The sequence below is a fragment of the Balaenoptera borealis genome (assembly GCF_965194805.1).
Source record: "Balaenoptera borealis genome assembly, contig: HAP1_SCAFFOLD_395, whole genome shotgun sequence".
Taxonomy (NCBI): Eukaryota; Metazoa; Chordata; class Mammalia; order Artiodactyla; family Balaenopteridae; genus Balaenoptera; species Balaenoptera borealis.
This window is the reverse complement of record NW_028123798.1, coordinates 522,255-666,433: the sequence shown is the minus strand read 5'-3', so window position 1 is coordinate 666,433 and position 144,179 is coordinate 522,255. Positions and strand designations below refer to the sequence as shown.

Genomic DNA, 144,179 nt, shown 5'->3' with positions numbered 1-144,179 from the left:
AACCCTAACCCTAACCCTAACCCTAACCCTAACCCTAACCCTAACCCCTAACCCTAACCCTAACCCCTAACCCTAACCCTAAGCCTAACCCTAAGCCTAAGCCTAACCCTAACGCCTAACCCTAACGCCTAACCCTAACGCCTAACCCTAACGCCTAACCCTAAGCCTAAGCCTAAGCCTAAGCCTAAGCCTAAGCCTAAGCCTAAGCCTAAGCCTAACCCCTAGCCCTAACCCTGACCCTGACCCTGACCCTGACCCTGACCCTGACCCTGACCCTGACCTTAACCCCTAACCCCTAACCCCTAACCAATTTCACAAGTAAACTTCTCGCCCACCTGGAGAGAGTGATTTAATTTTAAAGAGTAAAGACACAATCAGCTCAGTAATTGGCCACGGGGGCTGGAGGGGCCAAGGCTAACCTGAGCTGGAGGAACGTGGGTGCCTGCCTGGATGCTCAGAGGCCAAGGGCTGTCCTGACACCTGCTTGGACACCCGTGCAGATGGAACAAAGGATCCGCCCAGTCCCAAGAGGGCCCCACCAGCCCTCACGAACGCAACACCAGACTTCCCTGGTGGCGCAGTGACTAAGAATCCACCTGCCCATGCACGGGACACGGGTTTCAGCCCTGGTCCGGGAAGATCCCACATGCTGTGGAGCAACTAAGCCCGTGCACCACAACTACTAAGCCTGCGCTCTAGAACCCGCGAGCCACAATTGCTGAAGCCCACGTGCTTAGAGCCTGTGCTCTGCAACAAGAGAAGCCACTGCAATGAGAAGCCCTCAAATTATGAAAAATGTTGTTAAGAGGATGGATGGGAAAGGTGGTATCTTTGGAGCAACAGAATCATATTTTTTTCCGGTATATTCTGAAAAATAATTCTATTGATATCCACAGTTTTTAGTACCCAAAAATGGATTTAGCCCTATATATTACATAAGTACATGTCTATGCAATGTAATAAAACGCCTACAAACGTACTGAAAAACTTCAAATGGAATTTGGCGACTTGAGACTTTTCAGAAATTTCCTTGCGGCCCAGTCACGTCAAGAGCCAGGAGTTCGAATTACCTCGCCACTTCCGGCTTCACACCCTCCCACCACACGCACAGTTAAGCTCTGGAATCGTGGAGCTGACGAGAAACGCCTGCCTCTCTCACAAACTCCAAACGTACACTCACCGGCCAGGGTCCCTCACAGTCTCCAGGCTGGTCCCAACCCTGGTGGAATCACTTCCAGCCTTTCTTTCCCCGGTGGCACACTCCTCCCATGATGCCCTGGGGAGCACCCCTCCCATGATGCCCCGGGGCACACCCCTCCCATGATGCCCCGGGGCCCACCGGAAGCAACTTCTCACCTCTCTGGGAAATTGAAACCGCCTTTCTTCTCGGTAGTTACCGGCTGTTTCCTTGGAAGTCCATGGCTGCTGATTTTTTCACGTGTTTTCAATACTGTGATCCACCCACCCTCCCCGAACTAGATGGTAAGCTGTTGGAGAGAACCAACTTCTAATCCCCAATGCCTGGAACGGTGTCTTTATAAGCCATTTGCTAAATGAAGAGCAGCTAAACGTTTTGTTTGACAGAGTGAAGCAAAGCTGAGTAGAAAAACAGCAGATAACAGAGCCAACGCTCAGCAGAGAGTATGGAAGAATAGCGTTACCTTTATAATAACAGCTGGCATTTAAAACCCTAAATCCTTACCTTACTTTGCAAGGCTCTAAGCATCTGGCCCCTAGCCGCTTCTGCCACTTCATTCCTTGCTACTGTATCCCTGGCTCCTTTCATCCCTGCCCTACTGGCCTTTATTCTGTTCCTGTGCAGGCAAGTTCCCCTCCCAGAGCCTTTGCATTTGTTTCCTCTGCCTGGAATACTGTGCCCCGTTGATATTCGCCTGGCTTGCTCTTCCTCTAAGTGCTCAAATATCATCTCTTTAGAGAAACTTATCCTGATTGATCCATTTCAAACCCACACAGCCACTGTTTCCTTATCCTAATTTTCCTTTCCTTCAGAGAATTTATCACTAATTGACATTTGATATCTGTTTGTTTGTTGTCTGTCCCCACATACACACACACTAGAATAGAGTTTCCATGAGGGCAGAGACTTTGCCTGTTCTGTTCCCTAGTGCTTAAAATCTTCCCAGCATGTAGTAAGCCCTCAATGAATGTTTGATGAATAAACAATTGAATACGTGCATGCTCCCTGTTACCGGCTCTGTGCATTACAGCTTCAAAATGAACAATTCCACATGTGAATTTCATCACCATCCTGGTTTTGTGAGAGATCTCAAGCTGGTTCCATCTAGCCCCATCTTGGTCAAGTTTGAGGATTTTGCCATCATACCCCCAACCACCTTTTGGGTAGGGTGATAAATTTATCTGGGTTTGCCCAGGATTGTCCTGATTTTAAAACTGAAGTCTCAGGAATCTCTTCAATTCCAAGCAAATTAGGAAGGTTGGTCACCCTGCTTTGAGGTATCTAGGCTCCATCTTCCTCGTCTTGTTTTATTGTTGTGAGTGTGTGGAATGAGGGGGTGGGGGGTGGGGGGTGGCGGTGACTTAAGAGTGTTCTGGGCCATCTGGAGAGGAAATTGGCTATATGTAGTGGGTAGAATGGGAGGGCTGGATGGCCAGTAGTGAGGCTGTGGTCAGCTGATGGGCCTTACCAAACAGCAACAAAAAAGAGATGAAAGAACAACATAGAAGATGCTGTCCTGGCTTCCAGAGCCCTCTGGCACAGGCAATGGTTGGTACATTCTCTAGAGAAAGTTCCTGGCTTCTAAGTCTCAGGCTCTGCTGTTGACATGGCCTCACCCACTCCATGTCACTTTCAAAAAGTAGCCTATCATGCATTTATTAACTCAGTTGTCACAAGAACCCCATGAGTTAAGTATTGTTATTATCCCCATTTTACAGATGAAGAAACTGAGGCTCAGAAAAGTAGAATAAGTTGCGCAAATTCAAATAGTTTAAATAGTGAAGTCAGGATTTGAACCTCAGTATTCTGACTCTCAAAGTCCACTCTTAGTCACTACATTATCATGCAGCTCTTAACAACGTAAATATGCATTTGGGCTATGCCTAGCCAAGGGCATAAAATCTTTTTTTTTTTTTTTAGGCTATGTTGTTTCATACCCCAACAGTTGAAATTAAAAGTAACTGATCACGCATTTCTTAGTTCTAATGAGGCTTTAAGCACTGAAGAAACCAACAAAAAAAATACAACTACTAGACAAAAAAGGGCAAATGACATGGACCCTAAGTCTCACAGGCATCAGTCAAGATTATGAGGCCAGATAAGAAAGTCTCCAGTTTACTGGACAGACCTAACTGGTAGAATTTCTTCTCTGAACACAATGTTCCCAGGCCATGCACACACTCTCTCCATGATATTTTCAGAGAAGGATGCCTCGTTTGCGTGTAATTCTGAGAAGCATGTATAATTCTGAGAGCGTTAGTGTCTTAACAGGATCTTGCAAAGCCAGAAACAGCTGTCTTGTAGTGAAAGCACAAACTGGACTTGGATTCAAACCAGACTTATTCTAGCTCCCATTCTGCCACTTACTAGCTGTATGACTAGTCACTTAATCTTGCCAAGCCTCAGTTTTCCAACCTGTAAAATTGATAAATCTATGTCCTCACTGATTGAAGGAAAATCAGTTTAAATATTTCTCTGGATAATCCCCCATCAACTTTTTGCTTTGCAAAATTGTAGTGTAGAAATGCCAGCAGTGGGCTTCCCTGGTGGCGCAGTGGTTGAGAGTCTGCCTGCCAATGCAGGGGACACGGGTTCGAGCCCTGGTCTGGGAAGATCCCACATGCCGCAGAGCAACTGGGCCCGTGAGCTACAACTACTGAGCCTGCGCGTCTGGAGCCTGTGCTCCGCAACAAGAGAGGCCTGCGCACCGCGATGAAGAGTGGCCCCCGCTCGCCGTGACTAGAGAAAGCCCTCGCACAGAAACGAAGACCCAACACAGACAAAAATAAATAAAGTAATTAGTTTAATAAATAAATAAATACATTTATTAAAAAAAAAAAAAAGAAATGCCAGCAGTATAGAAGTTTATGTATTGCACTTGAAAGAGTTCTGAACTAGCGCTCTTGGATCTGAGAGTAGAATGGGAAGGGGGTCTGTCTAATTAATTAGCATTAATTAGGTAACCTGTCCAGAACCTCAGTTTCTGATTCTGTAACATCAGGGTTAGATTAGGTAATATTCAAGGTTGCCCTCTAGTTCTGGATCTAATATTCTCACTCAATATTTTTAATTAGGCGATTCAATATAAATTTGTATCATTCACTAATATACCTGTCCTGTGACTTTTGCCCAGAAATTTCTGTTTCTGGCTGGGGAACTTCTTGCTGCTTTTGGAAATTTCATCTGTTACATAGCTCTTAGATAGTTGTAACGGGTAAGGGATGATCCTCCTATCAGCACAATTAACTGCCCTTTCTTCTCAAGTAGCCCTCTGCGGAATGAACTTGATTACACTTGTTTCCTGGGCCTCTCTATTTGGCCCTGCTGCTGCTTTCTCCATCCAAATCTGCATTTCCTCTGAATGTGCCTTATATAGTGATTGGTGGAGAGATTTGCTCCCAGGGAGATCAGGAAAACGTTTTCCTCCTCCTTAACACCTGCTCACTCCTTAATCCTTGGCTTCAAAGCTTCCACCCCCACCATCCTGCTGACATTAATGTCAGGATCACCTCTCTGACTGACCCAATGCCCTTTTCATGGTCCTCCTTTTCTCCATCTTCTCTGTAGAGCTTTTTACTATATCCTCTCTCTTGAAAATACCACCCTCTCGAAAATACCACCTCCCTTGACTTCTTCTGACACTAATAATGAAGTTCCCATCACTTTAGAGTTGACAAAATGATTTTGTAACAAGACTGGAGAAAACCCTCATAGACAGAACTCCTCTCAGGGTTGGGAGAGATGGAATGATGGTGTGGGGTGTGAGCTGGGGACTACAGGGTATAGTGGTGGGATAAAGATGAAGCTCCCAAAGGGAATATGTGAGTAAAAATAGGTGATCACCAAACTTGCTAAGGATAAAAGTGGTGTTCTTTACTTGAGGACTTTTATTTTGTTGAGTAACCAGATGAGTAGGCATGCAGGTCAATGGCAGAGCTAAAGGGCCCCATGTAACAGAGGAACAACTGAGTACCCGCAGGGGTCGGGCAGACACCTCAGGGGAAGAAAGGAAATCAACCACCTGCATCAGTGTGACGGAAAATGGACTTCGTGGAAGTCATTGCTGATGGAAACTGAATACTTTAGGGGATGTAATATAATCCTCTTCTAGTCTGCTCTACAAAATCTTCAGTAAAGCCTGCATTGCTCACTTATGTTTTTTGTGCTAGTGGATTATTTGCCAAGGTCTGTGTCAAGGTTGATACAGATTGAAGCATACTGTTTGGCACTGGCTGGAAAGAGACTGCCTGCGGAGACAGCCACGTCTTCACAGTATCTCATTTGACCCCCACACTATCCTCATGACTTGGGCAGAAACAGAATTATGTTTCTGATTTTGCAGCGGAAGGAGAAAACATCACAGCTGCGAAGACAGGTGATGGGACTTGCCATTTATGGCAGTAAATGACAGAAGTAAAATATGGATCCACGTGGCTCTTTTGACTCCAGCAAGATCTCACTCAGGTATTTGTTTACCTGAAGAATAACCTTTTATTTTTCCACTCTTTTTGTCTTCATTTCCGCCTCTCACCTCCTCAACATGCAGGCTTTCTCTGAGAACCCATCTTCCTTAATAAGTTCAACTATCAACTGCATACAGGTGACACCCTCATACTCACAGACCTACATCTTCAGTCTTAATGTCTCCTGTATGTAAACTTTGAATCCTTATCTCTACCTACTTAGCTGGATATCACCATCATCTCAATCTCAATCTGTCCAAAATCGAAATTCCTATTTCCCCCCTTCACTATTTCTCCTGGGCAGGTATCATGCTCCTAGATTTCTAGGCTGCAATGAGGGCTGGATGAAAGGTAGGATCCTCTGATTCCTTTTTCCTCCTCAAACTCGGCATCATCAAAGTCTTGTGGATCCTGCCTTCAGGGTAACCCTTGGGTTTTCTCTTTCCTTTTACATCTCATTTCTGTACTGCTTAATCAAGGCCCTCTTCATTTTACACCATGATTATTTTTATATTCAATGCAAATAGATATTACTTGCATGTTTAATATTATGTTGAGAGGATTGTAATATATTAATGTGGGATAGGGCCTCGAAAAATAAGTCTAGAGGACTTCCCAGTGGTCCAGTGGGTAAGACTCCGCGCTCCCAATGCAGGGGGCCCAGGTTCGATCCCTGGTCGGGGAACTAGATCCCACGTGCATGCCACAACTAAAGATCCCGCATGCCACAAAGAGGATCTCACATGCTGCAACTAAGACCTGGAGCAGCCTAAATAAATAAATAAATGTTAAAAATAATAATAATAAGTCTAGAGCTCAGAGAGGTCTTAAATGAGAGAAACATATTCCTTTCACCTCCTGGGGTTCTCTTTTTGCCAGGCCTAAACGGGACAGTGAGGCAGACAACTTCAAGCCCACACAATACTCTTCTTGAACCTACGGGATGGACCCGGAGATACCAGGGGACAATCACTGGGAAAGCCAGCCCTCTGGTGCTATGGAGAATTTTAACACACATCTGAATTTATAGGGTCATCCAGGGGTTAATTCTAACTGCCCACCTACTCCCATAAATCATATCAGAGCCTGTATAATCATCTTGGCAAGTTGTACACCAAGATTTTCTAAATAGTTGCTAAGTGGTTCTAGGACCTCAGGTTCTCCCTCTCCATTATATCCTACCATCAGTTCTAATCTTCAGATATATGTGTGTGTCTACACACACACACACACACGTTCACTCTTCTGCTTAAAACCTTGAAAGCTTCCCCAATGATCTCAGAATAATGTCCTGACTCCTTCCATGGGCATTGGGAGCCCATCACGGACAAGCCCAGCCCATTTCTCCAGCCTCACCTCCGTGTTACCCCCAACCCTTCCATCCAGGCTTGCCCATTCCACCTTCCTGAAACACACCCTGGGAAGTCTTGTTTCTAACCACAATCCCTACGTTCCCTAAGCCTGGAACCTCCTCCCTGTACTCTTAAAATCTGCCTCCTTTAAGAGAGAGTAGAGGATAGAGGAAAAGGCGAGGCTTTGGAATCAGCAACCTGGGGTTCCAATTCTGGCTCCATTGCCTACTAGCTGTGGGGCCTTTTGGTCAATCACTTAACTCCCTTAGGCCTCAGTTCCCCATATGGACAATGGGAATAATAAGAATGTAAACAGTATAACCCCCTAAGGCTTGCAGAGAAAAATAAACATAATAAAATATACAAAAGTGCTATGTAAACAGGAAAGAACTATAAAAAGCATTATTATTATTATTTTTTATTATTATTATTATCTCCACCGTCACATCCCCTTCAGATCTCTTCTCTCCTCCAAAGCAGTATCATTATCATTAATAACAATTCTGAGAATATTTTACATAAACAACATACCTTACGGGTTTTAAATACCTTGTCCATACATCTAGTCCACTGTGCATCTCACTCATCTTGGCACTTAACCTTGGAAAAGTAATTTATCTTTTCGTGTCTATGTACTCTCTTCCCATGTCCATTATCTCCTCCTTTGGAGCAATGTCCCTATTTCATATCTCCTTTCCCCATTGCCAGCACTCAAAAGTGATGGGCTTGCAAAAGTGAAAGGTTATAGGCATTGGCTCTAGAGCCAGAGAGGATTTGAATCCCATTTCTGCGACTTACTAGTTGTGTGGCCTTAGGCAGTTTATTTAAACTCTCACTGGCCCAAATTTCTTCAGCCATAAAATGGGAATGAAGTTAGCACCTACCCCACAAAACTATTATGATGCTTAAGTGAGTCAATATGGATAAAGCCTGGCACGTAGTGAGTTCTTAATAAATATAAACTATTACTATTAAGTGAGACTGAGTCTGATTCCATTCTTTTCTGCCTTATCACTTCAGCCCTCTTTCAACACAGATTCCCCATGAATCATCCTTATTCATTTATACACAGGAACAAAATCTACTGAGCATCTGTTACATACAAAAGACTGTCCCTTGGATAAAAGCAGCTGTGTTTATGCCTGATCACTTTCTGTTGCTTTCTCCTGGGCCAAATGGTACTAAGAATGAGACAAGTTCTCTATGGATTGCAGCCTTCAGCCTTCTCCTCTTGTTTTCTCAAGCAGGGAGTAAGATGGTGTTCCAACATCAGATCACCAGGTACAAAAAAGTTCTTCATATTTTTTTACTGAAAGGCTTCTCAGGCCCCTTAACATGCTAGTATTTATGGTGAATCTCCAACAACAGGGAATAGAGTTGGCCACATTTCCTGAACTCATTTAGCCACGGGACCTTTTATTTCACAGTTTCTCTCAGAATCAGCATTCTGTCAAATCTACTTTGGAAAATGCTACGTGGAAGTCCTATTCCTATCTGTTTCTCCTTTGTCCACAATTTCATTTTGACTAATGCAAACTGTCCTTGGAAATGCCTCACCTATATGAGACTACCCACTGGAAGACTAGAGAATCTTTTTTTCTTTTTAATTGAAGTATAGTTGATTTACAATATTGTGTTAGTTTCAGGTGTACGGAAAAGTGACTCAGTTATATTGTTTTCAGATTATATTCCATTATAGGTTACTACAAAATATTGAGTATAATTCAGTACACATTGATCATATACAACATAAACAAGTCAGGCTGTATTGCTGTAAATGGCTCTAACTTCTAAAATGTATGGTAATTCCTACATAGTCAAACATTACTTATGTTTCAGCCAAAAAACAACCCCGAGCAACCATAAGAGTTGTCACAAAGACCATGTATTTCCATTAGAACTTCTAGAACTTCCCATGGAACTTATGACTCCTTTTTTTTGTTTGTTTTTTCCTTTAGCTTGTTCATCTGTTTCCCATTCTATAGCAGATTAGAAAAAGGAAGATTGGGCTCACAGAGGCAAACACACTAACCACAGACAGAATACAGCTGAGTACCTTGCCGTGAAGGTGTAGATATAAAAACTAGAAAGGTGACACAAAAATTCATTGCAACCTAGGAACAATTAGTGCAGGGTAAAATCCGCGAAGAAACTATACTATCCCTGACGACTTTATTACATCACCTCCCAGGCCCCTGAGTGATCAAGGAAAAGTTGAAGTCTATTCAAGATACTAGATTAAATAAATCAAGATAATATATAATACATTTTAGAAAGTTTTCCATCTACAATGGATTTTTTAACAAAATAAATTAATGGCTAAGAATAGATGGGTTAGATGGACCTAGAGATTATCACACTAAGTGAAGTAAGCCAGACAAAGACAAATACACGATATCGCTTATATGTGGAATCTAAAAAAAAACATGATAGAAATGAACTTATTTACAAAACAGAAGTAGACCTACAGATATAGAAAACAAATTTATGGTTACCTAAGGGGAAAGGGAGGTGGGGGATAAATTAGGAGTTTGGGATTAACACATACACACTACTATATATAAAATAGAAAAACAACAAGGACCTACTGTATAGCACAGGGAACTATATACTCAGTATTTTGTAATAACCTATAAGGGAAATGAATCTGAAAAAGAATATATACATATATGTGTGTGTGTGTGTGTGTGTGTGTGTGTGTGTGTGTGTGTGTGTATATATATATATATATATATATATATATATACACACACATACATGAATCTCTTTGCTGTACACCTGAAACTAACACAACATTGTAAATCAAATATACTTCAATTAAAAAATAACGTTTTAAAAAAAAGAATGGATGTGTTAAATGGCCAATCTTATGTTTTCCGGAGATTTCTGAGAAGAGGCGCACACCACCTCATGTTTACGATGCTGGGTAAAGGAGACGTACTTAGTATCCATGCTATTGATCATCCATCGCTTGACAATTCACCCTGTGGCTCTGCCCTTCACTGACCTTCTTAGCACACTCTGCCCCAGTTCTGCTCAGCCTCTAGAACTCTCTAAGTCTCAAAGATCTGTGTCCAACGTCAAAATCACTACGCAGCTGACTTGGCATTATACAGCCTCCGCTGGTCATTTATCCAAGTAACTTAACAAGAGTGAAAGATCAGGGCTACGATGCATTTACATCTAAGGAGTAAATGGTGATCCCCCAATACAGCCACGTTAGAGTGCTGGGCTTGCGCATTTGGGAGTATAAAGGGAGCTGGGGGGCCACACTTTCGAAACTGCTTCGACCACAGCACCGCAAGGTAAGTGCTCACAAGTGCCCGCTTTTTTGCTCCATGTAGCTGTGATTATACCTGATCAGGTTACCTGGAGAGGAGAGAAGGCAACACAGCAGCCTTTGCTGAGGGCCTACTAAGCGTAAGGAACTGTGTTAAGGGCAATATGGGAGACAAGATGGCGAGGCCTTTCAAGAAGCTTCTACAAAGAGTAAAAAGACAAGAATATAAGCAATTATGACACCAAAAAAAAAAAAAAAAAACTAACCTGCAGGATATAAAGCTGAATATAATACGTGCTTACCCCTATAATTGTTTAGGTCAGTATTATAATTGCAGTTAGCAAATAAACATGCTAATTTGTGATATCTCTTCTGTGATTGCCTTGAAGTATTATTTGAAATTTTTGTGGTTGGTTATGTACATTTTTTTCTTATGTCAGGATTTCTGGGAGATGATTGCGGGAAGAAATTCTCCCATGCATTTGATCCATCTCAGAATGCATCCTCGTTTGCTTATTAATGACCAGTGTCCAGACTGCTCATTCATGGCATGCCTTGTGGACTTCGGGCTGGGTCGTGTCTGACACTGCAGGAGCATCCCTCAGAGGGGTTCTGTAGCTCTAGGAGCTTGCGATGCTTCGATTTCTGGCCACCATCTTCACCAGAATACCTTCTGTCAGACATTCACAGGGTTAAGAGAAACCTTGGGGATTTTCTGGTCCATCTGTCTCATTTACAGAAGGAAACCAAAGCTAAAGGAAATTACAACAGCTACTTTACAGAGCTGGCATTAGAAAACCGAGGTTCTGCCTCCAAGTGTGATTTCGTTTGAACCAAGGATTCAGAATATGATACTTAATCATTTAATCTTTTCCTGAGAAAGTTGTGAGAAATTTAGGATATAGCTGGAGATTATTAGGGACTCATAAAAGGAAGAGACCAAGAGTACACGACCAAAGTAGGAAAGCAAGTGTTGAAATGTCTCTTCCTGCCTAAATGGTATTTCACGACATGTTCCCCAGGTTCCATAAAAGTACTGTGTGGTAAATGGGAAGTTTAAGTTAAATTTGATATTGAAAATTATTCAGACTCTTACGGTATCCTGAGATCTTCATGTAGGTTATCAACTTCTGGACTGAGATTTCCTTAGTCCCAAATAAGTTATCAGCTACCCTACCTTCATATTCTCCAAGAGAATATAGGATATTTAAGAGAGTGCCCTTCCTGGACCTCTTAAAGAAGTCTTGCCCATAATTCACAACTTTTCTCTCATTGCCAAAGAATTCAACTTCTGGTCTAAAAGCATCCAAGTTACAATCCGGATCATTCCCCTCCCTCCTTCCTTTCTTTTTTGACCCCTCACGGCCCCCTACCCTCAGCCAGAAGCATCATCTCTCTAAGTCCCCATAACACTTCATTTAGACGCTTACAGAATTTGTATTATTCTTCCTTGTTCAAAGATTTATTTGAGCATTTCCTTTAACTGTTCCTAAATTTTGCATTCCTTTAGGGTAGAGAGTGTCTTTATCCTTTTTTATATCCCCTTAAGGAGCTGACATGGTACTTTGCACACACAGAAGATACTCAAAAAAAATGTTAATCAGTGCTGTAATTACCCAATTATTTAAAGAATGATGACTTAACCGAAGGGAAAAATGGAAAATGTATTTCCATCCCACACCATCCACTGTGTACTATTTAAATGTAGCTAAACTTAGAAAAGTACAAATTCTAGATTTATTTAAACTCTTCATAGTTCATTTGTTCTTTGTTTTGTTTAGTTTTGATTTCTGGAATCACTCTCTCAGAAGCCACTTCATTCCTGAAGGACACTAACCATTGCTTTGGAAACCAAGAAGGTAAGAGTCACTTTCATCTTGATTGGGAATACAATAATTGAAATTAGCAAACAGTGTTTTACACATTCTCATTCTTGCCACACTCATAGGAATCTGAAACTGATGAAATTAAAATCCATTACTTAAGTATTTCTAAAGGCAGATTACAAAATATGCAGCTAAGGAAGCAGGGCTTCCCAAATTTGCTCATCACACTAACAGGAATAAAACACACTGCAGAACTTTGACACACAAGCTCCAGGTCAATATACTTAGGTTGGCCCCAAACATGATGTTCGTAGGCTCAAGATTCAGTCTTCACACAAGTCTAACTTTGCTGTTTTTTGAGCAGAGGCCGCACCCATGAATCCCCTCAGCTGTGTCTTTACTCACAAATGATGCTGAGAGAATAAGGAGAAATGGATTCAAACCTATGTCCACTGTAGTAATAAAAAAAAAATTACTCCCCCACCTCAAGATTTGTGTTTATTGGAAGTAATTCTAGATGAATTAGGACCAAGGAAACCAAAGTATAATTAAGTCATGACCACACCATTGCTGACAAGGTGCAGTAGCTGAGAAATTCCCAGGAGAGGGCTGAAAGTTGAGAGCAGTGTCATAGCGCACTGACAGCAGTAAGAGGGGTTGGGGAACACTCAGAAGGTGGTGCTGGAGGTCAGGGAGACTGGGATGGCCATCCCCATTGGAAGACCCCTAAAGACAGGAACAGAGGGGATGGTTGGAGGGACACAGCTGTGTAGGGCTGGAAGCAGGTCAAGCTCTCAAAACCAAGAAGCAGATAATTAGGGGACTTTCTGGGGGTAGAGTTTCCAGGGACACCATGAGTCATGCCAAGAGAGTTGGATGAGACCTAACAAGGGAAAGTTTTATCAGCCAAGAATACATGGTTTTAGCCCTGGGTCCCAGAGTACAGTTGTATAAATATGGGGACAAGATCTGACTTAGCAACCGGACGCACACAGCGTGCGTTGAGGGGCTTCGCTTGACAGTGAGTGGTGAGCCATCGGTGTGAGGAGGCTGCCAGAGGGCAGTCACCACCTCGGGCATGACACCTAGGTCAGGAGAGGTGAGGGCACATGCTGATGGAGGACAACATGTGGTCTGGATGTCACACTTAAGAGATTAACAGGAGTGAGCTCACTGTGATGGTAAAGGAGATGCAGAAGCACATCACGGAAGAAACAGATGAAGACAGCACTGGGGCTACTTAGCCTGGAAAAGAAAAAGCTAAGGAGGGACTTCCCTGGAGGTCCAGTGGTTAAGACTTTGCCTTCCAGGCTCAATCCCTGGTCGGGGAGCTAAGATCCTACATGCCTTGCAGCCAAAAAACCAAAACATACAACAGAAGCAATACTGTAACAAATTCAATAAAGACTTGAAAAATGGTCCACATTAAAAAGAAAAAAGCTAAGGAGAACGCAGAGCAGCCATCAAATGGGTGAAGAGTTGTCTTGTGGGGAGAAGGTTTGAACTCTTTCTGTTGTTACCAAGAGCCGAAAGGAGGATCAAACATCCTGAAGTCACAGAGAGCCAGATTTCAGTTTAAAGCAAGAAGTATCTTTGGCCTGCAGAAACTACCCCAAATGATTTTCCAAAATTTTCAAAAGGGAAAAAAGTCATCTTGAAGGCATTTGAGTAGGCTGGACAACACATTTGCAAGAATATCGCTGAGACAACTCATGCATCATCTAGGCAGTAAAAGTAGGAGATACTGGATTCTGAGTCATGGTTAGAGCTGTGGGTGGAAGAAGAAAAACCTTCCCCTCAACACACGCAGTGACTTGAATCCCAGACGGAAAGTCTTGTTTTTCTAAGAGACCTAAAGGTATAGTTTGACCATGAGTCATTGTAGTCTTTCCCCAACTTCAGACTTCATTCTTATACTACTATCACAAATTTTGCAATACCCATTTAAGACCAGTACTGCTAATTCACTTAATATTTTGATTTACCTTGATTCCTTTTTCTTCTTAGATGTGTTTTTCAAAGTTACCCTATATGCTTGCTATGAAAGTCTGGACCGTCTATCTCAGCATCAGCTGAGACATTTAGATATTCAAAATCTCAAACTCTACTCCAGCTCTGCTGAATCGGAATATCTATTTCAACAAGATTCCCAGTTGGATTCCTATGCCCACCAAAGTTTGAGAAACACTGCTTTATATCACTACTATAAACAGATATTTCACTGTCTCTAAGTCGTTAGCACATATTATTCTATTTTATTCTAACTTTCTTCACATTTTCACAAAATATTATCTCTAAACTTGGGATGCATCTTATAATCAATGAAAGGAGTACTGTAATTAGCAGGGTGTTTTCCTTTATTAGTGGGACACAAAATAGGTTATCTTACAATCGATGGCATCTTACATTTTGCTAAAATAAGATAATAGACTTTAATATAACTATTAAAATTAAGAAATAGTTGCCTAAAATCATTTTGTATTGGACCATTGGGACTATACCATGGTTTTGGAAAGAGTGGCTTTATAAAAGCAAAATAATGCTCCCAAACATCACTGTGTTTGAGGCCCTTGAGAACAATTCAGTTTCCTCAGTCCCAACCACAGAGATTCTGTTGCAGATGATTTTGATGTGGATCAACTTTCGACACTTTGGGTAGCAGGCTGAACACTGAGTCAAGCTAAATGACATCAGATCATACACTTGCAGCCTGATGGGATTCCCTCACACTATAGTGCAACCATTCTCAAACTGTGTCCCATGGATCCTTGGAGATTCCTAAGAACTTTTCAAGAGGTACATGAGGTCAAAACAATTTTCATAATACCCAGATGCCATGTGCTTTCTTCACTGTGTTGACTTAATGATGCAAAAGCAAGGATGGATAGACGATCTGACACTTTATTACAAATCAAGATATGGCACCAAGCTGTACTAATAGTCATAGTATTCTTCACAGCCATACACTGACAGTGAAAAAGAATTTTTTTTTAATTTAAAAAGCCAGCTTCAGGACTTCCCTGGTGGCACAGTGGCTAAGAATCCGCCTGCCAATGCAGGGGACACGGGTTCGAGCCCTGGTCTGGGAAGATCCCACATGCTGCGGAGCAACTAAGCCCGTGAGCCACAACCACTGAGCCCGTGTGCCACAACTACCGAAGCCCACACACCTAGAGCCCATGCTCCGCAACAAGAGAAGCCACCGCAATTAGAAGCCCGCGCACCGCAACGAAGAGTAGCGCTCGCCGCAACTAGAGAAAGCCTGCACGCAGCAACAAAGACCCAACGCAGCCAAAAATAAATATAAATAAATAAATAATTTTTTTAAAAAGCCAGCTTCATTGAAAAATAACCTAAAATTTGCAGCAGTGGAGAGTATTAATTTGATTACATCTCAATTTTATCCACATCTTTATAATATTCTACATGATCAAACAGGAAGTCCATGAAAAGCACTCCTTTTGCACACTGGACTTTGACATTTGTCTCAAGGAAAAACACATGTGCAGTTGTCTGAGTTGCAAGATGAACCAGCCACTTGATTCATGAAGCACCATTTTTACTTGAAAGAATGACTAGAGGACAAACTATTGTTTCTCAGACTTGTATATCTGGCACACAGTTTCTCAAAAAGCAGTGAAGTGTGTTTATCCTTTCAAGGAAAACTACTGACAGTAATTTTTACTAATGATATAGTTGAGTTTTCAAGCAAAAATTAAAACTTTGGAAGACTTGTATCTACTATCATTAGCTTGACAACGTCCTAATATTTGAATTTTCTAAGGAGATCAGTACTGACATTAATGATTGTGATTTTTTATACTGTATAATGAAACGTGCCAATATTTGGAAGTTCTGTATAATTCAGTGAACAATATTTTCCAAATGATCAATGTATGATGTTTACACATGGTTAAAAGTTTCATTCAAAGTTCAACACAGACCAACAGATCATAATGTTTGTTGATATGGTTTCAGATTCCACATTGCAACTAGCCTTTAAGGAACTACCACAGAAACTACCACGTGTCAAGTTTTGGTATAGTATCTAAAAAGAATATCCGCAATTATTTGAAAGGGTAATTAAAATACTCTTTCCTTTTCCAAATTATATATCTGTGAAAGATTTTCTATATCTACTTTAACCAATAAACAAACAAAAAAAACCAAAAAATCATACAGCAACAGACAGAATACAGAAGCAGGCATGAAAATCCATCCATCTTCTACTCAGCAGACATTAAAGTGAGTTGCAAAAATGAAAAACAATGGTACTCTTGCCACGAATTTTTTTGTTTTGGAAAATATAGTCATTTTCATAAAAATATGTCATTAATGTTAACATGCAATGAATTTGATAGGAACTTTAAATGAATTAGATTTTCTCAATTTTGACTTCTAATACCATAAATATTGGTAGATATGACCTGCATAAACCAAACTCACTGGGTTCTCAATGGTTTTTAAGAGTGTGAAGGGGTTCTGAGAAAACAAAGCTTGAGAACTGCTGCTGTCGTAAAACTCACTTAAGCCACAAAAGTAGGGACTATCTTCACAGATGAGGAAACAATATGGATGAATTCTTCCTCTCCACCAGGCAGTAACTGAGAAAATTTAAACTGCATGAAGCCTGCAAGCCAGAGGTCCTCTTTGTGGTGCTATATTGAGTTCCAATCTCTTAACTATGAAAACTTAACCACGAGCACACAGATGGTTCAGCAGAGCCGCTGGCCAAAGTAAAATCGAAATGCAACTTATCCTGAATAAGATCCAGAGGGAAGCAGTTGCTCCTCTTTCTGTAGGACTAGATCCCCCCAGAATCTCAAGGAGGGATATTGAAACAACAGTCAGTTACCAATGAAGAGTAATTTCATAAAGTGTAAGATTGAGGGCGGGGGAAGTTCCAAGGGACAACCATAAAATGTTCAATTTTCCCACTTCTAATAGGAAACATAAAAGGCTTTATTCAAAACATATGACCTATTTCTTAAAAGAGATATGGGGATATATGTGTGTAATTGAACTCCATTTTATGGTCACTTACAGAAGAATGTATGGAAAAGAAAAAGCAGAGAAAGAAAGGGAGAAGGGGAAGAGTTGTGGGGAAAAGAAGTAGAGGGTCAGGAAGGATACGGGAAGAGGTCCAGAGGGAACAGGAAAAGCAAATGCAGATGAGGAAAAGGAACCAGAAAAGTCACACAACCTGCAGGGGCCTTAGAAATGAGCTAGGCTTGCTTCTTCATTTTAAGTGAGATTAGTGGCCCAAAGAAGTTAAGTGGTTTGACCAAGTTCAGTGCCGGGACTTTAAGCCAAATTTTCTAGCTTCTAAGCAAGGAAAACACATAAAGAGAAGGTCTGTGAAAGGGGATGGTTTGGAAAGAAGTGACAGGGGGGGATGAGCGGGAGGGTGGACAGAGAGAGAGAGGCAGAAAGATACATAAACACACCATACACGCACATGCACACACACACACACGCTAAGCAGTGAGTTCTAAAGCATTTATTAAATTAAACACTGTTTGTCACACCCCGACACTGCTACACATAACTAAAGTTTGGAGACCCCTGCCTTAACCCCAGTACTTCTCAACTCTACTATGCCTAGAAATCACCTGGAGATCTTGTTAAAGTGCAGATTCTGGTTTTGTAATGCGGGGTGGTTCTGAGATTCTGAATGTCTAACAACTCCTCGGTGATGCTGATGCAACGTGTTCAAGGACCACTCTTGGAGTCAGAAGGCCCTACACCAGCAGTTCTCAGAGTGTGGTCCCTGGACCACAATGATGAATTCACCATCAGCTGATGAATGCACCACGAGCATTGCCTAAGAACTTGCTAGAAATGCATATTCTCAGGCCCCATCCCATACCTACTGAATCAGAAGCTCTGGGGGTGAGGCCCAGAAATCTGTGTTTTAACAAGCTCTCCAGGTAATTCTGGTGCATGTTAAAGTTTGGAACCATTGCACTAGGCCATAATGTCTCCTATCACCTTGTTGCCTGTAATTGGCTAAACAAGTGTGGCAGTACTTTATGTTCAAGTCATTACTTTTCACTGGGCTATCTGAACTTTCTACTAGGAATTATCAACACTCACCAAGAGGAACATCTCAATCTTGCCAACTATTCAGTTGGATTTCATGTCTGATGTCTAAAGGAAAAGATTCTCCTTGGATACAGAGAGTCTAAATTATACTCCCAGTTAAATGCCACCCATATCCCACCCCACTCCGTTCCCACAGTGATAAAAATCAGTGTTCCCAAATCTGAGTAGTTTAGAGGAATTTTAAGAATCATGATACGGAAATGAACAAACCAAAAACCCTCAGCTCTCCTATGTCAAAAGAAAACCAAACTTTCACTTCAGGGTTTGGAGGAAGCGGTTTAGAAAGGCCACCACTGACAAAACGGTGCACTGTTAGTGGAGATGTAAATTTGTGCAGCCACTACAGAAAACAGTATAGAGATTCCTTTAAAAATTAAAAATAGAACTACCATATGATCCAGCAATTCCACTTCTGGGTATATACCCAAAGGAAATGAAATTACTATCCCAAAGAGATACTCCCACGTTCATTGTGGCATTATTTAGAATAGCCAAGACATGGAAACGATCTAAGTGTCCACTGATGGATAACTGGATAAAGAAAAGGTCATATATAATGGAATATTATTCAGCCATAGAAAAGAATGAAATCTTGCCATTGGCAACAGTGGATCTTGAGGGCATTATGCTATGTGAAATAAGTCAGACACAGAAAGACAGATCCTGTATAATCTCACGTATATGTGGAATCTTAAAAAACCAAACTCATAGCAACAGAGATCAGATCTGTGGTTGCCAGAGGTGGCGGGTGAGAGGTGGAAGAACTGGGTGAAAGGGGTTAAAAGGTACAAACTTCCAATTATGACATAAATAAGTTCCGTGGTTGTTAAGTACAGCATGGTAACTGTAGTTAATTACACTGTGTTGTATATTTGAAAGTTGCTAAGAGAGTAGAGCTTAAAAGCTCTCATCACAATGGCTTCCCTGGTGGTGCAGTGGTTGAGAGTCTGCCTGCCAATGCAGGGGACACGGGTTCGAGCCTTGGTCTGGGAGGATCCCACAAGCCGCGGAGCAACTGGGCCCGTGAGCCACAACTCCTGAGCCTGCGCGTCTGGAGCCTGTGCTCGGCAACAAGAGAGGCCGCGATAATGAGAGGCCTGCGTGCCGCGATGAAGAGTGGCCCCCACTTGCCGCAACTAGAGAAAGCCCTCGCACAGAAACGAAGACCCAACACAGCCTTAAAAAAAAAAAAAATTTTATCACAAGAAAAAGAAACTGTAAGTGAAGGGATAGAGGTTAAGTAGACCTAATGCTGTGATCATTTTGCAATATATACATATATCAAATCATTATGTTGTACACCTTAAACATATACAGTGTTATATGTCAGTTACATCTCAATAAAACTGGTGGGGCAGGTGGGTAGGAAAGGCCACCACTGTGTCCTCAGGACTCACTGGACACATCCTCTTGTGTCTGTCTCCAGGCGACGCCGGGGTGAGCAAGAAGGGCGGGAAGAAGAAGGGCTCCTCTTTCCAGACCGTGTCCGCTGTGTTCAGGGTTTGTTTTTTGGCAGCTTCCACATTCGGTTGTATTTCTGCCCAGTGCAACGGCGTTTGCTAAGGTTAATGTGCTTCTTCTGGTTTGTGTCTCAGGAAAATTTAAACAAATTGATGGCCAATTCAAGGAGCACTCATCCTCACTTTGTGCGATGTCTGATTCCCAATGAGACCAAGACTCCTGGTGAGTAAGAATCCATCAGAACAGGACTCCCTGAAACGTATGCAAAATTCTGTGGGTGTGGGTGTGGGTGCACACGTGAGTATGTACATGTGTCTGTGTGCACGTGCATGTGTGTTTCCCTGAGGACAGGCTCATGAGAGCCTTTATCACTTCTCAGTCTATGAAATAGGGCTGCCAGATTTGGCAAATTAAAACCACGAGACGCCCCATTAAATTCGAATTTCAGATGAGACAATGAAAAATTTCTTAGTATAAATATGACCCATGCAATATTTGGGATATACTTATACTAAAAAAAAAAAAAGCATTTACTGTTTCTCTGAAATTCAAATTCAACTGGGCATCCTGGGCATATTTTATCTGGCATCCCTACTATGAAATTATATCCAAAATATTATGTACATATATAGGTACATTAAATCCATACCTTTCATAAAATTCTTAAAAACCTTTCCCCCCAAAGTGAAGAGCCACTATATTTGGCAAATAATCAGCTTAGGTGTTCCATAATAAAAACAGCATCACTAACAACTGTTTTCTGAGCCTAATGCAGTCCCATTATTATGTTATCTCTACTGTTTACAACACTTCACTGCAAGATAAGCATAATCATCAACATTTTATAAATGAGAAAACTGAGAGTCAGAGACCAGGTATATAGACATAGAACACCATGTGGTACAGTAGACGTTTAACCATCACCAATCCTGGATTCACAAATATGGCTGAGTTTCAGGGCCATTTGTCACAAAGGAAAGAACAAACCATCACACAGACGGTGGCTATGAGGCAGCTCTCTCACCAGCCAAGCTGTTGAATCCCAAAGGCTGGGCTTCTGGCATCAAGGTCCTGCTTCAGCAATGTTACAGGAGAGCAGAGGAATTAGATGATCAAGGAAAAGATCCCAGCTCCACCTATTACTGCCCAAGGGACCGCAGCTGAGTCCTTTAGCTTTCTGGTCTATAAAAGGAGGATTAAAATGGCATTTTCTTTATGCATTCACTTAGTTATTAACTCATTTATTTATTGAGTGAGCGCTTATAAAGTGTTGACTCATTTTGTAAATATTAACTCATTTAACCCGCCTTAGAGGGCTGTTGTGAGAATTAAATAAGCCAGTACACGTAAAGCATTTGAAACAGGTCCCATCACAAGAACAAAAAAATTGTAACTATGTATGTTGACGGAGGTTAACCAGACTTATTGTGGTGATCATCTCAAAATATATACAAATATCGAATCAATATGTTGTACACCTGAAACTAGTAAAATGTTATATGCCAATTACACCTCAGTTTTTTTTTCACACACACACACTGTATTTTATTTTTACAAGAGATAAATAGACTGACACCAAGCATCGTACATGAATGACCACAACAAAAGCAACAATGATTGCAATTACCAAACATGAAACACACTCATACTATGCCATAATATTGACATTCAGTCCAGTAATCCTCCACTGTAACAGCTCCTTTACTTTGCAGTGAAAATTGATTTGTATATTCTTTGCCTCTGAGTCCTTGTGGGATTTTTTTTTAATTCAGACAGAAAGTCACAAAAATTATACTCATCCTCATCTGTTCACTCAGTCCCATGTAATTAATTTTTTTGTTCATCTTGATCTTTTGTTAGCACTTTTATGAGTTCATCAGTTTTTCATTAGAGTTCTGAAAATGCTTATTCATTCAGTTCAGCTGTACAGTCAGTTACCAGAAACCTGTACTTGTCAGAGTCTTTTCCATGAATTTCTTGAAGATGAAACCCTTTTATAGGAACATATTTGCAAAAGCATCAGAGTACACCCAGAACTGTCTGTAAATGACAAAAGACTTAAAAATGACCACAGTTAAAGATCTGATGAAAGTTCATAATAATGCAGTTGACAAGAAAATTAGTTATTTCTGAGATATACATTTTAAAGTAATAACTAGGATTATGACTTATAACATTATACCAGAACATATAAGATTTTTAGAAATTTCATGTGATGTCTGAAACATTTATATTAACATATGCCATACAAATAACCCAATGAAAGTTTAGTATTAGTTGTTTTGTTTGTTTGTTTGTTTATACTGCAGGTTCTTATTAGGCATCAATTTTATACACATCAGTGTATACATGTCAATCCCAATCGCCCAATTCAGCACACCACCATCCCCACCCCACCGCAGTTTTCCCTCCTTGGTGTCCATATGTCCATTCTCTACATCTGTGTCTCAACTTCTGCCCTGCAAACCGGCTCATCTGTACCATTTTTCTAGATTCCACATACATGCGTTAATATACGATATTTGTTTTTCTCTTTCTGACTTACTTCACTCTGTACGACAGTCTCTAGATCCATCCACGTCTCAACCAATGACTCAATTTCGGTCCTTTTTATGGCTGAGTAATATTCCATTGTATATATGTACCACACTTCTTTATCCATTCGTCTGTTGATGGGCATTTAGGTTGCTTCCATGACCTGGCTATTGTAAATAGTGCTGCAGTGAACATTCGGATGCATGTGTCTTTTTGAATTACGGTTTTCTCTGGGTATATGCCCAGTAGTGGGATTGCTGGGTCATATGGTAATTCTAATTTTAGTTTTTTAAGGAACCTCCATATTGTTCTCCATAGTGGCTGTATCAATTTACATTCCCACCAACAGTGCAAGAGGATTCCCTTTTCTCCACACCCTCTCCAGCATTTGTTGTTTGTAGATTTTCTGATGATGCCCATTCTAACTGGTGTGAGGTGATACCTCACTGTAGTTTTGATTTGCATTTCTCTAATAATTAGTGATGTTGAGCATCTTTTCATGTGCTTCGTGGCCGTCTGTATGACTTCTTTGGAGAAATGTCTATTTAGGTCTTCTGCCCATTTTTGGATTGGGGTGTTTGTTTCTTTAATATTGAGCTGAATGAGCTGTTTATATATTTTGGAGATTAATCCTTTGTCCGTTGATTCGTTTGCAAATATTTTCTCCCATTCTGGGGGTTGTCTTTTCATCTTGTTTATGGTTTCCTTTGCTGTGCAAAAGCTTTGAAGTTTCATTAGGTCCCATTTGTTTATTTTTGTTTTTATTTCAATTATTCTAGGAGGTGGATCAAAAAAGATCTTGCTGTGATTTATGTCAAAGAGTGTTCTTCCTATGTTTTCCTCTAAGAGTTTTATAGTTTCCATTCTCACATTTAGGTCTCTAATCCATTTTGAGTTTACCTTTGTGTATGGTGTTAGAGAGTATTCTAATTTCATTCTTTTACATGTAGCTTTCCAGTTTTCCCAGCACCACTTATTGAAGAGACTGTCTTTTCTCCATTGTATATCATTGCCTCCTTTTTCATAGATTAGTTGACCATAGGTGTGTGGGTTTATCTCTGGGTTTTCTATCTTGTTCCATTGATCTATGTTTCTGTTTTTGTACAAGTACCATATTGTCTTGCTTACTGTAGCTTTGTAGTATAGTCTGAAGTCAGGGAGTCTGATTCCTCCAGCTCCGTTTTTTCCCCTCAAGACTGCTTTGGCTATTACAGGTATGTGACATTCCCCATCACTCCCCCCATCACAGGTGAGTGACAGCCCCCAGCTCTCTCCCAATCACAGGTATGGGACAGCCCCCAGCTGTCTTCGCATCACAGGTGCCCGACAGCCCCCAACTCTCTCCCCATCACAGGTATGAGACAGCCCCCGGCTGTCTCCGCATCACAGGTATGTGACAGCCAGCAGCTGTCTGCGCAGCACAGGAATGTAACAGCCACCAGTACTTTCCGCATCAAAGGTATGTGACAGACCCAGCTCTCTCCCCATCACAGGTGTTTGACGGTCCCCATTTGGCTCCCCATCAGAGGTGTGTGACAGCCGCCAGCTCTCTCCCCATGACAGGTGAGTGACAGCCCACAGCTCTCTACTCATCACAGGTGTCTGAAGCCTCCAGCTCTCTCCCAATCACAGGTGAGAGACAGTCCCCAACTCTCTCCCCATCACAGGTATGTGAGAGCCCCCAGCTGTCTCCACATCACAGGTATGTGTGACCCCCAGCTCTCTCCCCATCACAGGTGTTTGACAGTCCCCATTTCTCCCTCCATCACAGGTATGTGACAGTACTCATCTCTCCCCCCATAACAGGTGTGTGAGAGCCCCCAGCTCTCTCCCTATCACAGGTGAGTGATAGCCCCCAGCTCTCTCCCCATCTGAGGTATATGACAGCCCCCAGCTGTCTCTGCATCACAGGTGAATGAAAGCCCCCAACACTCTCCCCATCACAGGTATGTGACAGCCTCCAGCTGTCTCCACATCACAGGTATGTGACAGCCCCCAACTGTCTCCGCATCACAAGTGAGTGACAGCCCCCAGCTCTGTCCCCATCTAAGGTATGTGAGAGCCCCCAGCACTCTCCCCATCACAGGTATGTGTCAGCTCGCAGCTATCTCCGCATCATAGGTGCCTGATAGCTCCCAACTCTCTCCCCATCACAGGTATGTGACAGCCCCCAGCTGTCTCCACATCACAGGTATGTGACAGCCACCAGTAGTCTCCGCATCAAAGGTATGTGACAGACCCCCGCTTCTCCCCATCAAAGGTGTGTGACAGCTACCATCTCTCCCCGATCACAGGTGAGTGACAGCCCCCAGCTCTCTAGCAATCACAGGTGAGTGACAGAACCCAGCTCTCTCCCCATCACAGGTGATTGTAGCCCCCTGCTCTCTCCTCATCACAGGTTTGTGACAGCCCACAGGTGTCTCCACATCACAGGTGCCTGAGAGACCCCAACCCTCTCCCCATCACAGGTATGTGACAGCTCCCAGCTGTCTCCGCATCACAGGTGCCTGACAGCCCCCATCTCTCTCCCCATCACAGGTATGTTACAGACCACAGTAATTGGACAACACAGGTATGAGACAGCCACTAGTTGTCTCCGCATCAACAGTATGTGTGAGCCCCAGCTCTCTCTCCATCACAGGTGTTTCACAGTCCCCATCTCTCTCCCCTTCACAGGTGTGTGACAGCCCCCAGCTCTCTCCCGATCACAGGTGAGGGACAGCCCCCAGCTCTCTCCCCATCACAGGAGTGTAACAGCCCCCAGCTCTCTCCCCATTACAGATGTGTGACAGGCCCAAGCTCTCTCTCCGTCACAGGTGTTTGACAGTCCCCATCCCTCTCCACATCATAGGTGTGTGAAAGCCCCCAGCTCCCTCGTCATCAAAGGTGAGTTACAGCTCCCATCTGTCTCCCCATCACAGGTGTGTGACAGCACCCAGCACTCCCCCCTTCACGGGTGAGTGACAGACCCCAGCACTCTCCCCATCACAGGTATGTGACAGCCGCCAGCTCTCTCCGCCTCACAGGTGCCTGACAGCCCCCAGCTCTCTCCCCATCACAGGTATGTGACAGCCCCCACCTGTCTCCACATCACAGGTATGTGACAGGCCACAGCTGTCTCCGCATCACAGGTGTTTGACAATCCCCATCTCTCTCCCCATCACAGATATGTGACAGCCCCAAGCTCTCTCCCCATCACAGATGTTTGACAGTCCCCATCCCTCTCCACATCACAGGTGTGTGAAAGCCTCCAGCTCTCTCGCCATTAAAGGTAAGTTACAGCCCCCATCTGTCTCCCCATCACAAGTGTGTGACAGCCCCCAGCTCTCTCCCCATCACAGGTGGGTAACAGCACCCAGCTCTCTCCCCATCACAGGTGAGTGACAGCCCCCAGCTGTCTCCACATCACAGGTATGTAACAGCCACCCGCTTTATCCGCATCACAGGTGACTGACAGCCTCCAACACCCTTCCCAATCATAGGTGTCTGACAGCCCCCTTCTCTCTCTCCAACACAGGTGTTTCACAGTCCCCATCTATCTTCCCATCACAGGTGCGTGACAGCCCCCAGCACTCTCGCCATCACAGGTATGTGAGAGCACCCAGCCCTAAACAAATCACAGGTATGGGAGAGCCCCCAGCTGTCTCCGGATTACAGGTGCCTGACAGCCCCCAACTCTCTCCCCATCACAGATATGTGACAGCCCCCAACTCTCTCCACATGACAGGTACCTGACAGCCCCCAACTTTCCCCCCTTCACAGGTATGTGACAGCCCCCAGGTCTCTCCCCATCACAGGTGTTTGACTGTCCCCATTTCTTGCCCCATCACAGGTGTGAGACAGCCCCCAGCTCTCTCCCCATCACAGGTGATTGTAGCCCCCAGGTCTCTCCCCATCACAGGTTTCTGACAGCCCCAATTTGTCTACACATGACAGGTGCCTGACAGCCCCCAACTCTCTCCCCATCACAGGTATGTGACAGACCCCAGTATCTGCACATCACAGGTATGAGACAGCCACTAGTTTTCTCCGCATCACCAGTATGTGTGAGCCCCAGCTCTCTCTCCATCACAGGTGTTTGACAGTCCCCATCTCTCTCCCCTTCACAGGTGTGTGACAGACCTCAGCACTCTCCCGATCACAGGTGAGGGACAGCCCCCAGCTCTCTCCGCATCACAGGTGTGTGACAGCCGCCAGCTCTCTCCCCATCACAGGTATATGAGAGCCTCCCGCTGTCTCTGCATCACAGATGCCTGACAGCCCTCAACTCTCTCCCCATCACAGGTATGTGACAGCCCCCAGCTCTCTCCCCATCACACGTGGGTGACAGCCCCCAGCTCTCTCCCCATCACAGGTGTTTGAGAGTCCCCATCTCTCTCCCCATCACACGTGTGTGAAAGCCCCAGCTCTCTCGCCTTGAAAAGTGAGTGACAGCACCCAGCTCTCTCCCCATCACAGGTGTTTGACAGTCCCCATCTCTCTCCCCATCACAGGTGTGTGACAACCCCGAGCTCTCTTCCCATCACCCATGCGTGAGAGCCCCCAGCACTATCCCCATCAGAGATATTTGACAGCCCAAAGCTGTCACCGCATCACAGTTACATGTCAGCCCCCCACACTCTCCCCAACACAGTTGCGTGACAGACCCCAGCACTCTCCCCTTCACAGGTATGTGACAGCCTCCACCTGTCTCCACATCACAGGGATGTGACAGCCACCAGCTCTCTACCCATCACAGGTGAGTGACAGCCCCCAGCACTCTCCCCATCACAGGTATGTGACAGCCCCCAGCTGTCTCCGGATCACAAGTGCCTGACAGCCCCCAACTCTCTCCCCATCACAGGTATGTGACAGCCTCTAGCTGTGTCCGCATCACAGGTGCGTGACAGTCGCGAGCTCTCTCGCCATCACTGGTATGTGACAGCCCCCTGCTGTCTCAACATCACAGGAATGTGACAGCCCCCAGCTCTCTCCACATCACAGGTGAGGGACAGCCCCCATCTCTCTCCCCATCACAGGTGAGTGACAGCCCCCAACTCTCTCCCCATCACAGGTGAGTGACAGCCCCCAGCTTTTTGCCCATCACAGGTATGTAACAGCCCCCAGTTGTCTCCGCATCACAGTTGCCCGACAGCCCCCAACTCTCTCCCTATCACAGGAATGTGACAGCCCCCAGCTTTCTCCGCATCACAGGTGCGTGATAGCCCCCAACTCTCTCCCCATTAAAGGGAAGTAACAGCCACTGGCTGTCTCCGCATCACAGGTATGTGACAATCCCCAGCTCTCACCCCATCACAGGTGTGTTACAGCCCCCGGCTCTCTCCCCATCACAGGTATGTGACAGCCCCGAGCTATCTCCCCATCACACGTGTGTGACCGCCCCAGCTGCCTCCATATCACAGGTGCGTGACAGCACCCAGTTCTCTTCGCTTCACAGTTGGGTGACAGCCACCTGCTCTTTCCCCATCACAGGTGTGTGACAGACCACAGCCCTCCACCCATTACAGGTGAGTGAGAGCCACCAACACTCTCCCCAGCACAGGTATGTGACAGCCACCAGCTGTCTGCGGATCACAGGTGCCTGACAACCCCCAACTCTCTCTACATCACAGGTATGTGACAGCCCACAGCTCTCCCCCTATCACAGGTGAGTGACAGCCCCCAGCACTCTCCCCATCACAGGTGACAGCCCCCAGCTGTCTCCACACCACAGGTATGTGAAAGACCCCAGCTCTCTCCCCATCGCAGGTATGTGACAGCCCACAGCTCTCTCCCCATTACAGGTATATCATAGCCCCCAGCTTTCTCCACATCACAGGTATGTGACAACCCCAATCTCTCTCCCCATCACAGGTGTGTGACCGTCCCCAGCTGTCTCCATATCATAGGTGCGTGAAAGCCCCCAGCTCTCTCCACATCACTTTTGGGTGACCGCCCCCAGCACTCTCGCCATAACAGGTATGTGACAGCACCCAGCTCTATCCCTATAACAGGTATGTGAGAGCCCCCAGCTGTCTCCACATTACAGGTGGCTGACAGCCCCCAACTCTCTCCCCATCACAGGTATTTGACAGCCCCCATCTCTCTTCCCATTACAGGTGAGTAACAGACCCCAGCTCTCTCCCCATCACAGGTATGTGACAGCCCATAGCTTTCTCTGCCTCACAGGTGCGTGACAGCCCCCAACTCTCTCCCCATCACAGGTATATGACAGGCCCCAGCTGTCTCCATATCAAAGGTATGTGACAGCCCCCAGCTGTCTCCCCATTATAGGTGACAGTTCCCAGCTCTCTCCCCATCACAGGTGAGTGACAGCCCCCAGCTCTGTCTTCATCACAGGTGTGCGACTGCCCCCAGCTCTCTCCCCATCACAGGTGAGTGACAGCCCCCTGTTTTCTCCCCATCACAGGTATGTGACAGCCGCCAGCTGTCTCCTCGTCACAGGTGCCTGACAGACCCCAACTTTATCCCCATCACAGGTATGTGTCAGCCCCCAACTCTCTCCACATCACAGGTATCTGAAAGACACCAGCTGTCTCTGTATCACAGGTATGTGACAGCCCCCAGCTCTCTCCGCATCACAGGTGCCTGACAAGCCCCAACTCTGTCCCCATTCCAGGTATGTGAGAGTCCCCAGCTCTCTCCACATCACAGGTGAGTGACAGCTCCCATCTCTCTCCCCATCACAGGTGAGTGACATCCCCCGGCTGTCTCCCAATCACATGTAGGTGACCACCCCCAGCTGTCACCGCATCAAAGGTGCCTGACAGCCCCAACTCTCTCCCCATCACAGGTATGTTACAGCCACAAGCTTTCTCCACATCACAGGTATCTGACAGCCCCCAGCTCTCTCTGCATCACAGGTATGTGACAGCCCACAGCTCTCTCCCCATCATAGGTGTTTAACACTCCCCAGCTCTCTCCCCATCACAGGTGAGTGACAGCCCCCAGCTGTCTCCCCATCACAGGTATGGGGCAACCCCGAGCTCTCTCCCCATCAGAGGTGTTTGACAGTCCCCATCTCTCTCCCAATCCCAGTTGTGTGACAGCCCACAGCTCTCTCCAAATCACAGGTGAATGACAGACCCCAGCTGTCTCCCCATCACAGGTTAGTGACAGTCCGCATCTGTCTCCATATCACAGGTGAGTGAGAGCCCCCAGCACTCTCCCCATCACAGGTATGTGACAACACCCAGCTGTCTCCACATCACAGGTATGTGACAGCCCCCAGCCCTCTCCCCATCACAGGTGAGTGACAACCTCCAGATCTCTGTCCATCACAGGTATGTGACAGCCCCCATCTCTCTCGCCATCACAAGTGTGTGACAGCCCAAAGCTCTCTCCCCATCACCGGTGAGGGACAGCCCCCTGCTCTACCCCCATCACCGGTGTGTGACAGCCCCCAGCTGTCTCAGCATTACAAGTATGTGACAATCCCCAACTCTCTCCACATCACAGGTGAGTGAAAGCCCCCAGCTCTCGCCCCATCACAGGTATGTGACAGCCACCAGCAGTCTTCACATCACAGGTGAGTTACAGTCCCCAGCTCTTTCCCCAACGCAGGTGAGTGACAGGCCCAAGCTCTCTCCCCATCACCGGTGTGTGACAAGCCCCAGCTGTCTCCGACTCACAGGTGTGTGACAGCCCCCAGCTCTTTCCCCATCACAGGTGAGTGACAGCCCCCAGCTCTCTCCCCATCACAGGTGTGTGACAGCCCCCAGCTCTCTCCCTATCACAGGTGTGTGAGAGACAACAGCTCTGCCCATGATAGGCATGTGACAACCCACAGCTGTTTCCGCCTCACAGGTGCGTGGCAGGCCCCAACTCTCTACCCATCACAAGTATTTGACAGGCCCCAGCTGTCTCCACATCACAGTTATGTGACAGTCCCCAGCTGTCTCAGCATCACAGGTATGTGACAGTCCCCATCTCTCTCCCCATCAAAGCTGTGTGATAGCCCCCAGCTCTCTCCACATCATAGGTGAGTGACAGACCCCAGCTTTCTCCCAATCACAGGTATGTGACAACTCCCAGCTGTCTCCACACCACAGATGCCTGACAGCACCCAACTTTCTCCCCATCACAGGTATGTGTTAGCCCTTAGCTGTCTCCACATTACAGGTATGTGAAAGACACCAGCTGTCTCCGCATCACAGGTATGTGACAGCCACCAGGTCTCTCCCCATCACAGGTGTGTCAGTCCCCAGCTCTCTCCCCATCACAGGGGAGTGACAGTCCCCATCCCTTCCCCTTCACAGGTGTGTGACAGCCCCCAGCTCTCTCCCGATCACAGGTAAGTGACAGCCCCCTGCTCTCTCCACATCACATGTGTGTGACAGCCCCCAGCTCTCCCTCCATCACAGGTGTGTGACCGTCCCCATCTATCTCCATATCACAGGAGCGTGACAACACCCAGCTCTCTCCCCTTCACAGGTGGGTGACAGCCCCCAGCTCTCTCCCCAGCACAGGTGAGTGACACCCCCCTGCTCTCTCCCCATAAGAGGTAGTTGAGAGACGCCAGGTGTCACCGCATCACAGTTGCCTGGCAGACCCCAACTCTCTCCACATCACAGGTGTTTGACCAACCCCAGCTATCTCCATATCACAGGTGCGTGACAGCCCCAGCTCTCTCCCCATCACAGATGATCGACATACCCCATCTCTCTTCCCATCTTAGGTGAGTAACAGCCCTCAGCTCTCTCCCCATCACACGTATGTGACAGCCCCCAGCTGTAACAGCATCACAGGTATGTGACAGTCCCCATCTCTCTCCCCATCACAGGTGTGTGACAGCCAGAAGCTGTCTCCCCATCACAGGTGAGTGACGGCCCCCAACACTCTCCCAATTACAGGTATATGATAGCCCCCAGCAGTCTCCACACCACAGGTATGTGACAATGCCAAGCTCTCTCCCCATCACAGGTGTGTGACCGTCCCCAGTTGTCTCCATATCACAGGTGCGTGAAAGCCCCAAGCTCTCTCCCCTTCACAGGTGGGTGACAGCCCCAAGCTCTCTCCTGATCACAGGTGAGTGACAGCCCCCAGCTCTCTCCCCATCACAGGTATGTGACAGCCCCCAGCTGTCTCCACATCACAGGTATGTAACATCCCGCAGCTCTCTCCCCATCACAGGTATGTGAAAGCCCCCAGCTGTCTCAGCATAATAGGTATGTGACAGTCCCCATCACTCTCCCCATCACCGGTTAGTGACAGCCCCCAGCTCTACCCCCATCACCGATGTGTGACAGCCCCCAGCTGTCTCAGCATTACAAGTATGTGACAATCCCCAACTCTCTCCCCATCACAGGTGTGTGACAGCCCCCAGCTCTTTCCCCACCACAGGTGAGTGACAGCCTCCAGCTCTCTCCCCATCACAGGTATGTGACAGCCACCAGCAGTCTCCACATCACAGGTGAGTGACAGCCCCCAGCTCTCTCCCCATCATAGGTGTTTGACAGTCCGCAGCTCTCTCCCCATCACAGGTATGTGACAGCCCCCAGGTGTCTCCGCATCATAGGAGCTTAACAGACCCCAACTCACTCCCCATCACAGGTATGCCACAACCCCCATTGTCTCCACATCACAGGGATGTGACAACCACTAGCTGTCTCTGCATCATAGGTATGTGTTAGCCCCAGCTCTCTCCCCATCCCCGGTGAGTGACAGCCCCCAGCTCTCTCCCAATCACAGCAGTGGGACAGCCCCCAGCTGTCTTAGCATTACAAGTAAGTGACGATCCCAATCTCTCTCCCCATCACAGGTGCGTGACAAACCCAAGCTCTCTCCCCATCACAGGTGTGTGACATCCCACAGCTCTCTCCCCATCACCGATGAGTAACAGCCCCCAGCTCTCTCCCCATCACAGGTATGTGACAGCCCCCAGCTGTCTCCGCATCACAGGTGCCTGACAAACCCCAAGTCTCTCCCCATCACAGGTATGTGACAGCCCCCAGCTGTCTCCACATCACAGGTATGTGACAACGCCAAGCTCTCTCCACGTCACAGGTTTGTGACCATCCCCAGCTGTCTCCATATCACAGGTGCGAGAAAGCCCCAGCTCTTTCCCCTTCACAGGTGGGTGACAGCCCCCAGCTCTCGCCCCATCACAGTTGATTGACAGCCCCCATCTCTCTCCCCATCACAAGTGAGTGACAGCCACCAGCTCTCTCCCCATCACAGTTGTGTGACCGTCCCCAGCTGTCTCTATATCACAGGTGCGTGACAGCCTCCTACTCTCTCCACATCACAGGTATGTCACAGCCCCCAGCTGTCTCCCCATGACAGGTATGTGATAGACCACAGCTGTCTCTATATCACAGGTATGTGACAAACCCAAGCTCTCTCCCCATCATAGGTGTTTGACCGTCCCCAGCTGTCTCCATATCACAGGTGAGTGACAACGCCCAGCTCTCTCCCCTTCACAGGTGGGTGACAGCCCACAGCTCTCTCCCCATCACAGGTGAGAGACAGCCCCCATTTCTCTCCTCATTACAGGTGAGTGACAGCCCCCAGCTCTCTCCCCATCACAGGTGAGTGGCGGCCCCCAGCTCTACCCGTCACAGTTATGTGACAGCCCCCAGCTGTCTCAGCGTCACAGGTATGTGACAGTCCCCATCTCTCTCCCCTTCAAAGCTGTGTGATAGCCCCCAGCTCTCTCCACATCATAAGTGAGTGACAGCCCCCAGCTCTCTCCCCATCACAGGTGTGTGACAGCCCCCAGCTCTCTCCCTATCACAGGTGTGTGAGAGACACCAGCTATCCCCATGATACGCATGTGACAAACCACAGCTGTTTCCGCCTCACAGGTGCGTGGCAGGCCCCAACTCTCTACCCATCACAAGTATTTGACAGGCCCCAGCTGTCTCCATATCACAGTTATGTGACAGCCCCCAGCTGTCTCAGCGTCACAGGTATGTGACAGTCCCCATCTCTCTCCCCATCAAAGCTGTGTGATAGCCCCCAGCTCTCTCCACATCATAGGTGAGTGACAGACCCCAGCTTTCTCCCAATCACAGGTATGTGACAACTCCCAGCTGTCTCCACATCACAGATGCCTGACAGCACCCAACTTTCTCCCCATCACAGGTATTTGTTAGCCCTTAGCTGTCTCCACATTACAGGTATGTGACAGCCCCCAGTTCTCTCCCCATCACAGGTGTGTCAGTCCCCAGCTCTCTCCCCATCACAGGGGAGTGACAGTCCCCATCCCTTCCCCTTCACAGGTGTGTGACATCCCCCATCTCTCTCCCCATCACCGGTGAGTGACAGCCCCCAGCTCTCTCCCCATCACAGGTGAGTGGCGGCCCCCAGCTCTACCCGTCACAGTTATGTGACAGCCCCCAGCTGTCTCAGCGTCACCGGTATGTGACAGTCCCCATCTCTCTCCCCATCAAAGCTGTGTGATAGCCACCAGCTCTCTCCACATCATAGGTGAGTGACAGACCCCAGCTTTCTCCCAATCACAGGTATGTGACAACTCCCAGCTGTCTCCATATCACAGATGCCTGAAAGTACCCAAATTTCTCCCCATCACAGGTATGTGTTAGCCCTTAGCTGTCTCCACATCACAGGTATGTGAAAGACACCAGCTGTCTCCGCATCACAGGTATGTGACAGCCCCCAGGTCTCTCCCCATCACAGGTGTTTGACAGTCCTCATGTCTTTCCCCATCACAGGTGTGTGATAGCCGCGAGCTCTCTCCCCATTAGAGGTGAGTGACAGCCCCCAGCTCTCTCCCCATCACAGGTGTGTCAGTCCCCAGCTCTCTCCCCATCACAGGGGAGTGACAGTCCCCATCCCTTCCCCTTCACAGGTGTGTGACAGCCCCCAGCTCTCTCCCGATCACAGGTAAGTGACACCCCCAGCTCTCTCCACATCACATGTGTGTGACAGCCCCCAGCTCTCTCCCCATCACAGGTGTTTGACAGGCCCCATCTCCCGCGCCATCACAGGTGTGTGACAGCCCCCAGCTCTCCCTCCATCACAGGTGTGTGACCGTCCCCATCTATCTCCATATCACAGGTGCATGACAACGCCCAGCTCTCTTCCCTTCACAGGTGGGTGACAGCCCCGAGCTCTCTCCCCATCACAGGTGAGTGACACCTCCCAGCTCTCTCCCCATCAGAGGTAGTTGACAGACCCCAGGTGTCACCGCATAATAGGTGCCTGGCAGACCCCAACTCTCTCCCCATCACAGGTGTGTGACCGAGCCCAGCTATCTCCATATCACAGGTGCGTGACAGCCCCAGCTCTCTCCCCATCACAGGTGATTGACATACCCCATCTCTCTTCCCATCTCAGGTGAGTAACAGCCCTTAGCTCTCTCCCCATCACAAGTATGTGACAGCCCCCAGCTGTAACAGCATCACAGGTATGTGACAGTCCCCATCTCTCTCCCCATCACAGGTGTGTGACAGCCAGAAGCTGTCTCCCCATCACAGGTGAGTGACGGCCCCCAGCCCTCTCCCAATTACAAGTATATGATAGCCCCCAGCAGTCTCCACATCACAGGTATGTGACAAAGCCAAGCTCTCTCCCCATCACAGGTGTGTGACCGTCCCCAGTTGTCTCAATATCACAGGTGGGTGACAGCCCCAAGCTCTCTCCTGAACACAGGTGAGTGACAGCCCTCAGCTCTCTCCCCATCACAGGTATGTGACAGCCCCCAGCTGTCTCAGCATAACAGGTATGTGACAGTCCCCATCTCTCTCCCCATCACCGGTGAGTGACAGCCCCCAGCTCTCTCCCCATCCCCAGTGAGTGACAGCCCCCAGCTCTCTCCCAATCACAACAGTGTGACAGCCCCCAGCTCTCTTAGAATTACAATTAAGTGACAATCCCCATCTCTCTCCCCATCACAGGTGTGTGACAACCCCAAGGTCTCTCCCCATCACAGGTGTGTGACATCCCCCATGTCTCTCCCCATCACCAGTGAGTTACATCCCCCAGCTCTCTCCCCATCACTGGTATATGACAGCCCCCAGCTGTTCCCGCATCAGAGGTGCCTGACAAACCCCAAGTCTCTCCCCATCAAGGTATGTGAGAACCCCCAGCTGTCGCCACATCATAGGTATGTGACAACGCCAGGCTCTCTCCTCATCACAGGTGTGTGACCATCCCCAGCTGTCTCCATATTACAGGTGCGTGAGAGCCCCCAGCTCTTTCCCCTTCACAGGTGGGTGACAGCCCCCAGCTCTCGCCCCATCACAGTTGATTCACAGCCCCCATCTCTCTCCCCATCACAAGTGAGTGACAGCCCCCAGCTCTCTCCCCATCACAGGTGTGTGAATGACCCCAACTGTCTCCATATCACAGGTGCGTGAAAGCCCCCAGCTCTCTCCCTTTCACAGGTGGGTGACGGCCCCTAGCTATCGCTCCAACACATGTATGTGACAGCCCCCATCTCTCTCCCCATCACAGGTGTGTGACCGTCCCCAGGTGTCTCCAAATCACAGGTGAGTGACAATGCCCAGCTCTCTCCCATTCACAGGTGTGTGACAGCCACCAGCTCTCTCCCCATCACAGGTGAGTGACAGCCCCCAGCTCTCTCCCCATCACAGTTATCTGAGAGCCCCCAGCTGTCTCCGCATCACAGGAGCCTAACAGCCCCCAACTCTTTCCCCATCACAGTAATGTCACAACGCCCATTGTCTCCACATCACAGGTATGTGACAACCAATAGGTGTCTACGCATCACAGGTATGTGTGAGCCCCAGCTCTCTCCCCATCACAGGTGTGCGACAGATCCCAGCTCTCTCCCCATCACAGGTGAGTGATAGACCCCAGCTTTCGCCCCATCACAGGAACGTGACAGCGCCCACCTGATTCCGCATCACAGGAGCCTGACAGCCCCCAACTTTCTCCCCTTCACAGGTATGTGTCAACCCCCAGCTGTCTCCACATCACAGGTATGTGAAACACACCAGCTGTCTCCGCATCACAGGTATCTGACAGCCTACAGGTGTCTCCCCATCACAGGTGTTTGACAGTCCCCATCTCTTTCCCCATCACAGGTGTGTGACAGACCCCAGCTCTCTCCCCATTTCAAGTGAACAAGAGATCGCAGCTCTCTCCTCATCACAGGTATATGAGAGACCCCATCTTTCTCCGCATCACAGGATCCTAACAGCCCCCAACTCTCTCCCCATCACAGGTATGTCACAACCCCCATTGTCTCCACATCACAGGGATGTGACAAACACTAGCTGTCTCTGCATCATAGGTATGTGTGAGCACCCAGCTCTCTCCCCATCCCCGGTGAGTGACAGCCCCCAGGTGTCCCCCAATCACAGCAGTGTGACAGCCCCCATCTGTCTTAGCATTACAAGTAAGTGACAATCCACATCTCTCTCCCCATCACATGTGTGTGACAACCCCAAGCTCTCTCCCCATCACAGGTGTGTGACATCCCACAGCTCTCTCCCCATCACCGGTGAGTTACAGCCCCCAGTTCTCTACCCATCACAGGTATGTGACAGCCCCCAGCTGTCTCCGCATCACAGGTGCATGACAAACCCCAAGTCTCGCCCCATCACAGGTATGTGACAGCCCCCAGCTGTCTCCACATCACAGGTATGTGACAACGCCAAGCTCTCTCCTCGTCACAGGTGTGTGACCATCCCCAGCTGTCTCCATATCACAGGTGCGAGAAAGCCCCAGCTCTTTTCCCTTCACAGGTGGATGACAGCCCCCAGCTCTCGCCCCATCACAGTTGATTGACAGCCCCCATCTCTCTCCCCATCACAAGTGAGTGACAGCCACCAGCTCTCACCCCATCACAGTTGTGTGACCGTCCCCAGCTGTCTCTATATCACAGGTGCGTGACAGCCGCCTACTCTCTCCCCAGCACAGGTATGTCACAGCCCCCAGCTGTCTCCCCATTATAGGTATGTGATAGACCACAGCTGTCTCTATATCACAGGTATGTGACAAACCCAAGCTCTCTCCCCATCATAGGTGTTTGACCGTCCCCAGCTGTCTTCATATCACAGGTGAGTGACAACGCCCTGCTCTCTCCCCTTCACAGGTGAGTGACAGCCCCCAGCTCTCTCCCCATCACAGGTGTGTGACCGTCCCCAGGTGTCTCCATATCACAGGTGAGTGACAATGACCAGCTCTCTCCCATTCACAGGTGAGTGACAGCCCCCAGCTCTACCCGTCACAGTTATGTGACAGCCCCCAGCTGTCTCAGCGTCACAGGTATGTGACAGTCCCCATCTCTCTCCCCATCAAAGCTGTGTGACAGACCCCAGCTCTCTCCACATCATAGGTGAGTGACAGACCCCAGCTCTCTCCCAATCACAGGTATGTGACAACTCCCAGCTGTCTCCACATCACAGATGCCTGACAGCACCCAACTTTCTCCCCATCACAAGTATGTGTTACCCCTTAGCTGTCTCCACATCAGAGGTATGTGAAAGACACCAGCTGTCTCCGCATCACAGGTATGTGACAGTCCCCATCTCTCTCCCCATCACAGGTGTGTGACAGCCAGAAGCTGTCCCCCCATCACAGGTGAGTGACGGCTCCCAGCCCTCTCCCAATTACAGGTATATGATAGCCCCCAGCAGTCTCCACATCACAGGTATGTGACAAAGCCAAGCTCTCTCCCCATCACAGGTATGTGACCGTCCCCAGTTGTCTCCATATCACAGGTGCGTGAAAGCCCCTAGCTCTCTCCCCTTCACAGGTGGGTGACAGCCCCAAGCTCTCTCCTGAACACAGGTGAGTGACAGCCCCCAGCTCTCTCCCCATCACAGGTATGTGACAGCCCCCACCTGTCTCCACATCACAGGTATGTGACAGCCCCCAGCTCTCTCCCCATCACAGGTATGTGACAGCCCCCAGCTGTCTCAGCATAACAGGTATGTGACAGTCCCCATCTCTCTCTCCATCACCGGTGAGTGACAGCCCCCAGCTCTACCCCCATCACCGGTGTGTGACAGCCCCCAGCTGTCTCAGCATTACAAATATGTGACAATCCCCAACTCTCTCCCCATCACAGGTGTGTGACAGCTCCCAGCTCTCTCTGCATCACAAGTATGTGACAGCCCCCAACTCTCTCCTCATCACAAGTATTTGACAGGCCCCAGCTGTCTCCACATCACAGGTATGTGACTGCCCCCAGCTGTCTCCCCATTTATGTATGTGACAGCCCCCAGCTGTCTCCACATCACAGGTATGGGGCAACCCCAAGCTCTCTCCCCATCAGAGGTGTTTGAGAGTCCCCAGCTGTCTCAGCATTACAAGTATGTGACAATCCCCAGCTCTCTCCGCATCACAGGTGTGTGACAGCCCCCAGCTCTTTCCCCATCACAGGTGAGTGATAGCCCCCAGCTCTCTCCCCATCACAGGTATATGACAGGCCCCAGCTGTCTCCACATCACAGGTATGTGACAGTCCCCAGCTCTCTCCGCATCACAAGTGCCTGACAGGACCCAACTCTCTCCCCATCACAGGTGTGTGACAACCCCCAGCTGTCTCCGCCTCACAGGTATGTGACAGTCCCCATCTCTCTCCCCATCACAGGTGTGTGACAGCCCCCAGCACTCTCCCCATCACAGGTGAGTGACGGCCCGCGGCTCTCTCCCCATCACAAGTATGTGACAGCCCCCAGCTGTCTCCGCATCAAAGGTGCCTGACAGCTCCCAACTCTCTCCCCATCACAGGTATGTTACAGCCGCAAGCTGTCTCCACATCACAGGTATGTGACAGCCACCAGCTCTATCTGCATCACAGGTATGTGACAGCCCGCAGCTGTCTCCACATCACAAGTATGTGACAGCAACTACCTTACTCCGCATGACATGTATGTGACTTGCCCCAGCACTCTCACCATCAGAAGTGTTTGACAGTCCCCATCTCTTTCCCCTTCACAAGTGAGTGTGAGCCCCAAGCTCCCTTTCCATCACAGGTGTGTGACATCCCACAGCTCTCTCCCCATCCCCGGTGAGAGACAGCCCCCAGCTCTCTCCCAATCACAGCAGTGTGACAGCCCCCAGCTGTCTTAGAATTACAAGTAAGTGACAATCCCCATCTCTCTCCCCATCACAGGTGTGTGACAAACCCAAGCTCTCTCCCCATCACAGGTGTGTGACATCCCCCAGCTCTCTCCCAATCACCGGTGAGATACAGCCCCCAGATCTCTCCCCATAACAGGTATGTGACAGCCCCCAGAGGTCTCCGCATCACAGGTGCCTGACAAACCCCAAGTCTCTCCTCATCACAGGTATGTGAGAACCCCCAGCTGTCGCCACATCATAGGTATGTGACAACACCAAGCTCTCTCCTCATCACAGGTGTGTTGCCATCCCCAGCTGTCTCCATATCACAGGTGGGTGACATCCCCCAGCTCTCGCCCCATCACAGTTGATTCACAGCCCCCATCTCTCTCCCCATCACAAGTGAGTGACAGCCCCCAGCTCTCTCCCCATCACAGGTGTGTGACCGTCCCCAGCCGTCTCCATATCACAGGTGCGTGAAAGCCCCCAGCTCTCTCCCTTTCACAGGTGGGTGACGGCCCCTAGCTATCGCTCCAACACATGTATGTGACAGCCCCCATCTCTCTCCCCATCACAAGTGAGTGACAGCCCCCAGCTCTCTCTCCATCACAGGTGTGTGACCATCCCCATGTGTCTCCATATCACAGGTGAGTGACAATGCCCAGCTCTCTCCCATTCACAGGTGTGTGACAGCAACCAGCTCTCGCCCCATCACAGGTGAGTGACAGCCCCCAGCTCTCTCCCCATCACAGTGTCTGAGAGCCCCTAGCTATCTCCGCATCAAAGGAGCCTAACAGCCCCCAACTCTCTCCCCATCATAGTTATGTCACAACGCCCATTGTCTCCACATCACAGGTATGTGACAACCACTAGCTGTCTACACATCACAGGTATGTGTGAGCCCCAGCTCTCTCCCCATCATAGGGGAGTGACAACCCCCAGCTCTCTCCCCATCACAGGTGTGCGACATGCCCAGCTCTCTCCGCATCAGAGGTGAGTGATAGGCCCCAGCTTTCTCCCCATCACAGGTATGTGACAGCCCCCAGCTGATTCCGCATCACAGGAGCCTGACAGCCCCCAACTTTCTCCCCATCACAGGTATGTGTCAACCCCGAGCTGTCTCCACATCACAGGTATGTGAAACACACCAGCTCTCTCCCCATCACAGGTGAGTTACAGCCCCCAGCTCTCTACCCATCACAGGTGTGTGAAGCCCCCAGCTCTCTCTCCATCACAGGTGAGTGATCCCCCCAGCTCTCTCCCCATCACAGGTTTGTGACACCCCCAGCTGTCTCCACATCACAAGTATGTGACAGCAACTACCTGACTCCGCATCACAGGTATGTGACTGGCCCCAGCACTCTCCCCATCAGAAGTGTTTGCCAGTCCCCATCTCTTTCCCCTTCACGAGTGAGTGACAGCCCCAAGCTCCCTTCAATTCACAGGTGTGTGACATCCCCCAGCTATCTCCCCATCCCCGGTGAGTGACAGCCCCCAGCTCTCTCCCAATCACAGCAGTGTGACAGACCCCAGCTGTCTTAGAATTACAAGTAAGTTACAATCCCCATCTCTCTCCCCATCACAGGTGCGTGACAATCCCAAGCTCTCTCCCCATCACAGGTGTGTGATATCCCCCAGCTTTTTCTCCATCACTGGTGAGTGACAGCCCCCAGCTCTCTCCCCATCACAGGTATGAGACAGCCCACAGCTCTCTCCGCATCACAGGTATGTGAAAGACACCAGCTGTCTCCGCATCACAGGTATCTGACAGTCCCCATCATTTTCCCCATCAGAGGTGTGTGACAGGCCCCAGCTCTCTCCCCATTTCAGGTGAGTAAGAAATCCCAGCTCTCTCCCCATCACAGGTATTTGAGAGCCCCCATCTGTCTCCGCATCACAGGAGCCTAACAGCCCCCAACTCTCTACCTATCACAGGTATGTCACAACCGCCATTGTCTCCACATCAAAGGGATGTAACAACCACTAGCTGTCTCTGTATCATAGGTATGTGTGAGCCCCCAGCTCTCTCCTCATCACAAGTGAGTGACAGCCCCCAGCGCTCTCCCGATCACAGGTGTGTGACCATCCCCAGCTGTCTCCATATAACAGGTGCGTGAAAGCCCCCAGCTCTCTCCCTTTCACAGGTGGGTGACAGCCCCTATGTATCGCTCCAACACATGTATGTGACAGCCCCCATCTCTCTCCCCATCACAAGTGAGTGACAGCTACCAGCTCTCTCCCCATCACAGGTGTGTGACCGTCCCCAGGGGTATCCATATCACAGGTGAGTGACAATGCCCAGCTCTCTCCCATTCACAGGTGTGTGACAGCCACCAGCTCTCTCCCCATCACAGGTGAGTGACAGCCCCCAGCTCTCTCCCCATCACAGGTATCTGAGAGCCCCCAGCTGTCTCCGCATCACAGGAGCCTAACAGCCCCCACCTCTCTTCCCATCACAGGTATGTCACAACGCCCATTGTCTCCACATCACAAGTATGTGAAAACCACTAGCTGTCTACGCATCACAGGTATGTGTGAGCCGCAGCTCTCTCCCCATCACAGGTGAGTGACAACCCCCAGCTCTCTCCCCATCACAGGTGTGCGACAGACCCCAGGTCTCTCCCCATCACAGGTGTGTGACCGTCCCCAGGGGTATCCATATCACAGGTGAGTGACAATGCCCAGCTCTCTCCCATTCACAGGTGTGTGACAGCCCCCAGCTCTCTCCCCATCACAGGTGAGTGACAGCCCCCAGCTCTCTCCCCATCACAGGTATCTGAGAGCCCCCAGCTGTCTCCGCATCACAGGAGCCTAACAGCCCCCACCTCTCTTCCCATCACAGGTATGTCACAACGCCCATTGTCTCCACATCACAAGTATGTGAAAACCACTAGCTGTCTACGCATCACAGGTGTGCGACAGACCCCAGGTCTCTCCCCATCACAGGAGAGTGATAGGCCCCAGCTTTCTCCCCATCACAGGTATGTGACAGCCCCCAGCTGATTCCGCATCACAGGAGCCTGACAGCCCCCAACATTCTCCCCATCACAGGTATGTGTCAACCCCCAGCTGTCTCCACATCACAGGTATGTGAAACACACCAGCTGTCTCCGCATCACAGGTATCTGACAGCTCCCAGATCTCTCCTCGTCATAGGTGTTTGACAGTCCCCATCTCTTTCCCCATCACAGGTGTGTGACAGACCACAGCTCTCTCCCCATTTCAGGTGAGTAAGAAATCCTAGCTCTCTCCCCATCACAGGTATCTGAGAGTCCCCATCTGTCTCCGCATCACAGGAGCCTAACAACCCCCAACTCTCTACCCATCACAGGTGTGTCACAACCCCCTTTGTCTCCACATCACAGGGTTGTGACAACCACTAGCTGTCTCTACATCATAGCTATGTGTGAGCCCCCAGCTCTCTCCCCATCATAGGTGTGTGACAAACCCCAGCTCTCTCTCCGTCACAGGTGAGTGACAGCCCCGAGCTCTCTACCCATCACAGGTGTGTGAAGGCCCCAGCTCTCTCCCCATCACAGGTGAGTGATAGCCCCCAGCTCTCTCCCCATCACAGGTATGTGACAACCACCAGCTGTCTCCACTTCACAAGTATGTGACAGAAACTAACTGACTCCGCATCACAGGTATGTGGCTGGCCCCAGCACTCTCCCCATCAGAAGTGTTTGACAGTCCCCATCTCTTTCCTCTTCACAAGTGAGTGACAGCCCCAAGCTCTCTCCCAATCACAGCAGTGTGAGAGACCCCAGCTGTCTTAGCATTATAAGTAAGTGACAATCCCCATCTCTCTCCCCATCACAGGTGTGTGACAACCCCAAGCTCTCTCCCCATCACAGGTGTGTTACATGCCCCAGCTCTCTCCCCATTACTGGTGAGTTACAGCCCCCAGCTCTCTCCCCATCACAGGTATGTGACAGCCCCCAGCTGTCTCCGCATGACAGGTGCCTGACAAACCCCAAGTCTCTCTCCATCACAGGTATGTGAGAGCCCGCAGCTGTCGCCACATCACATGTATGTGACAACGCCAAGCTCTCTCTTCATCACAGGTGTATGACCATACCCAGCTGTCTCCATATCACAGGTGCGTGAATGCCCCCAGCTCTTTCCCCTTCACAGGTGGGTGACAGGCCCAAGCTCTCGCCCCATCACAGTTGATTGACAGACCCCATCTCTCTCCCCATCACAAGTGAGTGACAGCCCCCTGCTCTCTCCCCATCACAGGTGTGTGACCGTCCCCAGCTGTCTCGATATCAGAGGTGCGTGAAAGCCCTCAGTTCTCTCCCTTTCACAGGTGGGTGATGGTCCCCAGCTCTCGCTCCAACACATGTATGTGACAGACCCATCTCTCTCCCCATCAACAGTGAGTGACAGCCCCCAGCTCTCTCCCCATCACAGGTGTGTGACCGTCCCCAGGTGTCTCCATATCACAGGTGAGTGACAATGACCAGCTCTCTCCCATTCACAGGTGAGTGACAGCCCCCAGCTCTCTCCCCATCACAGGTGTGTGACCGTCCCCAGGTGTCTCCATATCACAGGTGAGTGACAATGCCCAGCTCTCTCCCATTCACAGGTGAGTGACAGCCCCCAGCTCTCTCCCCATCACAGGTATCTGAGAGCCCCCAGCTCTCTCCACATCACAGGTGCCTAACAGCCCCCACCTCTCTCCCCATCACAGGTATGTCACAACGCCCATTGTCTCCACATCACAGGTATGTGACAACCACTAGCTGTCTACGCATCACAGGTATGTGAGAGACCCAGCTCTCTCCCCATCACAGGTGAGTGACAACCCCCAGCTCTCTCCTCATCACAGGTGTGCGACAGACCCCAGCTCTCTCCCCATCACAGGTGAGTGATAGGTCCCAGCTTTCTCCCCATCACAGGTATGTGACAGCCCCCAGCTGTCTCCGCCTCACAGGTGCCTGACAGCCCCCAACTTTCTCCCCATCACAGGTATGTGTCAACCCCCAGCTGTCTCAGCATTACAAGTATGTGACAATCCCTAACTCTCTCCCCATTCCAGGTATGTGACAGCCCCCAGCTCTCTCCACATCACAGGTATGTGACAGCCCCCAGTTGTCTCCACATCACAGGTATGTGACAGTCCCCATCTCTCTCCCCGTCACAGATGTGTGACAGACGCCAGCTCTGTCCCCATCACAGGTGAGTGACAGCCCCAAGCTCTCTCCCCATTACAGGTATGTGACAACCCCCAGCTGTCTCCGCATCACAGGTGCCTGAGAGCCCCCAACTCTCTCCCCATTACAGGTGTGTGACCGTCCCCATTTGTCTCCATATCACAGGTGCGTGACAGCCCCAGGTCTCTCCCCATCACAGGTGAATGACAGCCCCCATCTCTCTTCCCAACACAGGTGAGTAAAAGGTGCGTGACAGCCCCCAACCCTCTCCCCATCACAGGTATGTTACAGCCGCCACCTGTCTCCACATCACAGGTATGTGACAGCCACCAGCTCTCTCCACATCAAAGGTATGTGACAGCCCCCAGCTCTCTCCCCATCATAGGTGTCTGACAGTCCCCATCTGTCTCCCCATCACAGGTGTGTGACAGCCACCAGCACTCTCCCCATCACAGATATGTGACAGCCCCCAGCTCTCTCCCCATCACAGGTGAGAGAAAGCCCCCATCTCTGTCCTCATTACAGGTGAGTGACAGCCCCCAGCTCTCTCCCCATGACAGGTGAGTGGCAGCCGCCAGCTCTACCCATCACAGTTATGTGACAGCCCCCCTCTGTCTCAGCGTCACAGGTATGTGACAGTCCCCATCTCTCTCCCCATCAAAGCTGTGTGATAGCCCCCAGCTCTCTCCCCATCAAAGGTGTGTGACAGCCCCCAGCTCTCTCCACATCATAGGTGAGTGACAGACCCCAGCTTTCTCCCAATCACAGGTATGTGACAACTCCCAGCTGTCTCCACATCACAGATGCCTTACAGCACCCAACTTTCTCCCCATCACACGTATGTGTTAGCCCATAGCTGTCTCCACATCACAGGTATGTGAAAGACACCAGCTGTCTCCGCATCACAGGTATGTGAGAGCCCCCAGGTCTCTCCCCATCACAGGTGTTTGACAGTCCGCATGTCTTTCCCCTTCACAGGTGTGTGATAGCCGCCAGCTATGTTCTCATTACAGGTGAGTGACAGCCCCCAGCTCTCTCCCCATCACAGGGGAGTGACAGTCCCCATCCCTGCCCCTTCACAGTTGTGTGACAGCCCCCAGCTCTCTCCCGATCACAGGTAAGTGACAGCCCCCAGCTCTTTCCACATCACAGGTGTGTGACAGCCCCCAGCTGTGTCTGCATCACAGGTGCCTGAAAACCCCCAACCCTCTCCCCATCACAGGTATGTGACAGCCCCCAGTTGTCTCCACATCACAGGTATGTGACACACCGCAGCTGTCATCCCATCACAGGTGTTTGACGGTCCCCATCTCTCGCGCCATAGCAGGTGGGTGACAGGCCCCAGGTCTCCCTCCATCACAGGAGTGTCACCGTCCCCATCTATCTCCATATCACAGGTGCGTGACAAGGCCCAGCTCTCTCCCCTTCACAGGTGGGTGACAGCTCCCAGCTCTCTCCCCATCACAGGTGTGAGACAGCCCCCAGCTCTCTCCCCATCACAGGTGAGTGACATCCCCCAACTCTCTCCCCATCACAAGTAGTTGACAGCCCCCAGGTGTCACCACATCCCAGTTGCCTAACAGACCCCAACACTCTCCCCATCACAGGTGTGTGACCGACCCTAACTATCTCCATATCACAGGTGCGTGACAGCCCCAGCTCTCTCCCCATCTCAGGTGATTGATATCCCCCATCTCTCTTCCCATCTCAGGTGAGTAACAGCCCTCATCTCTCTCCCCATCACAGGTATGTGACAGCCGCAGCCATAACAGCAACACAGGTATGTGACAGTCCCCATCTCTCTCCCCATCACAGGTGTGTGACAGCCCCAAGCTCTCTCCCCATCACAGGTGAGTGACGGCCCTCAGCTCTCTACCTATTACAGGTATATGATAGCCCCCAGCAGTCTCCACATCACAGGTATGTGACAACGCCAAGCTCTCTCTCCATCACAGGTGTGTGACTGTCCCCAGCTGTCTCAATATCACATGTGTGTGAAAGTCCCCAGCTCTCTCCTCTTCACAGGTGGGTGACAGCCCCCAGCTTTCGCCCAATCACAGTTGATTGACAGCCCCCATCTCTCTCCACATCACAAGTGAGTGACAGCCCTAAGCTCTCTCCCCATCATACGTGAGTGACGGCCCCCAGCTGTCTCCCCATCATAGGTGTGTGACAGCCCCCAGCACTCTCCCCATCACAGGTGAGTGATGGCCCCCTGCTGTCTCCCCATCACATGTATGTGACATCCCCCAGCTGTCTCAGCATGAAAGGTGCCTGACAGGCCCCAAGTCTCTCCCCATCACAGGTGTGTTACATGCACCAGCTGTCTCCACATCATAGATATGTGACAGCCCCCAGCTCTCTCCCCATCATAGGTGTTTGACAGTCCACAGCTCTCTCCACATCTCAGGTGATTGACAGCCCCCATCTCTCTTCCCACCACAGGTGAGTAACAGTCCTCAGCTCTCTCCCCATCACAGGTATGTGACAGCCCCCAGCTGTCTCAGCATCACAGGTATGTGACAGCCCCCATCTCTCTCCCTATCACAGGTGTGTCACAGCCCCCAGCTCTCTCCCCATCACAGGTGAGTGACTGCCCCCGGCTGTCTCCCCATCACATGTATGTGACAGCCCCCAGCTGTCTCCGCATCAAAGGTGCCTGACAGGCCCCAACTCTCTCCCCATCAATGGTATGTTACCGCCCCAAGCTGTCTGCACATCACAGGTATGTGACAGCCACCAGTTCTCTCCGCAACACAGGTATGTGACAGCCCCCAGCTCCCTCCCCATCATAGGTGTTTGACAGTCCCCTGCTCTCTCCCCATCACAGGTGTGTGACAGCCCCCAGCTATCTCTCCTTCTCAGGTGAGTGAGAGCCCCCAGTACTCCCCATGTTAGGTATGTGACAAGCCACAGCTGTGTCCTCCTCACAGTTGCGTGGCAGCCCCCAACTCTTTCCCATCACAGGTATACGACAGGCCCCAGCTGTCTCCACCTCAAATATATGTGACAGCCCCCAGCTATCTCCCCATTATATGTATGTGACAGCCCCCAGCTGTCTCCACATCACAAGTATGTGAAAACCACAAGCTCTCTCCCCATCACAGGTGTGTGACGGTCCCCAGGTGTTTCCATATCACAGGTGAGTGACAATGCCCAGCTCTCTACCCTTCACAGGTGGGTGACAGCACCCAGCTCTCTCCCCATCACAGGTGAGTGACAGACCCCAGCTCTATCCCCATCAGAGGTATTTGACAGCCCCAAGCTGTCACCACATTACAGTTGCCTGACAGCCCCACCTCTCTCCCCATCACAGGTGTGTGACCGTCCCCAGCTGTCTCCATATGACAGGTGCATGACAGCCCCAGCTCTCTCCCCATCACAGGTATGTGACAGCCGCCATCTCTCTCCACATCACAGGTGAGTGACAGACCCCAGAAATCTCCCCATCACAGGTGATTGACAGCCCACATCTCTCTTCCCATTACAGGTGAGTAACAACCCCCTGCTCTCTCCCCATCACAGGTATGTGACAGCCCCCTGCTTTCTCCGCCTCACAGGTTAGTGACAGGCCCCAACTCTCTCCCCATCACAGGTATATGACAGGCTCCAGCTGTCTCCACATCACAGGTATGTGACAACCCCAAGCTCTCTCCCCATCACAGGTGTGTGACCTTCCCCAGCTGTCTCCATATCACAGGTGCGTGACAACGCCCAGCTCTCTCCTCTTCACAGGTGGGTGACAGCACCCAGCTCTCTCTCCATCACAGATGAGTGAGAGCCCCCATCTCCCTCCCCATTACAGGTGAGTGATAGCCCCCAGCTCTCTCCACATCACAAGTGAGTGAGAGCCCCAAGCTCTCTCCCCATCACAGGTGAGTGACGGCCCCCAGCTGTCTCCCCATCACAGGTATGTGTCAACCCCCAGCTTTCTCTGCATCACAGGTATCTGACAGCTCCCAGATCTCTCCCCGTCATAGGTGTTTGACAGTCCCCATCTCTTTCCCCTTCACAAGTGAGTGACAGCCCCAAGCTCCCTTCCCATCACAGGTGTGTGACATTCCCCAGCTCTCTCCCCTTCACAGGTGTGTGACCGTCCCCAGCTGTCTCCATAACAGAGGTGCGTGAAAGCCCCCAGCTCTCTCCCTTTCACAGGTGGGTGACGGCCCACAGCTCTCGCTCCACCACATGTATATGACAGCACCCATCTCTCTCCCCATCAAAAGTGAGTGACAGCTCCCAGCTCTCTCCCCATCACAGGTGTGTGACCGTCCCCAGGTGTCTCCATATCACAGGTGAGTGACAATGCCCAGCTCTCTCCCATTCACAGGTGTGTGACAGCCACCAGCTCTCTCCCCATCACAGGTGAGTGACAGCTCCCAGCTCTCTCCCCATCACAGGTATTTGAGAGCCCCCAGCTGTCTCCACATCACAGGAGCCTAACAGCCCCCACCTCTCTCCCCATCATAGGTATGTCAGAACGCCCATTGTCTCTACATCACAGGTATGTGACAACCACTAGCTGTCTACGCATCACAGGTATGTGTGAGCCCCAGCTCTCTCCCCATCACAGGTGAGTGACAACCCCCAGCTCTCTCCCCATCACTGGTGTGCGAAAGACCCCAGCTCTCTCCCCATCACAGGTGAGTGATAGGTCCCAGCTTTCTCCCCATCACAGGTATGTGTCAATCCCCAGTCGTCTCTACATCACAGGTATGTGAAAGACACCAGTAGTCTCTGCATCACAGGTATCTTACAGACCCCAGGTCTCTCCCCATCACAGGTGTTTGACAGTCCCCATCTCTTTCCCCATCACAGGTGTGTGACAGACCCCAGCTCTCTCCCCATTTCAGGTGAGTAAGAGATCCCAGCTCTCTCCCCATCACAGGTCATTGTAAGCCCTCAGTTCTTTCCCCATCACAGGTATGTGACAGCCACCAGGTGTCTCCACATCATAGGTGCCTGACAGCCCCCAACACTCTCCCCATCACAGGTATGTGACAGACACCAGTATCTCCACATCACAGGTATGTGACAGCCACTACATGTCTCCGCATCACAAGTATGTGTGAGTCCCAGCTCTCTCCCCATCACAGGTGTTTGACAGTCCCCATCTCTCTCCCCTTCCAGGTGTGTGACAGCCCCCAGCTCTCTCCCCATCACAGGTGAGAGACATGCCACAGCTCTCTCCCCATCACAGGTGAGAGACAGCCCCCTGCTATCTCCCCATTACAGGTGTGTGAGAGACCCGAGCTCTCTCTCTATAACAGGTTAATGAAAGCCCACAACTCTCTCCAGATCACAGGTATGTGAGAGCCCGCAGTTGACTCCGCATCACTGGTGATCGACAGCCCCCAACTCTCTGCCAATCACAGGTATGTGACAGCCCCCATCTCTCTCCCCATCACAGGTGTGTGACAGCCCACAGCTCTCTCCCCATTACAGGTGAGTGACAGCCCCCATCTCTCCCCCCATCACCAGTGTGTGACATCCCTCAGCTGTCTCAGCATTACAACTATGTGACAATCCCTAACTCTCTCCCCATTCCAGGTATGTGACAGCCCCCAGCTCTGTCCCCATCACAGATATGTGACAGACCCCAGCTCTCTCCCCATCACAGGTGAATGACAGCCCCCATCTCTCTTCCAACCACAGGGTGAGTAAAAGCCCCCAGCTCTCTCCCCATCACTGGAATGTTACAGCCGCCACCTGACTCCACATCACAGGTATGTGACAGCCACCAGCTCTCTCCGAATCACAGGTATGTGACAGCCCCCAGCTCTCTCCCCATCACAGGGGAGAGACTGCCCCAGCTCTCTCCCCATGATAGGTATGTGACAATCCACAGCTGTCTCCGCCTCACAGGTGCGTGACAGCCTCCAACTCTCTCCCCATCACAGGTATGTCACAGACCCCAACTGTCTCCCCATTATAGGTATGTGATAGACCACAGCTCTCTCCATATCACAGGTATGTGACAACCCCAAACTCTCTCCCCATCATAGGTGTTTGACCGTCCCCAGCTGTCTCCATATCACAGGTGAGTGACAACGCTCAGCTCTCTCCCGTTCACAGGTGGGTGACAGCCCCCAGCTCTCTCCCTATCACAGGTGAGAGGCAGCCCCCATCTCTCTCCTCATTACAGGTGAGTGACAGCCCCCAGCTCTCTCCCCATCACAGGTGAGTGACAGCCCCCAGTTCTCTCCCCATCACAGGTTTGTGACAGCTCCCAGCTGTCTCTTCATCACAGGTGCCTGAGAACCCCCAACTCTGTCCCCATCACATGTATGTGAAAGGCCCCAGCAGTCTCCACATCACAGGTATTTGTCAGCCCCCACCTCTCTTCCCATCACTGGTGTTTGACAGTTCCCATCTCTCTCCCCATCACAGGTGTGTGACAGCCCACATCTCTCTCCCCATCACAGGTGAGTGACAGCCCCTAGCTCTCTCCCCATCACAGGTATGTGACAGCCCCAAGGTGTCTCCACATCACAAGTATGAGACAGCAAATAGCTGTCTCCGCATCACAGGTATGTGACAGCCCCCAGCTGTCTCCATATCACAGGTGTGTGAAAGCCCCCAGCTCTCTGCCCTTCACAAGTTGGTGACAGACCCCAGCTCTCTCTCCATCACAGGTGTGTGACCGTCCCCAGGTGTCTCCATATCTCAGGTGAGTGACAACGCCCAGCTCTCTCCCATTCACAGGTGTGTGACAGCCACCAACTTTCTTCCCATCACAGGTATGTGTCAACCCCCAGCTATCTCCACATCACAGGTATGTGAAAGACACCAGCTGTCTCCGCATCACAGGTATCTGACAGCCCCAAGGTCTCTCCCCATCACAGGAGTTTGAGAGTCCCCATCGCTTTCCCCATTACAGGTGTGTGACAGACCCCAGCTCTCTCCCCATTTCAGGTGAGTAAGAGATCCCAGCTCTCTCCCCATCTCAGGTGATTGTAAACCCCCAGCTCTCTCCCCATCACAGGTATATGACAGCCCCCAGCTGTCCCCGCATCTCAGGTGCCTGACATCCCTCAACTCTCTCCCCATAACAAGTATGTGATAGCTCCCACATGTCTCCACATTACAGGTATGTGACGGCCCCCTGATTTTTTCGCATCACAAGTGCTGGACAGCCCTCAATTCTCTACGCATCACAGGTATGTGACAGCCCACAGCTGTCTCCGCATCACATGTGCCTGACAGGCCCCAACTCTCCCCATCTCAGGTATGTGACAACCCCCAGCTCTCTCCCCATCACAGGTATGTGACAACCCCCAGCTCGCTCCCTATCTCAGGTATGTGACAGCACTCAACTGTCTCCACATCCCACGTATGAGACAGACCCCAGCTTTCTCCCCATCACAGGTGAGTGACAGCCTCCAGGTGTCTCCCCATCACAGGTATATGACAGCCTCCAGCTCTCTTACCATCACAGGTGTTTCACAGCCCCCATCCCTCTCCCCATCACAGGTGTGTGACACCCCCAGATCTCTCCCCTGCACAGGTGTGTGACAGCTCCCAGCTCTCTCCGCATCACAGCTATGTGACAGCACACAGCTGTCTCATCATCACAGGTATGTGACAGTCCCCATCTCTCTCCCCATTACATGTGTGTGACAACCCCCAGCCTTCTCCCCATCACAGGTGAGTGACGGCACCCAGAGGTCTCTCCATCACAAGTATGTGATAGTCCCAAGCTCTCTCTTCATCACAGGTGCCTGACAGCCCCCAACTCTCTCCCGATCATAGGTATGTGACAGCCCCCAGCTGTCTCCACATCACAGGTATGTTACTGCCCTCAGCTCTCTCCCCATTACAGGTATATGATAGCCCCCAGCTGCCTCCACATCACAGGTATTTGACAGCGCCAAGCTCTCTCTCCATCACAGGTGTGTGACCGTCCCCAGCTGTCTCCATACCACAGGTGCGTGAAAGCCCCCAGGTCTCTCCCCTTCACAGGTGGGTGACAGAAACAAGTCCTCTCCCGATCACAGGTGAATGACAGACCCCAGCTCTCTCCCCATCACAGGTATGTGACAGCCCCCAGCTCTCTCCCCATCATAGGTGTTTGACAGTCTCCAGCTCTCTCCACATCACAGGTGATTGACAGCCCCCAGCTCTCTTCCCATCACAGGTGAATAACAGCCCCCAGCTCTCTCCACATCACAGGTATGTGACAGCCCCAGCTGCCTCAGCATCACAGGTATGTGACAGTCCCCATCACTCTCCCAATCACAGGTATGGGACAGCCCCCAGGTCTCTCCCCATCATAGGTGTTTGACAGTCCCCAGCTCCCTCCCCATCACAGGTGAGTGACAGACCCCAGCTCTTTCCCCATTACAGGTGAGTGACAGTCCCCAGCTCTCTCCGCAACACAGGTGTGTGACAGCTCCCATCTCTCTCCCCATTACAGATGAGTGACAGCCCCCAGCTCTCTTCACATTACAGGTATGTGACAGCGCCCAGCTGTCTCCACATCACAGGTATGTGACAGTCCCCATCTCTCTCCCCATCACAAGTGTGTGACAGACGCCAGCTCTCTCCCCATCACAGGTGAGTGACAGCCCCAAAATCTCTCCTCATCACAGGTGTCTCACAGGCTCCAGCTCTCTCCCCATCACAGGTATGTGACAGCCCCCAGCGGTCTCCGCATCACAGGTGCCAGACAGGCCCCAACTCTCTCCCTATCACAGGTTTGTGAAAACCCCCAGCTGTCTCCGCCTCACAGGTATGTGACAGCCCACAGCACTCTCCCCATCACAGGTGAGTGACAGCCCACAGCTCTCTCCCCATCACAGGTATATGACAGGCCCCAGCTGTCTCCACATCACAGGTATATGACAGCCCCCAGCTGTCTCCCCATTATAGGTGACAGCCCCCAGCTCTCTCCACATAACTGTTATGTGACAACCCCAAGCTCTCTCCCCATCACAGGTGTGTGACCTTCCCCAGTTGTCTCCATATCACAGGTGCGTGACAATGCCCAGCTCTCTTCCATTCACAGGTGGGTGACAGCACCCAGCTCTCTCCCCATCCCTGGTGAGTGAGAGACCCCCTCTCTCTCCCCATTACAGGTGAGTGACAGCCCCCAGTTCCCTCCCCATCACAGGTGAGTGGCAGCCTCCAGCTCTCTCCCCATCACAGGTATGTGACAACCCCCAACTGTCTCAGGGACTCAGGTATGTGACAGTCCCCATCTCTCTCCCCATCACAGGTGTGTGACAGCCCCCTGCTCTCTCCACATCACAGGTGAGTGACAACAACCAGGTCTCTCCCCATCACAGGTACCTGACAGCCCCCAGCTGTCTCCGCATCACAGGAGCCTGACAGCCCCCAACTTTCTCCCCATCACAGGTATGTGACAGCCCCCATTGTCTCCACATCACAGGTATGTGACAACCACTAGCTCTCTTCCCATCACAGGTGTTTGACAGTCCCCACCTCTCTCACCATCAGAGGTGTGTGACAGCCCCCTGCTCTCTCCCCAGCACAGGTGAGTGACAGCCCCCAGCTCTCTCCCATCACAGGTGTGCGACTGCCCCCAGGTCTCTCCCTATCACAAGTGAGTGACAGCCCCCTGCTTTCTCCCCATCACAGGTATGTGACAGCCCTCAGCTCTCTCCTCGTCACAGGTGCCTGACAGCCCCCAACTTTCTCCCCATCACAGGTATGTGTCAGCCCCCAACTGTCTCCACTTCACAGGTATCTGAAAGACACCAGCTGTCTCCGCATCACAGGTATGTGACAGCCCCCAGGTCTCTCCCCATCACAGGTGTTTGACAGTCCCCATCTCTTTCCCCATCACAGCTGTGTGACAGCCCCCAGGTCTCTCCCCATCACAGGTGAGTGACAGCCCCCAGCTGTCTCCGTATCACAGGTATGTGACAGCCCCCAGCTCTCTCCGTATCATAGGTGCCTGACAGCCCCCAACTCTCTCCCCATCATAAGTATGTGACAGCCCCCAGCTGTCTCCCCATCAAAGGTATGTGACAGGCCCCATCTGTCTCCGCGTCACAGGTCCCTGACAACCCCCAACTTTCTCCCCATCACAGGTATGTGACAGCCCCCAGCTGTCTCCACATCACAGGTGTGTGACCGTCCCCACCTGTCTCCATATCACAGGTGTGTGACAGCCCCCAGCCCTCTCCCCTTCTCATCTGGTTGACAGCCCTCAGCTCTCTACCCATCACTGGTATGTGACAACCCCAAGCTGTCTCCACATCACAGGTGCGTGACAGCCCCCAGCTCTCTCCCCATCACAGGTAGGTGGCAGTCCCCATCTCTCTCCCCATCACCGGTGAGTCACAGCCCCCAGCTGTCTCCCAATCACAGGTATGTGACAGCCCCCAGCTGTCTCTGCACCACAGGTGCCTGACAGCCCCCAACTCTCTCCCCATCACAGGTATGTGACAGCCCCCAGTCGTCTCTACATCACAGGTATGTGACTGCCCCCAACTGTCTCCCCATCACAGGTATGTCACAGCCCCCAGCTGTCTTCCCGTCACAGGGGTGTGACAGCCCCCAGCTCTCTCCCTATCACAGGTGTGTGACAGCCCCCCTTCTCTTCTGGCCACCACTCCCCCATTTGGCCACAGCCTCCTCCTTCCCGATTCCCCACAAAATCCTCACATCTATTCACTTTACCCTGGGACCCAAACTTCCCCAATGTAAGGCATAGTCACAGTCAAGCCTTGTTCTCGAGAACAGAGGGTTCGCTGGGCTGCTAAGCTCCGTGCTCTTCTACAGAACATATCTTCCATGGATTCTGTCTCTACATGGCTTTGTGTCCTTGATCCTGTCACTAGATCCCTTAGGATCTCAGACCGCTGTCCTACAAAACTAGACCAGACCCAATGCCCTCTAAAGCCCCTTCTATTGCTGAGACCATGATTCTATGTGTTTTCTCCACAGTAGTCTCCCCCGGTCCTCTCTGTGACCCTTTTGTGTACCGTGTGAAGGTTCAGGGTCATACAGGTGTTCTGTTGTTCCTCCCTCTGCATCTTCAGGTGAGGCCACACACCTGTGTCTTGTCGACACCTCCCCCGAAAGGTTTCCCTGTCTTTGTCCTCTCCTATATGAAGGTCATGAATGAATCACCAATCCCCAAATTCCCTGGCAAATGCCGGTGCTATCAGACAGAGCCTGTGAAAACAGCCTAAATCAAGCCTGTGCTTTGCAGAAGAGATTTCCGACTTAACCATGCAGATTGCGGAAATGAGCAAGAATCTTCAGGAATTGGAGAAGACCAGGAAGCGAGTGCAGCAAGAAAAGTCAGACCTCCAGGCTGCCCTGGAAGAGGTGGAGGCACTTGTCTGAGAAGTGAAGGAGGGCGGGGCGCTGAGGAAGGGGACTAGACCACCCCAGGGGCCCTTCCTGCAGGAGGCACTGGGGCTCCAATGGGAAGAATCCAGCCGCACCCCCACCCTGGGGGGGACCAGCTGCTCTCTGCTGCCTCGCCTCATGAGTGTTCTCTAGTCCATCGTATTTCTCCTATTGAATAAATAAACTTGTTCATTATGTCCTCAACGTCTTCCTCTCAGAAAGCAAGAACTCAATCACCAAACATCCTGAGAGCCAGCTCAGAATCCCTTAGTTTTAACAGAGAGTTATACAAGGTCATCTTTGGCTGCTGGGAATTCTGTGTGGTCCAAAGAGTGCAGGATCCTGATGCTATCACCAGCTGTGGCCAGTGAGGGGCGGATGCTTAAGAGGGTCTAGGGAAATTTGCACTATGCAGGATAACAGGAGAGCAATTCCTCTGTCTTTCTCTGTCTTTTTTGAGCAGAGGTTGGCTCCTGACTTATGGTCACTATTTAAAAAGACACAGTAATCAAAATTTTTATTAATTGAAAACGATGCTCTGTCCTTCTCAAGACATAAGATTGTTAACAACAAAGCTTCAATTCTAGTTTCATTACTAGTAACAATTTGGGAGCAAACTGTTTGATCTTTTTGAGTACTGTTCTATTTATTTGTAAAATGAGCCTAATAATACCCTTTTTATCCTAATGGGGATGAAAAACCTCATTCAAGAAGGTGGCTGCCCCCGGCAATCCCAATCACTCCTTTACTTTTATCAGGGTTCCTTGAAGCATGAAGAGGGCAAGATTTTGCGTGTCCAGCTAGAGTTGAACCAGCTGAAATCTGAGCTTGACCGCAAGATCACTGAGAAGGAAGAAGAAATCGAGCAGCTGAAAAGAAACAGCCAGCGGGCAGCAAAAGCCATGCAAAGCGTGCTGGATGCTGAGATCTGGAGCCGGAATGTTGCTCTGAGGCTGAAGAAGAAGATGGAGAGAGACCTCAGTGAGATGGAGATTCAGCTGGGCCACTCCAACCGCCAGGTGGCAGAGACCCAGAAATACCTGTGCTCAGTCCAGAGCCAGCTCAAGGTGAGTGCACAGCCCCTGGAGGACCTGGCGGGACCTCAGCCTGCCCTGGGCTCCGGTCTCACCACTGGTTTCTCGTGAACGACTCCCAGTTGCATCTGGATGACACCCTGAGGAGCAGCGAGTACCACAAGGAGCAGCTGGCCCTCGTGGAGCGCAGGAATGGCCTCTTGCTGGAGGAGCCGGAGGAGAGGAAAGTGGCCGTGGCACGGACGGAGCGCACCCGCAAGCTGGCGAAGCACAAGCTGCTGGAGGACAGCGACCGCGTGCAGCTCCTTCACTCCCACGTGTGTCCGTCCTCACTCCACTCTGGGTCCACCCTGGAGGCAGGTAGGACCCAGGCTTGATGGAGAGGAGTTCCCACCGCTCCTTCCAGGCTAGCGGTCAAGACAAACTTTCATTAGGCCTAGTTCTTGGAATAACTTGGTCTCTAGATGGACAGATTGCTGAGCTTTCTTTTATCTGAAGATAAAAGATCATGGGGAAATCAGAGCAAGGCATGACAAATTATTGCATAAAAGGGCTGGAAAAGGCTTCACAGAGGCAGTAACATTTAAGCTGCAAGCTTAGAAAATTAGGATTGTCTTTTGAAATAATTACTTTTAGGAAAGTTCAAGAATTCCTTGTTTCATTTCTTATTTTTTTGGACCACACCACATGGCATACGGGATCTTAGTTCCCCAACCAGAGATTGAACCCGCGCCCCGCGCGGTGGAAACACAAAGCCCTAATCACTGGACTGCCAGGGAATTCCCCCAAAATTCCTTGCTTTAAAAACTATTTTTTGAATTAGCCAAAAAACTAGAAGAATACCAACCATATTGTTAGCATTTTGGGATCTCCTATTCTAGGCTCTTGTGTCTATACATAAATATGATATTTTTTGTAAACGTGATCAATCCTTTTGCAACTTTTTTTCATTTAACAACGTCTTGTGAACATATTTCCATATTTTAAAATAGTTTTCTATGATACAGTTTTTTAATGGCAGAAAAGCAGTCCATTTTAGTTGTGTATTATGGCACATTTATTTAATCAGTCTTCTACGGTTGGATATTTTTAGACTGTTCCCAATAAAAATTTTTATGATTAGAAGATTGTATGACTAACTTCTTCATAACTAAATTTTCACATATATCCATGATTACTATTTCCTTAATATTCCTAAAAGTCAGTAAATTCCTGGAAGTATATATTCATGGTCAAAACAGCAAAGACATTTATGATATGTTGTAAATTGGTCTTTAACAAAGTTGTCCCAATTTTTACTCCCATGGGGAAAATAAGTGAGAGTGCTTAGCTATTATTTTTTTTTTTAATCTTCACCGATTTTATGGTTGAAAATGCCTCATTTTAAAAATTCTTATTTCTTTGATTACTAATGAGGTGGAACATTTTGTCGTATTTGTTGGCTATTTGTATTTCTTCTGGTGTGTCTTAGCTATTTGTACTTTTGCCCTTTTTTCTTAATGATTTGCCTTTTTTACATATTAAGGAAGGAACTATTTTTTCAGTAATGCACATTGCAAATGTTTCCTCGTTTGTCATCATCCTAACAACTCTGTACAATGTTTTGATCATGAGAATTATTTTTCATTTCACATAGTTATGTCAACCATTTCCTTGTTCCAGCACCTTTAACTAAATAATTTATCCTTCCTCAAGTATTTGAATGTCCACATTTATCATTTACTCAATTCTTTTATGTACAATTCTCGGGCCTGTTTTGGGATATCTGTCTATCAAAAATGAAAGTCTTTTTAATTTTTTTTCACCTGTGTGAAAAATAAGAAATGGAGCGTTCTCGAGCTTGACTTCTTTCCCCACCCAACCCTCTCCCTTCCAATCGTTGTAAGTGTCCAAATGTAGCCCGAACCTCTTATCTAATTTTTCTTGTAGAACACGTGCCTGATAAATACCAAGAAAAAACTGGAAGCTGACATAGCCCAATGCCAGGCAGAGGTGGAGAAGTCTATCCAGGAGTCCAAAAATGCAGAGGAGAAGGCCAAGAAGGATGTCACGGATGTGCGCTCCATTCTTTCTTATCAGAGATGCTGTCTGGAGATAAGAAAGGGGCTTCTACGCCGCCCCTTTGGGACCTGCAAGTAGGTTTCCTCTCCTCACCCCTGCATTCAGTCAGTGGTGGCTTCCCGGAGAGACGGAAGGAGACGGAGCCTCAGCAGAGGCAAAGTGGGAGGGGAACCATGCAGCATCAGCGGTGGCTGCGGCAAGGAGGAAAGCATCAGCGTGCCTAGTACCAGCCTCACAGCACCCTCCGTGTGCCCGCATAGGAGGGGTGGGTGGCCCACTGATGCCTCTTGTGAACTTAACCAGGCGGCCATGATGGCCGAGGAGCTGACAGAGAAGGAGCAGGACACCAGCGCCCACCTGGAGCGGATGAAGAAGAACCTGGAGCAGACGGTGAAGGACCTGCAGCACCGCCTGGACGAGGCTGAGCAGCTGGCCCTGAAGGGTGGCAAGAAGCACATCCAGAAGCTGGAGGCCAGGGTGGGTCTCTCAATCTCTCTGAATCCGGAAAGTGAAAACGGCACTCCCCGATCCTTCTCTCTTCTTGTATATTGACTCCCATCCTTATCCTGTGGCTGGGGACAGCCACCCAATATCGTCAGTAGGTCCTGAGTTAATTAACATCCCCCAAGACTGACTATATAAGTATCTTTCTTGATTGTAGGTACGTGAGCTTGAAGGAGAGGTAGGTTGAAAGTGAGCAGAAACGTAATGCTGAGGCTGTTAAAGGTTTGCGGAAACACGAGAGAAGAGTAAAGGAACTCACCTACCAGGTAAGGGGAAGAGCTTTCTAGAATATCCAGACTTCCTGCACAAAGGGAAATTGAAAACCTGGTGACTATGTGGTACTCACAAATAGCTACATGTTAACTCGATATACATAAGGGGCAAATGACACAATCACCTATCACAGACCCTTTCCTAAGCTAGGAAAATCAGGAAGGCCTTTAGAAAATCGTGTAAGTGAGGAAAGAATACAGGTTTCAAAGACAGATAAACTGGTATTAGTCCTAGTTTGGCCTCTTACTTTTTAAACTCGGATAGGTTACCTAACACTCTCAACCTTAATTCATCACCTGTAAAATAGAATAAAAACATCTACTCACCAGAGTAGGCAGGTAAGGATTAGAGACGTGTATAACTCTCCAATATAGTGCCTGCACACAGTGGACATTTAACAAGAGTGGCTACTGTTAATACTATGAAGGAAGCCTCAGAGTTGACCACATTTACCCCAGGCCCACCTGCCATCATATCAAAGTGATTTACTTCACCACCTGTAGTGGGTTGATTTTGTTGGATTCAATGCAGACCATTTTTTTCAAACTTCCAGACTGAGGAAGACCGCAAGAATGTTCTCAGGCTGCAAGACCTGGTAGATAAATTACAGGCAAAGGTGAAATCATACAAGAGACAAGCTGAGGAGGCTGTAAGTATCTTTAAGCCCTTGAGGGAAGAAGGAAACTTCGTTGGGGGTAGAAAGTATATTAAGAGAATGTGTTAATGAGAAAGAAAGAGACCAAGTAAGAATATGTCATTCTTATTTTAAGAGAGAGGATATAAATATGAATTTACCCCCAAATCCTAATTATAGAATAAGACCTCAAGACGAGATATTTTTATTATTAAGCAATTTGTAGGGGTTGGGGGAAAAAAAGAAAATTCCAAATAACCCACCTTACTTGATAGCTGCAAAGAATATCCAGCAGAAAATCTAACACCATGATAAATATTCCTCTCCCTCTAGAAATGCACAAAATCAATTGTTCCCAAAAGCCAAACAGAAATCTTTTACCCCAGCTGACTCCTTCCCTCACTACCACTGTCATCAGCAGGGACTTATCCCTGCACATTCGCTGTAGCAAATTAGGATGTGTTGGGAGATTCTCCAGCTTCACTTTTCCTGGTTGTTCCCCACTCTTCCAGACACAATGTAGTGGGTAAGAGGTAAGAAAAGGGAACACGAAAGGGAGAGGCACGAATGGTAGTAAGTGCAACCAACAAAGGGCATAATTTCTTCCTATCCCCATCCCCCCACCCGCAGCGTCTCTGTATACCAGAGTTAAAATATATGGCAAAAACACTTCAACTGGGATTTTCCCAAAGTCAGAATTTGACCTTACATTTACTGTCTAACCTCTGTGAGCGAGCGCACATGGGTCTCTTCCTCCTTTCCACTCAGTCCATACATCGTAAGTAGACTGCACGTATACATGGGTTTGACATAATGAGCTCGTCTCTTCCATTTCAAAACTATTTCTTCTTTCATTCTTTAGAGTAAAAAATGTAACTGAAGTTACAAGTTCTGTCTGGATTTGAAATCAGATATGACAAACAAACCGTAAGAAGGAAATATCTGAGTTGAGGAAATAATCCTGTTTGTGACAAGTGCAATGAGAACCACAAAGTCTAACTCTCACAACTTTATTCTTAGGAGGAGCAATCCAATGCTAATCTTGCCAAATTCCGCAAGCTCCAGCACGAGCTGCAGGAGGCCGAGGAACGGGCTGACATTGCCGAGTCCCAGGTCAACAAGCTGCGGGTGAAGAGCCGGAAGATTCACACACAAGTCAGTGCAGAGTGAACACATCTGCCTGATGCTGCCAAGGGGCTGAAGAAATGCACAAAATGTGCTATTTTGGGTCACTTGCTTTGTGATGTTTTTCTCTTCATGTTGAATAAATAAAAACTACAGTGAACTGATAAACTGAACCAGACTCATTTACTTCCAAAATTACTTATTCTCAAACACAGTTCTCACCTAGCTATTATTATTCTAACATTATATATGGCTTTGTGGAACATTCAATATCTGTACCTCCCTCACCACCCCGCATCCCCTTTCCCATCTCCAGCTCCACCACACACACACACACTATTATCTTTTACTGGACTTAATTTTATTAAGTCTCTCTAGATTGTTACAAATGACTAAGGAAACCACTCACTGAGGTTACGCCTTCAGACAGGACACACTCATGCACCCACTCCACAGGTGGTTACTGAGCATCTACTATGCGCCGGGCCCTGCTCTCAGTACTATGGGAATAGCAGTGAACAAAGCATAGTTCCCTCCCTCTGGGAACTTATATTCTGCAAGGAAAGAAAGGCAGTCAACAAATAAGAAGCTGTGTCTACTATATTTAAAGTAGATAATCAACAAGAACCTAGTGTATAGCACAGGGAACTCGGCTCAGTATTCTGTAATAACCTAAACGGGAAAAGAATTTGAAAAAGAATGGACACTTGTATGGGTATAAGTGAATCACTCTGCTGTACACCTGTAACTAACACATCATTGTTAATCAACTATACTCCAACATAAAATTTTTGTAAAAAGATCTACAAAAAAAATAAGAAGCTGCGTAATGTGTCAGGTAAGTGCTCATGAGAAATAAAAAAAGTAAGAGGGAGGCAGTTAGTACTATGTAGAGAGGAGTCAAGCAAGGCCTCTCTAAGAAAAACACATTTGAGCTGAGACCTGAAGGAAGCAAGAGTATTCCAGGCAGAGGGAACAAAAGAAAATGCAAAGGCCCTGAGGCAGGGGCAGTTTGGCATGTCCCAGGGACAGGAAGGAGGCCAGCAGGGCTAGAGGAGAATGAGCAAGATAGTTACGGCATAAGAGAGGAACCTGGGACCCCAGGGATCATGTAGGGCTTCAGGGCCACCTGAGGACTTTTTTCTTCACTCAGAGTGAGATGGGAAATCTTTGGAGTGTTTTGAGCAGAGGAGTGATATTAACACACATTTTAAAAGAATCACTCTGGGGACTTCCCTGGTGGTGCAGTGGTTGAGAATCTGCCTGCCAATGCAGGGGACACGGGTTCGAGCCCTGGTCCTGGAAGATCCCACATGCCGCGGAGCAACTAAGCCCATGCACCACAACTACTAAGCCTGTGCTCTAGAGCCTGCAAGCCACAACTACTGAGCCCGCATGCTGCAACTACTGAAGCCCTCACACCTAGGGCCCGTGCTCCACAACAAGAGAAGCCACCGCAATGAGAAGCCTCTGCACCGCAAGGGAGAGTAGCCCCCTCTCGCCGCAACTACAGAAAGCCCGTGCGCAGCAAAGAAGACCCAACACAGCCAAAATGAATAAATAAATAAGTCTTTAAAAAAAAAAAAAAAGAATCACTCTGCTGCATTGAGAATACACTGAAGGGGGCAGAGGTCGAAACTGTGAGACCAGTTAGGAGCCTACTGCAAAATAAAAGATAAAAAATGACAGTGGCTTAGACCAGAGAGATAGGCACTGGGAGATGACGAGAAGCAGATGGATTCTAGATGTACTGTGAAGGTGGCGCACATAGGGTTTTCTGGCAGATTGGATGGATGAGTGGGTGAGAGAGAGAGAGAGAAAGGACTTATGAAAAGAGGAAGGATAAAACAAGATAGATTTAGTTCAGTATAAACATGAGGAGTTTGGTATCTAGAAAGAGAGGAAGCATTAGAACAAAAATGCAATCTAGACAAAAATTGTACTTTATGCACTCCTGTCCCTCTTCCACCTTCTACCATCCACACTCCCTTGCCTCTCAACCCCTATCAGCCTCACTCCTTTACAGTATAAACTGCACAGGCCTCAATCGCAAAAATGTCTAAAATTAATAACAGTTTAAAACAAAAAAATTCAAAATACTCTCCTAAATTAAATTTTGGATCAAAGAGGAAACCAAAAGTAGAATCACAAAAACTTCTAGAAGTAAACATAAGAGTAAATCTTTGTGACCTTGGTTTACACAAAGATTTCTTAGATGCCAACACCAAAAGCACAAGCCATGAGAGAAAAAATTGATAAACTGGATTTCATCAAAATTCAGTTTCTGCACTTTGAAAAACACTGTTAAACAGAATGAAAGGACAAGCCACCGACTGAGAAAAAGTATTTGCAAATTATACCCCTGATAAAGGACTTGTGTCTAGAATACATACAGAAATCTATATCTTCACTAAAAAGAAAACAAATCACCCAATTTTTAAAGAACCAAAAGATTTAAACAAACATTTCACCAAAGAAGATATACACAGAGCACATGAAAAATGCTCATCATGAATCATTAGGGGACTAATAATTAAAACATAATGAGATATCACAACACACCTATTACAATGACTAAAAGTCCAAGTGTTGGCCAAGAGGTGGAGGTACTGGACCTCTCACACCAGCTAGTGGTCATGTAAAACAGCATAACCATTTTGGAAAATAGTTTGGCAGCCTCTTAAAAAGTTAAGAAATTACCCATTTGTTCCAGTCGTTCCACTTCTAGGTATTTACTCAAGAGAAATGAAAACGTATGTCCACACAAATATTCACAGCATATTTATCTGTAATAGCCCCAAACTGAAAACCACCCAAATGGCCATTAACAGGTGAATGGATAAACACATTGTGGTAAATCCATATAATGTAATACTACAAAGTGATAAAAATAAACTATTGGGCTTCCCTGGTGGCGCAGTGGTTAAGAATCCGCCTGCCAATGTAGGGGACACAGGTTCGAGCCCTGGTCCAGGAAGATCCCACATGCCGTGGAGCAACTAAGTCCATGCACCACAACTACTGAGCCTGCGCTCTAGAGCCCGAGAGCCACAACTACTGAAGCCCACGCACCTAGAGCCCGTGCTCCACAACAAGAGAAGCCACCGCAATAAGAAGCCCGCACACCGCAACGAAGAGTAGCCTCAGCTCGCCGCAACCAGAGAAAAGCCCGCCCGCGGCAACGAAGACCAAATGCAGCCAGAAACAATAAATAAATAAAATAATAAATAATTTTTTTTTTAAAAAAATGATAAAAATAAACTATTAACACACACAAAAACATGGATGGATCTCAAAATAATAATGCTGATGGAAAGTAGCCAGACCAAAAAAGTGTAGACTCTATTATTCCATTTATATAAAATTCTAGGGAAAAAAAAATGAATCTATAGTGACTGAAAGCTGACTAGTGGTTGCCTAGGGATAGAGAGGCAGGATTTATGGGAGGCACAGAAGGACAGTAGGATGTATTACAAAGGACCAGGAGGAAACTTTGCGGGTGATGGACATGTTCATTATCTTGATTCAGATGATGGTGTCACAGTGTCTACATGTGTCGAGACTCTTTAAATATGTACAGTTCGTTATACATCAATTATATCCCCATAAAGCTGTTAAAATTTTTCATTGGGGGAAATACTACAATTATAGTGCTTTGGGAAAATAATAATTAAGATACTGTATGTCCAACTTTAAAGCCAGAGTTATAATTTTTGATAGGAATTACATTAAATCTATTTACCAGTTTGGGGAAAATTAGCTTACTATATTGATTCTTCCAATTCGTGAATAAAGTATGTTTTTCCATTTATTCAGATCCTCTTCAATTTCTGTCTTCCTTGTTTTACAGTTTCCAGCATACAAGTCCTGTACATGTTTTGTTAGATTTACACCTAAATTCTTTTTCTTTCTTTTTGTTTTTAAGTAATTGTAAATTGTATTGTACTTCTTGTTTTTGTTTTTGTTTTTGTTTTTTTGGCTGCATTGGGCCTTTGTTGCTGCACGCAGGCTTTCTCTAGTTGCAGCGAGCGTGGGCTGCTCTTCATTGCGATGCGCAGGCTTCTCACTGCGGTGGCTTCTCTTGTTGTGGAGCACGGGCTCTAGGCACACGGGCTTCAGTAGTTGTGGCTCTCGGGCTCTAGAGCATAGGCTCAGTTGTTGTGGTGCACGACCTGAGTTGCTCCATGGCGTGTGGGATCTTCCCGGACCAGGGATCAAACCTGTGTCCCCTGCATTGGCAGACAGATTTTTAACCACTGCGCCACCAGGGAAGTCCCTGTATTTCTAATTTTGGTGTCCACATGTTCACTGCTAGCATACAGCCTAAAGAAATACAACTGATTTTTGTATGTTTATGTTATACCCTGAAACCCTACTGAACTCACTTCATAGTTCTGAGTTTGGGGGGAAATTCTTTGGGATTTTCTACATCAACAATCATGTACCTCAGAAAACAACCACTTAAGGTGAATCGAAATTAATTAAAATGAAGTCCAAAATTACACAGTAAATTGTGGGGAAAAAGTCTGATTGGGATTTTATCATAAAAATCAAGCCAGAACTACTGAAATAAATTTATTTTCTCTTATACTTCACAAGATTTACGTTACAACTGCATCTCTGTTAATTCTTAGAACAAAGAATGAATCAATGTTGGAGTTGGGAGGAAAGGAACATCCTTCTCACAATCTTGTATGATGTGGCACCCTTTATGTTTAACTTTTGCAATGCAATCATAAAGAATGTCCTTTTTTGCAAAAACTGTATGATGTCTTCATTGATATTTTAAGGGTCTTCCTAATCCTTTGATCCTAAACTCACTCCCTTGAAGCACTTATTGGATCATCATTGTCCATGTTCAGAGTTTTATAATTATTAACTAGTTCAGTGCTGCTGCATCACCCTGGCCAGTGGCTTTGCAAAATTCAAGCAGGTTTCTAATACCACTTTCATCAACTTCATTAAATTCTGAAAATTTTGCAGTATTTGTCATTTTATTTTGCAGTCATGTTGCACTGACTATTGCATATTTACAACACCTGATAATCAGTATGCTCATGTACTAGGGAATAACAAAACTGACTCCATATCAGATCTGTTTCTTTTACTTTAACCTTTGTACTTTGTTTTTGCTACAACTTAATGTTGTCTATAGCCTGAAATATACAGGATAGCCAATTCTCAAGGCTCTGGCCTTTACAGGTGTAACACTTTTCCATTCATAGAGAGATAAAAAGTTGCAGAACAGAGAATAACGTTTGTCTTGTTGGGAGGTTTACAGGAACAGCATGACCTGACCTAAGTGGACAGCTACAAGAACAAAGGATTCCGACACCAAGTTTGCAACAGCTAACAACACTCCCTCCCCTTTTAGTATAAAAAAAGCCTGAATTCTACCTCGGGGAAGATGGTTCTAGCCCATCTTACCTGAGGACCCTAGCCCACCATCTTCTCGGTCTGCTGGTTTTCCGAATAAAGTCACTATTCCTTGCCCCAACCACTCGTCTCTCGATTTGTTGACCTGTTGTGCGGCAAGCAATATGAGCTTGGGCTCCGTAACGATCATTAGAGAATACTTATTGTTTTCTTATGCCACATCACTACTGTGGAGACTCTAATAACAGGCATTGTACTACTGCAAACCTTAAAACAGTCATACCCTTTGCCCAGAAAGTCTATTCTATAAATATCGTCAAGATATGCATAAACATATGCACACATATGTTTACAGGAATATTTAAAAGAAAAAAAAATAGCGCACCCTAGGTGCCCCAAAATAGAAAACTGAGTACAGTCATAGGATGGAACGATATGTAACTATTAAAAATCATGATGTAGAAGAAGAGTTAATATCATGGTAAAATTTCCCAGAATCTGTTAAGTTGCAAAGGCAGAATACAAAACCATGCTTACAGGCTGATACCCTAATTGTGTATTTGTTTAAAGCACGTGTTTAAAAAAAAAAAAAAAAACTGTGTATGTGTTTACAAACATAAAAAAAAGTGTAAAAGGACTTAATCCAAATTCCGGTAGAGATTACTTCTATGCTAAAATCTTAGGAGTGATTTAAATTTTTCCTTCAGTATGTTTGATTATGTTTTTCAATCTTTCTACAATGTGTACCTCACTTTGAGAATTTTTTTAAAGGCTCGTGTTCTTTAAATACAATAAATAAAAGGAACGTGCTTCTTAAGAGGACTTCATATCCAATTCTCGTCAAAGACATGGGTATAACTGACAAGAGAAAGGTGAAGAGGAGAGGGTCATTTGATGGAGGAGACCATTAGCACAACTACTAAAAGCTGTTGCCTTTCAGCCAAGTTTTCCATAAGCATTAACATTCCAGGGCTAACACAGCAGCTGTCGGTGAGCAAACTTAAATTCTGCCTCCTGGCTGTGACAGAGGTTTGGGCACATGTTACATTGACACCAGTGTCCCCAGGCACCTTCACTGTGGACTTAGTCGGTCCCATTTTCCTAAGTGGGAGGCTGAAGAATCAGCTGTGGGCAGATGCAAAGAACCTTACTTCCTTAAGGATGGAATTTACCAGCCTGATTCCTCCCTCCTGGCTCCAAGCGCCACCAAGATGCTGCTTCCGGACCCACGAGAGAAAAAGAAAGCCTCTTCGCTGATGAAGGAGAAAAACATTCCCCTTGGGGAACACACCCAAAACAGGGCTTTTCTTATATTATAGTAGCCTGACCTTCCCAAGAGGGCGGGCTATTTTCTCAGCTCCTCACAGAAACAACGGCTTATGGCTCTCTCTCGGGGCAACTGAGGTACGACACAGGGGGAGCCCTCAAATTATGAAAAATGTTGTTAAGAGGATGGATGGGAAAGGTGGTATCTTTGGAGCAACAGAATCATATTTTTTTCCAGTATATTCTGAAAAATAATTCTATTGATATCCACAGTTTTTAGTACCCAAAAATGGATTTAGCCCTATATATTACATAAGTACATGTCTATGCAATGTAATAAAACGCCTACAAACGTACTGAAAAACTTCAAATGGAATCTGGCGACTTGAGACTTTTCAGAAATTTCCTTGCGGCCCAGTCACGTCAAGAGCCAGGAGTTCGAATTCCCTCGCCACTTCCGGCTTCACACCCTCCCACCACACGCACAGTTAAGCTCTGGAATCCCGGAGCTGACGAGAAAGGCCTGCCTCTCTCACAAACTCCAAACGTACACTCACCGGCCAGGGCCCCTCACCATCTCCAGGCTCGTCCCAACCCTGGCGGAATCACTTCCAGCCTTTCCTTCCCCGGTGGCGCACTCCTCCCATGATGCCCTGGGGCGCACCCCTCCCATGATGCCCCGGGGCGCACCGGAAGCAACTCCTCACCTCTCTGGGAAATTGAAACTGCCTTTCTTCTCGGTAGTTACCGGCTGTTTCCTTGGAAGTCCATGGCTGCTGATTTTTTCACGTGTTTTCAATACTGTGATCCACCCACCCTCCCCGAACTAGATGGTAAGCTGTTGGAGAGAACCAACTTCTAATCCCCAATGCCTGGAACGGTGTCTTTATAAGCCATTTGCTAAATGAAGAGCAGCTAAACGTTTTGTTTGACAGAGTGAAGCAAAGCTGCGTAGAAAAACAGCAGATAACAGAGCCAACGCTCAGCAGAGAATATGGAAGAATAGCGTTACCTTTATAATAACAGCTGGCATTTAAAACCCTAAATCCTTACCTTAGTTTGCAAGGCTCTAAGCATCTGGCCCCTAGCCGCTTCTGCCACTTCATTCCTTGCTACTGTATCCCTGGCTCCTTTCATCCCTGCCCTACTGGCCTTTATTCTGTTCCTGTGCAGGCAAGTTCCCCTCCCAGAGCCTTTGCATTTGTTTCCTCTGCCTGGAATACTGTGCCCCGTTGATATTCGCCTGGCTTGCTCTTCCTCTAAGTGCTCAAATACCATCTCTTTAGAGAAACTTATCCTGATTGATCCATTTCAAACCCACACAGCCACTGTTTCCTTATCCTAATTTTCCTTTCCTTCAGAGAATTTATCACTAATTGACATTTGATATCTGTTTATTTGTTGTCTGTCCCCACATACACACACACTAGAATAGAGTTTCCATGAGGGCAGAGACTTTGCCTGTTCTGTTCCCTAGTGCTTAAAATCTTCCCAGCATGTAGTAAGCCCTCAATGAATGTTTGATGAATAAACAATTGAATACGTGCATGCTCCCTGTTACCGGCTCTGTGCATTACAGCTTCAAAATTAGCAATTCCATATGTGAATTTCATCACCATCCTGGTTTTGTGAGAGATCTCAAGCTGGTTCCATCTAGCCCCATCTTGGTCAAGTTTGAGGATTTTGCCATCATACCCCCAACCACCTTTTGGGTAGGATGATAAATTTATCTGGGTTTGCCCAGGATTGTCCTGATTTTAAAACTGAAGTCTCAGGAATCTCTTCAATTCCAAGCAAATTAGGAAGGTTGGTCACCCTGCTTTGAGGTATCTAGGCTCCATCTTCCTTGTCTTGTTTTATTGTTGTGAGTGTGTGGAATGAGGGGGTGGGGGGTGGGGGGTGGCGGTGACTTAAGAGTGTTCTGGGCCATCTGGAGAGGAAATTGGCTATATGTAGTGGGTAGAATGGGAGGGCTGGATGGCCAGTAGTGAGGCTGTGGTCAGCTGATGGGCCTTACCAAACAGCAACAAAAAAGAGATGAAAGAACAACATAGAAGATGCTGTCCTGGCTTCCAGAGCCCTCTGGCACAGGCAATGGTTGGTACATTCTCTAGAGAAAGTTCCTGGCTTCTAAGTCTCAGGCTCTGCTGTTGACATGGCCTCACCCACTCCATGTCACTTTCAAAAAGTAGCCTATCATGCATTTATTAACTCAGTTGTCACAAGAACCCCATGAGTTAAGTATTGTTATTATCCCCATTTTACAGATGAAGAAACTGAGGCTCAGAAAAGTAGAATAAGTTGCGCAAATTCAAATAGTTTAAATAGTGAAGTCAGGATTTGAACCTCAGTATTCTGACTCTCAAAGTCCACTCTTAGTCACTACATTATCATGCAGCTCTTAACAATGTAAATATGCATTTGGGCTATGCCTAGCCAAGGGCATAAAATCTTTTTTTTTTTTTTTAGGCTATGTTGTTTCATACCCCAACAGTTGAAATTAAAAGTAACTGATCACGCGTTTCTTAGTTCTAATGAGGCTTTAAGCACTGAAGAAACCAACAAAAAAAATACAACTACTAGACAAAAAAGGGCAAATGACATGGACCCTAAGTCTCACAGGCATCAGTCAAGATTATGAGGCCAGATAAGAAAGTCTCCAGTTTACTGGACAGACCTAACTGGTAGAATTTCTTCTCTGAACACAATGTTCCCAGGCCATGCACACACTCTCTCCATGATATTTTCAGAGAAGGATGCCTCGTTTGCGTGTAATTCTGAGAAGCATGTATAATTCTGAGAGCGTTAGTGTCTTAACAGGATCTTGCAAAGCCAGAAACAGCTGTCTTGTAGTGAAAGCACAAACTGGACTTGGATTCAAACCAGACTTGTTCTAGCTCCCATTCTGCCACTTACTAGCTGTATGACTAGTCACTTAATCTTGCCAAGCCTCAGTTTTCCAACCTGTAAAACTGATAAATCTATGTCCTCACTGATTGAAGGAAAATCAGTTTAAATATTTCTCTGGATAATCCCCCATCAACTTTTTGCTTTGCAAAATTGTAGTGTAGAAATGCCAGCAGTGGGCTTCCCTGGTGGCGCAGTGGTTGAGAGTCTGCCTGCCAATGCAGGGGACACGGGTTCGAGCCCTGGTCTGGGAAGATCCCACATGCCGCAGAGCAACTGGGCCCGTGAGCTACAACTACTGAGCCTGCGCGTCTGGAGCCTGTGCTCCGCAACAAGAGAGGCCTGCGCACCGCGATGAAGAGTGGCCCCCGCTCGCCGTGACTAGAGAAAGCCCTCGCACAGAAACGAAGACCCAACACAGACAAAAATAAATAATTAGTTTAATAAATAAATAAATACATTTATTAAAAAAAAAAAAAAGAAATGCCAGCAGTATAGAAGTTTATGTATTGCACTTGAAAGAGTTCTGAACTAGCGCTCTTGGATCTGAGAGTAGAATGGGAAGGGGGTCTGTCTAATTAATTAGCATTAATTAGGTAACCTGTCCAGAACCTCAGTTTCTGATTCTGTAACATCAGGGTTAGATTAGGTAATATTCAAGGTTGCCCTCTAGTTCTGGATCTAATATTCTCACTCAATATTTTTAATTAGGCGATTCAATATAAATTTGTATCATTCACTAATATACCTGTCCTGTGACTTTTGCCCAGAAATTTCTGTTTCTGGCTGGGGAACTTCTTGCTGCTTTTGGAAATTTCATCTGTTACATAGCTCTTAGATAGTTGTAACGGGTAAGGGATGATCCTCCTATCAGCACAATTAACTGCCCTTTCTTCTCAAGTAGCCCTCTGCGGAATGAACTTGATTACACTTGTTTCCTGGGCCTCTCTATTTGGCCCTGCTGCTGCTTTCTCCATCCAAATCTGCATTTCCTCTGAATGTGCCTTATATAGTGATTGGTGGAGAGATTTGCTCCCAGGGAGATCAGGAAAACGTTTTCCTCCTCCTTAACACCTGCTCACTCCTTAATCCTTGGCTTCAAAGCTTCCACCCCCACCATCCTGCTGACATTAATGTCAGGATCACCTCTCTGACTGACCCAATGCCCTTTTCATGGTCCTCCTTTTCTCCATCTTCTCTGTAGAGCTTTTTACTATATCCTCTCTCTTGAAAATACCACCCTCTCGAAAATACCACCTCCCTTGACTTCTTCTGACACTAATAATGAAGTTCCCATCACTTTAGAGTTGACAAAATGATTTTGTAACAAGACTGGAGAAAACCCTCATAGACAGAACTCCTCTCAGGGTTGGGAGAGATGGAATGATGGTGTGGGGTGTGAGCTGGGGACTACAGGGTATAGTGGTGGGATAAAGATGAAGCTCCCAAAGGGAATATGTGAGTAAAAATAGGTGATCACCAAACTTGCTAAGGATAAAAGTGGTGTTCTTTACTTGAGGACTTTTATTTTGTTGAGTAACCAGATGAGTAGGCATGCAGGTCAATGGCAGAGCTAAAGGGCCCCATGTAACAGAGGAACAACTGAGTACCCGCAGGGGTCGGGCAGACACCTCAGGGGAAGAAAGGAAATCAACCACCTGCATCAGTGTGACGGAAAATGGACTTCGTGGAAGTCATTGCTGATGGAAACTGAATACTTTAGGGGATGTAATATAATCCTCTTCTAGTCTGCTCTACAAAATCTTCAGTAAAGCCTGCATTGCTCACTTATGTTTTTTGTGCTAGTGGATTATTTGCCAAGGTCTGTGTCAAGGTTGATACAGATTGAAGCATACTGTTTGGCACTGGCTGGAAAGAGACTGCCTGCGGAGACAGCCACGTCTTCACAGTATCTCATTTGACCCCCACACTATCCTCATGACTTGGGCAGAAACAGAATTATGTTTCTGATTTTGCAGCGGAAGGAGAAAACATCACAGCTGCGAAGACAGGTGATGGGACTTGCCATTTATGGCAGTAAATGACAGAAGTAAAATATGGATCCACGTGGCTCTTTTGACTCCAGCAAGATCTCACTCAGGTATTTGTTTACCTGAAGAATAACCTTTTATTTTTCCACTCTTTTTGTCTTCATTTCCGCCTCTCACCTCCTCAACATGCAGGCTTTCTCTGAGAACCCATCTTCCTTAATAAGTTCAACTATCAACTGCATACAGGTGACACCCTCATACTCACAGACCTACATCTTCAGTCTTAATGTCTCCTGTATGTAAACTTTGAATCCTTATCTCTACCTACTTAGCTGGATATCACCATCATCTCAATCTCAATCTGTCCAAAATCGAAATTCCTATTTCCCCCCTTCACTATTTCTCCTGGGCAGGTATCATGCTCCTAGATTTCTAGGCTGCAATGAGGGCTGGATGAAAGGTAGGATCCTCTGATTCCTTTTTCCTCCTCAAACTCGGCATCATCAAAGTCTTGTGGATCCTGCCTTCAGGGTAACCCTTGGGTTTTCTCTTTCCTTTTACATCTCATTTCTGTACTGCTTAATCAAGGCCCTCTTCATTTTACACCATGATTATTTTTATATTCAATGCAAATAGATATTACTTGCATGTTTAATATTATGTTGAGAGGATTGTAATATATTAATGTGGGATAGGGCCTCGAAAAATAAGTCTAGAGGACTTCCCAGTGGTCCAGTGGGTAAGACTCCGCGCTCCCAATGCAGGGGGCCCAGGTTCGATCCCTGGTCGGGGAACTAGATCCCACGTGCATGCCACAACTAAAGATCCCGCATGCCACAAAGAGGATCTCACATGCTGCAACTAAGACCTGGAGCAGCCTAAATAAATAAATAAATGTTAAAAATAATAATAATAAGTCTAGAGCTCAGAGAGGTCTTAAATGAGAGAAACATATTCCTTTCACCTCCTGGGGTTCTCTTTTTGCCAGGCCTAAACGGGACAGTGAGGCAGACAACTTCAAGCCCACACAATACTCTTCTTGAACCTACGGGATGGACCCGGAGATACCAGGGGACAATCACTGGGAAAGCCAGCCCTCTGGTGCTATGGAGAATTTTAACACACATCTGAATTTATAGGGTCATCCAGGGGTTAATTCTAACTGCCCACCTACTCCCATAAATCATATCAGAGCCTGTATAATCATCTTGGCAAGTTGTACACCAAGATTTTCTAAATAGTTGCTAAGTGGTTCTAGGACCTCAGGTTCTCCCTCTCCATTATATCCTACCATCAGTTCTAATCTTCAGATATATGTGTGTGTCTACACACACACACACACACGTTCACTCTTCTGCTTAAAACCTTGAAAGCTTCCCCAATGATCTCAGAATAATGTCCTGACTCCTTCCATGGGCATTGGGAGCCCATCACGGACAAGCCCAGCCCATTTCTCCAGCCTCACCTCCGTGTTACCCCCAACCCTTCCATCCAGGCTTGCCCATTCCACCTTCCTGAAACACACCCTGGGAAGTCTTGTTTCTAACCACAATCCCTACGTTCCCTAAGCCTGGAACCTCCTCCCTGTACTCTTAAAATCTGCCTCCTTTAAGAGAGAGTAGAGGATAGAGGAAAAGGCGAGGCTTTGGAATCAGCAACCTGGGGTTCCAATTCTGGCTCCATTGCCTACTAGCTGTGGGGCCTTTTGGTCAATCACTTAACTCCCTTAGGCCTCAGTTCCCCATATGGACAATGGGAATAATAAGAATGTAAACAGTATAACCCCCTAAGGCTTGCAGAGAAAAATAAACATAATAAAATATACAAAAGTGCTATGTAAACAGGAAAGAACTATAAAAAGCATTATTATTATTATTTTTTATTATTATTATTATCTCCACCGTCACATCCCCTTCAGATCTCTTCTCTCCTCCAAAGCAGTATCATTATCATTAATAACAATTCTGAGAATATTTTACATAAACAACATACCTTACGGGTTTTAAATACCTTGTCCATACATCTAGTCCACTGTGCATCTCACTCATCTTGGCACTTAACCTTGGAAAAGTAATTTATCTTTTCGTGTCTATGTACTCTCTTCCCATGTCCATTATCTCCTCCTTTGGAGCAATGTCCCTATTTCATATCTCCTTTCCCCATTGCCAGCACTCAAAAGTGATGGGCTTGCAAAAGTGAAAGGTTATAGGCATTGGCTCTAGAGCCAGAGAGGATTTGAATCCCATTTCTGCGACTTACTAGTTGTGTGGCCTTAGGCAGTTTATTTAAACTCTCACTGGCCCAAATTTCTTCAGCCATAAAATGGGAATGAAGTTAGCACCTACCCCACAAAACTATTATGATGCTTAAGTGAGTCAATATGGATAAAGCCTGGCACGTAGTGAGTTCTTAATAAATATAAACTATTACTATTAAGTGAGACTGAGTCTGATTCCATTCTTTTCTGCCTTATCACTTCAGCCCTCTTTCAACACAGATTCCCCATGAATCATCCTTATTCATTTATACACAGGAACAAAATCTACTGAGCATCTGTTACATACAAAAGACTGTCCCTTGGATAAAAGCAGCTGTGTTTATGCCTGATCACTTTCTGTTGCTTTCTCCTGGGCCAAATGGTACTAAGAATGAGACAAGTTCTCTATGGATTGCAGCCTTCAGCCTTCTCCTCTTGTTTTCTCAAGCAGGGAGTAAGATGGTGTTCCAACATCAGATCACCAGGTACAAAAAAGTTCTTCATATTTTTTTACTGAAAGGCTTCTCAGGCCCCTTAACATGCTAGTATTTATGGTGAATCTCCAACAACAGGGAATAGAGTTGGCCACATTTCCTGAACTCATTTAGCCACGGGACCTTTTATTTCACAGTTTCTCTCAGAATCAGCATTCTGTCAAATCTACTTTGGAAAATGCTACGTGGAAGTCCTATTCCTATCTGTTTCTCCTTTGTCCACAATTTCATTTTGACTAATGCAAACTGTCCTTGGAAATGCCTCACCTATATGAGACTACCCACTGGAAGACTAGAGAATCTTTTTTTCTTTTTAATTGAAGTATAGTTGATTTACAATATTGTGTTAGTTTCAGGTGTACGGAAAAGTGACTCAGTTATATTGTTTTCAGATTATATTCCATTATAGGTTACTACAAAATATTGAGTATAATTCAGTACACATTGATCATATACAACATAAACAAGTCAGGCTGTATTGCTGTAAATGGCTCTAACTTCTAAAATGTATGGTAATTCCTACATAGTCAAACATTACTTATGTTTCAGCCAAAAAACAACCCCGAGCAACCATAAGAGTTGTCACAAAGACCATGTATTTCCATTAGAACTTCTAGAACTTCCCATGGAACTTATGACTCCTTTTTTTTGTTTGTTTTTTCCTTTAGCTTGTTCATCTGTTTCCCATTCTATAGCAGATTAGAAAAAGGAAGATTGGGCTCACAGAGGCAAACACACTAACCACAGACAGAATACAGCTGAGTACCTTGCCGTGAAGGTGTAGATATAAAAACTAGAAAGGTGACACAAAAATTCATTGCAACCTAGGAACAATTAGTGCAGGGTAAAATCCGCGAAGAAACTATACTATCCCTGACGACTTTATTACATCACCTCCCAGGCCCCTGAGTGATCAAGGAAAAGTTGAAGTCTATTCAAGATACTAGATTAAATAAATCAAGATAATATATAATACATTTTAGAAAGTTTTCCATCTACAATGGATTTTTTAACAAAATAAATTAATGGCTAAGAATAGATGGGTTAGATGGACCTAGAGATTATCACACTAAGTGAAGTAAGCCAGACAAAGACAAATACACGATATCGCTTATATGTGGAATCTAAAAAAAAACATGATAGAAATGAACTTATTTACAAAACAGAAGTAGACCTACAGATATAGAAAACAAATTTATGGTTACCTAAGGGGAAAGGGAGGTGGGGGATAAATTAGGAGTTTGGGATTAACACATACACACTACTATATATAAAATAGAAAAACAACAAGGACCTACTGTATAGCACAGGGAACTATATACTCAGTATTTTGTAATAACCTATAAGGGAAATGAATCTGAAAAAGAATATATAGATATATATGTGTGTGTGTGTGTGTGTGTGTCTGTGTGTATATATATATACACACACATACATGAATCTCTTTGCTGTACACCTGAAACTAGCACAACATTGTAAATCAAATATACTTCAATTAAAAAATAACGTTTTAAAAAAAAGAATGGATGTGTTAAATGGCCAATCTTATGTTTTCCGGAGATTTCTGAGAAGAGGCGCACACCACCTCATGTTTACGATGCTGGGTAAAGGAGACGTACTTAGTATCCATGCTATTGATCATCCATCGCTTGACAATTCACCCTGTGGCTCTGCCCTTCACTGACCTTCTTAGCACACTCTGCCCCAGTTCTGCTCAGCCTCTAGAACTCTCTAAGTCTCAAAGATCTGTGTCCAACGTCAAAATCCCTACGCAGCTGACTTGGCATTATACAGCCTCCGCTGGTCATTTATCCAAGTAACTTAACAAGAGTGAAAGATCAGGGCTACGATGCATTTACATCTAAGGAGTAAATGGTGATCCCCCAATACAGCCACGTTAGAGTGCTGGGCTTGCGCATTTGGGAGTATAAAGGGAGCTGGGGGGCCACACTTTCGAAACTGCTTCGACCACAGCACCGCAAGGTAAGTGCTCACAAGTGCCCGCTTTTTTGCTCCATGTAGCTGTGATTATACCTGATCAGGTTACCTGGAGAGGAGAGAAGGCAACACAGCAGCCTTTGCTGAGGGCCTACTAAGCGTAAGGAACTGTGTTAAGGGCAATATGGGAGACAAGATGGCGAGGCCTTTCAAGAAGCTTCTACAAAGAGTAAAAAGACAAGAATATAAGCAATTATGACACCAAAAAAAAAAAAAACTAACCTGCAGGATATAAAGCTGAATATAATACGTACTTACCCCTCTAATTGTTTAGGTCAGTATTATAATTGCAGTTAGCAAATAAACGTGCTAATTTGTGATATCTCTTCTGTGATTGCCTTGAAGTATTATTTGAAATTTTTGTGGTTGGTTATGTAAATTTTTTTCTTATGTCAGGATTTCTGGGAGATGATTGCGGGAAGAAATTCTCCCATACATTTTGTCCATCTCAGAATGCATCCTAGTTTGCTTATTAATGACCAGTGTCCAGACTGCTCATTCATGGCATGCCTTGTGGACTTCGGGCTGGGTCGTGTCTGACTCTGCAGGAGCACCCCTCAGAGGGATTCTATAGCTCTAGGAGCTTGCGATGCTTCGATTTCTGGCCACCATCTTCACCAGAATACCTTCTGTCATACATTCACAGGGTTAAGAGAAACCTTGGGGATTTTCTGGTCCATCTGTCTCATTTACAGAAGGAAACCAAAGCTAAAGGAAATTACAACAGCGACTTTACAGAGCTGGCATTAGAAAACCGAGGTTCTGCCTCCAAGTGTGATTTCGTTTGAACCAAGGATTCAGAATATGACACTTAATCATTTAATCTTTTCCTGAGAAAGTTGTGAGAAATTTAGGATATAGCTGGAGATTATTAGAGACTCATAAAAGGAAGAGACCAAGAGTATGCGACCAAAGTAGGAAAGCAAGTGTTGAAATGTCTCTTCCTGCCTAAATGATATTTCACGACATGTTCCCCAGGTTCCATAAAAGTACTGTGTGGTAAATGGGAAGTTTAAGTTAAATTTGATATTGAAAATTATTCAGACTCTTATGGTATCCTGAGATCTTCATGTAGGTTATCAACTTCTGGACTGAGATTCCTTAGTCCCAAATAAGTTATCAGCTACCCTACCTTCACCTTCTCCAAGAGAATATAGGATATTTAAGAGAGTGCCCTTCCTGGACCTCTTAAAGAAGTCTTGCCCATAATTCACAACTTTTCTCTCATTGCCAAAGAATTCAACTTCTGGTCTAAAAGCATCCAAGTTACAATCCGGATCATTCCCCTCCCTCCTTCCTTTCTTTTTTGACCCCTCACGGCCCCCTACCCTCAGCCAGAAGCATCATCTCTCTAAGTCCCCATAACACTTCATTTAGACGCTTACAGAATTTGTATTATTCTTCCTTGTTCAAAGATTTATTTGAGCATTTCTCTTAACTGTTCCTAAATTTTGCATTCCTTTAGGGTAGAGACTGTCTTTATCCTTTTTTATACCCCCTTAAGGAGCTGACATGGTACTTTGCACACACAGAAGATACTCAAAAAAATTGTTAATCAGTGCTGTAATTACCCAATTATTTAAAGAATGATGACTTAACCGAAGGGAAAAATGGAAAATGTATTTCCATTCCCACACCATCCACTGTGTACTATTTAAATGTAGCTAAACTTAGAAAAGTACAAATTCTAGATTTATTTAAACTCTTCATAGTTCATTTGTTCTTTGTTTTGTTTAGTTTTGATTTCTGGAATCACTCTCTCAGAAGCCACTTCATTCCTGAAGGACACTAACCATTGCTTTGGAAACCAAGAAGGTAAGAGTCACTTTCATCTTGATTGGGAATACAATAATTGAAATTAGCAAACAGTGTTTTACACATTCTCATTCTTGCCACACTCATAGGAATCTGAAACTGATGAAATTACAATCCATTACTTAAGTATTTCTAAAGGCAGATTACAAAATATGCAGCTAAGGAAGCAGGGCTTCCCAAATTTGCTCATCACACTAACAGGAATAAAACACACTGCAGAACTTTGACACACAAGCTCCAGGTCAATAAACTTAGGTTGGCCCCAAACATGATGTTCGTAGGCTCAAGATTCAGTCTTCACACAAGTCTAACTTTGCTGTTTTTTGAGCAGAGGCCGCACCCATGAATGCCCTCAGCTGTGTCTTTACTCACAAATGATACTGAGAGAATAAGGAGAAATGGATTCAAACCTATGTCCACTGTAGTAATAAAAAAAAATTACTCCCCCACCTCAAAATTTGTGTTTATTGGAAGTAATTCTAGATGAATTAGGACCAAGGAAACCAAAGTATAATTAAGTCATGACCACACCATTGCTGACAAGATGCAGTAGCTGAGAAATTCCCAGGAGAGGGCTGAAAGTTGAGAGCAGTGTCATAGCGCACTGACAGCAGTAAGAGGGGTTGGGGAACACTCAGAAGGTGGTGCTGGAGGTCAGGGAGACTGGGATGGCCATCCCCATTGGAAGACCCCTAAAGACAGGAACAGAGGGGATGGTTGGAGGGACACAGCTGTGTAGGGCTGGAAGCAGGTCAAGCTCTCAAAACCAAGAAGCAGATAATTAGGGGACTTTCTGGGGGTAGAGTTTCCAGGGACACCATGAGTCATGCCAAGAGAGTTGGATGAGACCTAACAAGGGAAAGTTTTATCAGCCAAGAATACATGGTTTTAGCCCTGGGTCCCAGAGTACAGTTGTATAAATATGGGGACAAGATCTGACTTAGCAACCGGACGCACACAGCGTGCGTTGAGGGGCTTTGCTTGACAGTGAATGGTGAGCCATCGGTGTGAGGAGGCTGCCAGAGGGCAGTCACCACCTCGGGCATGACACCTAGGTCAGGAGAGGTGAGGGCACATGCTGATGGAGGACAACATGTGGTCTGGATGTCACACTTAAGAGATTAACAGGAGTGAGCTCACTGTGATGGTAAAGGAGATGCAGAAGCACATCACGGAAGAAACAGATGAAGACAGCACTGGGGCTACTTAGCCTGGAAAAGAAAAAGCTAAGGAGGGACTTCCCTGGAGGTCCAGTGGTTAAGACTTCGCCTTCCAGGCTCAATCCCTGGTCAGGGAGCTAAGATCCTACATGCCTTGCAGCCAAAAAACCAAAACATAAAACAGAAGCAATACTGTAACAAATTCAATAAAGACTTGAAAAATGGTCCACATTAAAAAAAAAAAAAAAAGTAAGGAGAACCCAGAGCAGCCATCAAATGGGTGAAGAGTTGTCTTGTGGGGAGAAGGTTTGAACTCTTTCTGTTGTTACCAAGAGCCGAAAGGAGGATCAAACATCCTGAAGTCACAGAGAGCCAGATTTCAGTTTAAAGCAAGAAGTATCTTTGGCCTGCAGAAACTACCCCAAATGATTTTCCAAAATTTTCAAAAGGGAAAAAAGTCATCTTGAAGGCATTTGAGTAGGCTGGACAACACATTTGCAAGAATATCGCTGAGACAACTCATGCATCATCTAGGCAGTAAAAGTAGGAGATACTGGATTCTGAGTCATGGTTAGAGCTGTGGGTGGAAGAAGAAAAATCTTCCCCTCAACACACGCAGTGACTTGAATCCCAGATGGAAAGTCTTGTTTTTCTAAGAGACCTAAAGGTATAGTTTGACCATGAGTCATTGTAGTCTTTCCCCAACTTCAGACTTCATTCTTATACTACTATCACAAATTTTGCAATACCCATTTAAGACCAGTACTGCTAATTCACTTAATATTTTGATTTACCTTGATTCCTTTTTCTTCTTAGATGTGTTTTTCAAAGTTACCCTATATGCTTGCTATGAAAGTCTGGACCGTCTATCTCAGCATCAGCTGAGACATTTAGATATTCAAAATCTCAAACTCTACTCCAGCTCTGCTGAATCGGAATATCTATTTCAACAAGATTCCCAGTTGGATTCCTATGCCCACCAAAGTTTGAGAAACACTGCTTTATATCACTACTATAAACAGATATTTCACTGTCTCTAAGTCGTTAGCACATATTATTCTATTTTATTCTAACTTTCTTCACATTTTCACAAAATATTATCTCTAAACTTGGGATGCATCTTATAATCAATGAAAGGAGTACTGTAATTAGCAGGGTGTTTTCCTTTATTAGTGGGACACAAAATAGGTTATCTTACAATCGATGGCATCTTACATTTTGCTAAAATAAGATAATAGACTTTAATATAACTATTAAAATTAAGAAATAGTTGCCTAAAATCATTTTGTATTGGACCATTGGGACTATACCATGGTTTTGGAAAGAGTGGCTTTATAAAAGCAAAATAATGCTCCCAAACATCACTGTGTTTGAGGCCCTTGAGAACAATTCAGTTTCCTCAGTCCCAACCACAGAGATTCTGTTGCAGATGATTTTGATGTGGATCAACTTTCGACACTTTGGGTAGCAGGCTGAACACTGAGTCAAGCTAAATGACATCAGATCATACACTTGCAGCCTGATGGGATTCCCTCACACTATAGTGCAACCATTCTCAAACTGTGTCCCATGGATCCTTGGAGATTCCTAAGAACTTTTCAAGAGGTACATGAGGTCAAAACAATTTTCATAATACCCAGATGCCATGTGCTTTCTTCACTGTGTTGACTTAATGATGCAAAAGCAAGGATGGATAGACGATCTGACACTTTATTACAAATCAAGATATGGCACCAAGCTGTACTAATAGTCATAGTATTCTTCACAGCCATACACTGACAGTGAAAAAGAATTTTTTTTTAATTTAAAAAGCCAGCTTCAGGACTTCCCTGGTGGCACAGTGGCTAAGAATCCGCCTGCCAATGCAGGGGACACGGGTTCGAGCCCTGGTCTGGGAAGATCCCACATGCTGCGGAGCAACTAAGCCCGTGAGCCACAACCACTGAGCCCGTGTGCCACAACTACCGAAGCCCACACACCTAGAGCCCATGCTCCGCAACAAGAGAAGCCACCGCAATTAGAAGCCCGCGCACCGCAACGAAGAGTAGCGCTCGCCGCAACTAGAGAAAGCCTGCACGCAGCAACAAAGACCCAACGCAGCCAAAAATAAATATAAATAAATAAATAATTTTTTTAAAAAGCCAGCTTCATTGAAAAATAACCTAAAATTTGCAGCAGTGGAGAGTATTAATTTGATTACATCTCAATTTTATCCACATCTTTATAATATTCTACATGATCAAACAGGAAGTCCATGAAAAGCACTCCTTTTGCACACTGGACTTTGACATTTGTCTCAAGGAAAAACACATGTGCAGTTGTCTGAGTTGCAAGATGAACCAGCCACTTGATTCATGAAGCACCATTTTTACTTGAAAGAATGACTAGAGGACAAACTATTGTTTCTCAGACTTGTATATCTGGCACACAGTTTCTCAAAAAGCAGTGAAGTGTGTTTATCCTTTCAAGGAAAACTACTGACAGTAATTTTTACTAATGATATAGTTGAGTTTTCAAGCAAAAATTAAAACTTTGGAAGACTTGTATCTACTATCATTAGCTTGACAACGTCCTAATATTTGAATTTTCTAAGGAGATCAGTACTGACATTAATGATTGTGATTTTTTATACTGTATAATGAAACGTGCCAATATTTGGAAGTTCTGTATAATTCAGTGAACAATATTTTCCAAATGATCAATGTATGATGTTTACACATGGTTAAAAGTTTCATTCAAAGTTCAACACAGACCAACAGATCATAATGTTTGTTGATATGGTTTCAGATTCCACATTGCAACTAGCCTTTAAGGAACTACCACAGAAACTACCACGTGTCAAGTTTTGGTATAGTATCTAAAAAGAATATCCACAATTATTTGAAAGGGTAATTAAAATACTCTTTCCTTTTCCAAATTATATATCTGTGAAAGATTTTCTATATCTACTTTAACCAATAAACAAACAAACAAAAAAAACAAAAAACCATACAGCAACAGACAGAATACAGAAGCAGGCATGAAAATCCATCCATCTTCTACTCAGCAGACATTAAAGTGAGTTGCAAAAATGAAAAACAATGGTACTCTTGCCACGAATTTTTTTGTTTTGGAAAATATAGTCATTTTCATAAAAATATGTCATTAATGTTAACATGCAATGAATTTGATAGGAACTTTAAATGAATTAGATTTTCTCAATTTTGACTTCTAATACCATAAATATTGGTAGATATGACCTGCATAAACCAAACTCACTGGGTTCTCAATGGTTTTTAAGAGTGTGAAGGGGTTCTGAGAAAACAAAGCTTGAGAACTGCTGCTGTCGTAAAACTCACTTAAGCCACAAAAGTAGGGACTATCTTCACAGATGAGGAAACAATATGGATGAATTCTTCCTCTCCACCAGGCAGTAACTGAGAAAATTTAAACCGCATGAAGCCTGCAAGCCAGAGGTCCTCTTTGTAGTGCTATATTGAGTTCCAATCTCTTAACTATGAAAACTTAACCACGAGCACACAGATGGTTCAGCAGAGCCTCTGGCCAAAGTAAAATCGAAATGCAACTTATCCTGAATAAGATCCAGAGGGAAGCAGTTGCTCCTCTTTCTGTAGGACTAGATCCCCCCAGAATCTCAAGGAGGGATATTGAAACAACAGTCAGTTACCAATGAAGAGTAATTTCATAAAGTGTAAGACTGAGGGCGGGGGAAGTTCCAAGGGACAACCATAAAATGTTCAATTTTCCCACTTTTAATAGGAAACATAAAAGGCTTTATTCAAAACATATGACCTATTTCTTAAGAGAGATATGGGGATATATGTGTGTAATTGAACTCCATTTTATGGTCACTTACAGAAGAATGTATGGAAAAGAAAAAGCAGAGAAAGAAAGGGAGAAGGGGAAGAGTTGTGGGGAAAAGAAGTAGAGGGTCAGGAAGGATACGGGAAGAGGTCCAGAGGGAACAGGAAAAGCAAATGCAGATGAGGAAAAGGAACCAGAAAAGTCACACAACCTGCAGGGGCCTTAGAAATGAGCTAGGCTTGCTTCTTCATTTTAAGTGAGATTAGTGGCCCAAAGAAGTTAAGTGGTTTGACCAAGTTCAGTGCCGGGACTTTAAGCCAAATTTTCTAGCTTCTAAGCAAGGAAAACACATAAAGAGAAGGTCTGTGAAAGGGGATGGTTTGGAAAGAAGTGACGGGGGGGGATGAGCGGGAGGGTGGACAGAGAGAGAGAGGCAGAAAGATACATAAACACACCATACACGCACATGCACACACACACACACGCTAAGCAGTGAGTTCTAAAGCAGGTATTTAATTAAACACTGTTTGTCACACCCCGACACTGCTACACATAACTAAAGTTTGGAGACCCCTGCCTTAAGCCCAGTACTTCTCAACTCTACTATGCCTAGAAATCACCTGGAGATCTTGTTAAAGTGCAGATTCTGGTTTTGTAATGCGGGGTGGTTCTGAGATTCTGAATGTCTAACAACTCCTCGGTGATGCTGATGCAACATGTTCAAGGACCACTCTTGGAGTCAGAAGGCCCTACACCAGCAGTTCTCAGAGTGTGGTCCCTGGACCACAATGATGAATTCACCATCAGCTGATGAATGCACCACCAGCATTGCCTAAGAACTTGCTAGAAATGCATATTCTCAGGCCCCATCCCATACCTACTGAATCAGAAGCTCTGGGGGTGAGGCCCAGAAATCTGTGTTTTAACAAGCTCTCCAGGTAATTCTGGTGCATATTAAAGTTTGGAACCATTGCACTAGGCCATAATGTCTCCTATCACCTTGTTGCCTGTAATTGGCTAAACAAGTGTGGCAGTACTTTATGTTCAAGTCATTACTTTTCACTGGGCTATCTGAACTTTCTACTAGGAATTATCAACATTCCAGTAATTCTTTTCAGACACCCTTAAGATTTGGGAATGACACCGAGATCATGAGGCTCAAATGTGATGTGTAATTAAGGAAGTATTTTCTGAGGCCTCCTTTATTAGGCTCAGCTTGGCTTCCTCTAATTGGTTTAGACTTCCACACCTGGAGCTGGACTAAGAGATGTCCCCTCAAACTTTTTTCTTGGAGTAAAATATCTCCTTTAGCTCACCCCCACTTGCCCACTCTAGGCCCCTATACCAGGTCCTGGATTCCTCAGAACGTAGGTTAATCCCAGGAACTTTTGAATCTGGCCCCCTGTCTGAATGGAAATAACAGGATGGAGCTCCCCAAAGCTCCAGATTCAGCAGCCCTGGTCTTCCCAGCCCCTGCAGTCATGAGCTCTGATGCAGAGATGGCCATTTTTGGAGAAGCAGCTCCCTACCTGTGGAAATCAGAGAAGGAGAGAATCGAGGCTCAAAATCGCCCATTTGATTCTAAGAAAGCTTGCTTTGCAGTGGATGATAAGGAATTTTACGTGAAAGGTATGATCCAGAGCAAGGAAAATGACAAAGTCACAGTCGAGACCCTCGACAACCGGGTAAGTGTTGATCTCAGATGTCCTTGCTAACATGGGCATCCCCCTTTGCCTTTGGAGTAGAATAGTAGAAATTGCATGCTGGCCCATAGGAATCTGAAGATAGAACAAGACTCACATTGATCTACTCTGAGTGAAGTCGCAGGTAAAAACTGCCATGGCACATACCTTTCCTCTGGCTCTTTCCTTCGAGGACTTGGGCTTTGAGAGTTTTTGTGATGTTTGCTTTGGAGAAAGGGGAAGGTGGTGGTGGAAGAGTTTGGACTGTTTAAGGGAGAGATTGATACAGATTGCTGCTGGATGGGCGAATATACCAAATAGAACTCTCTAGGCTGCAGAGTGACTTACAGAGGGAGCTCCAGAGGCAATGCCTAATTTAATGCAGAGAATTACAGAGCACCATTCAATTCAATCCTTACTGGACACGCACCATGTCTAGGTCACAGTGTCTATCACTCTGCAAATATGAGCAAATCTCAGTCCCGCTTCCCCAAAGTTTATCATCTAGTGTAGGAATCAAGAGTACATGGTGGGTATGGGGACTTCCCTGGTGGCACAGAGGTTAAGAATCCGCCTGCCGATGCAGGGGACACGGGGTCAATCCCCGGTCCCAGAAGATCCCACATGCCGCGGAGCAAATAAGCCCGTGTGCCACAACTACTGAGCCTGCACTCTAGAGCCCGCGAGCCACAACTACTCAGCCCGTGTGCCACAACTACTGAAGCCCGTGTGCCTAGAGCCTGTGCTCTGCAACAAGAGAAGCCATGACAATGAGAAGACCGTGCACCGCAACGAAGAGTAGCCCCCACTCGCCACAACTAGAGAAAAGCCCGTGTGCAGTAAGGAAGACCCAACGCAGCCAAAAATAAATAAATAAAATAATTTTTTAAAAAAAGAGTACATGGTAGGTATGAATCGCAGTTCACAAATTCAAGCATACAAGACAGATGATGATGACGATGATGATGATGATGATTGTTATTATTAAACTTAACCTCTGGTGTCAGCCTCTTTTCACAGGGCCGGAAATAAATTTTCTGGAGTTACTATTGGGGTCCCCTCCCCAGAGCCATGCCACATTTTCAGTAATACCGCATGGGGTGTCACTGCCCCCCTGAAGGATTGCTAAGAAACAAGCCCCAGTTTCTTTTTTTTTTTTTTTTTGGAAAAGATTTTTTTTATCCAGTGTTTAAGTAAGATTAAAAACTACAAGATTTTGCTTGCAGTTGATGAGCAAGAAGAGAAAAGTTAAACCCAAATTATCATCTGATTGGCTAGTTAAAACGCTCTGACTCAAGATCAAATTATTCAGTGACACACCAGTTACTTTGTGTGGGCTGAGGAGTTCTGGAGCAAAACAGCCCTAAACAAAACATATCATCTGAGAGCACAGGGCTAATGGGCATATGAAATACTAAACAAGAAAGCTGATAAAGGGAGGCTGTCGCAGACCTTTTGCTATTTTAGGCTTCTAGCAGTTGGTTACCATATACAAGGACCTAGCAGCCAGTTATTTTATCTCTTGACTTATCTGAGGTTAAACAACTTTAACCCACTAAGCAGGAATAAAGAGACACTTTGTAGATGAGTTGGAAAACATAAAGCAGTCCCACTTCTCCAGTAGAGTTTTAGTTGACTTAAATCATAAGAGAAACAATGATTACTGCACATATTGTCCTTGTCACACTGCATCTGTTGAGTAGAATTTCCATTCCAAGTGTTGTTTTCATCTTCACCATCGTCTTGAGTCCTCAATCTGTATATCTTGCCCTCCTTTTTAAAGTCTTCCCCCCGTTTCTCCAGCACTCTTTTTCTGACTGGTTCCCTTTTTTCTGAGTTGCTAGAGGATGCAAGGTTTGAGGATTCCAATGATGCTGCTCTCACCGAGGTCTGTGCAGGAGGAGGATTACTAAATAAGAAGTTGCTAAACAATCTCCAGATGGCAAGGAATGGGTAAAGTACTGTCCCCAAGAATGTCCAAAAGTCGCCACTGGAAGAATGTACCATGGATGCAGTTGGTCTTCCTGCTGGCAACAGTACCACTGAAGCACTTGGGGCAAGTTCCAAATCCAGTAATTTCTTTTTATAATCTTCTTTGGTAAATTCCCTCCTGGGAAACATTGTCGCTAATGAAAAATTACCGTAAGTGTTGCCAACAGTCTGTGCAGCAAACTGCCTTGCTGCTTCTAGAGGAGCATCAGAATGGAACTGATTTGTGAAGGAAGAACCATCAGGAAGACGGAATTGAATTCTCGCAACACTGCTTCTTTCTGTTGTGGAAGAGTCTCTCTTGACTTCCATTTCTGCCTGTTTGGCCAGCAGGGCAGCAGCTTTAGCAGCTTCTACTTCTTCCTTTGTCTTTGCAAAATGAGCAGCTCTCTCTGCACGGTCCAGTGCAATCTTCTGTTTTATACGCTCTCGAGCTGCCCTATCTTCTGCCTTTTCTCTGTTCCTTTCCTCTAACATTCCTTTTGTTAATTCTTCTTCTTGCTTTCTTTTATAATCCAACATTTCTTTTCCAGTTTTCCTCCTCTCAATTTCCTCCTTAATCTCTCTCTGTTCTTCCTCTTTCCTTTTCTCTTCTCTCTTTTCTTCAAGTTTTTTGGTTAGTCTTTCCACTCTGATGGTGAGCTCCTCTGTAGGTCTCTGATTTGAACATCCACCAGGCTCTGGAGACACAGTGGCCTGGCCTGAAATTTCTCCTCCTGTTGCAGAATCTGACTTTGTATCAGAAGTGGGTGGTGTCTCACAGAGCTCTACATTTCTGGACTGACAGTTTTCAGAAGTGTTGTTCTGATCAAATGAGGTGGATGGAGTAGAGACTGAACTTTCTCACTGGCCACTATTTGCCACTGATATTTCACCTTTTAACGAGTGCATCTGCCGGACTTTGTGGATTCTGGTAACAAGTTCATCTGCAGGAACACTTCCTGCTATTACTTCCAAGGGAATTCCACTGTCTCCAATAAAGAAACTGGATGGAACACACACTACAGGATAGATCTGTGAAAACTGTAGGCAGGCTTCACTTTTGGTATCGATTTTCACAGCAACAAAACTGTTGGAAGATGCTTCTGTCACTTTCTCATCTTCCCAACTTGCAGCCATCTGTGTAGCCTGTTCATCATCACCTGCCACGAACACCACGAAGACCGCGCCGCTCCTCTTGGCCGACGCGATGGCGGCCGGAATGGCGCCCTGGAACCACAGCATCGCTGCCCTCGGCACAGGCGCTCGCTCGGCGTGTTGCCGCCTTGGTCCCGGAGCCGGCCCCGCCTTCTCTGTCTTTGGGCCCCCGCGGACCGCCTCCGGCTCTGCACCGGCACGCGGGCCCATCAGCGGCTCCCAGGACGCATGAAGCGCGCAGGCCGCGGCGCGCCCTGTGACGCATGACGCTACGCGTCGCCATTGGCAGCGCGACCCCGTCCTTTGTCTCGTTGGCAAGTCGGTGCGTGTGGGAGCCCGGGAGACCGCAGGCCCTGCAGTCCCGGAAGTGGAAGGAGCGCCCCAGTTTCTGAACCTTCAGGACACACAGATTTTTCCATCTTCCTTATGCTATTTTGGATGTCCCTCTCTCTCTAGTTTAGGGCGGTGGGGCAGAAGGGCTTCCTTTCCTCAAGAGATTTGGTCTATATCAACAAATCTCCTCCCTTTTATCTTTTTGGTAAAACCCTCAAAGCTCTTCTGAGGATTCGGGCTTTTGGAAAACAAACGCTAGAAAGGCTTACAGGCTCTCTTGCTTTTATGCCCTATTTTCTACCTTTCCTGAGTAATGGAGTGCCAGTTGTATGCTTAAAGGGGAGGGAAAACAGAGAGGGGAAAATTAGGTAATAGTCTCAAAATACTGTTCAGGCATGGACCATGCTTCAAGTCCAAATGTTTTAACTATTAGGGCAGCGGTGCAAGGAATTCTGGAAGCCTTGAAAAGACAGGGGAGAGAAGAAACAGGTCATGGAAGAGATGGCACTTCAGAAGAGCTTTGAAGGTTGCTAGATGTAATTTCAATGTAGATATATTCCAGACAAAGGGACCCACATGAGCAGAGGTATTGAGGTGGAGATTTACAGAATACACTGGAAGAGTTTTTTCCAATCTTCCAAGCTTGATCTCATTGCAGCACTCATAGCAAATGGGGTAAACAGAGGCAAGCTGCTGTGGCCTTGGCCATCCTGAGTTCCACCTGGCCACCCTGAGGCTGAAGGGCTCTATAACTTTGCACACTTGTAACCCTCTTCTGGCACACAGAATGGCATGCTGACTTGGAGGCATCAGACCAGAATTGGTTATACAGTTTGACCAGTCTTAGATTTATCAAGAACAGTTATTTACAGATCATCTCTGGGCACAGAAATGATCCATAAAGTTAACCACGGTAATGGGGTAATCTCACCACAATATCTCACCATTTTCACCCCACTGGTAGGTCACCACATCGGCTCTCCCACTCATCATGTGATTTTCCTCTCAATATCCAGACACTCACTCCGAACAGTGACCAAGTCTTCCCCATGAACCCTCCCAAATTTGACAAGATCGAGGACATGGCCATGATGACCCACCTACACGAGCCAGGAGTGCTGTACAACCTCAAAGAGCGTTACGCAGCCTGGATGATCTACGTGAGTACCCTTCAACCTCTCTTTATTCCATTTCCTTCTCTTAGTAAAGTCAAGATCCATAGGTTGAATTTTCTGATTTTCTCAGACCTACTCAGGCCTCTTCTGTGTCACCGTCAACCCCTACCAGTGGCTGCCGGTGTACAACCCTGAGGTGGTGACGGCCTACAGAGGCAAAAAGCACCAGGAGGCCCCGCCCCGCATCTTCTCCATCTCTGACAACGCCTATCAGTTCATGTTGACTGGTGAGTAATTTCTTTAATCCATATTTTAAAAAATAGTTTTAGTGAAGTATTCAAGTCCTTTAACTGCACTGGTTCTTAGTTAATTACTCGAGCCCTTCACAGGCTTTGGTCATCCAAATGGTGCAATGACCAAAGTGACCTCAGTAGATTCAGAGGATGTCAGGATGGAAAACCAGGGGCGCAGTATCTTCCATTACCAGTCACGGTTCTTAAGCCAGAGCTTGGGACTGAAGCCACACTAAGTACATGCTTCTCTGGGGGTGGATGTGAAGCACAAGGAGATGCGCTGCCCCCAACTCCAAAGAAACCCCCAACAGGAGCACACTTGGAAGAGAGACTATATTAGTAGCCACTTAGGAATGCAAAGTTGGAGAAATGGGCACAGCAACTTCCCTTCACCTGTTTTCTCAGGCTCCCTCTTTCTCCTCCTTAAATTTCCAGAATAGCAGATGAAATAGCAGAGATGTGGTAATACTGTCACCCTTGTCATGCCTAACATCACTTCGGTCTGTTCCACTTTCACCTGATTTGACTTGGTGCAGAGAGAAGAAGTAGAAGCAAGCATCTGAGATCTGAAGATGCTTAAAAGTCATCCAGGACAATGTTGCCCAAACTTCAGCCATTCCAATGTCACATTCGCAATCCTGGCCATTTCTGCATATTTAAAATCTTTCCTTATAGTGACTGAAGTTCCGTCCATTTCAAAAAGGAAGAATAGGGAATTCCCTGGTGGTCCAATGGTTAAGACTCTGTGCTTCCACTGCAGGGGACACGGATTCAATACCTGGTCAGGGAACTAAGATCCCACATGCCACGTGGCGTGGCCAAAAATAAAAACAAAATAGGAACCGAACAAATCTGCCCTTTGATCTGGAGGAAAACTATTTTTTTAAAAAAGGAAGAATAATATCACTATTAGTATTAGTTTCTTAGGACTGCCATAACCAAGTACTACACACTGGGTGGCCTAAGCAACAGAAATGCATTGTGTCACAGCTCTGGAGCCTGGAAGTCTGAGATCAAGGTGTCAGCAGGGTTGGTTCCCTCTGAGGGCCGAGAGGGAGAATGTGGTCCAGGCCACTCTCCCAGCTTCCGGTGGTTTGCTGGCCATCCTTGCCATCCCTTGGCTTATAGAATCATCACCTTGATCTGCACTTTCATCTTCACATTGTGTTCTCATCTGTCTCCAAATTTCTCTTTTTATAAGGACACCAGTCATATTGGATTAGGGGCCCACCTACTCCAGTATGACCTCATCTTCACTAATTACATCTGCAATGACCCTATTTCCAAATAAGGTCACATTTTGAGGTACTGGGGGTTAGTTAGGGCCTCAACATATTAGTTTGTTGGGGGGAACACAATTCAACCTATAACACTCTTGTAAATGGAAAACCACGGTCACTGTCCACAAGTAGAAAGTAAAGGTGAAAGAAAAAGGCAATGACAACAAATCAGTGTCCATAAATTCTAATTAGAAGCTGTGGCTTCTTTCAAGTTCTAAGTCTGAGACTTGCTCTCTTTTTTGAAAAGGGAGATAAGAAAGCGCTATTGAGGAGGTAAAGATCTGTGAACACGAATAACTTCCACACTGTGGGACTCACTGTTCACTTCCCATGCTGCCCACGTTACACATCCAGCATTTGGGAAATCTGCACAAATTGTCTCCAAGAAGATTCGACATGCCCAAATCATCACACCACTAGTGAATGGCAAAGCCAGAACTAGAACTCATGGGCTCTGTCTACCCCCAATGTTGCCTGATTTGTATATCCTGCCTGTATGTTGTTTATTTATTCTGTCCTGCTTCCTTCTGCATTTCTAGATCGAGACAACCAGTCCGTCCTCATCGCGTGAGTAACCTGTGTTGTTGCCATGATGACTTGGAAGGGGCTGTCCATTCCTTCTGCTCTCCTTTAGCTCACTTACTTTTTTAAAAAAATTTATTTTATTGAAGTATACTTGATTTACAATGTTGTATTAATGTCTGCTGTACAGCAAAGTGATTCAGTTATACATATATATTCCTTTTCATATTCTTTTCCATTTTGTTTTATCACAAGGTATTGAATATAGTTCCCTGTGCAATGCAGTAGGACCTTGTTGGTTATGCATTCTATATCTAATAGTTTGCATCTACTCATCCCAAACTCTCAATCCATTTGTCCTCCATTCCCCCTTTCCTTGGTCCCCTTGGCAATTACAAGTCTGCTCTCTATGTCTGTGTATCTCACTTTATTTTATTTTATTTTACTTTATTATATTTTATTTATTTTTGGGTGTGTCGGGTCTTAGTTGCAGCACTCGGGATCTTTTGTTGGGGCGTGTGGGCTCTTCGCTGTGGTGTACAGGCTTCTCTCTAGTTTTGGCGGGCGGGTTTTCTCTTCTCTAGTTGTGGCACGCAGGCTCCAGAGTGCGTGGGCTCTGTAGTTGTGGCACGCAGGCACCAGAGCACGTGGGATCTGTAGTTTGTGGCACGTGGGCTCTAATTGAGGTGCGCAAGCTCAGTAGTTATGGTGTGTGGGCTCGGTTGCCCCGCGGCATGTGGGATCTTATTTCCCTGACCAGGGATTGAACCCGCGTCCCTTGCATTGCAAGGCGGGTTCTTTACCACTGGACCACCAGGGAAGTCCCTCTCACTTACTTTTAAATCAACAGCGGAGAATCCGGGGCTGGGAAGACAGTGAACACCAAGCATGTGATCCAGCACTTTGCAGCAATTGCGGTCACTGGGGAGAAGAGGAAGGAGCAGCGGCCGGGCAAGATACAGGTGAGCAGCTTCCTGCACCTGGAAGGCTTGCTGGAATGAGTATAACTGAAACCCCAGGTGAGCCCCAAGTGTCTGCAGGGCTTTGTGCACAGCACGAGGTCCTGCCCCAGGGGGTGTTTACGGGGCAAGGCAGGAAATGGCTCCACCTTGTGGACTCGGGCTCTAGCACCAGCTCCATCAGCAACAGCCGAGTGACCTTGAACAACTCCACATCCTCCTTTGGAGAAGGAATGGTTTAGGCCAGTGGTTCTCAAACTGGAGTGCACGTCAGAATCACCAGGAGGGTTCGTTAACAACGGATTGCTGGTCCCCAGGCCCAGAATTTCTGACTGAAATTCCTGTCTCACATTCAAAATCCTGGCATGTTGCATTTCTGTCATGTTCCCATTGTTCATGCCCTGTCCAGGGATCACACTTTGAGAACCACTGGGCTGGACAGTAGTTTCCAAACAGCTCTGAAGTCAGAAAGGCAAGCAATCATGTGGGGAAGGGGGAAAGGTGAAAACTCTGCTTTCTATAAGTGGATTTCTACGTAATAATTCTCACAAAATATTTTATGCAACTTAAACATTTTTTTTGAGAACCACTGTTTCTATCATATGGGTCACTTTCATTGCTCACAGTCTGTTTCTACTTCTGAACCCGAATATCTGAATAAATGGGTCCTGGTGCATGCATGAACAGAGGTCTATATTTTACAAATCCATAATTTATGATAAAATGTTATCAGAGAAGAAAGGCCATCTGGGAGATTGAGAGGTAGCGGGTAGGGCTCCAACCTGGAATCTGGTGTGGCCAGAAGCCACTTTGATGCTGTGCTAAGACTCCTTCTACGATGGGACCTTGAAGCCTCCTTGGGTGGGGTGGGGATGGGCCTGTGGGTACTCAGCACAACTGTACCTGCCACCAGCCTGAGCTGGGCGACATCTCTCCCTGGGACCTTCCCAGAGCATCTACACTTTTGAGTCACTAGGAAGTTACTTCGGAAGACGTCCAAAGTCCTCTCTTTTCCTCTTCTCACTTATTATTAGGGAACCCTGGAAGACCAGATCATCCAGGCCAACCCCCTCCTGGAGGCCTTTGGAAATGTCAAGACCGTGAGGAATGACAACTCCTTGAGATTCGTTAAGACTCAGTCCAATTGTCAATGACCCCCAGAAAGAAAACCCTCTCCTCCAATGCTGAATATGAAAAATGGCCACATAAACTAGGATATACCTGGCCTTAGTCTACCCCCAAGCGCTTCAGATCAAGCTGCCCAACCGGGATATTCTGATAACCCTTCAAAGAACATTTTGTCTTATTCCCAGCCGAAGGAAGATTTAGCTGTCCTTCCCTAACTAATCAGCATCACCTCAGAGCCTCCTGAAGTCACAATGATTCAAGATTCAAATTCCACAAGTACAAAATGACTTCTCTATGCTAAAATTGGTCTCTTCAGGTGGAAGCATTTTAAAATACATAAGTCCATTGAACAGTATCCACTGACTTATTAGCCATGAAAACCTTAGTGTGAAGTTAGTTAGCAGATCTGACCTTCTCCAAGTCAGGAGGTGCTGGGAGGAGGGAAAACCTGGTGGAGGCAGCAGAGCTCAAAAATTGGGAAGAAGTTGATATTGAAGATACTGAAGGATATGTCCCATCCTTCAATGTTTCACTTAGGATTAGCTCAACCAAAGAGGCATTTACTTCTGACACTGGCAAATAAACAAGTATCCAGTCTCCTATCTAATTTCACTGGCCAGTAGAGCAAGTACCCAGAGGCACTTGCATTCAGCAGCTAGAACTCCTGAAGAGCGAACACATAATTCACATAAACCTACACTGGTCCTTCATTAACTCTTCTTAGGCTTCATTCAGAGAATACTGAGAATACTACTGAGGATGTACTACATTCCAGGGTCTGTGGGTGAACAAGCAAGGCAATATTTTTGCGCTCCAATTGGCTCACAGAGTGGTAGCGACCAATTAAGCAGATGATGTAAGAAGGGAGTATACACACACACATATATACTATATATAATTTCACCCCTCACTCCCCAAGATTGGGGGAACCCAAGTGCTGAGTGGGTCTTTGGGGAGCCAGGAGGCCTGGCCTGGGGGCTAGGTTTGCATGTAGGAAGTAGTAAGGAAAACTGAGGCAAGAAATCTCAGAAGTAAAATCCAGAGGCAAAAAAGAAGTCAGATAGTCCAACCAGGTTATCAGTTCAAAGGTGTTACAAAGAGTTTGAGCAGGATAAAGACCAAGGAGACAGTCAGGTGTGAGGTGGTCCCAAACAGAGACTTGAGAGGGAGCCTGCAGGCATCCCCAGAGCTGTGGGAACAGGGCCAGGTGCTTTGGGCAGAGCTACCTGAGTCTTGGCTGAGCCGGCGTGGGGACCAGATGCCAAGCAAACAGAGAGGAGGAAGGTCCTCATGCTTCTGGCATCACCTCCTCCGTGAGCCTACACAGCCCACCCATCCTCAGTAGTACCTAACAGAAGCTGGCTACAGTACCATAGAAAGAAAATAACTGTGTTTTTCAATCTGTCTTTGGACAGGGGACGTTCATTCGCATTCACTTTGGAGCCACAGGAAAGCTGGTGTCAGCGGACATTGAAACCTGTGAGTCCAAACACTCTATCTGGCACCTTGGCTTTGGCCACAGAGGCATCTCCTGGGGACCCTAAAATCACATCGTTTTTTGTTATCTTAGATCTCTTAGAAAAATCCAGGGTGGCATTTCAGTTATCCCGTGAGAGAGGCTATCATATTTTTTACCAAATCATGTCAAACAAGAAGCCGGAACTTATGGGTAAGTTCCTTGGTTATCATTCTCATCTTCCAAATCGATCACATTGGAAAAAAACTCAGAGTCAGTTGTGCATAAGATGCTAAAGGGATCCTTCTGCTTCACAGACCTGCTTCTCATTTCAACCAACCCCTTTGACTTCCCCTTTGTGAGCCAAGGAGAGGTCACCATGGCCAGTATTGATGACAGTGAGGAATTGTTGGCCACTGATGTAAGTATTTTGTGTGTTTATTTACTTACGTAAGGAATTGTTGAATTTATGAACTGAGAGGTACCCATGATCTCAGGAGGAAGCTGGGATGCAGGGATGCTCAGTGATTAGACCCAAGAGCTCAGAGAATTAGTACAGATCACACCCCTCCCCCACGTGGTTCCATTTCAGAAGATTCCAGGAAATGGGAATACAGAAAGTTCTCCAAAATAGGCCTTCAGTTCCATTCTCCAGCTTTTTAGAGTAAATGTTTGCATGGATAAGGTCTTTAAAGTTTTTGTTGGAAGTTTTCAGGGTACAAAACCATCTACATGGTTCTTTTAAGAAAATCTAGAAAATACAGAAAAGTCTAAAGCAGGAGAAAAACAGTCCCGCTCTGCAGCAGCCGTTCCATTCCTCCGGTTACCTGTCACCTCGGGCTCACAGTAGGCACCCACCTCCTCAATACACCTGTCAGGCCTCTGGCCTTTAGCTTTGGGGAGTATCTCCAGGGTCAATAACCGTAATATTAACTAAGTGCATTGAGCACTCACGCATGCTAGGAACTGAGAAAAGAGCTTTGCCTCAACAAAACCTCTGGGATCAGCACCACTGCTACCCTCGTTTCATAAAGGTAGAAGCTGAGTCTTAGAAAAATAACACACGATTTGCACGAAGACAGTATGTAAACGACGGTCTGAACCCAGATCTGCCCAACCCCAGAACTTGCATTTTTAACCCTAACCCTAACCCCTAACCCTAACCCCTAACCCTAACCCTAAACCCTAACCCTAACCCTAAACCCTAAACCCTAACCCTAAACCCTAAACCCTAACCCTAAACCCTAACCCTAAACCCTAACCCTAACCCTAACAACCCTAACCTTAACCCTAACCCGAACCCTAACCCTCTAACCCTAACCCTAACCCTAAACCCTAACCCTAACAACCCTAACCTTAACCCTAACCCGAACCCTAACCCTAACCCTCTAACCCTAACCCTAACCCTAAACCCTAAACCCTAAACCCTAACCCTAACCCTAAACCCTAAACCCTAACCCTAAACCCTAACCCTAAACCCTAAACCCTAACCCTAACCCTAACCCTAACGACCCTGACCCTGACCCTGGCCCTGGCCCTAACCCTAACCCTAACCTCATAGTGTTGCTGACCCTTCCATTGATATAATTGTATGTAATTGAACTTATTCAATATATCTATTAAACATCTGCCCTCTGCCCAACACCCTCCCAGGTGTTGGAAATGCAATGAAAATACTCCATAAGGTGCGCACCTGATGGGCACATTGTTAACAAAAGGCTTTTACATTTGCACCAGTAGTTTCTCCTTAAGGTCATCACTTGCCAATTAATGACCATGCTGTTTAGGAAGCTCATTAAACACCCAGGAGTCACGGTTCCCTGCAGGCTCTCCCGTTCTCCCTCGGGCACTCTTCCACCCTCTCTAGGTTTCAGTTTCCAGGAACTCGAGCCTATTGAGAGAGTGAGGAAATAGCTAATCTGGTTTTTGGATGATAGACCGTAAACCAGATTTAAAGAAAAATATGTCATTGCTGGTTTTCATTCAAACAGACAGGTATAATGAAGGAAGGAACCCCTCTGGCCCTCCAGGAGTTGCCTGGGAACCTAGTCTGCGAAATACTTATACATCAAGAGATGGCTCTGAGCTGGAATTCTACAAAAGAAGAGTAGAGCAACCCAGTACAGCTTTATACCCCCTCAGCCGCAGGAGGAGAATGGCTGCAGGCTACTGAAAGCCAGCAGCATTGACAAATTAACTCCCCCCAGCCTTTGCCAAACCACAGTGGTACCTCTGAGTTCTCTGTTTCCTTCTCTATTCTGACTCTTTTCTCAATAAATCCACATTTCTTAATATAGTGTCACAGTGGAAGCAAAACAGACCTTCAATTTTCAGACCTCAATTTATAAAGCAAAGGTTCTAGGGGTTTTGTTTTTAAATTAAAGGACCACATCATTTGAAAATTGTACAGGTTCTAATTCTTCAGTTCCAAGACACCAAACACACTGCATGCGGTCCCCATGGAAAGGCCCCTCTCAGCAGAAGCGCCACCGATTCCACAATGAAAGGGCAGCAAGGTGCCCTTCTCCCTTCTCTGCTGCCTGGATGGCCCCCATGTTTTTCAATCCATGCCCCCTGGCAAGTTTCTAAGGTGCAATTCTGAGACCCTTCCCTTTCCCATCCCAGCAGGTGGCCAAGGGCCGGCCCGGGCTGGAGACGTGCAGGAAGCAGAGCTGGGCCAGCTGGCCAGAGTGGGGTTTGGGGGTTCTCAGCAGGAGAAATCACCATGCAGGATAAATCCCTTGGCCTTGCCATAAGCCAAGGGCAAGTCTCTCAGGGCTACGGGCCCTCTCAGGTTCTCCTTGCAGATACCTCGCATGGGGCACTTGGCTACTTGGGAAAACCGCGCGGGAGTGAGCTTTACACCAGCAGATGTTTTGTAAAATTGAACGGGGTAGGCTCGGGCCTGTCCTCAAAGCCTCTACTCAAAGGCGAGCCCTTCCTGCGGCCGCCAGGTCAGGGGGCTCCGTGACTGTGCCGAACAGCTCTGGTGTGAGTCGTGGTTCCCTCCTCCACCCACCCCCACGAGCCCCCGTCCCCTTACCTGAGGCCCGCGGCCCTCCGCTCCGCGCTTGGATGCCGCTGGGGTGCCAAAGACCCACGGGAGGGGTCGTTCCCGGCCCGCACCGCGTCCGCGCGGCACAGCACGGTCTCGGCACTCCGGGCACGGGCGCCTGGGGCCGGGCGTCCCCTCTCCTGCGAGCGCGAGGCAGGAAGCGGCGCCCCTGCGAGGCCGCTAGCGATGCCCCGGCGCGCGGGCCCCTGCGGCGCGGAGACCGCTCCAGGCTGGACTCAGCGAGGCCAAGGCCGCCAGGACGAGCGCTTGCCGGGACCCGGCTCGGGCGGCGGAGCTGCAGGCCCCCACAAACAACCCAGTTTTTTAAATGGAAAAAGGACTTGAAAAGACCCTTCTCCAGATAAGACATACAAATGGTCAACAAACACCTGAAGAGATGTTAAACATCGTTAGTCACGATGGAAATGCACATTAATACCACAACGCCATACCCCTCCACAAACACTAGAAGGCCTATAATCAAGAGAATTAAAAATAACAAATTTTGGCAAAAATGTAGAGACATTGATACAGAGTTTCCCATGGGGAAAATGAATCGGTCCAGGAGATGGATGGTGAGAATATTTGTACAACAATGTGAATGTAGTTAATGCCACAGAACTGTATACTCAAAATGGTTTAAATGGTAAATGTTACTTTTAATCACAATGAAAAGAATGAATGAAGCACTGATGATACATGTTAGAACATGGATGAACACTGAAAACATTCTAAGTCAAAGAGCTCATGCAGAAAAGGTCACCCAGGTCATACTTAGCTCGTGTGTTTTAAATCCATAAAGGTTTTGAAAATGAGGGAAAGTCTCAATAATGGTTTCAGAAAAAGAAAACTGGATCAGAATGGGAAAAGACATTTCCATAGAGTTGCGGAGATGGTGAATGTTGAAGTGGGCCCGTGGATAGGATTATAAGGTAGAACCATAAAATTTCGTCTTTGGGTCTTTATGTTCTGGTTCCCTGGGAGAGGACCCCAGTATTGCATAAAACACACTGGAGTAGTTTATGTGAGGTGGTGTATTTTGTACTGCTACTTATAGTTTTTTTATACACTTGAAATTACTGAGGAGTACATTACTTTTCAAAAGAACCAGGTCAAAACCATGCCCAAAAAAAGCAGAGAAGACATCCAACTTCATAATAGAGGCCAAGCCTTAACCAGATGCGGTTCACCTAAAGTGGTGACGCTCATCATTCTTGTAGGGTCCACGCGTTATTAACAGGCACCATGGGAAGGTTATATTAGGAGCCACTGTGTCTTGGGTGCTGTGGATGACCTGGCTTTAGTAGAAACAGTGGGATTTCTGAATTCTAGTCTCCCACATCAAACCACCAAAAACCTGTTAGAACTAATAAACGAATTTAGTAAAGCTGCAGGGTAAAAAATCAGTACACAAAAATCACTTCTCTTTCTTTTTTTTTTATAAATTTTTAAAAAAATATTTATTTCTTTATTTATCTTTGGCTGCATTGGGTCTTCGTTGCTGTGCACGGACTTTCTCTAGCTGCAGCAAGCAGGGGCTACTCTTCATTGCGGTGCACAGGCTTCTCATTGCGGTGGCTTCTCTTGTTGTGGAGCACGGGCTGTAAGACAGCAGGCTTCAGTAGTTGTGGCACACGACCTCAGCAGTTGTCGCTCGCGGGCTCCAGAGCACAGGCTCAGTAGCTGTGGCGCACGGGCTTAGTTGTTCCAAAGCATGTGGGATCTTCCCAGACCAGGGCTCGAACCCGTGTTCCCTGTATTGGCAGGCAGATTCTTAACCACTGAGCCACAAAGGAAGCCCTAAAAATCACTTGTCTTTCTATACACTAATAATGTGCCATCAGAAAGAGAAATGAAGAAAACAATCCCATTTACAATTGCATCTAAAAAATACCTGGGAATAAATTGAACCAAGGATGTGAAAGCACACTGAAAACTGTAAAACACTGATAAAACAAACTGAACAGACACAAATGAATGGAAAGCTATCCCGTGCTCATGGATGCAAAGAACACTGTTAAAATGTCCATTCTACCAAAAGCAATGTTCAAATGCAAAGCAAGCCTGGTCAGAACTCCAATGGCATTCTTCACAGAAATACAGCAAACGTTCCTAACATTTGTGTGGAAACACAAAGGCCCCTGAATAGCCAAAGGGAGTTTGAGAAAGGAGAACAGGTTGGAGGCATCTCGCTCCCTGACTTCACACTACATTACGAAGCTACAGTCACCAAAAAGTGTGCAATTGGCACAAAAACAGGCACACAGACCAGAGGAACAGGACAGAGACCCAAGAAATAAACCTACGGTTATGCGGTAAGTTAATTCACAAGAAAAGAGCCAAGAACATACACTGGGGAAACAACAGTCCCCTCAATAAATGGTGCTGGCAAAACTGGACACCACACACCAAAGAACACTGCACTCTGTCTACACCACACAAAAACTGGCTAAAAACCCAGTGTTCCACATGAAGCCCTTCCTCTCCTGGGTCCTCTGAGGACAGACACCCTCAGCACTCAACTAGACACAAGAACCTTCTCCCCCACTTTTCCTCACCTTTTCTTTTAGCAGCGTCACCTCCCAGCAGGTCCAGAGGAGACCTGCCTCCTGTCAGCGCGAACTGGACCCCACAGTGTCCCAAAGCCCCAGTGGGTCCTGAAGAGACCCGGCTTCTGCTACATCCATTCTGCTGTGGAAATTCAAATTGAAATAGAGCCAAATGACCCATGAATTCTCCAAAATAGTTAAGGAGCAATTAACTAGAAACCGTAAGAAATGAAATGATTATAGACACAGACTTATTTTTTTTTAATATTTATTTATTTAGCTTCGCTGGGTCTTAGCTGTGTCACACGGGACCTTTTTCTTTTTTAAGTTGCAGCATGCGAACTCTTATTTGAGGCACGTGGGATCTAGTTCCCTGACCAGGGATGGAACCCAGGCCCCCTGCACTGGGAGCACGGAGCCTTAGCCACAGGACCACCAGGGAAGTCCCTAGACACAAACTTTAAAACTTATGCCAAATTCACACAAATTTATTCACAGACATTTCAAATGCAAGGCTATGAAAATTACAGAGAAACATAGAAGAAAATCTACATGACCTTGGATTTCGTCTATAGATCACGAGCTTTGAGTTTTAACATACAAGGCCAATCACAAAAGAAAAAAATATGGTGGACTTTATAAAATTAAAGATTTCTACTCTCAAAGACCTTATTCACAAAGTCAAAATGAGGCAGGAGATAAATGGTCTCCAGCCTACGCATTTACAACTGACCTCCGGTTCACACTTCCTGGGGTGAGAAAAAAATGGGCTCCTGGCTGGACATTCATTACCAACCCCCTGTTTACTTTTCCTGAAACAAGAGACAAACGGGCTCTAGGACTACATATTTATGACCGGACTCCTGTCTATATTTCGAGGTCTGCACCTCGATATGAAAACCAGCAACAGAAATAGGGTAAATAACCAGACATTGGACATTTTTATGGGAGGGACAGAGTGGGACTAAACCCTGTTAAAAGATCAAGAGGTCATACATTTCTCATCCTTGGGGCAAGGGAAACATTGCACATGTGCAGAAAGGTTCCTTGGGGGTCAAAAAGGAAGGGGCACCACCCCAAAATAGGTGATGCTAAGGTCGTCCCACAGGCCTCTGGGTGGTAATCCATCTTGGAAAAAAGTTGCACACGCATGTTGGGGAGGGTCCTAGGGCAGGGAAGGTGTGGAAAAAGAAACCAGATAATTGGCCAGAGGTGAACAGAGACCCGGAAGAACTGCCCTATATAAGTGACTTAACCGCCTCTCTACTGCACTCTTCCTCATTAGGGAGGGTGTCCACACCCTTTCTCTCCGGGTGTGCATCTCTGCCTTGCTTCTGTCTTAACTAAACAAACTGTTTCTCTGTGTGCTCTCCCACTTGTTGCTGTGCTATGTCTCTAATAATAAACTTTGTACCTGTTTTTACAGTTTTTACCTCTATGAGAAATGCATTTTTCACTGGGGGCAAGAGCTAGTGGGGGTGGTGGCTAGGATTCCTGGTTTTCATCCAGGCTCCCCAGGTTCAATTCCTGGGCAGGGAATGAAGATCTCGCTTCATGCCACCACTCACTGCTGCCTCTCCAAGATAAAAAAGACAAGCCACAAACTGGGAGAAAAATACTTGTAAACCACATATCCAGTAAACGACTTGGACTCAAAATGGACACAGACCTCTAGAACAACCCCATTTTAAAAATGGGTAAGGATTTGAACACACACCTGGCCAAAAAACATATACAGCTAATAAAAATCATACAAAAATTATACAAAAAATCATATACTATTAGGGATTTCCAAATTAAAATCGTGAGCCATCACAGCACACCTACTAGGATGGCTAAACTCCAACAAAACCATGGCAACACCGACTGCTGGAGGGTGAAGAGCAACCCCTCGTCATGGCTGGGGTGCAGGCACAGCCACCTGGCAAGACAGTTCCGCAGCTTTTTCCACAACTAATCAAGCCTCCCCTCGGGGTCCAACAATTATGCGTCCAGTATATAGGCAACTGCTTTGAAAATCTATGTCTAAAAGCAGAAAAGGATGGAGTTATGCACAGCAGCACTATTCATAATGGCTAAAAACCTGAAGAAATCGGGATATCCTTCACTAGATGACTGCATAAGCAAAGTGGAGGACATTCATGTCAAGGCGAGCAGAATACACCACGCCAATATATGTCTCTCTGGCATAAGGATTATTTCAGTCTCATTCAAAAAAAGAAAGATAGAAAAAACTGAGTAGAGACTGACCTTTTATGAAGGACATTTATAAGGAAATCTCCATTAGTAACGGAGTGTCCCTCTTTGCACCAGAAATAGAAGGATGATTAAATCTCAAGTCACTCTTATCAACGGAGAAGTCCCGACTTAAATCTGCATACAATACCTTTGCTTACTGTGCTTTGCATGATAACCTGCCACTATTGGCTTCCCCCCTTCCCCAAGGTCTTTTGTTTTTATCTGAAGATGGTATTTGGTATTTAAGGTGATGGCTTTGGCCATTTCAGGGACTGACTCAATTTTTCTGGGTAGCTCCCCTGTATAAAGGAGGTATACATACTGTTAAACTTCTGTTTTTCTACTGTTAATCTGGCTTTTATTAGACGGCGGGGGTGGGGCTCAACCAAGAACCTAGAAGGACAGAGTGAAAATTGTTTTTCCTCCCATACACATGCAATGGAATACTACTCAGCAGGAAGGAATGCACCATCAGCCTATGGAAAGACATGGATAAATCCTCAGTATATACTGCTACGTGAAAGCATCCAGGCTGAGGAGGCTGCACACAGTATGACCCCACTGGTGACATTCTGGGAAAGGCAAAGCTACACAGATGATAAGCAGATCATGGGGTGGGGGTGTGAAGCGTTCCATGTGACACTCTAGGATGGATACCTGTCACTATGCATTTGTCTAAGCCCACAGATGTGTATAGCCCAAGGGGCCAATCATAATCTATTCAAATTTAGTTATTTACAGTGTAGGGGTATTACAGGATGGAATACTCAAGGTGACCAAATCTAACTGTATTAGAAATGCATGGAAAAATCTCACTGTAGGGGATGGGATAAAAGGTGCTGACCTAAGTTAACTGTGGAAATGAACACAATCTCTAAACTAAATGCAAAATGTACACAAACAGTGGACTTTATTTTATGGACTTCTTTCCAGGGTGTAGCAGCTAACAATTCTGAAACCTCTGCACATGTAATCTGGAAAGGAGCAATGCATAGGTAAACGGCAGATAGTGGGCACCAAGCTTCTCATTGTGGGAGTGGGAAGTTACAGATAAGCAAGGGGAGAGCCTCTGCCCTCATAATACTTGGCTGAGCTTCCTGGGAGGATGGTGTGGGGAGTTCACTGGCCATAGGACATGCACAGATCTTTACACTGGGAAGGCTGTGAAGACATAGGAAACTCACACCCCATCTTTCCAACCATACCTGCTGCAAACACTCAGCCCTCTGTAATCAGCCAGTTGTACCTTTTTAGACATTCTTGCCCCCAGGCACATAAAGGAGCGTGAGGGTCTTGCATTACCTCTAAGCTGTCCCAGAATCCAGGCCCTGGGGGATGGAGCCAGGATGGGGGTGCCTGGGCTCCTGACCAGCAGGTGAGAGGAAGGAGGAAGACCAGTCCGGAGGACAGAGGTTCCCTCAAGTCTGTGAGCCCTGGAGCCCTGATCGGATTCACCCCCAGTGGGGACATGGGTGGGGCCTGCAGTGGTTCTGTTTTCCACCCGGGCCCCTTTGATGAAACCATGGCAGCAATGGGCCCAGAAGTCTCCTGGTGGTGTTTCAAACTGACACAGCAGTTTTACAAAGGAACAGGAGAATGAAGCTGAGCTCCTGACGGCCACTTCTTCTGGCTCTGAGTTGCTTCTGTCAGGCCCACAGACACATCCGTGGAGTCTGCTGTAACCCACCTTCCCCAGCCTGGTCTTTCCTCTCCCTCCCTGCGATGAGTCCCGTGACATTTCCAGCCCGGACCCCTCTCCCAGGCCAGACACCTCTGTCCAGTCACTGCACCCCCATCTCACCTTGGGGGCTAGCAGGGCCCTCAGGGGACCGGGATCCTGCAGCTCCCCACACCCAGGAGCAGCCCCACCTTCCCTGGTTGCTGAGCCCAGACACCGGGTGTAACCGAGCAGGACCCTACGGGGCCTTCCCAGGACAGACCCACCCCCCCATATCCTCTGCTGTAGCTCCTCTCTGAAGTACCTGGATAACAGCATCTGATGCACGCTTCCTGAGTTGTTTTACAGACTTCTACCAGATGGAAGACATTAACTACTGTACTTGATGATCAAGAGCCCCCAGACCTACTGGCACCTAAGCATTGATACTGTTCACCACCCTGTTACCTCACCATCAACCAACCAGAGAATTGTGCACCAGCTGATCTCATACCCTGCGACCCCCTCCTCCAAATTCACACTAATTCCCCTCTACACCCACAGCCCTGGCCCAAGCCCGATCTAGTGCCTGGTTCCTCCATCAGGCCCTGACAAATCTCCCTGCCCCCACAGTGCGTCTCACATCCCACCCCAACGTGGTCTTTCTGAAGCATAAACGAGACTGTGACTCTCTCCCACATGTAATCCCCAAATGTTTCCCCACTTTCGCTAGGGTATCTGCTGGGAGAGACATCTGCCAAGGCCCTGAGAGTCCCCGGCATCCCTACTAGGCTGGTGGCTCTTGGTTCCCTGATACTGAGCACCTCAGCCGGCCAGGAGACACGGCAGGAAACCCCAGAACTGCTCACCTCAGGATGGGGCTGGCACTGCCGCTGCCTGATCAAAGAGAGCAGAGAAGGGTTCCCCAACTGGGACACAAACACTGCACGAGTGGCCTCTCCCTTAGCTATCGCATGATCCCCATGGGACCTGAGGGAAGGAAGGACCGAGGCACACTTGGTTCCTAAGGAGGATGGGATAGGCTCAGTCACATCCCCCCAAATTCACATGCTGAATCCCTAAACCCCGGGACCCCAGGATGTGGCTGTATTTGGAGATGGGGTTTTTAAAGAGGTGATCAAGGTAAAATGAGGTCACTAGGGTGGATCCTAATCCAATAAGACTGATGTCCTACCAGAAGAGATTAGGACACAGAAGATCATGTGAGAAGATGGCTGTCTACACACCAAGAAGAGAAGCCTCAAGGAAAAACCAGCCTGCAGACACCTTGATCTCAGACGGCATCCAGGACTAGGAGGTAGGTCTGTTGTTCAAGCTCCCCGGTCTGTGGTGTTTGTTATGGCAGCCCCGAGCAGACTCACACACAGGGTAAAGAAGGTCTCACACTAGATAGCCCACTCTCCATTCCCCTGTATGTGAGTGACAGTAGCCTCAGGAACTGAGGAAGGTGTGCCCGAGGAAAGGCACAAGATATGAGATTTTAGGCATAACACGACTGCACTGATATCTTTTTTTTCCTTTTTTAAAGATTTTTAAAATCTTTATTTATTTAATTTATTTTTGGCAGCGTCAGGTCTTCATTGCTGCACACGGGATTTCTCTAGTTGCGGCGAGGGGGGCTTCTCTTCACTGCGGTGCGCGGGCTTCTCATTGCGGTGGCTTCTCTTGTTGCGGAGCACGGGCTCTAGGCGTGGGGGCTCAGTAGTTGTGGCACACGGGCATAGCTGCTCTGCAGCATGTGGGATTTTCCCGGACCAGGTCTCGAACCCGTGTGCCCTGCATCCGCAGGCAGATTATCAACCACTACACCATCAGGGAAACCCCATGACTGCACTGATCTTAAACGAGCCTGATCTACATTCACACGAGATGGTTTTGTCCTGTATATACACCCACATTAGCACCTTCAGTCTCAAGGGCAGACCTTTGTCTTCACCACCTCCACTGAGAGCATTACCTTAATCTGCTCTGAACCACCTCCTATAGGATTTCCAGAACCACAAAGCATCAGAGACTGCATGCTGCTGTGTAATCATGTTTCACAGGACCAGAGGCTGTGCGCCAGCTTCCGGGTGACCCTGCCACAGCAGAGCCGCCCAGCTGTCCACCAGAACCCACGTCCCTTTCTCCTGTTCACAGCCAGCCTGCACCTCCCAGCCTTCCCACCCATTGCAGCTCCAAATGGAAGTGCTGGAGGTGGTGAGGACCTTGGCCAGCCTGTGTCCTAGGATGGAGGGCATGGTGCCATGTGGTCACCCCATCCCCTGCTGGTGGGAGCCCTCCACCTGAAAGCAGGGAAGAGAAACAAGGAGGACAGAGCCTGGGCCCCGACCCCCACCTGCCCTGAACTATCACATGAAGGGAACACAGACATCTTGAGCATCAGACTATTTTGGGGGGACACTTTGTTCCAGTAACAAACCTTTGCTTTAAAAACCAAGGTGCTTTACAGATCCCTCCCCAACTGTAACAGAAAGTGAGGCTTAATTTCATCATAGAATAAAGTTATGAGGAATTTACAGGCCAAAGAAACTTAGGTTTGGGATACTCAATTAGTGAAGAATCTAAACAGAGTTTGGGCTTGGAGCAGTAAATTAAAGAAGTACCAAGTGTTGTTCATATAGGCTTCTGCACCTTTCACATGAGAGACTTATTTCCTGCTTTCAAGGAGATAGAGAGTCAGAGTGTCCCTCTTGCATCAGCCATTTATTAAGGAACTGTAATTCAAAATAATTGATATGCCATTGTGGAGCACCCTTCCCTGAGACCCAACAATACACAGAGGTGGGAATACATGCATATATTTCCTTGCATTATCAGCTGAGCACTTTCAGCTCCTATATGTAACTTTTTCATAACATTCTCTAGTAAAAGGAACCAGAGCTCTTTGAAATTATGGCTGACACTAGGACTGACACAGTAAATATATGAGCCAGGACAATCTTGAATCTTATATCAGAAAAGAAGGAAGTATCAAGAAAAAAAATCCACAGAGTGGAATGGTGTCAAAGGAAAACAGGAGCCAATGGAAAGAGCTCTCAATAGCCAAAGTAGGAATGAACTTAGCAACAAAATCTGGACTGCTGGATTATAACAAAAAGTTAAAAAAACAAAGAAAACAAACCAAAAAAACTGTCCACAGGTGTCCATGCTGGTAAAAATAAGTAACTGCATAGGGTTTTGTTTGTTTGTTTGTTTGTTTTCATCAATAAGGTTGAATAGAAATCTCCTATGTGGAAGTCCAAATAATTGATGTGGACACTCAGCCATCCATGGATTGTGGAGGTGGAGATAACTCCTGTCTCCATAAGTGCTGCTTCCCAAAGTAGCTTCCTCCTGAAGAAGACACACAGTACGGAAGTGGGAAAAACTTAACTTCATTGTGGGGAAATCTGACAAACTACCTCAGCCAGGTGACAAAAGTTAATAGTAACAGTGATAAGTTGCCCTGAGAGCCTGTTCCCTTGATATAAAGTGATGAGAAAGCACTTTACCTCTGTGATCTGCTTACTCAAAAGGCATAACTCAAGCCTAATCCTGAGAAAAACACCAAGTAAATTCCAATGCGGGACAGTCAACAAAGTATCTGACCAGTACTCCTCACCAATGTCAAAGTCATAGAAACAAGGACAGTCTGAGAAACTGTGAAAGTCCAGAAGAGCCTAAACAGACATGATGACTAAATGTCACATGACACACTGGATGGCATCCTGGAAGAGAAAAACTTAGAATGAAGGAAACCCAAATGAAATATGGATGTCAGTTAATAAGTGACAATTCAGATGAAAACTAGAATGAGAAACCTATTGCATCACATTAGAAATCTAGAGGAAATGGGTAACTTCCCAGTAAAAACACACATTAACAAAACGGAACATAACAAAGGAAAATACAAACACAACAGTTAAGCCACCAAAAGACCTCTTCCCCCTTTTGCTTGTCCTTTCATTGTTCCGGGATTTCGCTCTCCTGGGACAGGGAAGGAACAGAGACACAGCAGTCTGGCAGTTCCCCTAAGTTCGGACCCTGCTCAGTGTCTTCATCTCTCCCAGCCATGCCCCATCCAGTAGGGCACCCAAGGGAGTCTCAGGGATTATTCGTTCTGATGTATCAGCTATGACATTTTTGATTCCAATGGACTGGACACACTTACTAAAGTAAAATAAAACATTATTTTTAAACGATAGAAATAAATTAATAACTGCAAGAGACAAGTTTAAGAGTGGATTTGGACCTGGCAGTTCTGGTGGCTCACTCTCTTGCAGTGTGATCTGGTCTCCCTCCAATCCTTTGTGCTGCTAAATGCCTTTGGGTGGCCCCGTGCACAGGAACACTCTCTCTCACTGCATCCAGGGCTTCCAGAAACTGCAGGCGACACCCACTCAATGTCCATTTTAACAGAAAAGAAGAGGTTCAGTTAAGGTCAGGGGCTGTGGTCACCCATCCAGGGCTCTTGCTGTCCTCCCTTGATGGCAGGAAGCTCTTCCACTAGCTAAAATAGCAACTTTGCTGTTGGTGGTAAACTCAAGACTCTTGCTTTGGGCTTTGGGGCCTCACATCAGAGGCTGGCCCTGATTGCCAGTGTACCTCAAAAGGCACACAGACTTCAGTTGTGTCCCTGGGAGGTGGGAGCCCAGGAGTCACACCTGCCCTCTGACTATATTAATCACCCATCTCCACAGAACACATTTGCTCATTTCCCAGTCTCTGCTCTCTCCTTTACAGAGAACAGAAACCAAACGGTAGGTGGTAAGGAAACTGTTACTCAGCGGAGCAGTGTCTCAAGGATGATTCTATACCGTGGAATCCACAGTTGGCTGGCTTTCCGGAGGCCGCAGGGACTGGGCCCGGGATGCACGTGGCTCCTGGAGACCACGTGGCCTCAGAGTGAAAATACCAGCTGGGAAGCCACTTGCTCCCATACCTTTGATTTTTAATGAGTATGAATGTCAAAGGTTTGCAACAACCCGAAGGCCAGAGGATTGCAGGGCCACGGTCTGCTGTATGCTGCTTGTGGCCAGGGCCACACTCAATGTCTGGAGGGTTACGTCCTCTCGGAAGGCTGAGAGGCTATGAGGGAGGAGGCCCTTTTCTCAATCACATGGATGTAGGGAACTGAAACATCCCAAGGGGCCGTCTACGCTGCCCAGGTAGCTGTTCAATTGCCCAGCAGCAAGGTCAGCACAGTGATTGGCCACAGGGGCTTGACAGGGCCCAGGCAGGCCTAAACTGGAGGACCACAGATGCCTGCCTGGATGGTCAGGGGTCAAGGGATACTCTGAGATTTTATTATCTACTACTGCCCACTCAAATGGGACAAAGGATGCAGCCAGTCCTGAAGGGCACCGCCAGCCCTCAAGAAAGCAGCACATGGGGGCTGGCAGCGCTACAGCCTGGCATGCATGCCAACATGTCCCACTGAGCGCACTGCGTGTCAGGGCTGGGCTGGAACCTGGGTCCGGCCCCACCCTCCCCATGTTGGCGGCGGGGGACCTTCCTGACTTCTGAGGCCCTCCACAACCACAGACTGAGGTTAAGTTGGAGATGAAACAGCCAGCAACCAGAGCAGACATTTCATTCATCTTCTTTAGAGTCCAGGATGCGGAGAGGAAGCAGAGGCGGAGCAGAAAACCAACAGTCCAGCTCGACCCCGCGTCACTTGTACGAGGTGAGTCCCGTCCATCGTGCAGGCTCAGATAGAAGAGAGAGGGGAAGGCGAAGCAGGCCCATTAGACCGTGAACACTAGGTGTGTAAAGTATGAGTACTTTCTGGTTTTCTTTATATTTACAGGAATTTCTATTTTTCAATCATTAAGATACACTGTTAGTAAAATAAAAACATTAAAATTGTGTACACATTTTCACACGCCCCTCACTAAATGTGAATTCTGTAGAAGGTACACATCTTCTGAAATCTCTTCTTACAAGAGTCACGGATTTACTTACTAAAAGCTGGCTGGAATCAACACAGGTGACTTTGCAGTTTTAGGATTGCCTGGGTCCGTGGCTTGCCGGGCTGCAGTTCCTACTTTCCAGCTCTGTAAGATGCAGGTGGAGAAGCAAGGGTGAGACCTGTCTCTCTATGAGCTGTTCAGCTAGGACTCTGAGGTACCTACCTTGTGCAGCACTTGGTAGCAGAAGCACGGGTCACAGCAGGAACAGAGTACTTGGTCTCGGCCCTTAGATGACCCAGAGCGGACATTACATACTCAGCCAACAACCAGAAAAGAGAGTCCCTTTATTAAAAAAAAGAAGAAAAAAGACTTTCAGCCAGCACCTGGGGTTCACCCAGGCCTGCTCTGACCTTCTGTTCCCCCTCTAACACAGGCCAACGAGATAGCTCTGGGCAAAGCTGTGTCCCCACTGACCTCCCACCCACCTCAGTCAGGTCTTGCTGAACCCAGAGCACCAGGAATGCTGACCATCCTTGCAGTTTGGGGCCCCAAGGCTATAAGCTCACCCCAGTGGGCCAGCTCTCTGGGGTCCTTCCGGCACACTCCCGAGGGTAGTGATGGGGACACAGCTGGAATCTGAGTCGCACAGTCTGCTCATTTCACCTTCACTCGTTACAAAAAAGGTCTTTACCCATGAAACATTCACCCCACTTTTGGTCCTTTAAAAAAACAAATTTTCTTAGGAACTATTACACCAAAGTATCTTCCGGAAAGCAAACGTTCAGGAATAAGATTTACTTCCGTACAATTTCATTTTATGTACATACAAGTGTACTTAAAGAGGACCATGTATAAAATGAGATGCCTAGTTTGCCATTTCTTTGAAGTCAGGCACCTGAGGTTTATGATTGTTCCTTTCATAGAGTACTGTATTCCCGCCTTTATCTCCAGACCCAAGGATGGAGAACAAAGGTGAAACAGGTCTGCACACTGCAAAATGTCTTCAGAAATCTGCAAACCCAGCTTCTTACAGGAGTTAAAGGTTAAGGACAAGGACAATGAAAGGGCGTGTGGGGGAAGGAATAGCAAGTAACCAAAACAAGGTGTCTGCGACCAGCCCACCTTCTCTGTCAGGACTGTGCACCTGGAGCTGGTCTCTGTGTTTGGGGAGCCCTTGTGCTTCACAGAAGCAGTGCTGAGCCAGGGCGGAGCAGCTGGCCACAGACACCACCTGCCAAGTACCCACTCTCAGTCCTGAGCTAAGCTTAAACCATAATTACATTTATTTACTTATTTACTGTGACAGGCAACGTGCTCAGTACTTGGAGTGACTATATTCCCCCCCATTTTATTGTTTTAAACCACTTTATGAAGGTATCATTGACATACAGAAAGCTGTACATGATTAATACATGCAACTTTGTGAGTATGGAGACAGATTACACCCATGAAACCATCACCACAATCTACACCGTAAACATATGTGTCACTCCAAAGGTGTCGTCCCGACCTATTCATTCCTTTATTATTATTCCTATTATCATCATTATTTGTGTGTATGGTAAGAACACTTAAGATAGGAGCCATCCTCAGTAAATTTTAAGCACACAATACAGTATTGTTAACTACAGGCACCATATTACACAGCAGAACTCTAGAACTTGTTCATCTGGCATAACTGAAACTTTGTGCCCTTGCACTAGCAGCTCCCAATTTCTCAGGGACTCAGAAGGGGTGACCTGTTGCCTCGGGCCTTGACAGCTGGGAGGAGGCAGAGCCTTGGCGTCTTCCTGCTCTGTCCAGAGCTACATGCGGTCAGCAAATGCTCTGCCCCTGGCCGCAGCCCCTTGTTCACACGCCCTGGTGTAAAACTCCAAGTTTAGACCCCAGGCCACCCATGCATGAGTGGCAGAAACCCTTCCCCAGGGACCTCCCTCTGCCTCCTTTTTCTAGTCTTCTCCCTCCCTCCCTCCCATGCCTCTCCTTGCTTCCCCGTGAAGAAGGAGCTGGTGGAGAAAAGCAAAGCCCGGCAGCTACAATGACACACACACACACACACACACACACACACACACACACACACACACACACACACACACACACACAGTGCTCCCTGCGGTGAGGGCTGCTCTGAGTGGTCGGTGCATTCACACATTAAGCCTCATGACGACCTCGGGAGGGCAGTCCTCACTGTTCCCCCATTTCACAGATGAGGGCCCGAGGCAGAGGACAGCAGTAGCGCATCCACCCTCACACAGGATGAGGCCCAGACGCCCCTAACCTGTGGCTCACCTGGCTCCAGCCACAGCCGCCTCGGGTTCTCGCAGACTCTGCTGGGTCTTTTCCACAAATCCCTTCGACACCTACAGGCTCTTAACTAATCTACGAGGGCAAGTTACTCAAGTTCATCTGAAAAACACCCCCCCGCAGGCTTCTAACCAGCTATGAGCAAGGGAAAAACTGAAGACAGATGGGAGAGCCCAGGTTACAGAAGAGGTTGAAGCAGCTGCTTCGTTGGCACAGTAGGAGAAGGGAGAGCTTGGCAAGGAAAAGAAGGTGCGTGGCTGGGAAGGAGGGGCGTGTGGACCCTCTCAAATCCCCGTCCTCCACTCAAGCACAGACTTGGACCAAGCCCAAAGCAATGTGAGGACTCTGCAGTCAACAGGTTGAAGAAGGCGTACACCCTGGACCAAGGCCAAGTGCCAGCCAATGTCTTCAGAAGGGAAGAAAAATATAAAGTAGGTAGCTCTGCTTGGAGTCTTTGAGATTGAGCTGCGAGGGGCAGACCCCAGCATCATGCCACTCCAGCACATGTTCATGCCCAGAGGTACATTCTTCATGGGGAACTGTGGACATTTGTGGAACATATCTTCCCTTTTTCTCCACAGAAGAAGAACCTGAGAGTCAGAGAACTGAGATATCCCGTGGAGGAGCACACACCATTTACAGGTTGTAAATAGCTTCAGGAGGTCACCACTGCTGACCAAGCCCCAGCTGCATGTGCATTTAGGCACACAGGTGGGTCAAGAGTCAGGCAGGGTCCTTTTGCAAAGCTGCCTCGCTAAGCTTCCACTCTAATAAGGTTTTGGTTACAGAAATGCATACTCATGGCAGAAGTTTTTAAAATGCAGAAGATAACTGAGAAGTAAAAATTCCCTGTTCTTCCCTCCCAAGAGATACCGCCACTAACCTACTGATCCATCTCCTTTCAGCCTCAGGCTGAGCCCCTCTGACCTGGACGTCAGTCTGGCGTGGACACCACACCCCGCACTACCCCTCGATGTCCAGTGCGGAGTGGCCAGCGTGCTGGGGCTTGGGGATGGGGTGGTCTGCGCCTGGGAGAGCCTTCTGAAGAGGGCAGCTCCAAAAGGCACAGGCCGCGGGGCACGGTGTGAGGCTGTGTCTTGGTCACACCTCTGCTGCTGACCAGCGGGTCCTGGAGCCTCGCGACTCAGGGGCGCTCCGCACCGCAGCCGCCACCTCGCTGCTACTCGGCCTGATTCGTCTCTTTCTACCCCAAATACCACCCTGTGCATTACCAGTGACACCAAGACCAAGCCTGCTAGCGCCAAATCCAGCAATCCCTCCTCCTGGCTTTGCAGACCCTGCTCTACAACAGCGGGGAGCGCGGGGGTGAAGCGCACTCTGCGTGCACAGAATTCAGGGAGCTAACGAGGCCCTCAGGCCCCGACCCCTAAAGCCAGGGCACTGGGTCACTCACCAGCAGCGGACAGCAAAAGGCCCTTAAATCGGAGCAAGCTACAGGAGAGGACCATCGCCCCCTTGTGGGCAGGAAGGGGGTTGGGCTGTCTCCTGAGCTCCTCCTGGAGGCCAGCATTGCCACGTGCATAGGTTTCTCACCCTCAGCACTGCTGACATTCTGGGCTGAATCGCTCCCTGCGGTGGGTTTTGTCCTGGGCTTTGCAGTGTGTTTAGCAGTGTCCCTGGCCACTGGCCACTAGCCCACCCTCCAGACATTGCCAGGTGTCTCTGGGGAGGGAGGGTAAACTGTTCTGTTCAGGGATCCCTGCACTCACCCTGCCGCTCCGGCCAGCCCAGGGGCCACCGCGCCTGCAGGACTCACCTCCTAACCAGGCATACCGGGGAGGGGGGGCGGGGAGGGTACAGGCTGGAGTCTCTTCTCCCCCAGAGATGGCATCCAAAAATCCTAACTGCTGATTCTGCAACTCCCATGAGGTTGACATTTCTCCCCTCTCTTATCAGGGGCTTGAAAACAATTTATCGCTCTGTGGTTTCATTATTAAATCCCTTTTCTTTCTGATGAAAATGCCTTTGGTCCCTAAATACATAGAAGTTTAAGATTTTAAGTGTACTGCTACTTCTATTTTAGATACTGATGACTATGAGGGCAAACCTAGGCCTTTTGGGAAACACATTTTTCTGTGTCTATAATATGTTTCCTTTTTGATACTGGGGGGCTTGGGTAGCAGTTTGGGATGGATTATTTGAAGCCAAAGATTTGAGGATTGCATCCTTACACCTGCCTATTTTCCCTCTCAGTCTCCATCTGAAACTAGCCTGGATACATGGACAGTGTGGACCTCGGCAGCCAGGATCTCAGTGAAGGGACGCCGCTGGCTGAGCTCTGTCCGTTCATGTGAAGGGCAAACTGCTCACTCCTGAACCTCTCCACCTTGGACCAGGTGTCGCATTGCAGGGAAGGTACAACCTACAGACACTTTTATTGGCAGACCTCTTTAAAGATTTCAAAGTGGGGCCACATGGTGTACGTTTGTTGCCAGGATTTCGCCATGCATACGGGAGGGTAGCGCTGTGGTGCCCACCTTACAAATAAAGAAAGTTGAGGCTCACTTAAGTGGCTTGCCCAAGTTGACCTAGATTCTGGTCTTTCATGGGATGCCTGCAGGACACACAACAGGAATATAAGGCCTCTACACACTCCCAACACCTCTGATGAGATGGCTTCTGCCGTCAGGCCCCCATTTCCCAGAGGACACGTAGCACACTTACACGTGCTTCCTAACAAGTGAAAAGAGACACGAGCTACACACTGAGCACTTCCCGGAATCAGCATCTCTACACGGGGTGTTCTGTGTGTAGCGAACTGCCTCAACTAAGGAATGCCTGAGTTAGGCCTCTGGGCCTGTGCTTGCTCCAAAAGCCTGCACTGTAACACGAAGAAATGTGCTTTACTCACAGTTGGAACGCCAGCCGACGTTCCCTTGGAGGCAGGGTGACTTCAGGTAGTAAGTCCTAGAAGGAATGCTTAGCAGAGTGCTTTTTCAGTAGAGCTCACAATAGGGCAATGAGGCACAATTCCATGGCATGTTAGATGGCGTAGAAACGTTTTCCTAAAGCTGCTGGAGTGCTGAAGCAATCTAGTTCTCTCAAGTAAGAGTGTAGCATGTTGCCCATTACTCGGCATACACAGAAGGCATCTGAAGGGCCAACTGACCTGGCTGTTGCTCAGCAAACATAGAGGGGTCTGGGGGTACTCAGGGATCTGTAGGAAAAAGGTTGCCAAACAGGGGGCTTAGGAGTACTGAAAAGGGTACTTCCTATAAAATAAAGCAGAAGAGTGACTAAGACATCATGGAAGCAGCTGCACTACTCCCTTTCTGCACGGCTACTCACAGCATTACCTCGAGGCCAGTACTCACGTTGAGTTTCCCTTTAGATCTAGAGAGCGGCAGGATGAGCAACACCCCGGCGATGGAAGCACCCGGCTTAGCTAGAGAAAACTCATTTTCTTCCTAGAGCCATGCCTACGGTGGCTAGTGGCCTGTCAACAGCAGTCAATTTCAAGTAGCTTCAAGGCAGCATGAATGGAGCTTTCCAAATGGGAAAGCAAGGCTAGTTCCATCAGGCCCCCATTTCCACGGGCACATGCAGCATACAGCCCTATGCTTTCTAACAAGTCCAAAGAAACACTGGTTACCCAGTGGTTCCTTCCCTGAATCAACTCCTCAAAACAGGGTGTTCTGCAAACAGCAAACTGCCTAAACCAAGGAAATCCCCAGGTAGGCCTCCAGGCCCGTGGCTCTTCAAAAGCCTGCAGTGTTACACGAGGAACTGGGCTTTAGTTGCAGTCGGAACGCAAGCCGACATTCTCCTGGAGGCAGGGTGACTTCAGGCAGGGGGTCCCAGATCGAATACGAAGCCGAGGGTTATTCTCAGTGCAGCTCAGACTAGGGCAATGAGTCACACTTGCACGGTATGTTGGACCTGCTACAAAGGTGTTCGTCGACCTGTGGGAGTGTTGAGGAAATCACGCTCTGCCAAGAAAGAGTACAGTCTGTTGCCCTACACTCGGCATACACAGAGTGGCTCCGAAGGGCTACTGGCCTGGATGTGGCTTAGCAGGCCCATGGGGGCCTGAGGGTACTCAGTGTTCTTTCAGGGAATAGGGTGCCCATGCGTGGTTCCTAGATGTCCTGCAAAGCGTACTGACGTTAAAACAATGCAGAGCACCGGCTACGGCCTCCTGGAAACTGCTGCACGCCTCCGCTTCTGCATGGCAATTCAGGGCCTTACCTCGAGACAACTGCTCAGGCTGAGTGTCCCGTTAGCGACACAGCATGGTAGGATGTTGACTTTCTTCTCGAGCAGAGTGACTTCAGGTACGAGGTCCTCGAAGAATCCTAAGCAGAGTGTTTTCTCATGGCAGCTCAGATGGGGGCCATGACGAACAGTTCCATGGCACGTCGCACTGGCTAGAAATGTGGTCCTGAGGCTGTTCCAGTGTTCTGGAAATGTAGCTCTCCTTAAGGAACGAGCAGTGGGTTGCCCATCACTTGGCATACACAGAGGGCCACCGAGGGACCGACCTATGGGCCTCGATGTTGCTCAGCAGGCCCACAGGGGTCTGGAGGTACTCACTGATCTTGGAGGGAAAGTGATGCAAACCCGAGGGGCCTAGGAGTCCTGAAAAGGGTAGTTCATTTAAAATAAAGCAGAACAGGGGCTTCCCTGGTGGCGCAGTGGTTGAAAATCTGCCTGCCAATGCAGGGTACACGGGTTCAAACACCGGTCTGGGAGGATCTCACAGGCCGCGGAGCAACTTGGGGGGTGAGCTACAACTACTGAGCCTGCGAGTTTGGAGCCTGTGCTCCGCAACAAGAGAGGCCGCGATAGTGAGAGGCCTACGCAACGCGATGAAGAGTGGCCGCCACTAACCGCAACTGTAGAGGGCCCTAGCACAGAAACGAAGACCAAACATAACAATCAATCAATCAATCAATCAATCTTAAAATAACAATAAATAATGAAAAAAATAAAATAAAATAAAGCATAACAGCGAATAAGACCTCATGGAAAGAGCTGCATGCCTCCCTTTCTGCGCGGCTAAACAGGGACTTACCTCGAGGCCAGTACTCACGTTGAGTTTCCCTTTAGCTCTAGAGCGTGGCAGGATGAACTCCACTGCGGCCATCGAAGCACTCGGCTTACATAGAGAAAACTCATTTTTTTCCCAGAGCCATGCCTACAGTAGCTAGTAGCCTGTCAAGAGCAGTCAATTTCAAGTAGCTTCAAGGCAGCATGAATGGATCTTTCAAAATGGGAAAGCAAGGCTAGTTCCATCAGGCCCCCATTTCCACGGGCACACGCAGCATACATCCCTGTGCTTTCTAACAAGTCCAAAGAGACACAGGTTACCCAGTGGTTCCTTCCTTGAATCAACTCGTCGAAGCAGGGTGTTCTGCAAACAGCAAACTGCCTCAACCAAGGAACGCCCCAGCTAAGCCTCCGGGCCCGTGGCTCTTCAAAAGCCTGCAGTGTTACACGGGGAACTGGGCTTTAGTTGCAGTCGGAACGCAAGCCGACATTCTCCTGGAGGCAGGGTGACCTCAGGCAGGGCGTCCCAGATCGAATGCGAAGCCGAGGGTTATTCTCAGTGCAGCTCAGACTAGGGCAATGAGTCACACTTTCACGGTAGGTTGGACCTGCTAGAAAGGTGTTCATCGACCTGTGGGAGTGTAGAGGAAATCACGCTCTCCCAAGAAAGAGTGCAGGGTGTTGCCCTACACTCGGCATACACAGAGTGGCTCCGAAGGGCTAGGGGCCTGGATGTGGCTTAGCAGGCCCATGGGGGCCTGAGGGTACTCAGTGTTCTTGCAGGGAATAGGGTGCCCACGCGGGGTTCCTAGATGTCGTGCAAAGCGTACTGACGTTAAAACAATGCAGAGCAGCGGCGACAGCCTCATGGAAACTGCTGCACGCCTCCGCTTCTGCATGGCCATTCAGGGCCTTACTTCGAGACAACTGCTCACGCTGAGTGTCCCGTTAGCGACACAGCATGGTAGGATGCTGACTTTCTCCTCAAGCAGAGTGACTTCAGATACGAGGTCCTCAAAGAATCCTAAGCAGAGTGATTTCTCATGGCAGCTCAGACGGGGGCCATGACGAACACTTCCATGGAATGTCGCACTGGCTAGAAATGTGGTCCTGAGGCTGTTCCAGTGCTCTGGAAATGTAGCTCTCCTTAAGGAACGAGCAGTGCCTTACCCATCACTCGGCATACACAGAGGGCCTCCGAGGGACCGACCTTTGGGCCTCGATGTTGCTCAGCAGGCCCACAGGGGTCTGGAGGTACTCACTGATCTTGGAGGGAAAATGATGCACACCCGAGAGGCCTAGGAGTCCTGAAAAGGGTCCTTCCTTTAAAATAAAGTAGAACAGGGGCTTCCCTGGTGGCGCAGTGGTTCAGAATCTGCCTGCCAACGCAGGGTACATGGGTTCGAGCCCTGGTCTGGGAGGATCCCACAGGCCGTGGAGCATCTGGGCGCGTGAGCCACAACTACTGAGCCTGCACCGCTGGAGCCTGTGCTCCGCAACAAGAGAGGCCGCGATAGTGAGAGGCCTATGAACTGCGATGAAGAATGGCCCCCACTTACCGCAACTGTAGAGGGCCCTAGCACAGAAACGAAGACCCAACATAACAATCAATCAATCAATAAATCTTAAAAAAAGAATAAAAAATGATAAAAATAAAATAAAATAAAGCAGAACAGCGACTAAGACTTCATGGAAAGAGCTGCATGCCTCCCTTTCTGCACGGCTACTCAGGGACTTACCTCGAGGCCAGTACTCACGTTGAGTTTCCCTTTAGCTCTAGAGCGTGGCAGGATGAGCTCCACCCCGGCCATCGAAGCACCCGGCTTACCTAGGGAAAACTCATTTTCTTCTTAGAGCCATGCCTACAATGGCTAGTGGCCTGTCAACAGCCGTCAATTTTAAGTAGCTTCAAGGCAGCATGAATGAAGCTTTCAAAATGGGAAAGTAGGTTTTCCCTGGGGGTGCAGTGGTTGAGCATCTGCCTGCCAATGCAGGGCACACGGGTTCGAGCCCTGGTCTGGGAAGATCCCACATGCCGCGGAGCAACTAGGCCCGTGAGCCACAACTACTGAGCCTGCGCGTCCGGAACGTGTGCTCCGCAACAAGAGAGGCCGCCATAGTGAGAGGCCCACGCACTGCGATGAAGAGTGGCCCCCGCTTGCCGCAACTAGAGAAAGCCCCCGCACAGAAACGAAGACGCAACAGAGCCATAAATAAATAAATAAATAACATAGGATTTCTTTAAAAAAAAAAATGGGAAAGCAAGGCTAGTTCCATCAGGCCCCCATTTCCACGGGCACACGCAGCATACATCCCTGTGCTTTCTAACAACTCCAAACAGACACAGGTTACCCAGTGGTTCCTTCCCTGAATCAAATCGTCGAAGCAGGGTGTTCTGCAAACAGCAAACTGCCTCAACCAAGGAACGCCCCAGCTAAGCCTCCGGGCCCGTGGCTCTTCAAAAGCCTGCAGTGTTACACGAGGAACTGGGCTTTAGTTGCAGTCGGAACGCAAGCCGACATTCTCCTGGAGGCAGGGTGACTTCAGACAGGGGGTCCCAGATCGAATGCGAAGCCGAGGGTTATTCTCAGTGCAGCTCAGACTAGGGCAATGAGTCACACTTGCACGGTATGTTGGACCTGCTAGAAAGCTGTTCGTCGACCAGTGGGAGTGTTGAGGAAATCGAGCTGTCCCAAGAAAGAGTGCAGTCTGTTGCCCTACACTCGGCATACACAGAGTGGCTCCGAAGGGCTACGGGCCTGGATGTGGCTTAGCAGGCCCTTGGGGGCCTGAGGCTACTCAATGTTCTTGCAGGGAATAGGGTGCCCACGCGGGGTTCCTAGATATCCTGCAAAGCGTACTGACATTAAAACAATGCAGAGCAGCGGCTACGGCCTCCTGGACACTGCTGCACGCCTCCGCTTCTGCATGGCAATTCAGGGCCTTACCTCGAGACAACTGCTCACGCTGAGTGTCCCGTTAGTGACACAGCATGGTAGGATGCTGACTTTCTCCTCGAGCAGAGTGACTTCAGATATGATTTCCTCGAAGAATCCTAAGCAGAGTGTTTTCTCATGGCAGTTCAGACGGGGGCCATGACGCAAACTTCTATGGCACGTCTCACAGGCTAGAAATATGGTCCTGAGGCTGTTCCAGTGCTCTGGAAATGTAGCTCTCCTTAAGGAACGAGCAGTGTGTTGCCCATCACTCGGCATACACAGAGGGCCTCCGAGGGACCGACCTTTGTGCCTCGATGTTGCTTAGCAGGCCCACAGGGGTCTGGAGGTACTCACTGATCTTGGAGGGAAAATGATGCACACCCGAGGGGCCTAGGAGTCCTGAAAAGGGTACTTCCTTTAAAACAAAGCAGGAAGCAGGGTCTTCCCTGGTGGCGCACTGGTTAAGAATCTGACTGCTAACGCAGGGTACACGGGTTCGAGACATGGTTTGGGAGGATCCCACAGGCCGTGGAGCAACTGGGCCCGTGAGCCACAACTACTGAGCCTGCGCCGCTGGAGCCTGTGCTCCGCAACAAGAGAGGCCGCGATAAAGAGAGGCCTACGCACTGCGATGAAGAGTGGCCGCTACTTACCGCAATTGGAGAGAGCCCTAGCACAGAAACAAAGACCCAACATAGCAATCAATCAATCAATCAATAATTTTTAAAAAACGATAAAAAATAAAAAAATAAAATAAAATATAGCAGAACAGCGACTAAGATCTCATGGAAAGAGTGCATGCCTCCCTTTCTGCGCGGCTACTCAGGGACTTACCTTGAGGCCAGTACTCATGTTGAGTTTCCCTTTAGCTCTAGAGCGTGGCAGGATGAGCTCCACCACGGCCATCGAAGCACCCGGCTAACCTGGAGAAAACTCATTTTCTTCCCAGAGCCATGCCTACAGTGGCTAGTGGCCTGTCAACAGCAGTCAATTTCAAGTAGCTTCAAGGCAGCATGAATGGAGCTTTCCAAATGGGAAAGCAAGGCTAGTTCCATCAGGCCCCCATTTCCACGGGCACACGCAGCATACATCCCTGTGCTTTCTAACAAGTCCAAAGAGACACAGGTTACCCAGTGGTTCCTTCCTTGAATCAACTCGTCGAAGCAGGGTGTTCTGCAAACAGCAAACTGCCTCAACCAAGGAACGCACCAGCTAACCCTCCGGGCCCATGGCTCTTCAAAAGCCTGCAGTGTTACACGAGGCACTGGGCTTTAGTTGCAGTCGGAACGCAAGCCGACATTGTCCTGGAGGCAGGCTGACTTCAGGCAGGGGGTCCCAGATCGAAAGCGAAGCCGAGGGTTATTCTCAGTGCATCTCAGACTAGGGCAATGAGTCACACTTGCACGGTATGTTGCACCTGCTAGAAAGGTGTTCCTCGACCAGTGGGAGTGTTGAGGAAATCAAGCTGTCCCAAGAAAGATTGCAGTCTGTTGCCCTACACTCGGCATACACAGAGTGGCTCCGAAGGGCTACGGGCCTGGATGTGGCTTAGCAGGCCCTTGGGGACCTGAGGGTACTCAGTGTTCTTTCAGGGAATAGGGTGCCCATGCGGGGTTCCTAGATGTCCTGCAAAGTGTACTGACATTAAAACAATGTAGAGCAGCGGCTACGGCCTCCTGGAAACTGCTGCACGCCTCCGCTTCTGCATGGCAATTCAGGGCCTTGCTTCGAGACAACTGCTCACGCTCAGTGTTCCGTTAGCGACATAGAATGGTAGGATGCTGACTTTTTCCTTGAGCAGAGAGACTTCAGGTACGAAGTCCTCGAAGAATCCTAAGCAGAGTGTTTTCTCATGGCAGCTCAGAAGGGGGCCGTGACGAACACTTCCATGGCACGTCGCACTGGCTAGAAATGTGGTCCTGAGGCTGTTCCAGTGCTCTGGAAATGTAGCTCTCCTTAAGGAAAGAGCAGTGTGTTGCCCATCACTCGGCATACACAGAGGGCCTCCGAGGAACCGACCTTTGGGCCTCGATGTTACTCAGCAGGGCCACAGGGGTCTGGAGGTACTCACTGATTTGGGGGGAAAATGATGCACACCCGAGGGGCCTAGGAGTCCTGAAAAGGGTACTTCCTTTAAAATAAAGCAGAACAGGGGCTTCCCTCGTGGCACAGTGGTTGAGAATCAGTCTGCCAAAGCAGGGTACACGGGTTCGAGCCCTGGTCTGGGAGGATCCCACAGGCCATGGAGCAACTGGGCCCGTGAGCCACAACTACTGAGCCTGCGCCGCTGGAGCCTGTGCTCCGCAAGAAGAGAGGCCGCGATAATGAGAGGCCTACACACCGCGATGAAGAGTGGCCCCTACTTACCGCAATTGGAGAGAGCCCTAGCACAGAAACGAGGACCCAACATAGCAATCAATCAATCAATCAATAAGCCTTAAAAAAACAATAAAAAATAAAATAAAGCAGAACAGCGACTAAGACCTCATGGAAAGAGCTGCATGCCTCCCTTTCTGCGCGGCTACTCAGGGACTTCCCTCGAGGCCAGTACTCACATTGAGTTTCCCTTTAGCTCTAGAGCGTGGCAGGATGAGCTCCACCCCGGCCATCGAAGCACCCGGCTTACCTAGCGAAAACTCATTTTTTTCCCAGAGCCATGCCTACAGTGGCTAGTGGCCTGTCAACAGCAGTCAATTTCAAGTAGCTTCAAGGCAGCATGAATGGAGCTTTCCAAATGAGAAAGCAAGGCTAGTTCCATCAGGCCCCCATTTCCACGGGCACACGCAGCATACATCCCTGTGCTTTCTAACAAGTCCAAAGAGACACAGGTTACCCAGTGGTTCCTTCCTTGAATCAACTCGTCGAAGCAGGGTGTTCTGCAAACAGCAAACTGCCTCAACCAAGGAACGCCCCAGCTAAGCCTCCGGGCCCGTGGCTCTTCAAAAGCCTGCAGTGTTACACGAGGAACTGGGCTTTAGTTGCAGTGGGAACGCAAGCCGACATTCTCCTGGAGGCAGGGTGACTTCAGACAGGGGGTCCCAGATCGAATGCGAAGCCGAGGGTTATTCTCAGTGCAGCTCAGACTAAGGCAATGAGTCACACTTGCACGGTATGTTGGACCTGCTAGAAAGGTGTTCGTCGACCTTTGGGAGTGTTGAGGAATTCAAGCTGTCCCAAGAAAGAATGCAGACTGTTGCCCTACACTCGGCATACACAGAGTGGTTCCAAAGGGCTACGGGCCTGGATGTGGCTTAGCAGGCCCATGGGGGCTTGAGGGTACTCAGTGTTCTTGCAGGGAATAGGGTGCCCACGCGGGGTTCCTAGATGTCCTGCAAAGTGTACAGAAGTGAAAACAATGCAGAGCAGCGGCTACGGCCTAATGGAAAATGTTGCACGCCTCCGCTTCTGCATGGCAATTCCGGGCCTTACCTCGAGACAACTGCTCATGCTGAGTGTCCCGTTAGCGACACAGCATGGTAGGATGCTGACTTTCAACTCGAGCAGAGAGACTTCAGGTACGAGGTCCTCGAAGAATCCTAAGCAGAGTGTTTTCTCATGGCAGCTCAGACGGGGGCCGTGACGAACACTTCGATGGCACGTCGCACTGGCTAGAAATGTGGTCCTGAGGCTGTTCCAGTGCTCTGGAAATGTATCTCTCCTTAAGGAACGAGCAGTGTGTTGCCCATCACTCGGCATACACAGAGGGCCTCCAAAGGCCCGACCTTTGGGCCTCGATGTTGCTCAGCAGGCCCACAGGGGTCTGGAGGTACTCACTGATCTTGGAAGGAAAATGATGCACACCCGAGGGGCCTAGGAGTCCTGAAAAGGGTACTTCCTTTAAAATAAAGCAGGAAGCAGGGGCTTCCCTGGTGGCACACTGGTTGAGAATCTGCCTGCTAACGCAGGGTACACGGGTTCGAGCCCTGGTCTGAGAGGATCCCACAGGCCGCGGAGCAACTGGGCCCGTGAGCCACAACTACTGAGCCTGAGCCGCTGGAGCCTGTGCTCCACAACAAGAGGGGCCGCGATAATGAGAGGCCTACGCACCGCGATGAAGAGTGGCCCCTACTTACCGCAATTGAACAGAGCCCTAGCACAGAAATGAAGACCCAACATAGCAATCAATCAATCAATCAATAAGCCTTAAAAAAACAATAAAAAATAAAATAAAGCAGAACAGCGACTAAGACCTCATGGAAAGAGCTGCATGCCTCCCTTTCTGCGCGGCTACTCAGGGACTTACCTCGAGGCCAGTACTCACGTTGAGTTTCCCTTTAGCTCTAGAGCGTGGCAGGATGAGCTCCACCACGGCCATCGAAGCACCCGGCTAACCTGGAGAAAACTCATTTCCTTCCCAGAGCCATGCCTACAGTGGCTAGTGGCCTGTCAACAGCAGTCAATTTCAAGTAGCTTCAAGGCAGCATGAATGGAGCTTTCCAAATGGGAAAGCAAGGCTAGTTCCATCAGGCCCCCATTTCCACGGGCACACGCAGCATACATCCCTGTGCTTTCTAACAAGTCCAAAGAGACACAGGTTACCCAGTGGTTCCTTCCTTGAATCAACTCGTCGAAGCAGGGTGTTCTGCAAACAGCAAACTGCCTCAACCAAGGAACGCCCCAGCTAAGCCTCCGGGCCCGTGGCTCTTCAAAAGCCTGCAGTGTTACACGAGGAACTGGGCTTTAGTTGCAGTCGGAATGCAAGCCGACATTCTCCTGGAGGCAGGCTGACTTCAGGCAGGGGGTCCCAGATCGAATGCGAAGCCGAGGGTTATTCTCAGTGCAGCTCAGGCTAGGGCAACGAGTCACACTTGCACGGTATTTTGGACCTGCTAGAAAGGTGTTCGTCGACCTGTGGGAGTGTTGAGGAATTCAAGCTGTCCCAAGAAAGAATGCAGACTGTTGCCCTACACTCGGCATACACAGAGTGGTTCCAAAGGGGTACGGGCCTGGATGTAGCTTAGCAGGCCCATGGGGTCCTGTGGGTACTCAGTGTTCTTGCAGGGAATAGGGTGCCCACGCGGGGTTCCTAGATGTCCTGCAAAGTGTACTGAGGTTAAAACAATGCAGAGCAGCGGCTACGGCCTCATGGAAAATGCTGCACGCCTCCGCTTCTGCATGGCAATTCCGGGCCTTACCTAGAGACAACTGCTCACGCTGAGTATCCCGTTAGCGACACAGCATGGTAGGATGCTGACTTTCTTCTCGAGCAGAGAGACTTCAGGTACGAGGTCCTCGAAGAATCCTAAGCAGAGTGTTTTCTCATGGCAGCTCAGACGGGGGCCGTGACGAACACTTCGATGGCACGTCGCACTGGCTAGAAATGTGGTCCTGAGGCTGTTCCAGTGCTCTGGAAATGTATCTCTCCTTAAGGAACGAGCAGTGTGTTGCCCATCACTCGGCATACACAGAGGGCCTCCGCAGGCCCGACCTTTGGGCCTCGATGTTGCTCAGCAGGCCCACAGGGGTGTGGAGGTACTCACTGATCTTGGAGGGAAAATGATGCACACCCGAGGGGCCTAGGAGTCCTGAAAAGGGTACTTCCTTTAAAATAAAGCAGGAAGCAGGGGCTTCCCTGGTGGCGCACTGGTTGAGAATCTGCCTGTTAACGCAGGGTACACGGGTTCGAGCCCTGGTCTGGGAGGATCCCACAGGCCGCGGAGCAACTTGGCCCGTGAGCCACAACTACTGAGCCAGCGGCTATGGAGCCTGTGCTCCGCAACAAGAGAGGCCGCGATAGTGAGAGGCCTATGAATCGCGATGAAGTGTGGCCCCCACTTACTGCAATTCTAGAGGGCCGTAGCACAGAAACGAACACCCAACATAACAATCAATCAATCATTCAATAAGTCTTAAAAAAACAATAAAAAATAAAACAATAAAATAAAATAAAGCAGAACAGCGACTAAGACCTCATGGAAAGAGCTGAATGTCTCCCTTTCTGCGCGGCTACTCAGGGAGTTACCTCGAGGCCAGTACTAACGTTGAGTTTCCCTTTAGATTAGTGCAGTCAGAACGCAAGCCGACATTCTCCTGGAGGCAGGGTGACTTCAGGCAGGGGGTCCCAGATCGAATGCGAAGCCGAGGGTTATTCTCAGTGCAGCTCAGAATAGGGCAATGAGTCACACCTGCACGGTATGTTGGACCTGCTAGAAAGGTGTTCGTCGACCAGTGGGAGTGTTGAGGAAATCGAGCTATCCCGAGAAAGAGTGCAGTCTGTTGCCCGATACTCGGCATACACAGAGTAGCTCCGAAGGGCTACGGGCCTGGATGTGGCTTAGCAGGCCCATGGGGGCCTGAGGGTACTCAGTGTTCTTGCAGGGAATAGGGTGCCCACGCGGGGTTCCTAGATATCCTACAAAGCGTACTGACGTTAAAACAATGCAGAGCAGCGGCTATGGCCTCCTGGAAACTGCTGCACGCCTCCGCTTCTGCATGGCAATTCAGGGCCTTACCTAGAGACAACTGCTCACGCTGAGTGTCTCGTTAGCGACATAGCATGGTAGGATGCTGACTTTCTCCTCGAGCAGAGAGACTTCAGGTACGAGGTCCTCGAAGAATCCTAAGCCGAGTGTTTTCTCATGGTAGCTCAGACGGGGGCCGTGACAAACACTTCCATGGCATGTCGCACTGGCTAGAAATGTGGTCCTGAGGCTGTTCCTGTGCTCTGGAAATGTAGCTCTCCTTAAGGAACGAGCAGTGTGTTGCCCATCACTCGGCATACACAGAGGGCCTCTGAAGGCTCGACCTTTGGGCCTCGATATTGCTCAGCAGGCCCACAGGGGTCTGGAGGTACTCACTGATTTGGAGGGAAAATGATGCACACCCGAGGGGCCTAGGAGTCCTGAAAAGGGTACTTCCTTTAAAATAAAGCAGAACAGGGGCTTCCCTGGTGGCGCAGTGGTTGAGAATATGTCTGCCAACGCAGGGTACACGGGTTCGAGCCCTGGTCTGGGAGGATCCCATAGGCCGTGGAGCAACTGGGCCCGTGAGCCACAACTACAGAGCCTGCGCCGCTGGAGCCTGTGCTCCGCAACAAGAGAGGCCGCGATAGTGAGAGGCCTACGCACCGCGATGAAGAGTGGCCCGCACTTACCGCAATTGGAGAGAGCGCTAGCACAGAAACGAAGACCCAAAATAGCAATCAATCAATCAATCAATAAGCCTTAAAAAAACAATAAAAAATAAAATAAAGCAGAACAGCGACTAAGACCTCATGGAAAGAGCTCCATGCCTCCCTTTCTGCGCGGCTACTCAGGGACTTACCTCGAGGCCAGTACTCATGTTGAGTTTCCCTTTAGCTCTAGAGCGTGGCAGGATGAGCTCCACCCCGGCCATCGAAGCACCCGGCTAACCTGGAGAAAACTCATTTTCTTCCCAGAGCCATGCCTACAGTGGCTAGTGGCCTGTCAACAGCAGTCAATTTCAAGTAGCTTCAAGGCAGCATGAATGGAGCTTTCCAAATGGGAAAGCAAGGCTAGTTCCATCAGGCCCCCATTTCCACGGGCACGCACAGCATACATCCCTGTGCTTTCTAACAAGTCCAAAGAGACACAGGTTACCCAGTGGTTCCTTCCTTGAATCAACTCGTCGAAGCAGGGTGTTCTGCAAACAGCAAACTGCCTCAACCAAGGAACGCCCCAGCTAAGCCTCCGGGCCCGTGGCTCTTCAAAAGCCTGCAGTGTTACATGAGGAACTGGGCTTTAGTTGCAGTCGGAACGCAAGCCGACATTCTCCTGGAGGCAGGGTGACCTCAGGCAGGGGGTCCCAGATCGAATGCGAAGCCGAGAGTTATTCTCAGTGCAGCTCAGACTAGGGCAATGAGTCACACTTGCACGGTATGTTGGACCTGCTAGAAAGGAGTTCGTCGACCTGTGGGAGTGTTGAGGAAATCGAGCTATCCCGAGAAAGAGTGCAGTCTGTTGCCCTACACTCGGCATACACAGAGTGGCTCCGAAGGGCTACGGGCCTGGATGTGGCTTAGCAGGCCCTTGGGGGCCTGAGGGTACTCAGTGTTCTTGCAGGGAATAGGGTGTCCTCGCGGGGTTCCTAGATGACCTTCAAAGCGTACTGATGTTAAAACAATGCAGAGCAGTGGCTACGGCCTCCTGGACACTGCTGCACACCTCCGCTTCTGCATGGCAATTCTGGGCCTTACCTCGAGACAACTGCTCACGCTGAGTGTCCTGTTAGCGACACAGCATGGTAGGATGCTGACTTTCAACTCGAGCAGAGAGACTTCAGATACGAGGTCCTCGAAGAAACCTAAGCAGAGTGTTTTCTCATGGCAGCTCAGACGGGGGCCGTGACGAACACTTCCATGGCACGTCGCACTGGCTAGAAATGTGGTCCTGAGGGTGTTCCAGTACTCTGGAAATGTAGCTCTCCTTAAGGAACGAGCATTGTGTTGCCCATCACTCGGCATACACAGAGGGCCTCCGCAGGCCCGACCTTTGGGCCTCGATGTTGCTCAGAAGGCCCACAGGGGTCTGGAGGTACTCACTGATCTTGGAGGGAAAATGATGCACACCCGAGGGGCCTAGGAGTCCTGAAAAGGGTACTTCCTTTAAAATAAAGCAGAACAGGGGCTTCCCTCGTGGTGCAGTGATCGAGAATCTGTCTGCCAACGCAGGGTACACGGGTTCGAGCCCTGGTCTGGGAGGATCCCACAGGCCGTGGAGCAACTGGGCCCGTGAGCCACAACTACTGAGCCTGCGCCTCTGGAGCCTGTGCTCCGCAACAAGAGAGGCCGCGATAATGAGAGGCCTATGCACCGCGATGAAGAGTGGCCCCTACTTACCGCAATTGGAGAGAGCCCTAGCACAGAAACGAAGACCCAACATAGCAATCAATCAATCAATCAATAAGTCTTAAAAAAACAATAAAAAATAAAATAAAGCAGAACAGCGACTAAGACCTCATGGAAAGAGCTGCATGCCTCCCTTTCTGCGCAGCTACTCAGGGACTTACCTTGAGGCCCGTACTCACGTTGAGTTTCCCTTTAGCTCTAGAGCGTGGCAGGATGAGCTCCACCCCAGCCATCGAAGAACCCGGCTTACCTAGAGAAAACTCATTTTCTTCCCAGAGCTATGCCTACAGTAGCTAGTGGCCTGTCAACAGCAGTCAATTTCAAGTGGCTTCAAGGCAGCATGAATGGAGCTTTCCAAATGGGAAAGCAAGGCTAGTTCCATCAGGCCCCCATTTCCACGGGCACGCGCAGCATACATCCCTGTGCTTTCTAACAAGTCCAAAGAGACACAGGTTACCCAGTGGTTCCTTCCTTGAATCAACTCGTCGAAGCAGGGTGTTCTGCAAACAGCAAACTGCCTCAACCAAGGAACGCCCCAGCTAAGCCTCCGGGCCCGTGGCTCTTCAAAAGCCTGCAGTGTTACAGGAAGAACTGGGCTTTAGTTGCAGTCGGAACGCAAGCCGACATTCTCCTGGAGGCAGGGTGACTTCAGGCAGGGGGTCCCAGATCGAATGCAAAGCCGAGGGTTATTCTCAGTGCAGCTCAGACTAGGGCAATGAGTCACACTTGCACGGTATGTTGGACCTGCTAGAAATGTGTTCGTCGACCTGTGGGAGTGTTGAGATAATTGAGCTGTCCCGAGAAAGAGTGCAGTCTGTTGCCGTACACTCGGCATACACAGAGTGGCTCCGAAGGGCTACGGGCCTGGATGTGGCTTAGCAGGCCCATGGGGGCCTGAGGGTTCTCAGTGTTGTTGTAGGGAATAGGGTGCCCACGCGGGGTTCCTAGATGTCCTGCAAAGCGTACTGACCTTAAAACAATGCAGAGCACCGGCTGCGGCCTCCTGGACACTGCTGCACGCCTCCGCTTCTCCATGGCAAATCAGGGCCTTACCTCGAGACAACTGCTCACGCTGAGTGTACCGTTAGCGACACAGCATGGTAGGATGCTGACTTTCTCCTCGAGCAGAGTGACTTCAGGTACGAGGTCCTCGAAGAATCCTAAGCAGAGTGTTTTCTCATGGCAGCTCAGACGGGGGCCATGACGAGCACTTCCATGGCACGTCGCAATGGCTAGAAATGTGGTCCTGAGGCTGTTCCAGTGCTCTGGAAATGTAGCTCTCTTTAAGAAACGAGCAGTGTGTTGCCCATCACTAGGCATGCACAGAGAGCCTCCGAGGGACCAACCTTTGGGCCTCGATGTTGCTTAGCCGGCCCACAGGGGTCTGGAGGTACTCACTGATCTTAGAGGGAAAATGATGCACACCCGAGGGGCCTAGGAGTCCTGAAAAGGGTACTTCCTTTAAAAAAAAGCAGAACAGGGGCTTCCCTGGTGGCGCAGTGGTTGAGAATATGTCTGCCAACGCAGGGTACACGGATTCGAGCCCTGGTCTGGGAGGATCCCACAGGCCGTGGAGCAACTGGGCCCGTGAGCCACAACTACTGAGCCTGTGCCTCTGGAACCTGTGCTCTGCAACAAGAGAGGCCGCAATAATGAGAGGCCTACGCACTGCGATGAAGAGTGGCCCCCACATACCGCAACTGTAGAGGGCCCTAGCACAGAAACGAAGACCCAACATAACAATCAATCAATCAATAAATCTTAAAAAAACAATAAAAAATGAAATAAATAAAATAAAATAAAGCAGAACAGCGACTAAGACCTCATGGAAAGAGCTGCATGCCTCCCTTTCTGCGCGGCTACTCAGGGACTTACCTCGAGGCCAGTACTCACGTTGAGTTTCCCTTTAGCTCTAGAGCGTGGCAGGATGAGCTCCACCCCGGCCATCGAAGCACCCGGCTTACCTAGAGATAACTCATTTTCTTCCAAGAGCCATGCCTACAGTGGCTAGTGTCCTGTCAACAGCAGTCAATTTCAAGAAGCTTCAAGGCAGCATGAATGGAGCTTTCCAAATGGGAAAGCAGGGCTTCCCTGGTGGTGCAGTGGTTGAGAATCTGCCTGCCAATGCAGGGGACACGGGTTCGAGCCCTGGTCTGAGAAGAAGCCACATGCCGCGGAGCAACTAGGCCCGTGAGCCACAACTACTGAGCCTGCGCGTCCGGAGCCTGTGCTCCGCAACAAGAGAGGTCGCCATAGTGAGAGGCCCGCGCACTGCGATGAAGAGTGGCCCCCGCTTGCCGCAACTAGAGAAAGCCCCTGCACAGAAACGAAGACCCAACACAGCCATAAATAAATAACTTAGGATTTCTTTAAAAAAAAAAAAAAAATGGCAAAGCAAGGCTAGTTCCATCAGGCCCCCATTTCCACGGGCACAGGCAGCATACATCCCTGTGCTTTCTAACAAGTCCAAAGAGACACAGGTTTCCCAGTGGTTCCTTCCTTAAATCAACTCCTCGAAGCAGGGTGTTCTGCAAACAGCAAACTGCCTCAACCAAAGAACGCCCCAGCTAAGCCTCCAGGGCCGTGGCTCTTCAAAAGCCTGCAGTGTTACAGGAAGAACTGGGCTTTAGTTGCAGTCGGAACGCAAGCCGACATTCTCCTGGAGGCAGGGTGACTTCAGGCAGGGTGTCCCAGGTCGAATGCGAAGCCGAGGGTTATTCTCAGTGCAGCTCAGACTAGGGCAATGAGTCACACTTGCACGGTATGTTGGACATGCTAGAAAGGTGTTCGTCGACCAGTGGGAGTGTTGAGGAAATCAAGCTGTCCCAAGAAAGAGTGCAGTCTGTTGCCCTACACTCGGCATACACAGAGTGGCTCCGAAGGGCTAGGGGCCTGGATGTGGCTTAGCAGGCCCTTGGGGACCTGAGGGTACTCAGTGTTCTTGCAGGGAATAGGGTGCCCATGCGGGGTTCCTAGATGTCCTGCAAAGCGTACTGACGTTAAAACAATGCAGAGCAGTGGCTACGGCCTCCTGGAAACTGCTGCACGCCTCCGCTTCTGCATGGCAATTCCGGGCCTTACCTCGAGACAACTGCTCATGCTGAGTGTCCCGTTAGTGACACAGCATGGTAGGATGCTGACTTTCTCCTCGAGCAGAGTGACTTCAGGTACGAGGTCCTCGAAGAATCCTAAGCAGAGTGTTTTCTCATGGCAGCTCAGACGGGGGCCGTGACGAACACTTCCATGGCATGTCGCACTGGCTAGAATTATGGTCCTGAGGCTGTTCCAGGGCTCTGGAAATGTAGCTCTCCTTAAGGAACGAGCAATGCGTTGCCCATCACTCGGCATACACAGAGGGCCTCCGCAGGCCCGACCTTTGGGCCTCGATGTTGCTCAGCAGGCCCACAGGGGTCTGGAGGTACTCACTGATCTTGGAGAGAAAATGATGCACACCCGAGGGGCCTAGGAGTCCTGAAAAGGGTACTTCCTTTAAAATAAAGCAGAACAAGGGCTTCCATGGTGGCGCAGTGGTCGAGAATCAGTCTGCCAACGCAGGGTACACGGGTTCGAGCCCTGGACTGGGAGGATCCCACAGGACGTGGAGCAACTGGGCCCGTGAGCCACAACTACTGAGCCTGCGCCGCTGGAGCCTGTGCTCCGCAACAAGAGAGGCCGCGATAATGAGAGGACTACGCACTGCGATGAAGAGTGGCCCCTACTTACTGCAATTGGAGAGAGCCCTAGCACAGAAACGAAGACCCAACATAGCAATCAATCAATCAATCAATCAATAAGTCTTAAAAAAACAATAAAAAATAAAATAAAGCAGAACAGCGACTAAGACCTCATGGAAAGAGCTGCATGCCTCCCTTTCTGCGCGGCTACTCAGGGACTTACCTCGAGGCCAGTACTCACGTTGAGTTTCCCTTTAGCTCTAGAGCGTGGCTGGATGAGCTCCACCCCGGCCATCGAAGCACCCAGCTAACCTGGAGAAAACTCATTTTCTTCCCAGAGCCATGCCTACAGTGGCTAGTGGCCTGTCAACTGCAGTTAATTTCAAGTAGCTTCAAGGCAGCATGAATGGAGCTTTCCAAATGGGAAAGCAAGGCTAGTTCCATCAGGCCCCCATTTCCACGGGCACGCGCAGCATACATCCCTGTGCTTTCTAACAAGTCCAAAGAGACACAGGTTACCCAGTGGTTCCTTCCTTGAATCAACTCGTCGAAGCAGGGTGTTCTGCAAACAGCAAACTGCCTCAACCAAGGAACGCCCCAGCTAAGCCTCCGGGCCCGTGGCTCTTCAAAAGCCTGCAGTGTTACAGGAAGAACTGGGCTTTAGTTGCAGTCGGAACGCAAGCCGACATTCTCCTGGAGGCAGGGTGACTTCAGGCAGGGGGTCCCAGATCGAATGCAAAGCCGAGGGTTATTCTCAGTGCAGCTCAGACTAGGGCAATGAGTCACACTTGCACGGTATGTTGGACCTGCTAGAAATGTGTTCGTCGACCTGTGGGAGTGTTGAGATAATTGAGCTGTCCCGAGAAAGAGTGCAGTCTGTTGCCGTACACTCGGCATACACAGAGTGGCTCCGAAGGGCTACGGGCCTGGATGTGGCTTAGCAGGCCCATGGGGGCCTGAGGGTTCTCAGTGTTGTTGTAGGGAATAGGGTGCCCACGCGGGGTTCCTAGATGTCCTGCAAAGCGTACTGACCTTAGAACAATGCAGAGCACCGGCTGCGGCCTCCTGGACACTGCTGCACGCCTCCGCTTCTCCATGGCAAATCAGGGCCTTACCTCGAGACAACTGCTCACGCTGAGTGTACCGTTAGCGACACAGCATGGTAGGATGCTGACTTTCTCCTCGAGCAGAGTGACTTCAGGTACGAGGTCCTCGAAGAATCCTAAGCAGAGTGTTTTCTCATGGCAGCTCAGACGGGGGCCATGACGAGCACTTCCATGGCACGTCGCAATGGCTAGAAATGTGGTCCTGAGGCTGTTCCAGTGCTCTGGAAATGTAGCTCTCTTTAAGAAACGAGCAGTGTGTTGCCCATCACTAGGCATGCACAGAGAGCCTCCGAGGGACCAACCTTTGGGCCTCGATGTTGCTTAGCCGGCCCACAGGGGTCTGGAGGTACTCACTGATCTTAGAGGGAAAATGATGCACACCCGAGGGGCCTAGGAGTCCTGAAAAGGGTACTTCCTTTAAAAAAAAGCAGAACAGGGGCTTCCCTGGTGGCGCAGTGGTTGAGAATATGTCTGCTAACGCAGGGTACACGGATTCGAGCCCTGGTCTGGGAGGATCCCACAGGCCGTGGAGCAACTGGGCCCGTGAGCCACAACTACTGAGCCTGTGCCTCTGGAACCTGTGCTCTGCAACAAGAGAGGCCGCAATAATGAGAGGCCTACGCACTGCGATGAAGAGTGGCCCCCACATACCGCAACTGTAGAGGGCCCTAGCACAGAAACGAAGACCCAACATAACAATCAATCAATCAATAAATCTTAAAAAAACAATAAAAAATGAAATAAATAAAATAAAATAAAGCAGAACAGCGACTAAGACCTCATGGAAAGAGCTGCATGCCTCCCTTTCTGCGCGGCTACTCAGGGACTTACCTCGAGGCCAGTACTCACGTTGAGTTTCCCTTTAGCTCTAGAGCGTGGCAGGATGAGCTCCACCCCGGCCATCGAAGCACCCGGCTTACCTAGAGATAACTCATTTTCTTCCAAGAGCCATGCCTACAGTGGCTAGTGTCCTGTCAACAGCAGTCAATTTCAAGAAGCTTCAAGGCAGCATGAATGGAGCTTTCAAACTGGGAATGCAAGGCTAGTTCCATCATGTCCTCATTTCCATGGGCACACGCAGCATACATCCCTGTGCTTTCTAACAACTCCAAACAGACACAGGTTACCCAGTGGTTCCTTCCCTGAATCAACTCCTCGAAGCAGGGTGTTCTGCAAACAGCGAACTGCCTCAACCAAGGAACGCCCCAGCTTAGCTTCCGGGCCCGTGGCTCTTCAAAAGCCTGCAGTGTTACACGAGGAACTGGGCTTTAGTTGCAGTCGGAACGCAAGCCGACATTCTCCTGGAGGCAGGGTGACTTCAGGCAGGGGGTCCCAGGTCGAATGCGAAGCCGAGGGTTATTCTCAGTGCAGCTCAGACTAAGGCAATGAGTCACACTTGCACGGTATGTTGGACCTGCTAGAAAGGTGTTCGTCAACCTGTGGGAGTGTTGAGGAAATCAAGCTGTCCCGAGAAAGAGTGCAGTCTGTTGCCCTACACTCGACATACACAGAGTGGCTCCGAAGGGCTACTGGCCTGGATGTGGCTTAGCAGCCCCATGGGGGCCTGAGGGTACTCAGTGTTCTTGCAGGGAATAGGGTGCCCACGCGGGGTTCCTAGATGTCCTGCAAAGCGTACTGACGTTAAAACAATGCAGAGCAGCGGCTACGACCTCATGGAAACTGCTGCACGCCTCCGCTTCTGCATGGCAATTCAGGGCCTTACCTTGAGGCACGTAGTCTCGCTGAGTGTCCCTTTAGTGACACAGCATGGTAGGATGCTGACTTTCTCCTCGAGCAGAGAGACTTCAGGTACGAGGTCCTCGAAGAATCCTAAGCAGAGTGTTTTCTCATGGTAGCTCAGACGGGGGCCGTGACGAACACTTCCATGGCACGTCGCACTGGCTAGAAATGTGGTCCTGAGGCTGTTCCAGTGCTCTGGAAATGTAGCTCTCTTTAAGAAACGAGCAGTGTGTTGCCCTTCACTCGGCATACACAGAGGGCCTCCGAGGGACTGACCTTTGGGCCTCGATGTTGCCTAGCAGGCCCACAGGGGTCTGGAGGTACTCACTGATCTTGGAGGGAAAATGATGCACACCCGAGGGGCCTAGGAGTCCTGAAAAGGGTACTTCCTTTAAAATAAAGCAGAACAAGGGCTTCCATGGTGGCGCAGTGGTCGAGAATCAGTCTGCCAACGCAGGGTACACGGGTTCGAGCCCTGGACTGGGAGGATCCCACAGGACGTGGAGCAACTGGGCCCGTGAGCCACAACTACTGAGCCTGCGCCGCTGGAGCCTGTGCTCCGCAACAAGAGAGGCCGCGATAATGAGAGGACTACGCACTGCGATGAAGAGTGGCCCCTACTTACTGCAATTGGAGAGAGCCCTAGCACAGAAACGAAGACCCAACATAGCAATCAATCAATCAATCAATAAGTCTTAAAAAAACAATAAAAAATAAAATAAAGCAGAACAGCGACTAAGACCTCATGGAAAGAGCTGCATGCCTCCCTTTCTGCGCGGCTACTCAGGGACTTACCTCGAGGCCAGTACTCACGTTGAGTTTCCCTTTAGCTCTAGAGCGTGGCTGGATGAGCTCCACCCCGGCCATCGAAGCACCCAGCTAACCTGGAGAAAACTCATTTTCTTCCCAGAGCCATGCCTACAGTGGCTAGTGGCCTGTCAACTGCAGTTAATTTCAAGTAGCTTCAAGGCAGCATGAATGGAGCTTTCCAAATGGGAAAGCAAGGCTAGTTCCATCAGGCCCCCATTTCCACGGGCACGCGCAGCATACATCCCTGTGCTTTCTAACAAGTCCAAAGAGACACAGGTTACCCAGTGGTTCCTTCCTTGAATCAACTCGTCGAAGCAGGGTGTTCTGCAAACAGCAAACTGCCTCAACCAAGGAACGCCCCAGCTAAGCCTCCGGGCCCGTGGCTCTTCAAAAGCCTGCAGTGTTACAGGAAGAACTGGGCTTTAGTTGCAGTCGGAACGCAAGCCGACATTCTCCTGGAGGCAGGGTGACTTCAGGCAGGGGGTCCCAGATCGAATGCAAAGCCGAGGGTTATTCTCAGTGCAGCTCAGACTAGGGCAATGAGTCACACTTGCACGGTATGTTGGACCTGCTAGAAATGTGTTCGTCGACCTGTGGGAGTGTTGAGATAATTGAGCTGTCCCGAGAAAGAGTGCAGTCTGTTGCCGTACACTCGGCATACACAGAGTGGCTCCGAAGGGCTACGGGCCTGGATGTGGCTTAGCAGGCCCATGGGGGCCTGAGGGTTCTCAGTGTTGTTGTAGGGAATAGGGTGCCCACGCGGGGTTCCTAGATGTCCTGCAAAGCGTACTGACCTTAAAACAATGCAGAGCACCGGCTGCGGCCTCCTGGACACTGCTGCACGCCTCCGCTTCTCCATGGCAAATCAGGGCCTTACCTCGAGACAACTGCTCACGCTGAGTGTACCGTTAGCGACACAGCATGGTAGGATGCTGACTTTCTCCTCGAGCAGAGTGACTTCAGGTACGAGGTCCTCGAAGAATCCTAAGCAGAGTGTTTTCTCATGGCAGCTCAGACGGGGGCCATGACGAGCACTTCCATGGCACGTCGCAATGGCTAGAAATGTGGTCCTGAGGCTGTTCCAGTGCTCTGGAAATGTAGCTCTCTTTAAGAAACGAGCAGTGTGTTGCCCATCACTAGGCATGCACAGAGAGCCTCCGAGGGACCAACCTTTGGGCCTCGATGTTGCTTAGCCGGCCCACAGGGGTCTGGAGGTACTCACTGATCTTAGAGGGAAAATGATGCACACCCGAGGGGCCTAGGAGTCCTGAAAAGGGTACTTCCTTTAAAAAAAAGCAGAACAGGGGCTTCCCTGGTGGCGCAGTGGTTGAGAATATGTCTGCTAACGCAGGGTACACGGATTCGAGCCCTGGTCTGGGAGGATCCCACAGGCCGTGGAGCAACTGGGCCCGTGAGCCACAACTACTGAGCCTGTGCCTCTGGAACCTGTGCTCTGCAACAAGAGAGGCCGCAATAATGAGAGGCCTACGCACTGCGATGAAGAGTGGCCCCCACATACCGCAACTGTAGAGGGCCCTAGCACAGAAACGAAGACCCAACATAACAATCAATCAATCAATAAATCTTAAAAAAACAATAAAAAATGAAATAAATAAAATAAAATAAAGCAGAACAGCGACTAAGACCTCATGGAAAGAGCTGCATGCCTCCCTTTCTGCGCGGCTACTCAGGGACTTACCTCGAGGCCAGTACTCACGTTGAGTTTCCCTTTAGCTCTAGAGCGTGGCAGGATGAGCTCCACCCCGGCCATCGAAGCACCCGGCTTACCTAGAGATAACTCATTTTCTTCCAAGAGCCATGCCTACAGTGGCTAGTGTCCTGTCAACAGCAGTCAATTTCAAGAAGCTTCAAGGCAGCATGAATGGAGCTTTCAAACTGGGAATGCAAGGCTAGTTCCATCATGTCCTCATTTCCATGGGCACACGCAGCATACATCCCTGTGCTTTCTAACAACTCCAAACAGACACAGGTTACCCAGTGGTTCCTTCCCTGAATCAACTCCTCGAAGCAGGGTGTTCTGCAAACAGCGAACTGCCTCAACCAAGGAACGCCCCAGCTTAGCTTCCGGGCCCGTGGCTCTTCAAAAGCCTGCAGTGTTACACGAGGAACTGGGCTTTAGTTGCAGTCGGAACGCAAGCCGACATTCTCCTGGAGGCAGGGTGACTTCAGGCAGGGGGTCCCAGGTCGAATGCGAAGCCGAGGGTTATTCTCAGTGCAGCTCAGACTAAGGCAATGAGTCACACTTGCACGGTATGTTGGACCTGCTAGAAAGGTGTTCGTCGACCTGTGGGAGTGTTGAGGAAATCAAGCTGTCCCAAGAAAGAGTGCAGTCTGTTGCCCTACACTCGACATACACAGAGTGGCTCCGAAGGGCTACTGGCCTGGATGTGGCTTAGCAGCCCCATGGGGGCCTGAGGGTACTCAGTGTTCTTGCAGGGAATAGGGTGCCCACGCGGGGTTCCTAGATGTCCTGCAAAGCGTACTGACGTTAAAACAATGCAGAGCAGTGGCTACGACCTCATGGAAACTGCTGCACGCCTCCGCTTCTGCATGGCAATTCAGGGCCTTACCTTGAGGCACGTAGTCTCGCTGAGTGTCCCTTTAGTGACACAGCATGGTAGGATGCTGACTTTCTCCTCGAGCAGAGAGACTTCAGGTACGAGGTCCTCGAAGAATCCTAAGCAGAGTGTTTTCTCATGGTAGCTCAGACGGGGGCCGTGACGAACACTTCCATGGCACGTCGCACTGGCTAGAAATGTGGTCCTGAGGCTGTTCCAGTGCTCTGGAAATGTAGCTCTCTTTAAGAAACGAGCAGTGTGTTGCCCTTCACTCGGCATACACAGAGGGCCTCCGAGGGACTGACCTTTGGGCCTCGATGTTGCCTAGCAGGCCCACAGGGGTCTGGAGGTACTCACTGATCTTGGAGGGAAAATGATGCACACCCGAGGGGCCTAGGAGTCCTGAAAAGGGTACTTCCTTTAAAATAAAGCAGAACAAGGGCTTCCATGGTGGCGCAGTGGTCGAGAATCAGTCTGCCAACGCAGGGTACACGGGTTCGAGCCCTGGACTGGGAGGATCCCACAGGACGTGGAGCAACTGGGCCCGTGAGCCACAACTACTGAGCCTGCGCCGCTGGAGCCTGTGCTCCGCAACAAGAGAGGCCGCGATAATGAGAGGACTACGCACTGCGATGAAGAGTGGCCCCTACTTACTGCAATTGGAGAGAGCCCTAGCACAGAAACGAAGACCCAACATAGCAATCAATCAATCAATCAATAAGTCTTAAAAAAACAATAAAAAATAAAATAAAGCAGAACAGCGACTAAGACCTCATGGAAAGAGCTGCATGCCTCCCTTTCTGCGCGGCTACTCAGGGACTTACCTCGAGGCCAGTACTCACGTTGAGTTTCCCTTTAGCTCTAGAGCGTGGCTGGATGAGCTCCACCCCGGCCATCGAAGCACCCAGCTAACCTGGAGAAAACTCATTTTCTTCCCAGAGCCATGCCTACAGTGGCTAGTGGCCTGTCAACTGCAGTTAATTTCAAGTAGCTTCAAGGCAGCATGAATGGAGCTTTCCAAATGGGAAAGCAAGGCTAGTTCCATCAGGCCCCCATTTCCACGGGCACGCGCAGCATACATCCCTGTGCTTTCTAACAAGTCCAAAGAGACACAGGTTACCCAGTGGTTCCTTCCTTGAATCAACTCGTCGAAGCAGGGTGTTCTGCAAACAGCAAACTGCCTCAACCAAGGAACGCCCCAGCTAAGCCTCCGGGCCCGTGGCTCTTCAAAAGCCTGCAGTGTTACAGGAAGAACTGGGCTTTAGTTGCAGTCGGAACGCAAGCCAACATTCTCCTGGAGGCAGGGTGACTTCAGGCAGGGGGTCCCAGATCGAATGCAAAGCCGAGGGTTATTCTCAGTGCAGCTCAGACTAGGGCAATGAGTCACACTTGCACGGTATGTTGGACCTGCTAGAAATGTGTTCGTCGACCTGTGGGAGTGTTGAGATAATTGAGCTGTCCCGAGAAAGAGTGCAGTCTGTTGCCGTACACTCGGCATACACAGAGTGGCTCCGAAGGGCTACGGGCCTGGATGTGGCTTAGCAGGCCCATGGGGGCCTGAGGGTTCTCAGTGTTGTTGTAGGGAATAGGGTGCCCACGCGGGGTTCCTAGATGTCCTGCAAAGCGTACTGACCTTAAAACAATGCAGAGCACCGGCTGCGGCCTCCTGGACACTGCTGCACGCCTCCGCTTCTCCATGGCAAATCAGGGCCTTACCTCGAGACAACTGCTCACGCTGAGTGTACCGTTAGCGACACAGCATGGTAGGATGCTGACTTTCTCCTCGAGCAGAGTGACTTCAGGTACGAGGTCCTCGAAGAATCCTAAGCAGAGTGTTTTCTCATGGCAGCTCAGACGGGGGCCATGACGAGCACTTCCATGGCACGTCGCAATGGCTAGAAATGTGGTCCTGAGGCTGTTCCAGTGCTCTGGAAATGTAGCTCTCTTTAAGAAACGAGCAGTGTGTTGCCCATCACTAGGCATGCACAGAGAGCCTCCGAGGGACCAACCTTTGGGCCTCGATGTTGCTTAGCCGGCCCACAGGGGTCTGGAGGTACTCACTGATCTTAGAGGGAAAATGATGCACACCCGAGGGGCCTAGGAGTCCTGAAAAGGGTACTTCCTTTAAAAAAAAGCAGAACAGGGGCTTCCCTGGTGGCGCAGTGGTTGAGAATATGTCTGCCAACGCAGGGTACACGGATTCGAGCCCTGGTCTGGGAGGATCCCACAGGCCGTGGAGCAACTGGGCCCGTGAGCCACAACTACTGAGCCTGTGCCTCTGGAACCTGTGCTCTGCAACAAGAGAGGCCGCAATAATGAGAGGCCTACGCACTGCGATGAAGAGTGGCCCCCACATACCGCAACTGTAGAGGGCCCTAGCACAGAAACGAAGACCCAACATAACAATCAATCAATCAATCAATCTTAAAAAAACAATAAAAAATGAAATAAATAAAATAAAATAAAGCAGAACAGCGACTAAGACCTCATGGAAAGAGCTGCATGCCTCCCTTTCTGCGCGGCTACTCAGGGACTTACCTCGAGGCCAGTACTCACGTTGAGTTTCCCTTTAGCTCTAGAGCGTGGCAGGATGAGCTCCACCCCGGCCATCGAAGCACCCGGCTTACCTAGAGATAACTCATTTTCTTCCAAGAGCCATGCCTACAGTGGCTAGTGTCCTGTCAACAGCAGTCAATTTCAAGAAGCTTCAAGGCAGCATGAATGGAGCTTTCAAACTGGGAATGCAAGGCTAGTTCCATCATGTCCTCATTTCCATGGGCACACGCAGCATACATCCCTGTGCTTTCTAACAACTCCAAACAGACACAGGTTACCCAGTGGTTCCTTCCCTGAATCAACTCCTCGAAGCAGGGTGTTCTGCAAACAGCGAACTGCCTCAACCAAGGAACGCCCCAGCTTAGCTTCCGGGCCCGTGGCTCTTCAAAAGCCTGCAGTGTTACACGAGGAACTGGGCTTTAGTTGCAGTCGGAACGCAAGCCGACATTCTCCTGGAGGCAGGGTGACTTCAGGCAGGGGGTCCCAGGTCGAATGCGAAGCCGAGGGTTATTCTCAGTGCAGCTCAGACTAAGGCAATGAGTCACACTTGCACGGTATGTTGGACCTGCTAGAAAGGTGTTCGTCGACCTGTGGGAGTGTTGAGGAAATCAAGCTGTCCCAAGAAAGAGTGCAGTCTGTTGCCCTACACTCGACATACACAGAGTGGCTCCGAAGGGCTACTGGCCTGGATGTGGCTTAGCAGCCCCATGGGGGCCTGAGGGTACTCAGTGTTCTTGCAGGGAATAGGGTGCCCACGCGGGGTTCCTAGATGTCCTGCAAAGCGTACTGACGTTAAAACAATGCAGAGCAGTGGCTACGACCTCATGGAAACTGCTGCACGCCTCCGCTTCTGCATGGCAATTCAGGGCCTTACCTTGAGGCACGTAGTCTCGCTGAGTGTCCCTTTAGTGACACAGCATGGTAGGATGCTGACTTTCTCCTCG

General features: G+C 48.2%; 2 protein-coding genes and 2 pseudogenes across 5 annotated transcripts; 3 read left to right on the top strand and 1 right to left on the bottom strand.

The window, feature by feature from the left end:
* The first annotated feature begins 55,267 nt into the window (after window positions 1-55,267).
* On the top strand, window positions 55,268-57,112 carry LOC309621405 (myosin-13 pseudogene; annotated as a pseudogene). Its single transcript has 4 exons — window positions 55,268-55,385; window positions 55,559-55,683; window positions 56,460-56,768; window positions 56,858-57,112. The product of its transcript is annotated as a myosin-13 pseudogene (transcript).
* A 1,465-nt stretch (window positions 57,113-58,577) lies between these two features.
* On the top strand, window positions 58,578-61,553 carry LOC309621402 (myosin-8-like). Of its 2 annotated transcripts, XM_082408902.1 has the most exons (5): window positions 58,578-58,870; window positions 59,100-59,273; window positions 59,458-59,566; window positions 60,127-60,222; window positions 61,228-61,553. In XM_082408902.1, exons 1-3 carry the CDS (start codon window positions 58,715-58,717, stop codon window positions 59,485-59,487), a joined length of 360 nt encoding a protein of 119 aa, XP_082265028.1. In that variant the 5' UTR covers window positions 58,578-58,714; the 3' UTR covers window positions 59,488-59,566; window positions 60,127-60,222; window positions 61,228-61,553. The 2 variants fall into 2 exon arrangements, with proteins under 2 accessions (XP_082265028.1, XP_082265029.1); XM_082408903.1 differs by lacking the exon at window positions 60,127-60,222.
* A 6,996-nt stretch (window positions 61,554-68,549) lies between these two features.
* Window positions 68,550-94,864, top strand: LOC309621403 (myosin-13-like; the record flags this gene model as incomplete). Its single annotated transcript, XM_082408904.1, has 7 exons — window positions 68,550-68,807; window positions 79,359-79,436; window positions 90,558-90,701; window positions 90,787-90,943; window positions 92,769-92,796; window positions 93,602-93,713; window positions 94,745-94,864. Exons 3-7 carry the CDS (start codon window positions 90,591-90,593, stop codon window positions 94,862-94,864), a joined length of 528 nt encoding a protein of 175 aa, XP_082265030.1. The 5' UTR covers window positions 68,550-68,807; window positions 79,359-79,436; window positions 90,558-90,590.
* LOC309621404 (UBX domain-containing protein 4 pseudogene) lies at window positions 85,880-89,301 on the bottom strand (annotated as a pseudogene). Its single transcript has 3 exons — window positions 87,696-89,301; window positions 86,251-86,307; window positions 85,880-85,929 (listed from the first exon to the last, which is right to left on the bottom strand). The product of its transcript is annotated as a UBX domain-containing protein 4 pseudogene (transcript).
* Window positions 94,865-144,179: the final 49,315 nt, after the last annotated feature.

Coding starts and splice junctions, on each gene's coding strand:
- LOC309621402 (XM_082408903.1), top strand. CDS start 58,715: ATGCCAGGCAGAGGTGGAGAAGTCTATCCAGGAGTCCAAAAATGCAGA. Junction 58,871..59,099: donor CGCCCCTTTGGGACCTGCAA/GTAGGTTTCCTC, acceptor GAACTTAACCAG/GCGGCCATGATGGCCGAGGA. Junction 59,274..59,457: donor TCCAGAAGCTGGAGGCCAGG/GTGGGTCTCTCA, acceptor TCTTGATTGTAG/GTACGTGAGCTTGAAGGAGA.